Source organism: Tursiops truncatus, chromosome 7, assembly GCF_011762595.2.
Source record: "Tursiops truncatus isolate mTurTru1 chromosome 7, mTurTru1.mat.Y, whole genome shotgun sequence".
Classification (NCBI taxonomy): Eukaryota; Metazoa; Chordata; class Mammalia; order Artiodactyla; family Delphinidae; genus Tursiops; species Tursiops truncatus.
The window spans coordinates 15227468-15332473 of NC_047040.1; the positions used below are offsets into that span (position 1 = coordinate 15227468).

At 41.5% G+C, this 105006-nt stretch overlaps 1 protein-coding gene, 1 long non-coding RNA gene and 2 pseudogenes across 4 annotated transcripts; all 4 read right to left on the bottom strand.

Moving 5' to 3' along the window:
- Nucleotides 1-21905: 21905 nt before the first annotated feature.
- LOC109548000 (uncharacterized) lies at nt 21906-43272 on the bottom strand. Its single transcript, XR_002173986.3, has 2 exons — nt 38814-43272; nt 21906-22348 (listed from the first exon to the last, which is right to left on the bottom strand). It is a non-coding gene; the product is annotated as an uncharacterized lncRNA (long non-coding RNA).
- An 8599-nt stretch (nt 43273-51871) lies between these two features.
- MOGAT1 (monoacylglycerol O-acyltransferase 1) lies at nt 51872-85748 on the bottom strand. 3 transcript variants are annotated; one of them, XM_019923656.3, is made up of 6 exons: nt 85536-85738; nt 68725-68903; nt 68170-68374; nt 65798-65972; nt 65042-65241; nt 51872-57640 (listed from the first exon to the last, which is right to left on the bottom strand). In XM_019923656.3, the coding sequence occupies exons 1-6, from the start codon at nt 85627-85629 to the stop codon at nt 57486-57488; spliced, it is 1008 nt and encodes a 335-aa protein (XP_019779215.1). In that variant the 5' UTR covers nt 85630-85738; the 3' UTR covers nt 51872-57485. The 3 variants fall into 3 exon arrangements, with proteins under 3 accessions (XP_019779215.1, XP_033715551.1, XP_019779216.1); XM_033859660.2 differs by lacking the exon at nt 85536-85738 and adding an exon at nt 73720-73838; XM_019923657.3 differs by lacking the exon at nt 51872-57640 and adding an exon at nt 59650-59773 and having other exon boundaries at nt 85536-85748.
- Nucleotides 72421-73101, bottom strand: LOC109548030 (oligosaccharyltransferase complex subunit OSTC pseudogene; annotated as a pseudogene).
- Nucleotides 85749-86568: 820 nt separating the features above from the next.
- Nucleotides 86569-88910, bottom strand: LOC101325191 (glycerol kinase pseudogene; annotated as a pseudogene).
- Between the last annotated feature and the right edge of the window lie 16096 nt (nt 88911-105006).

Genomic DNA, 105006 nt, shown 5'->3' on the forward strand with positions numbered 1-105006 from the left:
TCCTAGCCCAGGTCGCAGCATAACTTAGCACTGACTCAAATGTGCCCCATACACCATTAGCAAAGGAAATGGATAATAAAATATATCAGTCTGACACATAATGAGCACCTACAAAAATACTCAATAAATATTGGTTATTTTTCTCCATTCTGTGGACTGTCAACCCCCGCAAAGCTAATTTTTATTAAACTTACTATAGCAAAGAAAAACGTTACCTCGACAATACTCATAGTGTCTCAGAAGGAGGATTTCAGCAAAGACAGCATTGGGGCTCGGGGCTCGAGCAGTCTAAGGCTGGTTTTTCTATACGGGGAACAATCAATATTGGTAAGAGTTTATGACATAATAGTTTAGGATAGGTGGACACAGCAAGGTATGGGTTTTGATGAGTAAGCTGTTATCTGATAGGCAAGCTCTTTCCACAGGTGGATAATCCATTTCCTGATAACAGAGCTGTTTTCCCAGATGGGGAAACTGTTTTCCTGGGTAAATTGGTTTGCAGGAATCTTCTAAAGCAAACAGCTACATTATTTATTGGTTTTCACTTATCCTCCAAGGAAATATTTCCAGAATATATTAAAACAGGTGTCATGGGGGCTTCCCTGGTGGCGCAGTGGTTGAGAGTCCGCCTGCCGATGCAGGGGACACAGGTTCGTGCCCTGGTCCGGGAAGATCCCACATGCCGCGGAGCGGCTGGGCCCGTGAGCCATGGCCGCTGAGCCTGCGCGTCCGGAGCCTGTGCTCCGCAACGGGAGAGGCCACAACAGTGAGAGGCCCGCGTACCGCAAAAAAAAAAACAAAAAACAAACAAACAAAAAAACAGGTGTCATCATTTCTCACCTCCCGCATATTCTTGGACACAACCTGAAACAATTTTACTTGACGAATCAGTAATCTTTAAGGAGTAAAATGATTAGTATACTTTACAGCACTATGATGAAACAATCTACCTCTTTCTGAGATAGAAAGACCACAGACATACCTATAGGCCTTTTATAAGAGGTACCCCATAAACCCATGGTCAATACATGGAGCTAAGCACATTGTAGTCACAGCTTTCTGGGTAGGGTAGAGAACCTTTGGCTGTTTTCTTACCTTGGTTTTACCTGTAATCTCAATTTTCCATTATAAATGCTACTAATCATAAGAGAATAAATGTGAGATCTTCATTGTATTCATAACTGAATGAGAAAAAAATCTATCTCCACAACTATAAACAGAGCTGGAAACACATAACCTTCAAAGAAGCATTTCTTACAAAGCTCAGCATATTGGCCAGAAAGTCAATATATTTCTCATCTGCTGTCAGGGTCTACTGCATACCGTGTAAGTTAACTGAGTTAGGAAATATTAATATGATAGCACTAAAAGAGATCTCCATTATCAGTACTGGACATCAAAATTGAAGTATGTGGGAAGCAGGGCTAATAGACAGGTGTGAAGCTGCCAATTTAGGGAATTTTTCTCTAAATAAACAGGACTGTTGCTGAAACAGCAACTTTCTCCCTGATAGCAGATCAGCATTTCTTCAAATCTGACAGCCATATTTTCTGCAATAGCAATCACTGGTTTGATGACATAAGCATCATTTCTGGTTCTTGTTTTGGAGACAATTTTTATTCCACTGGGAAATTTCTAGCATGGGAGTGTATTTTGGTATAATATTTTGTTGCCATTTGATACCAAGAATAAAGACCAAAGAAAACCAGTCTTTCTCTAGAGAATCTTAGCAATATTGCTCACAGCTTTAAGAAAATCTCTTCAAGAGCAGCCTAGGAAGGAGAATACTCAGGACTGTAACCTTGACGATTGTTAGCCAGAGAAGCATATTTGCAACGGCGTATGGTGTACCCTCAATATATAAAACTTGAACAGGCTGGTTTGAGAGTTGGTGGGAGGTAGGGAAATGGTAACAACTGCCCCAACAATAAATTTACACATCCTCAAGGTCACAGACCCCATGTTCACTTTTGAGACAGGTTCCTAACTCACCAGACGTCTCTAGTCTTCTCCCTGAACTTTTTTTTTTTTTAATTTTTATTGGCGTATAGTTGCTTTACAATGTTGTGTTAGTTTCTACTGTATAGCAAAGTAAGTCAGCTATACATATACAGACATCTCCTTCTTTTTGGATTTCCTTCCCATTTAGGTCACCACACAGGGAACTCTACTCAATGCTCCCTGACCATCTTTTTTTTTTTTTTTTTTTTTTTTTTGCCATACGCGGGCCTCTCACTGTTGTGGCCTCTCCCGTTGCGGAGCACAGGCTCCGGACGCGCAGCCCCAGCGGCCATGGCTCACGGGCCCAGCCGCTCTGCGGCATGTGGGATCTTCCCGGACCAGGGCACGAACCCGTGTCCCCTGCATCGGCAGGCAGACTCCCAACCACTGCGCCACCAGGGAAGCCCCCTCCCTGACCATCTTGAGAGTCCACGACTTGTATTTCTCAGTTCACTTGGCTGATTCCGTATACTTTTAGCAGATCCATTCGACTTTTGACTGATAAAATGTTGTTCTCCTTCTGGATATCAAAGTGTCACAGGAGGTGGATGAGGGTGATAGGAAATAGACTGGATTCCCCTGCCTCTACTCTCCTAAGTTGGTTTTAAACTCTTGTCCAAGCCCAGAGTCCATGCTTCCTGTACTGCTCATTCATTCATTCATTTAATAACATTTCAGAACTTTCTATAGACCCGTCTAAACCAGAGGCCCTAGAGAAAACAGATGGAACAATTAAAATAGGTAACTTGAGGAGAGTTTAATAGACTACTTTAAAGGTTCAGGGATGGTAGGGAAACCACAAGGCATAGCTAGTGGGGCACTGATCCAACCTTAGGCCTGAGGGGCAAGGGGAGGGAGAAGTTACTGGGACTTGGAGCAGTGACCTTCTGTTGAAGGATTTAGCCAGCGTGTAGCAACCTACAGGGAGGAAGCTAGGGCAGTAAACGCCTCAATTTCTTTCTCCTCCATCTCTCTGATCTCTTGCCATGTTTCCCATTGGAAGAACCAGAGGTGGATTTACCATGAAGATAACTGTTCACCTTCAGCTACTTTCATTTATAGTGGCTCCTTCCAGGACCCTGTTTGGGCCCCAGCAATGTTCAGGTGTGCATATGGTTTTGTAAGACTTTCAAACGTAAGGTGTTTATGTCTGCTGTCACTTCACATTCCAAACTACCCTCCATCAAACTTCCCCTGGTTCATGTGGTGCTGGGAGTGCTCACAGGCATTTGGAGGCTCCAGCTGTGGGGTAGTTGAGTTGCGGATACATTTATTTTGTGTTTGGGGGAAATGTATGCAGTTCACGATCTCTTCTGTATTATTGCTAGGCTTTCCAGACAAGGAATAATAGCTCATTTATGCCTAGGTCACGGGGTGACCACGCAGCGTTCGGGGATTTATTGGTTTAAGACTGAGTTAGAGCCTGTATTAGTCTTCTAGAGCTGCCATATCAAAGCACCATACTGAGTGGCTTAACGCTTAAACAGAAATTTATTTTCTCACAATTATGGAGCCTGGAAGTTCAAGATCAAGGTGTGAGAGGTTTGGTTTCTAGTGAGGTCTGTCTCCTTGATCGCCAGATGGCTGCCTTCTTGCTACATCCTCAAATGGCCTTTTCTCTGTGAACTCACATCCCTGGTGTTTCTTCCTCTTCTGTGTGTTGCATGTATCCTAATCGCCTCTTCTTATAAGGACACTAGTCAGATTGGTATAGGACCCACGCTTGGCCTCATTTTCACTTTATCTCTGTAAAGGCCCTATCTCCAATTACAGTCACATTTTGAGGTACTAGGGGTTAGGACTTTAACATATGAATTTGGGGAGACATAATTCAGCCCATAATCATGGGGATTATGATATCTGTTTTCCTCTCTCCTGGCACTGTTGAGAGGATATACATAAGGAATACTGGAAAGGTATGGGGACTTCCCTGGTAGCTCAGTGGTTAAGAATCCGCCTGCTAGTGCAGGGGACACGGGTTTGAGCCCTGCTCTGGGAAGATCCCACATGCCGCGGAGCAACTAAGCCCATGAGCCATAACTACTGAGCCTGTCTGCCAAAACTACTGAAGCCCATGTGCCTAGAGCCCTTGCTCCTCAACAAGAGAAGCCACTGCAATGACAAGCCTGCACACCGCAACGAAGAGTAGCCCCCGCTTGCCACAACTAGAGAAAGCCTGCACGCAGCAATGAAGACCCAACGCAGTCAAAAATAAATAAATAAAATAAATAAATTTTAAAAAGGAATACTGTAAATGTCTAAGCTATATAATTATAAAAATCTAAGCACTGGGAACTGAGAATATTATACCTCATTGTGAAGTACTTTTCCTCTGTGACCAGAGACCTTTATAAGTAATAATTTGCACTCTATCACAATACCTGATGTAAAGGTGGATTGCTGTCTCTTCCTCTTCTCATAAGGACACCAGTACTACTGGATTAGGGCCCCACCCTAAGGGCTACATTTTAACATAATTACCTCTTTAAAGACTTTATCTCCAAATATGGTTACATTCTAGGTACTGTGGGGTTGGTATTTCAAAATTTGGATTTGTTCCTGGGGAGGGGGGTTGGTGGTGGGTGGGGCAGGTCACATTTCAGTCCATAACAGAGGCCAAGGCAAGATGCTGTAATGGGGAAGACCACTTCCCACGCTTCACACACGGGCAGAGATGAAGCCCAAGAAGAGAGTGAGTAGAAAGGTATGTGGCTTGGAGAAGCTTGAGATACCCTGGCAAGGCCTCAGGCAGGAAGAAGTTGAAGAACTCTTGGCTCTTCTGCTTATGGGGAGTGAGTGCTAGGAAATGCCTTAAATTTCAGACACGGAATGTGTGCAGGAGAGCTCAGCCGTCTGGAGAGATTGTGCATGCTGTGGTGGTTTGCATGTCCATGTTTCTAGAGTCTGAGGCTCTTGGGGCCAAGCACTGTAATCCATTCATCTTGGCAACCCCAGTGTCTAGGGACCTGAAACAGTGAAGGAACACAGCAAAGCTTGTTCAACAGATTGATGAGCCTCTTAACGGAGACCTGGAATGAATTAATGCCTCGTTTTCAAACCATCTGTGAACTGGGTCGCTTTGCAGATGGATGATCCCATCAGTCCTATGTTCATCTTTATCTTGTTCTTAAACTCTGGTTCCTGTCCCCCATCTCCTAGTGTGCACAAGTGCTTCCGCATGTGCACACACACTGACACACACAAACACACAGTACGTGCAATGGTCCTCTGGCTAGAGCAAAAAAGCGTGGCAGAATATCCCCAATGGAGGTACACACCTGTTTGTCTAAAGGTAGATGAAGTCACACCTTCACTGGCTCATGAGCCTTTGTTTATGAGACGTGTTCATAACCATGGGTTAGACTTTGCAAATAGAACTAAGCAAAGTTCTTATTCTGCCCTGTCTTCCTACCTTCCTTAACCCTGCCTCGCCTCAACAACTTTGACAGGATGGAAAGGTGGCCTGCAGGTGATGAAAGTGGTCATCTCAGCAACTCTCAGGATCTGATCAGTGTGCAGATCACTCATTAAGTATTTTTAGGCACCACGTCCTGCCTTGCTGTATTAGCTAATAACAGATATCAACTTTTCGAGCCAGTGGAATTTCTTCTGTAACCCATGCTGAATAAATGGTAGAGCCAAAACACAATGTCAAAAATCTTTGGGCTGGAATATAGATGCAAACTCTCTTTAATCCTAATTACTAGGATAATAGAACGACCTGAGAGAAAATGCCATGTCCAGATGAAGTGGGCAGGAGGCCAGACAATTGTACACCCCTCGCCAGGTGTTTCCTCTCAAGTTTACACTGGGGAGGCTCACAGCCAATCCACCTTTATGTCAGGTAGCTGTGATGGAGAGCAAATTAGGGGAAAGGTACCGTTACTGCACAATGAAGTATCATGTTCTCAGTTCCTAATGCTTAGATCTTTAGCTTAGACCTTTACAATATTCCTAATGTATATCCTCTCAACAAATGCCAAGAAACAGGAAAACAAATATTATAATCTCCCTGATAATGGGCCGAATTGTGTCCTGCCCCCCTTCATATGTTGAAGTCCTAGTATCTCAGAGTGTGACTGTATTCAGAGATAGGGCCTTCATAGGGGTAATTAAGTTAAAACTGAAGCCATTAGGGTGGACCCTAATCCAATCTAACTGGTGTCTTTATAAGAAGAAGAGATTAGGACACACACAACAGAAAAGAGACATCAGGGATGTGAGCTCACAGAGAAAAAGTCAGGTGAGGACACAGCAAGAAGGCGGCCATCTGCCAACCAAGGAAAGAGGCCTTTTCACTAACTTCTAACTGTAATTTACATCAGCCTTTCAAATATGAATGTGGACAGCAAACCAAAGCAGGATTAGCCGTGTCTGTAACTTTGTCACTAACAGAAATCACAGCTATTTTCATAGCAAATTGTTATTGCAGATATCACTGCACATTCACCCTCATAACTTTGAAATTACAGTAGCTATTAGACCCGCTGCAGGGTCTTGCTATCTCATGCATTAAAAGGTCTGTGTATTTCCTTACCACCCATCTGCTTTTTAAAATGTATTAGTAACTGTATATTAATACAGTTGGCTTCTTTTGTGGTCCCATGTATTTTATTCTATGCATTTAAAAGATGCTTTTCTGGGGAATTCCCTGGTGGCCCAGTGGTTAGGACTCCATGCTTCCCCTGCCGGGGCCCAAGTTCGATCCCTAGTCGGGGAACAAAGATCCCACAAGCCATGTGGCTTGGCCAAAAAAATAAAAATAAATGCCTTCCTGAGTTGTCTAAGGCTTCACCAGACCACCAAAGAGTCCCCGTACAAAAAAAGGGTTAGGTGCCCGCTGTAGAGTGAAGTAGTAGTAAGTGTCCCTTGTTCATACTGGGATGAATGTGTGCATTTTCTTTCAGGGCTGTTCCCGGAAGATGTGGAGCTGAGGCCCTGGAAAGAGGGAGGGCAAGGATCCATGAGGAAAAGCACTGAGTCTGAATCCGCTTCTGTCTCAGCCTGTGGTTGAAGCTCCTGATTAGAAAGGTGAGAGCTAGGAACAGGTGAAATAACTTTCAGGACAGACCTGTTGAGATGCTGAGCAGGGGCTGGCCTGCTTTGCATCACAGGTGGTAGCGAGTGACATCTGCATGACCCTGGGCAGCACGAGGACCTCAGCACAGGTGTCCAGGTCAGAGCAGGGGTCAGGCTGTTTCTCTCACCTTCATGGGCATGGGTGTTGAGACGTTGGTGAAGAGGACGGCAGATCCTCTATGGTAACTGCCGCTGGGAGTGTGGCGTATGGACACATGTTAAGGTGCCAATTTGGGACTCACAGAAATACCTGGATTGTAAATGGGATTCTACCTAAGGTTAGATGAGCCAAAAGGACCCCCAATGGGTCCCCAACACTAAAGGGTCCTAAACAAGTCTGCTCTATTTACTCCAGTTTAAAGGGCTGGAAGAAAATTACACTGAGATACCTACCTGACCAACAATTATTTGAGGTAACAGGCCAATGAATCAAGTGACAGAATTGACAAAAGGGACTGAGTCCCGGCTCAACCTCTCACGGGGGACCCCAAAATCTTCTATACAAAAATGGATTAAATGGCTGGGGGAAAAATGTTTCTGGGACTCCTTGTAAGCACAAGACTTATTGATGGAGTCTTAATGGAGGCTAAATTTAAAGGTATAAGAGTTGATAAAATTGAGATGAAAGTTTATAAAAATTGGAATACTTGAGTGGCTTTATATAAGACGATTACATCTCTTTTGCCTAATTATACTGTGGGTTGGACATCATGAATCAATGGGGAATGCTTCCCCTGCCTGGTATTATAAGACAGGGCATATAAATCTGTCCCTTAAGCAATATTAATTAAACACACTGAGAAAAACCAGTAGGATTACCTGACCCCACACAATATAAAATAAAAACTGGGAGCTAATATTCAGTGGCTAATAAAAACAATAATGGAGATTTTTTGCCTCTAGGGTAAATTGCTGTGGGTTTAACTTTTACACTCAGAAAGAGGGCCTTTGTACATCCGTCAGAATGGCCATCATTAAAAAGTCTACAAGAAACAAATGGAGAGGGTGTGGAGAAAAGGGAACCTTCCCGCACTGTTGGGGGGAATGTAAATTGATGCAGCCACTATGGAAAACAGTATGGAGCTTCCTCAAAAAACGAAAAATAGAGTTGCAGGACGTCCCTGACGGTCCGCTAGTTAAGACGCTGGGCTTCCAATGCAGGGGGTGCGGGTTCGATCCCTGGTCAGGGAACTAAGATCCCACGTGCTGCCTGGTGCAGCCAATAAATAAATAAATAATAAATAAATAAATAAAAATTAACATAGAGTTGCCATAGGATCCAGCAATCCCACTTCTGGGCATATATCCAGAGAAAAAACTATAATTTGAAAAGATACATGCACCCTTATGTTCATAACAGCACTATTTACAATAGCCAAGACATGGAAACAACCCACATGTCCATCAACAGATGAATGGATAAAGAAGATGAGGTACACACACACACACACACACACACACACACACACACAAAATGGAATACTACCAAGCCATAAAAAAGAAAGAATGCCATTTGCAGCAACATGGATACAACTAGAGATTATCATACTAATTGAAGTAAGTCAAAAAGAGAGAGACAAATACCATACAATGCCACACACATGTGGAATCTAAAATATAATACAAGTGAACTTATCTACAAAACAGAAACAGACTCACAGATATAGAGAGTTGTGGTTGCCAAGGGGAGCAGGGTGGGGGAGGGATGGATTGGGAGTTTGGGATTAGAAGATGCAAACTATTATATATAGAATGGATAAACAAGGTCCTACTGTATAGCACAGGGAACTATATTCAATATCCTGTAATAAACCATAATGGAAAAGAATATGAAAAAGAATATATATATATATATATAACTGAATCACTTTGCTGTACAGCAGAAATTAACTCAACATTATAAATCAACTATATTTCAATGAAATTAAAAAGAAGAAAAAAGAAAGAGGGCCTTTGTTGAATGCCTTGTGCAAACTTTCAAAGACATGATAAATTGAACCCTAAAATTTTAGAACCTAGAACATTTGGGTCTCAGTTTAGTTGGAAATCTTCTCACTGATATAAAAAAACAGATTAAAGAAGATGTAGTTGAGCAAATCAATCTTTTGAAATCATTTAAGCATAAGAACAATTCTTCGAGGAATTAAGAGCAACTGTCTTTGTCTTACAAATCTCTACAAATCAGAAATGTAAATACAGTCCACAATGATTTGAGACCAAGCCAAGTTAGCTCAATCAGGGAGAACAACCAGAAACCAAAAGAAAAAAAAGGGCGTGGGGTCGGGAGAGGCCTTTTTAAACTCAAACTGCTGGAAAGGCTCTCTCACCCAAAATCTAATTCACAGCCTCCTTAAGGATTTATCAAGGACAAATACAAATCATAAAAGTCTTTCCCACAAATAGTAAAGCCTTAGTCATCTAAGCAAATAAATTGAATTTATTCCAACTGTTATTTATAAACTCGTAAGTTTATATTGTAATATTTGATTCATGACGCAGGCAGATAGAGTAGGGGGGTGTGTCCCCGGTGGAAGAGAATCAGACATAGACTTAAGCCATTCTGTGATCTAAGCCTCGTTACAATGCTTGCACTTGCAGAAGAATAGTCTCAGTAGTTGATGATTTTTAAGGAAAAAAAGAATGTAAGAACAAAGAGCTATTACCAGGCTGGGGAAATAGCTTAATCATATGGAGACAATAAAGACTCCCCATTCTGTTTGGAAGGTAAAGATTAACCTGAGGCACATTCTTGAGCTGTTCTGCAGCATCCAACCCCCTTGAGCACTCAACCACCAGACTAACTGAAAACTTAAGAAATGGGAATGTTGACCTTTACTGACCCTCCTAACTTCAATCAACTAGAGCCCGGACTCTGCTAACCTTTGCTCCAATTCTATGCAGAATTCTCCTCTGCTCAAGTCCCTTCATGAATATGCATACACCACTCAAGGCCCCTCATGAATATGCATGAACCCTTAGCTTAAAACTTCCCCAATTTTGGTGTTCAGGGACACATTGCTTTGAGAAATATTCCCAGTGTTTCCTTTACTTGTTGCAAGTAATAAAATTCTTTCTTCTCCAGCCCTTTGACTTGGTTGTGTATTTTGGCTCAACACCCATGCAGAGGTGAACCCAGCTTTTGGGTAAAAATGACTAAGTTTTAAAGTGAAGATATGAGATCTCTAGTTACGTCTGTTTATATGTCTGTGTGTACATTATATGTTTGATATGTCTCTATTAATAAAAATATTTGGTGCCAAACAAATTTTTCTCTATAAAAAAGCACATTTTTTAGAAATCATAAACAATATTTATGTTTGCCAAGGTACAGAACGCTACCATAAAAGACAGTGCATAATTTCTTACTTCTTAGTTTTACTTCCTACTTCTTAGTTTTCATTAGAAATTAAGGTTTTTAAAAGTTAAGAATTCTAATTAATACATGTAATTAAAACTACTAAAATTAACAAGAAAAACATCTTTGTTTGAAATAAAAACTCACAAGGAATGAAAATACATTTTGTTAAGAGAAAAAGTAATTTTGTCCTGGAGAGAGACTAAGAAAGAAAAAGCATAGGACAAAGTCTGAAAGTAAAAAGGAAGTTACAGAAGGTTTGTGGGAAAGGAGCCCTGAGAAATGAGTTTGAACATGGTCAAGACTGGCTAAGATTAAAATAAAATTTAATCGAGTAAATAAATTTTAATATTTAAAGTAAGCTGGTACAAAACTAGAATTTAGTTTTCTTCCTTTGTTTCTTTTTTTTGACCATGCTGCTTGCAGGTTCTTAGTTCCCTGACCAGGGATTGAACCTGTGCCCCCTGCAGTGGAAACGTGGAGTCCTAACCACTGGACTGCCAGGGAATTCGAGAATTTAGTTTTCTGGGTTACGAGAACAAAGTTTTCTTGGACTATCGATCTGCTTTTAATAACAGATTGTAAATTTTCTTTACCTCCTTTTAAGTAATCTGTTGCAACTTTCTGTACCTTTAAGATGTTTTATTGTCACTTTGGTTGAATGAATAAGTATTATTTCACAGTGAACTATGATCCTATTTGACCAAATGTTGTAAAACTTTTTGATATCTTGGACAAACTTCCCCAAGTCAAATTCTAAATGGAGTTCTTTTGACCTCTAGCTAACTTTGAGATGCTTCAAAGGGCCCCTGAAACATCCCAAAGAGAAATATTAAACTAATTATGTTTACTTGATATGTTAAATTACATGGGAAACATTGTCAAATAAGTGGTGATAAACCTTCTTAGGTTATACTGTATAGGTAAATGATATAGAATTTCCAAACAATTGTATGGAATAAAATTCTAAACTTATCTTAAAATGTTGTATGTCACAGAAATAACCAGCTTTCTTGTCAATTGCATTATAATCAGATCTTTAACCATGTCATTTTAAATCTTTTGTCACTTATAGACAGTCATTATTTTACTCTGATGCTTTTATAAAATGAAGATCTTCAAGAAGATTCATAAAAAGGACTTTTTGACAAATATAAGTTTCTGATGACTTTTAGATCATACCACTGAACGGGGTAAGAAATTACAAAACTAATGGAAAACCTGATGGCTTCATCCAGGTCAACAGGAATTAATTACATAGGACTGAGTGAACTGATAAATAGGATTTATAATTTTATAACCTTTTGCCTGAAATATTACTGGCCTTTGTATCTTTGTTTTTCAGAGAACATTTCCTCTTATGCTAACTATGACCTACAACAAGTTGATAAAGCATAGCTTTGTAAATAAAAATGAAACATCTATCTTTTTCTCTCTACCTGATCCTTCCAGAATTTGGCTTCTCCAACTGCCTCCCCTCTGGACTTGATGGCTTACTGTGACCAGATTACAACTAATTATACTAATCATTGTTTTAATTTGTTCTTTCTTTGTTGTTTTCAAATTGTTTATGTTTTTGTCTCTCTCTGAGTACTATGACCTTATTAATGTTACTAGCTATATTACTTATATCCTGTCTATTTTATAATATTGTTGTCTCTTGCATTACGCAATGTGTAACCAAGCCTCGGACAAAATTAATGATGGTTAGAGGTCTTGAGACAATTGATCATATATATAACTCTATATAAAATCATTGTAATAGTGCAACTCTGGATATGGGAAGAAGCAACAAGGGAAAGCATTTCCTGGATTGCAGTAGACAAGACGGACAATCCAGAGAATTTTAGGTTATCAACAGGGCCTGATCCAAGAATAGCACATCGAATGGACTAACAACCTTTCATTCCTGTCTAAACTAGGAATGAAATTCAAGCCATCAGCCACTGCAGTTGCCCCTCAACAGTACATCCTGAGAGGAATTCAGGATGGAGAAAAACGGTAAACATCCTTTGTTGGATACTGGCCCTAGATACTTAAGATGCATATCTAAGGAATAATTTCAATGAGCCCAGACTCTCGCATCTTCCCATACACAGAAAAGCATTACCTTGAGATGACTGTTTTGTGACTAATAGTAATCTTTGATGTTCGACTACATGTTTGTTTGGGGTTTTTGGGGGGGGGGTTGTTTTTTGTTTTCAGCAAAAACTCCTATATATGCTGGCTACTTCCTTACCTCTTCAGAGCAGTCTCTCAGAGCTAAATGAGAGGCTGTCTCTTGGGCTATAGCCCTCAGTAAGGTCCCAAATAAAACTTAACTTGCAACTTTTAGGTCGTGTGTTTTTCTTCATTTGACAATCACTACTATTTTGAATGTCTCTGGTACAGCATTAGAACCAATATTCCCAATCAAAAACTTCAATCAATTGGACTCAATAGGAAACATAGAAATTTATTTATTAAGGGTCCTTAACATGGAAGATCTAGGAGAAGTCATTCTAAGTAATCCCAGAATACCATCTAGATTATAAAGGAAGGTTAGTGTTGATGAACAGTGAAATCTCATTACTTAGTTTCAGAGATCTGATGAAAAGATTCCACTAATCTTTTGTTCGCTTTCTGTTTCTGAGTCTCTCTAGAACCCCAAGTCCAGACATGAGAGAGGGGTCAACCAGGAGACAAGTTTCTGACTCCTCTGGGGGAATCCAGTGAACTCTGGAAAGATTCAGACCTGACTCAGGATACCCAAGACTTTTACAAATATATTATTATGGATATGATGTGGAACTATCATAATTGCTACCATTTATTGAACCCATACTATGTACAGACATTGTGCTAAATGCTTTTGTGTATTATCTCATTTAATCCCCAAACATCCTTGGGTTCATATTATTATGTCTTATTTTAAGAAAAAAACTGAGGCTCAGATAAGTGAAGTACTGTAACTTAAGGTCATAGTGAGGACTTCCCTGGTGGCACAGTGGTTAAGAATACGCCTGCCAATCAGGAACACGGGTTCGAGCCCTCGTCCGGGAAGATCCCACATGCCGCGGAGCAACTAAGCCCGGGAGCCACAACTACTGAAGCTTGCTTGCCCTAGAGCCCACACACTGCAACTACTGAGCCCGCGTGCTGCAACTACTGAAGCCCGTGTGCCTAGAGCCTGTGCTCTGCAACAAGAGAAGCCACCGCAACGAGAAGCCCGCGCACGGCAACGAAGAGTAGCCCCCGCTCGCCGCAACTAGAGAAAGCCCGCAAAGAGCAACGGAGACCCAATGCAGCCAAAAAAAAAAAGCAGTCATAGTGAAGGGGTCTGCCTCCAAAGTTATGTTCCTAAAAAGTTCTAGAATCAATATTGGCCCAGGGACAGCCCTCACCTAGTACAGAATCAAAAGGCCTGGCAAGTAGAACAACTAAATCCGCTTTTGCCCATGTTCAAATCCCATCCTCAAATCGCCTCTTGGAATTTGGCTTAGAAGGAGAAACAAACAGCAGTGCCCCATTTTTGCTGAAATGTAATTGAAATGGCTCATTGTTTTCTTTACTCTGAGTCCCCTATGAGCCAACAAATTGTCAGCACACAAATTGAAGGCAGTTCTAACACAATGACCGCTGAGTGTGTGCAATAATAAGATGTAATAGAAGCTGGTAGGAAGGTTTTAGGGGGCAGTCTTGCTATCTTGATTGTCAATAATGACAATAAGTTCATATGTAAGGACATCACCTTTCTCAAAATTCAGCATGTGTTTTCTCTTCAGAAGCTTTGAATTATTTATTTTACTTCCCTGGTGCTTTACCGTTTGCTTTTTAAAAATATAAGACTTTATGATTTAGGTACGTTAAATATTTTATTTTAAATATTTTAATGTAGAATTCACTGAGTTTTGCTATCACTATTATCTGACGCATCCTTATACCTCAGATAATAAATGGGAAAATGCATGTAACTGTAGTTCTTTTGACCAAAGTATTAATATTAAAGCTCATATGTCTTCCTATCTCTCTTCTGCAGTGTTCCTACTGTAAATGTTGGAGCATCTTGAAAGCATAGACCAGTATCACTACTGGGTAAAGCCAAGTCCATTTATTAAAATATTATCGGTTCAAATGTCAGCTTTGGGGCTTGGGAGAACCTTGGCTGTATTTCTCTTGATGTTAAAGGCCGAAGCAGCTACTTCGGTGTCATCTTAATTCTATCCACCCCTTTCCCACATAGCCTAATTCTACAAAACATGAATAGAAGAAAAACTCATTGTGGTTGTTCTCCACCAACTTGATTTCAATTAAAAGAGTAGAATTGTTTAGTCACCCAGGAGCAAAGACCAGTGAATAGTGTTAAGCTTAAAAGGAATAAAGCAAAATTAAAAAAAGAAAACAAAAGCAGGCCATCGCCAATTGCTTAAATGCTACCCTCCAGACTGGTTTCACCAAGGGTTATAGCTTGCCCTCAAAATCAGTTACGGAAGCAAATTCACCAATTCAATAAATGTTACTACTAAGTCCCTCTCCCATCCAGGCATTGCGCTATGCATCAGGATTAAAACACAGACAAACAAAAGCATACGTAAGGAAAAGTCATGATTTCCTACAATCGAAGATCTCACAGTCTTGCAGGGGAAAATGACCTGCAGATGGCGCTCCAGCAGCCAGTCAGTGATGAGCCCCATAACCGTGGGCGTGGATACAGCGCTCCAGGATCGCAGATATGAGAGACTATATCCCGTCTGCCTGAGATTGATCAGAAAAGGTTTTGTAACAGAGAAGCACTTATATCCGATGGACACTGAGGGGTCTGTAGTAGCAAACACTGGGTGGCCGAGGGATGGTTGGTGAGGAAGGACCTTCCAGGCAGAAGGAGCCATGTGACCAGCGGCACACGTGTAGGACAGGACTGGTGTTGTATATGACTACGCCCATGACAATACTGGTAGGAAATACAGAAATATGACAGCGGTTACCTGTTTCTTTGGATCTAGAAGTAAATCAATTTCAACTTCATCATTCTGTGTTTTTTCCAAAATTTGTACAAATAGACTGTTACATTTTTTAATAAGGACAAATAACTTTTTTTAAAAGTGCATGGCATATTTGAGGATATGGCTAGGAAGGGAAGAGATATCAAGATCCTGAGGGTGGCCAATGAGCCTGAAAAAGGAGCTGTGGTTAGGACAGTCCCAGATCCTCGCCGAGTTAAGGAGATTGACCTATATCTGTGAGCAGTGGTTTTCAACCCCGGCGGAGGAGCTTGCAAAATACCGCCACCCGGGCCACACCAAGATTAATGAACAGAGAATCTCTGGGGGTGGGATTCAGGTCCCAGTACGTGGGGTGGATACAGTCAGACACGGATGCTCTAGAACGAGTGTGTCCCGGTAGGGAGAACCTGGAGTCGGGGAGAGGGGCCGTGAGGGGGAAAAGCACCGAGGAGGGCAGTGACCACTGGCATCTTAGGGTAGGAGAGGGAGGAATATGACAGATGAAGGAAAGGAACAGGGCATTTCAGGCAGAGTAAATGGTGCACGAGGGCCTGGAGTATTTGGATAGAAGCAGGAAGCAATGTTGTGACTAGAACTAGGTGCAAAGAATGCTGAGGTTGGTGACAGTGGGTCTAATTTATTTTAAGATATCGTTACCATTAAACCCTTGGCTTCTTATGCCATAGAATGTGATTTTGCAGCCACTCATCAGTTATGTCCATGACTACTGAGTCTACTATTGATTTTTCAATCAACTTCAAGTTTTAGATACGTGGATTCTGTGGTTAGTTCTAATTGACCATCGCATCCAAGCTACGATTTGCTTTATTATGAATAATAACGTTACCATTTTAAACTCTAAAGGCTGTTGGTCTAGAGCAGGGTTACGCAGCCTCAGCACTATTGACGTTTTGGGCTGGATCATTCTTCCTTGGGGAGAGGGGCTGTCCTGGGTAGTGTAAGGATGTTGAACAGCATCCCCAGGCTCCACCCACTAGGTGCCAGCAACATCCGCCCCATCCTCACCATCCCCAGGAATGACAACCAAAAATGTCTCCAGTCATCGCCAAATGCCCCTTGGGGAATAAAATCACAGCCCCCCCCCGCCTGCCCTCCCCAAGGTGAGAACCACTGGTCTAGAGCCTAATTCTAGACCACTTCTCAAACGTGTGTGTGTACGTGTGTGTGTGTGTGTGTGTGTGTGTGTGTGTGAATTTCCTGGGGGTCTTGTTAAAAGGCAAATTCTGATTGCACTGGGGTGGGGAGCCTGAGATTTTGCATTTGTAGCGAGCTTTAAAGTGCTGCTACTGCTGCTACTCTAAGAACAAGGCTTTTGAGTAAATAAGCTCTAGACCTTACATTACTAAGCGCTAAAGTAAGTGCTGATTTCAGTGAGGACAGGAATCGTGTTTATTGCAGCTCTCCATGAATGCATCTGAGGACTGATCATAACTTCTGAATATTTACAGGATCCCCTTATACCATTTTATAGAATTCATGGTTATGAGAGTCCACAAATACATGACTGCCATAATCTTGTAGCCTACCACCCACCATTACTTTATGTATGTACCACTATTCACCTGGAAAGCTTTCTCTTTACCTGCCGCATTGTTAATCCTTTCGCGTTGCAAGAAGTGACTTTATCACTTGATCTTCATTGGAAGCAAATGTTTCCATCTGGTCATGTGATACTCTTATTCTAATCACACTCCATTATCTAACCAAAATCCATTTTCGGATCATGGGTAAAATGGTGTCCCTTTAAATAGCCTAAGAGTCTATCTTCGAGCTGATGTATATTCAAATTGTCCACCCAGATGAGCCGCACATGATGGAACAGATGTGATTCAGAAGAGTTACACTGGAAAATGCATTTCTGAAAACTAAATAATATTTTCTCCAACTTACATAATTAGTAGTATATTTCCCCTGAAACGATACCCTTAGAAGACAGTATCTGGGAGAATGTCACTGCTAAGCGTGTGTCCAACATTTATTTAGTCCACAAACACTTACTGATCCCTTACAATGGGACAGGGACAGTTGCAGGAGCTGGCAAGAGGGCTGTGAGCCTAGCAGACAAGACGTGGTCTACTGGGGAAGACAAACACTGCAGGAGATCATTTCACAGAGTGATAAGTGCCCGGAAGGAAAACAGTGATACAATGGCGACACCAGAGGAGGTGCAGGTGGTCAGGGCCGGCCTCTCCCAGGAAATGCTGCATGGACGGTGAGGTCCAGTCGAAAGGAGACAGCCCTGCATAGATCTGGAGGGAGGACATTTCGGAGGATGGCCAAGTGATGTGACCGAAGAATAGTGGACTGAGACTGAAGGAAGAGGAAAGTACAAAATCCAGGGCCACAAAAGAACGACTTTGTCCCTGCTCAGCCCTTGCTAGCCCTTGGAAGTTGAGCAAAGTTCCCGGATCCTTTCTAGGTCTTGGGGTCTGGAAAATCAGGGGGTGAACCAGATTGCAATCACCTGGGAAACTTACCAAATGCTGATGACTTACTGCATCGGTCTAGGGGGCAGCCTTGGGCGTGGAGACTTTGAACAATCCCCGGGTGATTCTAATGCACACAGCAAGCAGCTTGAGAGCCCTGAACTGGGTTACCTGTGAAGTTCTGTCCCACTCCTACCACCTGCGGGTTTAGGGCTGACCCTGTCATTATGTTAAGTGACCTCAGCCAGCCCAGCCTTTCTGGGCCTCAGTGTCTCCAGCTGCTGGATGTGGGGAATTGACCTGGATTTATCTATCCTCTTTCGTATTATCATTATGCTATGACATGGTTAGATTGTTTGCTTATTTAACCACAGGGCTGAAATCCCATCTTGGGCCAGTCATCATTTTCCCAGTCTGAGGAGGTAATGTGATATTCCCTGCAGGGTTTCTTTCTGTCTCTTAGCCTCTCCAAAGCAAATGGACTTTTCCATCCCTTTCAACTGTAGCACAAAAAGAGGACTACAGCCATTATAGGCATTTCCTTTATAAGCAGAGGCAAACAATAAATAGCTCTCAGCTTGCTATCCAGGTAAACTCAAGACAAATTTAGAAACATCAAACTTGGACACATCATTTGACAAAACAGAGTGAGAATGTTTGTTTTGTTCCTGGATGATTTCGTTTCCCCCATCCTTTTTTAAATTCTGTAAGATCTAATCCAAAAAGATAGGTAGTGTTTACAAAGGCCAAAGCTCACTAAAGGGCTTAACTCCTTTAATGACCGAGGCCGCGGAATTCCAGCTCAAGCAGATTAGCCAAGTTAAGTCTTTGGCATTAGGGTCTCTCTCCTCTAACACCCAGGCGTGCTGAGAAGCTGTCAGCCTTCCTTCTCACAAATCCTCACTAAACTCCCAATAATAGCAACTTAATCTATGAAGAAGGCAACAAAGGAAGAGATCTAAGTACAGCCTGTGCTGCTGAGCCGTCCTCTAGAAATAGAATGTGATCCACATGGGTAATTTTAAACTCTCTAGTAGCCATATTAAACCAGTAAAAAGAAAGAGATGGCATTAACTTGAATTAATATTTTATTTTACCCCATAATATTAGTTCACCACATGATCGATATAAAAACTTTATTAACAACATGTTTTACATTATCTTTTTCTTAGCAAATCTTCAAACTCCCATGTGTATTTTACAGCACATCACAGTTCAACCTAGATATATTTCAAGTGTCAGCAGGCCAAATGGGGTTAGTCACCGGGGCCTCAGAGGATCCTGTTTGTTTTTGCAGTGCTGGCTGCAGGAGGGGAAATAGAGCAGGTTGGTGTAGCAGAGAGGGGTGGGACCCAATAACATTTCTTTAAACAAATATGAAGCAGTGTGATCCTACCTAGGAAAACATGTTGGCAAAGTTCTTTCTTTGTTAAAGAGGTGGTGCGGTGAGCTGGAATGGAAAATAGGCTCTGGCGTCAAATAGATTTAGGTCAAATAGATTTAGGTTCAAATCTTGCTTGTTTAAGTCACAAGATTTTAGGCCAGCTGCATACGTTTCCTCACCTGTAAAATGGCAAAAACTTCTCTTCATCTTACTCATATGAGAACTAAATGGGGAAACATTCAAAACGTTCAGTGGAGCACTGATCACGGGCTTGTCACTGAGGAAATACAGGCATCCTTTCGGATGTGTGTGTCCCTGCATATGGCAGGTAACCAGCAAAGGTTTGTTGAGTTCATTATAAACTTGTGGCATAAACAAAAGCAGCAGTTACAGACCTGACTCTTATTAATAGACCTTCAAGGGCCTTAAACCATATGTGTTGAAATAAATCCTAAGGCTGTAAATTTCTGTGTGTTTTCCTCTACCTTTTCCGACTTTTACACAGGAACTGCTATTTGGAGCAAGTTGCCACATCAATTGTTAACATGGCTCCAAGATTTAGTGAAAACTTTAATTTTTCTTGAACTAAATTTTACTTTAACATTCTTTGAGATGAGTTGTCTTTATTAAAACAGAAGACTGTCATTTTCTTTTCTCTCAGACTTCCATTGTTTGATGAAAATCAACCTTCCTTCACTCTCTGCTTTGGAAAAGTCCCCTCCCTGATAAGGACGAGCCCCAGTGTACATGAAACCAAGCAGAACCCTGCAGGGCCTTCCCGGGTACAAAAATCCCTCTGTGTCCCCCATTTGTTGTTTGTAGAGAAAAGGCTTTAGTCTCCTAGGCCGTCTTGAGTTCCAAAGAGCAGAATCAAGCAGTTAATGATTAGAACAATAGAGTCACAGGACTCCTAGTTCCTCCTGGAGGGATATAGATAACAATCTGATGCTTATCTTTGAGCTGTTCTGCAGAAACTAAGACCCCCCACCTGGTGTAGGGTGATGACCAGCACTGACCACCAGCATATAGACCCCAGACTGGTTGGAAGCATAAGGCTGATTGAGATTCCTGAAACTTTGCCCTATTACCTCACCTCCAGCCAATCAGAAGGTCCATAACTGATCAGGCATCCTACAACCCTCTCCCCTAATACTGTCTTTGAAAACCCTTGCCTAAAAGCCAGTAGGGAATGCAAGGTTTTTGAGCATGAGCTGCCCTTGCTTGGCACCCTGTAAATAAACCCTTACTTTGCTGCAAACACGCACTGTCAGAGTTTGGCTTTCTGTACCATGGGCACATGAGCCCTTGCCTGGTAACACAGGGTCCTGTGAATCTTTCTGCCTGCCTTCTCAAGAAGAGTATGGACTGAGAATGGAAAGACGTGAAGAAAAAGATCAAAGACAGAGCTGGCAGTGTCCGTAAATCAACAGGTCACTACTTTCAAAATCTATATGATGTTAGACACTTTTTAACTTTCAAAAAGACAAAAAATAACTAACTTAAAAACAGTTTGGGGTTGATAGTGGAGGATGCCACACATGAATGGAGGGCAGGGGACATGGGAACTCTCTGTACTTGCTGCTCAATTTTGCTGTGAGTCTAAAACTGCTCTAAAAATAGTCTATGTAAAAGGGGAAAAAAAGTTTTGGTTCAGGTAAAGAAGGCAAATTATAAACACAGAATAATACAATGGCCACTATGTTAGTGTGTGCAATTTAGTTCTTTTCTTTTTTCTTTTTCTTTTTTTTTAGCTATAATGAGACCTAGTAAGAAAGGGGTTTCCAAGAAATCCAGCTGCTTAAACTAAATGGACATAGAAGCAAAGCTCAAATTAAGAATTGCAATTAGCAAGTCAATAACATTTGGATGTCAGACTTAGAGTGGACAGAACCAAAAACAGGCACAAGTTCTTGTGTGTGTGTGTGTGTGTGTGTGTGTGTGTGTCTTTGTCTATGCAAACCAATCTGCGTATGATTTCCAATGGATTCTAATATTATGTATCTAATAAGACTGAAAAGACACCAGAGTTAAACTTGTACTAGTGTCCTAGTTTAGGTTCCATCAAAGCAGACCCTGAGACAACTCAGGTCAAATTTTAGGGGGAGGTGACCTCAGTAAGTGCTAGTGAAGGAGCAGGAAAGTGAGAAGGGGTAGAGACAAACCCCAATAAATAAATGGTACATAAATAAGCAGTCTTCCCCTCCAGGCATCTGGGGCTCAGTCTCCCTAGGGGCCCTCTGAGGAGCCACATGGAAGCTTCTCAGAATGGCCTCCCCAAGAGGGGAAGATGAGCTCTTTATCCACAGACTCTGTTCCCTCATTGGCAGAGTGCTGCCTGAGGTTATTAAGTTCCTGAGTCTTCCAGGCTTCCTTGATCTACACAAATAGAACAGACACCAAAAATCTTTTGAATTAGAAAAAAATTCCGGACAGAAAAGCAGAGGGTGCCTGCTCTTTTTTTATTTTAATTTTTTATTTTTATTGCGGTAACACTGATTTATAACATTATATAAGTTTCAGGTGTACAACTAGTTCAGAAAGATATGTTCACCCCTATGTTCATCACAGCGTGACTTACAATTGCCAAGATATGAAAACAACTTAATTGCCCATCAACAGAGGAATGGATAAAGAAGATGTAGTATATATGCACAATGGAATATCAGCCATAAAAAATGTTCCCACTCCTTGAGCTAGGAACTCCGAGAGGGGGGCAGAGGAGACTGGAAGGGGACGGGCTGGGAGGGAGAAGAAAGTTGGTCTCTAGCAGCTCTGTTTAGAAGAAAACTTATCAATAGATGCATTTTGTTAATTCATAATGTTGTCCTGACATTTTCGTTGTAGTTTGCTTCCTTCCTCCCTCCCTCCCTCCTTTCCTTCCTTCCTTCCTTTTCTTCTTTTCTTCCTTTTTTGAAGTTAAAAAAAAAACTGCTTAAGCTTTGTCAGTCCCTCACACTTCCCCTGGAAGGGAGCCTGTGCATCTAAACTGGCTCACCACCACCTGGTGGCAGCTCCTGGGATTGCAGGCAAAGAGCTTTGGTCAATGACATCCTGGGTATAATAATTTCAATCCGACGTATTTCCTTGGAGAAAAAGGCCACTGAAATGTAAAATGAAAATAAAGATGTTACGGGATGATACTCTGTGTAGTTCCGGGGATTCTTCTATCCTTTTAATAGACTCGGTCTTCTAATACGTATAGTGATACCACACGGGAAGGTAAAAGAATTGAATAATTGCCACATGTTTAAAAAAAAAAATCGCATATCAATGAAGATTAATTTTGATGACACTGAAGTGATGCTGCTGAAGTGAAATGAAATATTTCATGAATTCAGAGCAAATGCCACCACAGCACATATGATATTAACCAGTGAGAATATTGAAAAAGATTTTTCCTTTATTATGGGATTTCTTGAAGCTTTTACACTGTGGATGTTACTGGGAATTTCCACAAAGAGGTTTTAGTTTGCAGCTTTCCAACAATGAACAGTGGCATCAGTCTACAACTCCTTAAACCAGTGTTTTTTATATCACTATTTGGAAATACCTGCCCTACAGAATGCCCAAAATACATTTGAAGCAAATACTTTCTTTCCTTTATATAAAGATAAAAAAGATTTAAATTTTAAAATATGCATTCAATCTTATTTCTGCTTTTATTTTTAAGAAAGTCATTTTTAAAGTAAATAAAGAACACATTTACTCAAATTTTACCATTGCTCTACGTTTTATTTTTCATTCTTAATGATTTTTAGAAAGCAGTCTATTTAGAAAAATAAACAGCTGATAAAGAGTTTTGATACAGCTTCTTCACTCAAGTTTAATGAGCACTTTTTATCTCATCAAATCTTAGTATCTAATTATTTCTATATAATCTAAGCACCTCATTTTGGATTTGAAAAGAGAAGGATAATTGAAGTTCTACTTCTTAAAAACAGTGGAATATAGACTTAGCCATGTCCTCCCTTCTTTAATATCAGAGACTTTCAGGGGAAAGGTTTGGGACATAGGATAGTTGGTGACATAGATTGCATCCCCATTTACATACGTGAAAAGAGACATAAATGAATTTGTGCTTCTCACCTTCATCCATTGATTTTTTAAATTAGCAAAACAAGTTTTTTTAAAAAATAAATAAATTAGACCTCTGAACTTCATACTTAAAAATAGTTAAAATGGAAATTTTTGTTATGTATATTTTACCACGATAAAAAGTTTAAAGGAGGGTGATGAGGAGAGAAAAAAAATTTTTTTAAAGAAGACGTTGGGGGTAGGAGTTTATTAATTAATTTATTTATTTTTGCTGTGTTGGGTCTTCGTTTCTGTGCGAGGGCCTTGTCTAGTTGCGGCAAGCGGGGGCCACTCTTCATCGCGGTGCGCGGGCCTCTCACTATCGCGGCATCTCTTGTTGCGGAGCACAGGCTCCAGACGCGCAGGCTCAGTAGTTGTGGCTCACGGGCCTAGTTGCTCCGCGGCATGTGGGATCCTCCCAGACCAGGGCTCAAACCCGTGTCCCCTGCATTAGCAGGCAGACTCTCAACCACTGTGCCACCAGGGAAGACCAGGACAGAAATTTTTAAACATTTAATAAGTCACTAGAAGCTATAAACTATCCAAATGTATCAAATTCCCTTTACTATTGAAATACTAACGTCTTAAAGGGGTTCCCTTTTCCCTCTTTCCTCAGAGAAGGATGTTCTAATAATTTCTTAGGCCAAATCAGGACTGTCAAATTACTAGATTCCTGGTAGACAAGTACTTTGTAAACATGCTGACTAGTATTTCAGTCTATCTATCATGCCTTGAGTATTCACTTTTAAAATGCCAAGAGTTTCTTAATCATTCTGTCAATTACGGATCCAGGGGAATGAAGCTTGGTTTGACGTCTGTGTATAAAAGCAAGTCCACTGATAGAGCAATAACTTATTTTAATGTCCAAAATCCATGGCCATGAGTTTGACTAATTTATCACATTGGCTGGAGAAAATGAAAGTCCTGTTTCAGGAAATATCCAGCCTGGCCTAATTTCCCTGTGGAGATGGGAGCTGGGAGCTGGGAGAATCTGCTTGATACAATGCACTAGTGTTGCGCTAGGGAAATTCAAAGGCCCAGAGGTTACCTAGAGGTACAGAAAAAGAACTCAAGGAGCCCAGTTCAGATACACTGAATGGCCTACATCTAACATCACTAAGATATCCTTAATGATCCAGAAAGAAAGTACCAGAGTTGAAGATCAAACTAAACCCTGGAGACCTTTTGTTTCCGTCTTTCAGGTAGCTACTTAACTGTCTGAATAATAGTCATTATTATTAACCATTGTTTTTTTTTTTAAAAAAAAGGGAAACTTTCCACCAATCCTCAGCATACACATTGAGATTTGCATGGTCCTAAGCCAACTGGAGCTTAAACAGCCCCTGTGGTTTCCCTCTGAGCCCTGGTCCTGCTTTTGAGCAATGACCAATTGCAGAGAGGAGTTTGCCGTGCACCTCAGGAGCCATCAGACTTTTCCTCCGTATGTGTTTGATGTACTTCCTTTTCAACACATATCTCCCCCTTTCAATTTCTATTCAGAAATACCTACTGATTTTGCATTTGAGTGATGCAGCTCTTCTTGTCAAGCAAACCAATAAATTCAACTTTGTTTCAGACTGCTGTATGGCCATCTTTCTTTCTTTCTTTCTACACCATAAAATATTAAGATACCTAATAGGAAATCAAAGACCAATTATTGCAAACATTTTAGGGGCACTTATACCAGGGACTGAGAATCCATATACCTTCAGGGGCCAGGTCAGTAATACAGACAAGAGAAGGGGCTGGAGCAATACCAAGAGGATGAAAACTGGTCAGAATGTAGCTCTTCTAAAGCAGAAACTGATTCTCAGCTCCAGGAATTGTGGATTCCTGGCAATGTGACAATGCTAGTTTACTGTTGAACCATCTTCTAATTCTTTTAGAAAAGTTATAAATTTATTTATTTATTTATTTTTTGCGCTACGCGGGCCTCTCACTGTTGTGGCCTCTCCCGTTGCAGAGCACAGGCTCCGGACGCGCAGGCTCAGCGGCCATGGCTCACGGGCCCAGCCGCTCCGCGGCACGTGGGATCTTCCCGGACCGGGGCACGAACCTGTGTCCGCTGCATCGGCAGGCGGACTCTCAACCACTGCGCCACCAGGGAAGCCCCTAAATTTATATTTTAATGTGAACATTCTAATGTTTAAAAGAGTTAAATAAAACATAGCCACAGGCCAAGTAAGGAGTGTGGACTGCCGGTCTGTGACTTCAGGATGAGAATATTTTAGACATTGTGTTGAGCCGTGGTGCTAATAAGAGGGCCTGCAGTCTAGAAAGGAAACAGATATGTGGGTATTGAGGTATTAGGTAAAATGCTATAATCAAAAGGCTCAAGGTTGACAAGGGGCACAGAGAGACTAGGAAACCTCCTAAGATCTAACTCCGTCTCATATCGCCTTTGCAATATGTATCAGACTGTTTATTAGGAATTTGAATGTGTGCAGGCCATGTCTCAGGTCTACAATGTTAGTACAGGAATCCAGGGTCCCAGTAAAGTAAGCCTGATTCCTATTATGAGAACATTCATCTTAGTAGCTGGCTGTTGACCTCCCCCCTCCCCGCTCCCTGAGCCCAAGAAAGTAGACTTGACTAAAGATACACACAGCGTTTCTCTACCAGTGGTGATTTTGCAACCCAGAGAACGTTTGGCAATGTCCGGAGACGTTTTTTTTTTTTTTTTTTTTTTTTTTTTTTGCGGTACGCGGGCCTCTCACTATTGTGGCCTCTCCCGTTGCGGAGCACAGGCTCCGGACGCGCAGGCTCAGCAGCCATGGCTCACGGGCCCAGCCGCTCCGCGGCATGTGGGATCCTCCCGGACCGGGGCACGAACCCGCGTCCCCTGCATCGGCAGGCGGACTCTCAACCACTGCGCCACCAGGGAAGCCCCCAGAGACGTTTTTGGTTGCCGCGACTGGTGGAAGGCGGAAGATGCTACCGGCATCTAGTGGTCAGTGGCCAGGGACCCTGCTAACCATCCTCAATGCACAGGGCAGCCCCACCAACAAAGAATTCTCTGGCCTAAAATGTCAAAAGTGCTGAGGGTGAGAAACCTTGGCCTCGAGTTTATAATCATATATCCTGCAGCAAATATTCGATATTTCATTTCTATCTGCTTTGATATACTGTGGACGAAAATATGTTAGCTGCCATGTCAGTAAACGAAGGATATTGCAGCCATCTAGACACCAGCTACTGCAGCTGACCGCAATGGTGCACCACGAGGGGATTCAGGACGGAGAAAAGCAGGACACTGACCCCAGATAGTTAAGGTGCATATCAAAAGAATGATTTCAATGACTCTTGCATTTTCCCATAGAAACCCACTAAAGTCATTAACTTGAGATATCTGGTTTTCTTTAATTAACAGTCATTTTTTGATGTTCCCACCTCCAGGTTTTTTTAGCAAGAACTCCTCTATGTCCTGGTTCCTCCCTTTACATCTTCAAAGCAGTCCCTCAGAGCTAATCAGGGAGGCTGCCTCCCGGGCTCAAGTCCGCCAAATAAAACATAAGTCTCAACTTTTAGGTTGTGTTTTTTTCTGTTTTTGTTTTTTTCAGTCAACAATACCATGGCTGAGAATTTTTTTTCTCTCTCTCTTTCCTCCAGCATTGCCCAGCCTAGCTGGGTCTTCTCTCTCTATTATGCAGAGATTCTGCTTGCCTCTTGTTTCTACTCCCAAACTGGCACATATAAAACCAATTCACAGCTCAACTAAACAAATAGCTTCCTGTTAACAGGATTCAGGCTCCACAAAAGGCCGTTGACTATTATTATTGTGATTTCTACTTAATCATATCCTTGGGATCCCACCTTCCTAACCCAAGTTGCTTATCAAAATATTTCTTTCCCATAAATAAAGTGCTTTCCCAAGAGGAATCTGATGAATGAAGTTTGCTTTAAAGTTTTACTCACCGTTTCAACAGATTGTTGTGAACTTTGAAGTGATATTTAACACAAAATCTAGCTCATTCTTGTGCACCTTTGTCACAAATTGTATGAAATTCTGATTGTATCAAGGTGTAGGGATTTTTAATACATAAAATATATTGTAAGAATTGAAACAACTCATGCGGCTACACATCAGATTAAAGCTAACAAGCGTGCTGTTTTTTCCTGTGTCCCAAAACAATGCGGAGTGTTGTGAAGCTGGCCTAGTTTTTCTCACTGCTCTTTGTCAATTTTTGACTAAATGGAGGTTGTGTTAAAGGAGATGTGGGGAGAAAAGAGAAACCGTATGTGTGCTAGTTTGAGGAAAGGAGGTGAGACCAGTTACCTCCATGGCTCACAAGACTGAGAACACCAGGAAAACTCCTTCTGAACATACAGTTGATGTGACATTAAAACAAAATATTCACAAGTTAGAATTCAGGCAGCGAGTCCAGAAATTGACTTGATCTAGATTCAGAGAACTGGCCTGACGGGCTACAATTTCCCATGTGACTGCTTCATTTCAGCTCTGTCACTGCTGGTTCTAACATCTCTCCTTTTCCTGCTGTCGCTCCCGCTCAACGACTGTGTGATATTAAAGTAAAGGTAAGGTTCTTCCTTCCTCGCCTATGAGAACAGAAACCAGCATAGTTTCTTGTGCCTGTGTTAAACAGCGCTGAAATGGGGCATATTGTCCTTACATTAAACAAGAAGCAAAAGTGTCTTATCTGCTTGCTCCAGGAAATAAATACTTGCTCCTGGAAGAGAAGACTTGAGCCAACCGAAAGAGCTTACTTATCAAGACTAACGTCTTGCTCATCAGGACCGGCTTCAGGACCCTTGCTCCACTGTGCCCACTAATGCAAAGCTATTGTGTTGTAACCCCTGCCCAGTGCCAACCAGTAACTCAGCTTCCAAGACCTGCCTTAATGTCACACAACCAGGCCTCAAACCCTATAAGCATCGTCCCCTGACTTCCCCCTTCTGAGACACTAATGCAACCTTTAAAGACATGGTCTTCCTTCCTGTAACAGGTGTAGTAAACTCGGCTTTGCTTGGCCAACAGGTTTTCTGGTGGTTTGAAGAGCCAACAGTTGACAAGTACTTCTTAAGAAAAATGGGGATGAACAATGAAATAAATGACTCTCTCCTAAAATGGAAATAAGTAGTTGTTTAAAGTCTAGAGGTGGGAATGTAAAATGAGCCACTACGGAAAACCGTGCATGGTTCCTTAAAAAGGAATTCTAAACTTAGAATTACCATATGATCCAGCAATTCCACTTCTACATATAGACCTAAAGGAATAGAAAGGGACTCACGTTTTAGAACATCTATGTTCATAGCAGCATTAGTCACAGTAGCCAAAAGGTGGAAGCAACCCAAGTGTCCATTGATGGAGGAATGGATAAACCAAATGTGCTATGTACACATCTATGAATGGAAGGATCCAGAGTAGAGAGTTAACACTTACTTTACTGTGTGGCTGGTTGCTCCCAGAGAAAGCCTTTTACCTGTGTGGTCTCAGTTGTTACAGAGGTCTGGGAATTAGAACTTATTGTAATAGGGAAGAACAAAGTACTTTAACCTTTGCATTTTATTGTTTTTGCGAGAAGTTAATCACTAAAGGGATGTTGCCTATATAAGCTTATATTATACATCATGGCCTATCTCTGGGAACCCTGCCTCCTATGTAATGAGCATTAAACTAAAATATCTTTGTTTAGGTCACAGGAAACATCCTGACCAGGCCCACCTGTGAATGACTGCAGGAAGGAAGAGATTAACACATCCCCTCTGGAGGCTGAACGGAACCAGGAAATGTTTGACTTTACTCCCTCCCCTTTTAGTATAAATAAAGCCTGCATTCTAACTTGGGGAAGATGGTTCTTTGGGACACTAGTCCACCATCTTCCGTCTGCTGGGTTTCCGAATAAAGTCGCTATTCCTTGCCCCAACCCCTTCTCTCTCAATCTATTGGCCTGTTGTGTGGTGACCAGTACGAGCTCGGACTCTGTAACATTATTATCTTCATTTTGCAGATAGAGAAGGAGAAGCTTGGAGGGGTTCCCTTTATGTGCTTCGTGGGTGAGCAATGAAGACACCAAGTCCATGCACTTTCTGCCACGTCCCCTGGGATGTGTCTAAGAGCAGGAGAGAAAAAAAGTCTGAGGATGAGGAGAGAGCCAAGGAAGCACCATGCTTGGCTGGAAGCCAACAGAGTGCCACCAACCAGTGCTTTCAAAGTCTAAATGGCAAAGGAATCTTGACTTTCTCCTGTATTATAATCCTTGGCCCCTCTAAGTACTCTGCCATTAGCTCAGCTTCCCTATGAGGAAGCTAATACACAAATCTCGAGTTAATCCCTTAGCTTCTCTGAGCCCCAAGATTTCCAGCCATGCAAAAGGCAGGCATTCCTTAACGACCTACCGTTCACGGATGCTACAAGGAGTAAAAAGAACATCAGTGATCCCTGGAGGAAAGATCTGTTGTCAGAATTTTGACAGAGAAATCTTGGGCTGGGTGGCTATGAATTAAACACACTAAGCAAACCAAGGTGGAAGGAGGGCGCTAAACTGGAATCCACAACTGTTCTCGTGCACAGCTTTGTTTCACATTTCTTTAGCATGTGCAACCTTGGCATGTGCTATTATAACCTCCTAGCTGCTGAGTCCAGAGAGATGGTAAAGGCAGAAGTACCTCAGCCAAAAAAAGAAAGAGACTTTCCCCTAAAGTGTCCGTTCCTTGATGATCTGAGCTATTTTTTCCCCATGCCAGCTTGCACGGCGACTCGTGCTGCAAGTGCAGCTGCAAATTCCATGCTGTCTGGTTATTTTAAATTCGGCCAAGAGCAAACTCACCTCCCAAGTGCTTTATTGCTGGCAGCTGGAGGAGCAATTGCAACAGATAGTTTATCCAATGGGCCCACTTGGAGAGGCGGCCTTCCAGGATTCTAGGAAGTGATGTCATGAGAATGAGGAGGAACTGTTATCCAAAAAAATAAATAAAGGAAATGATTCCAGTCACTTCTGCATTGCAGTGGGGCAGAGTTGTGTGAAAAGATGCGGGTTGTGTTTTCTACTAGAGAATCTATCATTTGTGCCTTACTGATTGAGGAAAGAAATACTTTCCTGGGCATGGTCTGGAAGACTATCACATTAAGAAATGAATAAAAATGAAAACCTGCCATATAACAAAGTAACAGATAATCCTGGCAATAAACCATTTATGAGGCTTTAGAACTTAGCAAAATGGGAGCTGGGAAACATAGCTGGGGAAAAATGTATCAGTAACAAAATAATTTTTAAAAAGGGGGGGGTACTTTGACACCTAGAGGAACCATAGTAGTAAAGGAAAGCCCCAGTGTCTATATTTTGAGGGCCTGGACAGTGGAGATGCAATGCCTGCCCCTCTTACACAAATTCTTTTTGTATAAAAGTAAGACGTTCCTTATGCTAAGTAATAGGTGGTTAGGGTGTTATTTCTACTTTCAGCAAATTCATAGAGACAAGTCAAATGAGGTGATCAGGAAGTGCTAGAAATGTCAGATAGATGTTAAATCTGGGAGTAAATATCACACTCTTTCTTAGAACAGTCCTTGAAGAAGTGCTCCAGCAAAATGAAGGAATAAAGAAAGCAAGCATAGAATCCAAAAAATAGCGGGTCCAACTAAGAAAAGTGGTGAAAGGCGGCCTTAGAAGGAGAGCTGGGCCGCTGGCTGATTAGTCCTGATGGGAACAGAAGGATGGAGGGAAGGAGACGCTTCAGGGGAAAAGGGGAGGGACGTCCCCAACAGAATATCTAATTGGCGAAAAAGTATGGGGAAAAACTGTGATTGTGATTAAGGCAAACAGTGCAGGAATAGAAGAAAGAAAGAATAAAACAGAGACCATTAGAAACTCCAGGAAAGATGAAAAGGTGGATGAAAGAAAAGGCAATCAGAGCAATAAGCTGATTCTGCAGTGAACAATTTTTACACAGACATCACCATTGGAAACATACTGACTGATTTTCAACTTGTAGAAACAGCCTATAGACAATATATGGATAACTAAGTTATGGTTACAGAAGAAATTATAAATGGTATTGACCTTGGCAGTGTAAAAGGAAAACGACAGAAGATGGAAGGAGAGAGGACAACTAAAGGAAAGGTTAGGGGTGTTTATATCTTCTTTTGATAATTAGGGGATCACAAGATCTGGGCTGTAGTCTAGAAGAAATAATGGTGCTTAAATATTATTCAAACCATAAGTGTAACTTGTTGAGACCATAGTGATATCATTTGATATGTTGAGAGAATGAAGGAATGGAGAATAAAAGGACCAGAGCCCAACAGAGAGTGACTAAAACTGAGTCAAAACAGCAGAATCCTATTAGTTAGCAGTTTTAGACGTATCTACCGGAAGAAATGACTAAGAGAGGAAAAAGTGATTGCCTCTGGGAAGCAGGCTAAGGAGGTGCAGGGGACAGATCAAAAGGCTATTATTTTTCACCATAAATATTTCACTTCTACTAGATTTGAAAAATAAAACTGTATGCCCAGGTGACTTAGATTTAAAAATCATATTTTAAAAATCTGTCGTATGAATGAGGCCAAAAAGAACGCTTCCTTATTGTCACATCCCTTGTTTGCATAAAATTCACTTCAAAATATAATAAAGCTTTTTATGAGTATGCTACCAGTTGTGTAAAAGTTGGAGTGTGTGTGTGTGTGTGTATGTGTGTGTTATGATGGTTAATTTTGTGTGTAAACTTGACTGGTATATATAGATATAGATAGATATAGATATACCAGTATATCTATATACACTTATACATGCATAAAATATCTCTGGAAAAGCACAAAACATTGCTTGCAAGGAGAGGAACTGGGTGGATTTGTAGCTGAAAGTGGAGATAAAGTTCTCACTCCATATCCTTTAATATTTAAAAATCTTAAATGTTAGAAGTACACCACCTGCACATGATATAAAATAAAATAAATATGTAAATTCAATAAGATTTGCTACGTTTGGTTTCTAGCTAATATTTTTAATTAGGATCCCGTAAAGAATGTATTGCTAAAACATACATTTCTGGAAATTAAAAAACAAAACTAAAAAACGGAGCCAAAGTTCTTTTTTCTTTTTGCGGTACGCGGGCCTCTCACTGTTGTGGCCTCTCCCGTTGCGGAGCACAGGCTCCGGACGCGCAGGCTCAGCGGCCACGGCTCACGGGCCCAGCCGCTCCGCGGCATGTGGGATCCTCCCAGACCGGGGCATGAACCCGTGTCCCCTGCATCGGCAGGCGGACTCTCAACCACTGCACCATCAGGGAAGCCCCTTTTTTATTTTTCAACATTTTATTTTGAGATAATTTTAGACTTACAGAAAAGTTACCCCCCAAAATGACAGAATTCCCATATATCATTCACCCAGCTTCCCCTTACATTAACATTGTACATAAATATAGTATAATTACCAACAGCAGGAAATCAACATTGGTACAATATCACTAACTAAACTAAACAGAACTTGTAGCCAAAGTATTAACCTTGATGCCCACACAGCATTTAGAAATTGCTTGCTGACTGCAAGAAAAGTCTAGAAGTAAATAATCAGCCAGTAAGTTTCTAAAATGCTCTTTTGTTTTTTCCACTGTAGCACCCACAGCAATTTCTTCCATTGTCTAGATGGAAGAAAGGATCATCAAACTCGTTGATTGTACCATTTTTCTTGTCCCTAAACGAGTGCCAGTTTCTGATTCCTTGTCCAGTGCTCAGCAAAGCACTTCCATGATTTAAACTGCAGTCCATTTCCAGCTGACCCCAGGCATAGAGGGGATGTGTGCTTACATCTTACCTTCACCATCTCTTCCCCACCTTTCATTGTCACTTTCTGATTTGCCCTCAATCCAGGCAAACGACTTCTTCAGGGGAGCCTCAGGACTGATACTTCTGTACCCCACCAAGACCCACCCTGTTCTCCAGCTCCCACACACCTTTTCATGTCAGCCTTGCATGGTTTCAGTCTCAGAAATGTTGGTACTGGATTGATATGCTGCTCCACGAGGAATTCACCTGCAATATGGGAGTCCTATAGGCAGCATGATACACTGAGACAGTGTTGATGGGGGAGGGGCAGGGAGCTAAGGAAACCCGAGTGTCTCTAGAACTGTCACGAACAAGTGTGGTGACCTTGGTCAAGTCACTCAACTGCTCTAGGTTTTCATTTCCGGTAACATAAGAGGATGAGGCTAGATGCACATTTATTAATATTTTTGGCATTAAAGGTATCTTTGAAAATCTGATGAAATAAATCTAGAGAACCATACTTTCAGAAAAATGCACATTGTGTCTCAATATTTTTGTATAGCTGAAAGGGACAAAAATATGAAATTATAGGAGATCACAGACTTTCCTCTTCATTTCACATCCTAAAGAAGATACTGTATCAGTTCTACTTTCCTCAGGGCCTTTGTTATACAGTTCAGGGTGATGCGTAGAAAGGAGAATCAGAGGTAACAAGAGAAGCTAGATTGATTTACCTAAGGGTCAGGGCACTAATGCAGAAGGTGAGTAAGAATAGATCTAGGGTAGATAAAGTGTACTTAATCAAAATTAAAAACCTTCGTGCTTCCAATGGCATCATCAAGAAAGTGAAAAACAACACACAGAATGGGAGAAAATATTTGCAAATCACATATCCACTAAGGGACTTATATCCAGAATGTATGAAGAACTCTTGTAATTCAACAATAAAATGATAATCCAATTTTTTTTTTTTTTTTAATTTATGGCTGCGTTGGGTCTTTGTTGCTGCGCGCGGGCCTTTCTCTAGTTGCGTCGAGCGGGGTCTACCCCTCGCTCCGGTGCGCAGGCCTCTCATTGCGGTGGCCTCTCCCACTGCGGAGCAGGGGCTCTAGGCGCCGGGCCTCAGAAGTTGTGGCTCACAGGCTCCAGAGCACAGGCTCAGCAGTTGTGGTGCACGGGCTTAGTTGCTCCATGGCACGTGGGATCTTCCTGGATCTGGACTCGAATCTGTGTCCCCTGCAGCAGCAGGCGGACTCTCAACCACTGCGCCACCAGGGGAGCCCTGATAATCCAATTTTAAAATGGGCAAAAGACTTGAATAGACATATCCCCAGTGAAGGTATACAAATTGCCAATAACATCATGAAAAGATGTTCAATATCATTAGTCATTAAGGAAATGCAAGTCAAAACCACAATGAGATGCTACTTTGCACCCACTAGGATGGCTATAGTAAAAAAAAAAAAAAAAGATGGACAATACCAACTGTTGGTGAGGTTGTGGAAAAATTGGAAGCCCCATACTTTTCTGGCAAAAGTGTGTAAAACAATTTGGAAATTCCTCAAGAAGTTAAATATAGGGACTTCCCTGGTGGCACAGTGGTTAAGAATCCACCTGCCAATACAGGGGACACAGGTTCGAGCCCTGGTCCAGGAAGATCCCACATGCTGCAAAGCAACTAAGCCCGTGTACCACAATTACTGCGCTCTAGAGCCTGCGAGCCACAACTATTGAGCCCATGTGCCACAACTACTGAAGCCCATGTGCCTAGAGCCCATGCTCTGCAACAAGAGAAGCCACCGCAATGAGAAGCCTGCAACGAAGAGTAGCCCCCGCTCACTGCAACTAGAGAAAGCCCACGTGCAGCAAGGGAGACCCAACGCAACCAAAAATAAATTAATTTTTTAAAAAAGTTAAACGTAAAGTTATCATATGACCAGCAATTCTACTCTTAGGTTTATATCCAAGAGAACTGAAAACTCATGTTCACAGAAAAACTTGTGCATGAATAATTATAGCAACATTATGCATAATAGCCAAAAAGTAGAAAAAATCCAAATGTCCATTAATAGATAAACAAAAAGTGGTATATCCACACAGTCGGATATATTCAGCCATAAAAAGGAATGAGGTATTGATGCGTACTACAACATGGATGAATCTTCAAAACATTATGCTAAGTGAAAGAAACCAGACCAAAAAAAGGCCCCATATTGTATAATTCCATTTGTGTAAAACGTCCAGAATAGGCAAATCCGCAGGCAGTAGATGAGTGGTTGCCAGGGGACAGGGGAAGGAGTAACGGTAAGTGACTGCTAGTGGTTACCAGTTTATTTACGGGGTGATGAAAATGTTCTGACATTAGTGGTAATGGTTTCACAACCTTGGGAAGACACTAAAGCTCACTGATTTGTAAAATAAAAGATCTGGGGGTAGCGGGGGAGAGAACAATGAGAAAGGGAGCCAGCATGGGTGGGAATTTGGGGAAGAAAAAGAGAAGAAAGTTTAAAGCACCTGCCTTATATGAGATATGGGAGAGATGGATGGGTAAAGAGGACTTTTAGGAAGTTTGATATGTATTTGGGATATATCTCCACCTCCCAGAAACTTTACAAATTACATATTTTAAAAATAATTTTGGAATTGGATTTGTGGGTTAGGGGGATGGGATATTGAATTTAGACTGGTTCCAAAGAATCCATTTATTTGGGGTTTACACATTCATTCAGTCAACAAATGTTTATTGAGCAACTACTGAGTGCCAGGCCCTGTTCTGTGGACATTAGGGTGCAGTGGTGAATAAGACAGGAGGAGGTACTGCCCTCCTGGAGCTTACAGTCTAGTGGTGTGTGTGTGTGTGTGTGTGTGTGTGTGTGTGTGTGTGTGTGTGTGTGTGTAGCAGAATGAGAGGCTCAGGCACAGACAATGAGGAAAAGTAAAAACATGATCAATTTCAAGTGGTGATAAGTGTTTTTACTAAAAAGGCAAAGAAAAGGAATAAAGAGTGGCAGCATTCTGAGGGTTACATTTTAGGGGTTCATGGAGTCCTTAAGCCCATGGGTTTAGAGCCTCCAGATTCAGAATCCCTGGACAAGTTAATTTGTATGTATCCCTTTTATCTAAAAAAAAAAATCTATAATATATGGAAGAGGTATGAGAGTAAACGTGACAAGAACTCAAACTAAATACAACGTTAGTAATTGGGAACCTGCCAATTTGGAATTTGTTCTAATGTAAAGAAGAGCTCGGCTGAGATTTAGTTTATATTATCAATAAAGAGTTTGTAGAGATTTCCCTGGTGGCACAGTGGTTAAGAATCCGCCTGCCAATGCAGAGGACACGGGTTTGATCCCTGGTCTGGGAAGATCCCACATGCCATGCCGCAGAGCAACTAAGCCCACGCACCACAACTACTGAAGCCTGTGCGCTCTAGAGCCCACGAGCCACAACTACTGAGCCCATGCACCACAACTACTGAGCCTGTGTGCCACAACTGCTGAGCCCTCACTGTAGAGCCTGTGAGCCACAACTACAGAGCCTGCGTGCCACAACTACTGAAACCCATGTGTCTAGAGCCTGTGCTCCGCAACAAGAGAAGCCACTGCAATGAGAAGCCTGTGCACCACAACGAAGAGTAGCCCCTGCTCGCTCACCACAACTAGAGAAAACCCGCGCCCAGCAAGGAAGACCCACCGCAGCCAAAAATAAATAGTTTGTAAAATAACGATGTTAAAGGGAAACCACTTAACTAACTCCCTCAATTAACTGCAGCATTTCCTCAGGGTCCACTGTGCCGGAGGAACTGAGATAGACAGGGAGGCCCACACTTGGTGGATGATAAAACTGGAAGGAACTTTGGAGACTTCAATCCCTTCATTGTACAGAGGAGGAAACTGATATTCAGAGGCTCAAGTGAGTAGCCAAATTTCCACGGTTTACTAGTCACAGAGCTGGGATCACAGTTCAGGTGCCCTAATTCCAGGTCCAGTCAGAACATTCATTTTAAAATAATTGATATGTTAATGCAAGATTGTCTATTTACTAAATCAAGGACCTAAAGTTCCCTCTGAAACAATACATTGCTTCTTTGTTCTGCTTCTACCCGTTAACAATAATGAAACAGCATTTTGTTTGGTGATTTTTTTCACTTATTCAGGTTCCCTATGAAACAAAACATTGCTTCTTAATTGTGTTCTTAGTTAACAATAATGACTGATTTTTTCATTCATTCAGCACAATGCTAGGCACCCACTAGGAACAGGAACGTCGTTCAGATGTAGCCCCTGACCTCAAAAAGGTAAACATCCAGGGTTTCCCTGGTGGCGCCGTGGTTGAGAGTCCGCCTGCCGATGCAGGGGACGTGGGTTCGTGCCCCCGTCCGGGAAGATCCCACATGCCGCGGAGCGGCTGGTCCCGTGAGCCATGGCCGCTGAGCCTGCGCGTCCGGAGCCTGTGCTCCGCAACGGGAGAGGCCACAACAGTGAGAGGCCCGCGTACCGCAAAAAAAAAAAAAAAAAAAAAAAGCTAAACAGAGGAGAAAATAAGACATGTTCACAAATAATTAGGATGTCGGATAGATCTTGATAAGTCCATCAGATGCTACCACATGTCAGGAGGTTCCAGAGGATCAAAGTCATGTCTGCTTGGGAGAAAGGAAATCAGGAAAACACATTCTGACTTTACAAAGCTTCAGAGAAATAACTTCTGGAGTTCATGGAAATTGTTGAAGTCCTTGGGCAGCAAAAAACACAGAGACTACAAGGGGAAATCAGTAATTTCCTTAAAAGTACCCAAACAAACCTGTCTTTATTTAACCACAGGACATTTTCTTAATTGACTGCTGAAACTTTTAGAATATTTAACCAATACTCTGGGAAAATATTTATAATTGCACCCAAGCTGACCTCAATTGTGACTACACTTAGAATAAGATAAATGTACTTTAAAAATTCCGTTCTTTCTAAACTTTAGCCTTCAGATTTTAAGTTGGCCACCATAAACGTGTAAAAACCTTTTCAAATGACAGCGTTACGTGTGATTAATGAGACTTGATAGTTGAAATGGAATAAATGTCTTTTTAAAAACCCTCAGGTTTGTTCGTGTATAATTTAGAGACAGTAAAATTCGCACTTTGTAGGTGTATAGCTCCATGAGTTTCCACAAAGGGGACGCTTTTATTGTGATTCCTACAGTTAGCTGTCGGCACAGTGAAGACCTACAGAACTGAATGGAGAGAAACAGCCTAGGAATCAATGATAATATACAGCAAACATCTCCACATGCACTGTGTGCTCGGACAGGGGAGCGTGCCCTTTATGTGAACAATCTCAGCTCCTTCTTCCATCCCTATAGAAAATGTTCTTTTATAATCTCTACAGATGAGAAAAATGAAGCTCAGAGAAGTTGAGTTTTTTTGACCAAGGTCACATTCCCAGGAGGTGGCAGGCTCCCAAACAGGGAGAATTTCCTGCCTCCATCACTAAGTAGTTTTGAGATTTGGGGACATTCATTTGGCCTTCTGGGGCTTTGTTTTCCTCATGCTCATAAAGAGAAGGTCCTACTAGCTTTCTGGTCCCCCAGACCTCTTTGATTCCTTATCAGAGCCCCACCACCTTGGTTCACAAGTGGAAATAAAACATCTGACCAGCAGTAGCCTCGGGGCTGAGAGTCTCAGACAAACAGCCCCAGAAGTTAGAGAAACAAGTAAGAAATGCCACGCACACTTAGAAGGAGCCCAGCCTGCACCCACGCAAACTCTTCCCCGTTTTCTCACCTTGGGCAGCTGGCACGGGGCGAGGACAATGCCATCTAGTGGAGTTCAGGAGGCCAGAGAAACAAATGGTGAGGAAGTACGTTCCGCCTCAGTCCCGCAGAATAATGCGGCCACTGTCTTCTGTCTCAGCTTCTCTGGTCGCATCACATCCTCACTGACCACGATTACAGGGATTGGAGCTGGCCGAGCCACCCTCATTCTCCCAGCTTTCAGTTCTGAGGTTGGCAAACCATCCTCCAGTACATCACCCCGCTAGCTGCCTCCTGCCATGTCTCTTTCTCGCTGTGAACGTTCGTTATTGTCCAGTTGCCTCCGAGGGAAGCGGTAACATGAGGATGGAGAGCTGGGAATAATAAGTGTGCCTCTTCTCTCCGCAGCTGTAGAGGGAGTCTGGAGACCTACTTCTGAATTCTGACTCTGCCACCCAAATGGCTGTGGATGTGGGCACTCCATTATCTTTTTTTTTTTTAAATAAATTTATTTATTTATTTTTGGCTGTGTTGGGTCTTCGTTGCTGTGCGTGGCCTTTCTCTACTTATGGGGAGCAGGGGCTACTCTTCACTGCGGTGCACGGACTTCTCATTGCAGTGGCTTACCTTGCTGTGGAGCACAGGCTCTAGGTGCGTGGGCTTCAGTAGTTGTGGCTCGCAGGCTCAGTAGTTGTGGCTCGTGGACTCTACAGTGCGGGCTCAGCAGTTGTGGTGCACAGGCTTAGCTGTTCCGTGGCATGTGGGATCTTCCTGGACCAGGGCTTGAACCCGTGTCCCCTGCATTGGCAGGCGGATTCTTAACCACTGCGCCACTAGGGAAGCCCTCCATTATCTATTTTTATTTTATTTTTTTTTAAAAGAGACTGAAGGCAGGAAGTAAACTATTTCCTGTATAACAGTTTGTTTCTCTTTGGGGTGCCGATGTTGAAGGACCTGGGGAGGAGTACTGCTTCCTCCTGATCATTCAACATCCTGTGCTTCACTGTCCTTCAGACTTTAGAGAAGCCTTTTATTTTTTTTTTTGGCCATACCATGTGGCTTGAAGGACCTTAGCTCTCCGACCAGGGATTAAACCTGGGTCCCCTGCAATGCAAGCACTGAGTCCTAACCACTGGACTGCCAGGTAGTTCCCTAAAGCAGCCTTTATCCATGTAAAACAAAACAGTATCACACCCTGCACCAACCTAATAGGCTGAACCCTTTTCTCATTTTTGCCTGTTCCTGGCTGGCTTTTCAGGGAACTTCAGGTCACTGAGTCTTCTCTGAGGCCTTGAAGGACATAGCAGGTGCTCAGCAAACGCTTGCTGATTGTCTGTCATGGGAATCAACAGATAAAGATGAAAATGACCCAACCCTGGAGTGGGGATTTCAAAAACCTTATTTTGTAGGATAAAATTCTTTTCTTAGTGGTAGAATGTCTGATTATTTTTTAATCCTCAAATATCTAACTTATCCAGGGACTCAGTTTCTACACTTGGAAGAGATTAATAATAACTTCAGAAGGTTCCTGTAAAGACCAAGAGAGATAATGCCCGTAAAGGCCACGAGTGAGTCCCAACGCACGGCTTCCTGGCACATTTTACTTGAAGCTACTCAGAGTAAAGGATGATGTTTGTACAGTGCATTGAGGGTAAATGGACAAGGCAACCAGAGGGATCTATCACCGCCCCAGGGGCTCCAGCAGCCCTAAAGATCCTTGCTACTCCAGTCCCCTCGAAGCAACCCCCAGGGATGAGGGAATCATTAGTTCATCACACATACAACATCTGTGTCCCCAGGTCCACTTCTTGAAAAGCTGTTTTGAACTTTCATACAAATGGACAAATGTAATGAATGATCCTATTGATGTGAATGGATCATTTGGTCTTCCTTCACTCAGTTGCCACGGGGGAAACTGCCTAATCACCAAGATCATAATATTATTTATGAAAGTAATACAATGACATATTTGGACCAATGGTGAAAGCAGAAATGCTTTTGGTCCCCCCCTCCAAAAAAAAAAAAAAAAAAACAGGCAAGACAGATTCACTTTGGCTTGGGAAGACTTGAGTTACACAGTTACTGATATTGGTTTGGGATTTGTTGATGCCCGGGCTTTGGACTGGTATCTTCGGAAATTCCCTTGGTCATGCCCTTGTGGTTGGAAGACGTCCACAGAGAGCTGGAAAATGACATCATCACCCTGTTCCAAGCCAGCCTGCAGAATCTCTTTCCCAGTGCCCTGTCTCCCCATCAGGAAGGACAACACTTCCCAGAGGCCCCTAAGCAGACTCCCTTATATGTCATTGACCAGAACTGGGCCACGTGGGCACTCTTAGCTGAGACTAAGACTGAGAAAGCAAGTATCTGACCTGTTTACTGGGATGCCAGTCAGGGAGAGGGGGTTTTGAGAGGCCAATCAAGTAGCATCTGGCTTGTTGCTATGCAAAGCACCTCTGGTTGTAACTCAAAGGGAAAAGCAAGTCTTCATTCCCCAATATTATCTGAACAGCCTTCCCATTATTAAAATATACAAACGAAAAGGTTTAGTAACAGAGCGTCTGTAGTTTCTGCAGCATTTGCCAACCCTGTTGATATTCGGCAGCTTGGTCCATAATGATTTGCTCAGATTTCTTAAAACAGGAATTCCCACTTTTCCTCCTGAAAGTTTCAGGATTCTTTCAAATGCTTTCAGATCTTAAGCCCGTGAGCTCCCTTGTAAACTGCTTCTTCCCCCTGGTCCATCGTGCTGCTCTTCTCACTAATTACTTCACACAGAGACTTCAGGTACATTTATAGCTCAACATCTTATTGGGAAGCAGTCTTTCTTTTTTTTTTTTTTTTTTTTTTGCGGTACGCGGGCCTCTCACTGTTGTGGCCCCTCCCGTTGCGGAGCACAGGCTCCGGACGCGCAGGCTCAGCGGCCATGGCTCACGGGCCCAGCCGCTCCGCGGCATGTGGGATCTTCCCGGACCGGGGCACGAACCCGTGTCCCCTGCATCGGCAGGCGGACTCTCAACCACTGCGCCACCAGGGAAGGCTGGAAGCAGTCTTCAAGAAACGAGATATTAACATTTTTGATATTTAAAAGTATATATAAAATATTTTAGAATAATATTAAAACTAATAAAAATGTTAAAACACATTTTAATGTTACATGCACGGTTTTGTAAATCAAGTAAGTATTGGCTTATAATAAAAAGCTGCAGTCTCCTGTCTCACCTTCACCACCCTCAGTTCCCACTTCCAGTCAATAATTTTCTACTCATTTAGCTTTCTTTATGTGTTTATATCTATATTCTAAATTACATGCTTAAATTGCTATTTCTTGACTTTTAATTTAGACTCCATCTGTTGGCTCTATTCTACACAAAAGGAGAATTTGATTTCCTCATACATACATTCCCGCACCTATTTTTCTCCTCCTCCCATCATCCCTGTATGGTTATGTCACTATCTTTTTTCTTAATCCTCTTTTTTACATAGTATTCTGTTCTTGTTTTATTGTTGCAAAATTTTCTCTTATCTCTCTAAAGATATAAATTATCGTAAGTTTTCTTCCGCTGTCTCCATCTCTCCCCCGTTCCTCATCTGTTATATTTGCTCCCGTTGAAGCCTTCCTTGAAATGTCGGTTGATTCTTGGATGTCCATTACTGCCACTAAAAAGCTGGCCAGCAGCTCTGTGTAAATAGAGTTTATTCATTGGTCGGCATCATTATATTGTGGCAGATGGGGACCCACAAGGACTGGAATCTATATGTCTTCTCTCTTGGGTTGATTGCCTTCCCCAAAGAGGAATTCTCCAGTCTCCCTTTGGGGGTAATAGAAAACCGGCTGCCCGGGATCCTGGGAACGTAGTGTGAGAAGGAGGCTGTGGGAATTACCGTTCAATATGAAGATTGTCACTCAATCTGCTTTGAAGGCGCCTCACCACCCCATTCCCCTCCACTGAGCTTGGCGCCCCAGAGCTCAGAGTTCCTCTAGAATTTCCAAGAGCAAATCTCTTGTGCTATATTCAGGTAGGCGATGGACAGGCTGCAGAAGCTAGGGCAGGGAGTCTGGGAGCTGCTTCTTCAAGAGAACTTCGACTACTCTCTGTTTTTAGTCCCCTCCACAGCCAACTTTTTTTGTTGTTTTTTGTTTGTTTGGTTGGTTTTGGGCTGTGCCGTGCGGCTTGCAGGATCTTAGTTCCCCGACCAGGGACTGAACCTGGGCCACGGCGGTGAAAGTGCCGAGTCCTAGCCACTGGCCCTCCAGGGAATTCCCCTCACCCAAATTTTGATAGGTGGTGCCTCCCATCGTTTGGCCTTTCCGAGAATCTGCAATGGGAATCAGCTTGCTTCTCACTGGACATTCCCCCTCAACTCTGTGTGGCATTAAGTTTCTGTTTTTTCTGTTCTGCCTAGTCAGTTACCACTTGTTCACCTGTTTTCCACTTTGCAAAATAGGGTTGACATCACTTTCTCCTCTTATTCCTCCCCTGTTCTCTTTGACTTTTCAACTGTTCACTATTTTTATCTCTTTATTCTCATGTCAGTAGGGTTTCATGAAAGAGTAAAGATTAATGCAAGGGGCTTCCCTGGTGGTTCAGTGGTTGAGAGTCCGCCTGCCGATGCAGGGGACATGGGTTCGAGCCCTGGTCTGGGAAGATCCCACATGCCGCGGAGCAACTAAGCCCGTGTGCCACAACTACTGAGCCTGCACGTCTGGAGTTTGTGCTCCGCAACAAGAAGAGGCCGCGATAGTGAGAGGCCCGCGCACCGCGGTGAAGAGTGGCCCCCGCTTGCCACAACTAGAGAAAGCCCTCGCACAGAAATGAAGACCCAACACAGCAAAAATAAATAAATTAATTATTATTATTATTTTTTAAATGTAAAATGCCAATGTTATTGTATAGTTGTTTGTCTTTCCAGAATCCATTCGCTCTGATTTTCCTTTGGGGACGCGCTTATCCTCAATTCTCTGACCATGTGGTTCAGGCAAACCAGCCGGCTCCATAACATCGCCGGCTCTAGGGAGGGACACTCAACCACACAGCCCAAGCCAGGCCAGTCGGCATATTCCAACCTCTTAACCACAGTGATGTGTTCAGGGGTGAACACATGATCCAAGTCAGTTCAGTGAGACCTGATCCTAGGGAAAAGAACAGGTCTTTTTCCTCTGGGAATGCTAAGCTGGTAGGATGTATGCCTGCAGCTGTAGGTGCCCATCTTACCACCATTGAGGGAGTCTGAGCATGAAGTCAACACAGTGGAGAGAAGAGAGGAGAGATGATGCAAGACTAGTTCTGATATCACTTGAGCATCTGGAATCGTGCCTGAAGCCCTAGACTCTGCAGCTACATGACTCAATACATTGCTTTTTATAAGAAGGAAGCATCAGATTACATAGATATGTATATATTATACATCTATATATTATCCATAGTATATATATTAGGATTATTTCATATTAAAGTGATACGTATATATTTAAATATTTATATAGAAATACGCAACATAATTATAAAATTAACTATGAAGTTCAAAAGAAAATAGAAAATGAACATGTAACATTTTAGAGATACTTTCAAAGAGAATAATCATTAGATCAGTGTATCTAACACATCACTCTCCTGTTTTAACTAGTATCTAGGGTAATTTTGTCTCTGAATTTTTATGAAGTTGATGCAAACAGACCTTTGAGGGATTATGCAAATGCTTTTGTTATAGTATCAATAATTTTCTGGTTACAGTTCTAGACTGTTCTAGAGTTTTCTCATGTAGAGTCTGATCCAGTTTTGCAGTCACTACAGGGCAACTTAAAACAAAATATGTAAAATATATAAGGCTTCCTGACCCAGGAAATCAGCAGTACAGATTTCCTGAGTTAAATGAATCTGGTAAACGTCACTGTGTTCATGACAAGGAACATGACTGGGAAGCAGGTGCTTTTTGTTGATCTCAGGAAAATTAATGTCTGCTTGATAGATCGAACACGTCAGCACTTTTCAATAATCTGTATTCAAGGTATAGGGCCTATTTGCTGCAGCACGTGGTGGGCCTTCCAAAGCCATTCACACCCTTCTCTCACACAGAGGACTGGGGTTCTGTGTTTGTATAGCCCAGGAGCCAAGGATGATTTCCACACTTCTAAATGGTGGAAGAAAGATCAAAAGAAGAATAATACTTCATGAATATTACATGAAATTCACAATTCATTGCTCACAACTAAAGCTGTATTGGAACACAGTCACATTAATTCACGTACACATTATCTATAGCTGCTTTTGCATCACACGGCAGAGGTGAGTAGTGGTACCAAATGGTCTGCAAAGCCTAACATATTTACTGTCTCAGTCTTCAAGTTTGCTGACCCCTGCTACAGAGAATGGAAAGTCAATACTCACTTTCCCAGAGATATTTGTAAGAGGAGGGGAAAACCATGTGTCCCAGTTCTGACCAATAAAATGTCAAGGAAAGTTTGTAAGAGGGATGGTAGAAAAGATAGAGTAGATCCTAATAAAGTAAAAGAAGAGAGTCGATTCCTCTCTCCTTCTTCCTGCCTTAAACACAGATGTGATGTCTGGAGCTGTGGTGACATTTTTGTGACCACGATGAAACAAGCACAAGGTTGACTGCATTTTTATCTGATATATTACTTTTTTGTTCAAAGATCTAATGCTTTCTTCGCTCTCTGGCGTTGGAATTGATTTGAAGCAGTCTATAGTTTTTCTAAACCTAGTCTAAACAATGGTCACTGGGGAAAGAATAACTTAGACAGATGCTTCCCATGGGAAACTTTCCATTTCTTTAGGAATTTGATTGTGGTCACGTAACCCCAGGCTCCAACTGAGGGGAGTTCAACTTTAGCCCGAGTTAAATCTGCCAAGGTACTTGGGGTGGGAAGGATATAAAACGTTTAAGAAGCTGCGTTCCAAAATTAAATGTGCTCATTTAACTGTGGCAAAGATGTAAAAGCATCAATCGCTGCTAGTTCCTACTACTCAGTGAATCTTCTATAAAAGAGAGGTAATTTTATTATTGTAAGTAAATACTCAGCTGCAATTTGGTATTCTTATATTCAAGTCTTCTTTTTATTAAGTTTCATAAGTGACCGTTTAGATCATGAAATCTCTAGCAGAGCTATTCCATCTATAGTCCTTCTGGGAGCAAGGGAGGACTTCCCTGGCAGTCCAGTGGTTAAGACTTCGCCTTCCAATGCAGGAGGTGCAGGTTCGATCCCTGGTCAAGGAGCTGAGATCCCCACATGCCTCACAGCCAAAAAAACAAAACATAAAACAGAAGCAATATTGTAACAAATTCAGTAAAGTCTTTAAAAATGGTCCACATCATGGGCTTCCCTGGTGGCGCAGTGGTTGAGAGTCCGCTTGCCGATGCAGGGGACACGGGTTCGTGCCCCGGTCCGGGAAGATCCCACATGCCGCGGAGTGGCTGGGCCCGTGAGCCATGGCCGCTGAGCCTGCGCGTCCGGAGCCTGTGCTCCGCAACGGGAGAGGCCACAACGGTGAGAGGCCCGCGTATCACACACACACACAAAAAAAGTGGTCCACATCAAAATCTTAAAAAAAGATTTATTTGAATGATATATATATATATTTATTTATTTATTTTAAATGAAATATATTGTTAAAATAAATATAAATTTAAAAATAATAGATTTATATATTTAACATGTATAAGGCAGAACAAAACAAAATAAAAACTTGGAGTAAATGCTATATAAAGATTAGGGCATTTTCTAATATTTCAGACCTCTAAGTATACCTGGAGTTTCAAAAGTCCCAGGGTCTAGGCACCCATTCATTTAAAATATTTTAGAAATCCATTATAGGAGAAAATAATTTCTCCTTGTAGAGAGAGAAAATGAAGCTCAGAAAAGATGGTCACAGTCACAGAATAACTCTCTCCACAGGACCCAGACTCTTGGGGAATACTCACTGTCATTAATTTTGAGGTCACTTGGACAAAAGAGGGCATTAAGGGGAACTCATGACAAAATCTCACTCAAATGTATGGTGACCTTCCAGGCCTTAAGCCCATCATTCACACTGAATTCCCAGTAGATGGGAAATTTCAGAGTATTATAGGCTATATAGCTAAGCTGGAATTATTCATTTTTCCAAAGTTTGGTTTAAAAGCTGTTATTAAAAGAAAAAAAAAAAGCCTCCCTGCCATCCCTCCTACAGGTTGAGGTAGCCACTCGCTCTGCCTTCCTGCCTAGGGTAGCTGACCATCCCACTTTGCTTGGGACTGAGGGGTTCCTAGGATGGGAGCTTTCACTGCTAAAACTGGGAAAGTGCTAGGAAAACTGTGACAAGTTGGCCACCCTATCCTGACTCCTCTGCTGAGATTCTCCTTTGTGCTCACCGAGGTCTTCCTCAGCTTTGCAAGCCCAAGGCGATTCCATTCCCTCCATGACTCCTCCCGGATCCCCCAGCCATAACTCATCTCTCTACATGGCCAAAGCTCTGGGCTGGTGCTGATTCTGTGACAGCTGCTTCCCTCTCTCTCCTGTAACACACTTTCTAATTATGGCCCCGTAGAGGGCAGAACATATGTCTTGTGCCTTGGTTCTTTTCATTGAGTCAGTGCTGGATCAACATTGTCAAATTGACTGGGCAGATGTTCAGAACTGGACCCCAAGCATCTTCCTCCATGCTGTGCCCAGACTTCTTGCATTTACTTGTAGAAATACAACTTGCAGCTCGGGCCTTGGCCCCTCCAAGAAAATCTTTGATTTGCCAGGAGATGCAGGAAATTGCGATTGAATCTAGTAACTACAAACAAATCTGAAAATAATTCTTCAGCGGATCCTTGCCAAATAATTCTGGCAGGAAACAACCCTGATGGAACTCAGTGAATTAGGAGAAAACACATTATATACCTCAGAGAGAGGATCAGACTGAAATTACTGCATGCCTCTGTTTCACAAAAACTAGAGCCCTGAGCAAAGAGACATCACAGACAGGATGGAAGAGAAATTTCCCCTTTGAAATAATGGCCCTGGGGCAGTTTCTAAGCCTATCAAGATGTGGAAAGGAAAATAATACCTGCAATAAAGTCAGGCCAAAATGATGTGGTAACAGCTTCAGAGCAATTCAAAAGTTCAGTACGAATAGTTCCTTATGAAAAGGGGTTTCTCTGGCCACAAATGACCACTCAGGCACACTGCTTTGCATAAGCTCTGTCATCTAAACATCTAAACTCAGCAAATTACGCTTAGCCAAATTATCCTGATGGTTTGTTTCACCGAACTCTTAACAGTAACCATGCAAATACATAGTTCTAATGGTCACATTGCCTAGGCAGATTTAAACACCATTTTACTATTCTGTTTTCACCTGACTATTTGATCTTTGGGCTAGTTGCTAATATTATCTGTCAATCTGGCACAGTATTGGGGGAAAAAATACTTTCAGCTAAGATTTTCAACTGTCCAGACGTCTAGGTAAGAGATAGTGGATTCCTAACAGTCATCAGGTAAATAGCAAAGATCCTTATCATAGTGGTCTGGTAGAGCTAAGAAAATGTGAACTACTAACGTAGGAATCACTCCTTCACGTTACCAGGAAAGGGCCAAGAAAAAGATAGACCTTCCTTCACTGGGGCACCATTTCTGAGATGCCATTTCACTCAGGCAGCACCAGATGTGTTCCTGTCAGCTGTTACTGAAATGAAAGTCCTCCAGGACAAGGACACACCATGGAATGGAATGTGAACAGTCCTTTAACGTAAAACGTAGAATCGTGACACGGCCTCCTCCTCGTGCAGCCCCATTGCTTTCTTATTAACTCTTCCTTACTTTCATGGTCCTTGACCTGACCACTGGCAAAAAGTAAGTTTCGTGGTTGCTTCTTGCAATTTTTTTGTTTGTTTGTTTGTTTTTCCGGACGCACAGGTTCAGCGGCCATGGCTCATGGGCCCAGCCACTCCGCGGCATGTGGTCTCTTCCCGGCATGTGGGATCTTCCTGGACTGGGGCACGAACCCACGTCCCCTGCATTGGCAGGCGGACTCTCAACCACTGCGCTACCAGGGAAGCCCTGCTTCTTGCAATTTAACTTACCCCTTCACTTCCTCTTATTTTTCTTTTTCCTGGATTATAGACAAAGTAGAAACCAATGTTTTGAAAAAAACCTGAATAACAGAGAAGATAGAAAAGGGGAGGAGTGTGGGTGGGATGTCTGATCAAGGTCTTCCCTGGTTGGGAAGGTCACCCCTCCCTCTGGAGCTGCAGTGCTTTTCAGGTGCAAATATGCTTGTGTCCTGGTTTGAAACAGTACACTATGTTGCAACTTCTGGAAACACTGTAGTGTCACTATGCCATATCTCCTATGTTTACTGGTAATAATAACCGCACTAAGTTCAATCAACTATATATTATTCAAAATACCGTAAATCAAATCCACCTTTAAAAGTACAGCTAGTTTCCAAATGAATCACATTTACTTTTCTTCTGAGTGATTTAAAATTTCCTTTGTCTGGATATTATTTCAGTAACAGTAATGAATATATATATATAGCTATACATCAATGCCTCTATCTATAGCTATAGAATATATAAGCCCTTCTGCAAATCTCACTAAAATTATTTAATATGACTTACATTCCATATGCATGGATTCAACGTTATTTTAAACTTAAGCGAATTTGAAATTACAAATTATGTGATCCTGCTTTTATAGAGTCAACCAATCTAAGATAGATCACAGCATTCCTTTATTTCAGCATCACATGTAAAATGCCAGTATCAGGTCAAACTAAAGATCAAACTTCCTCTCCATCTTGAATTTTTTTTTTTTTTTTTTTTTTTTTTTGCGGTACACGAGCCTCTCACTGTTGCGGCCTCTCCCTTTGCAGAGCACAGGCTCCGGACGTGCAGGCTCAGCGGCCATGGCTCACGGGTCCAGCCGCTCCGCGGCATGTGGGATCTTCCCGGACCGGGGCACGAACCCGTGTTCCCTGCATCGGCAGGCGGACTCTCAACCACTGCGCCACCAGGAAAGCCCTCCATCTTGAATTTTTAAAGATGTTGTGGTGAGCTGGAGAAGACAGGGAAGGAGACGTCAAACAGGAGACATTTCTTCTTAAATGTGGAACATGCGGCAATTGTATGGAGAAAAATTTTAAAAGGTACTTAGGAACACACGTATACATACACACATGTGATAAAGAAAATGAATTTTAAAATACAGTTTGGAAGGGGGGAAGGGCTAAATTAGGAGTTTGGGCTTAACATACACATACTATTACGTATAAAATAGATAACCAACAAGGACCTACTGTATAGCACAGGGAACTATACTCAATAGTTTCTAATAACCTATAAGGGAAAAGAATCTGGGGCTTCCCTGGTGGCGCAGTGGTTGAGAGTCCGCCTGCCAATGCGGGGGACACGGGTTCGTGCCCCGGTCCGGGAAGATCCCACATGCCGCGGAGCGGCTGGGCCCGTGAGCCATGGTCGCTAAGCCTGCGCGGAGAGGCCACAACAGTGAGAGGCCCGCGTACCGCAAAAAAATAAAGAAAGAATCTGAAAAAGAATATATATATGACTGAATCACTTTGCTGTACACCTGAAACTAACTATAAATCAACTATACTTCAATTTAAAAAAATAATAAAATAAAATAGTTTGAAAAAATGATCTTTCCCCCACTAATGCTCTATGTAGTAAGTTTCCCCCCAAAATCAAGACTTTTAATTAAACAAGTATTCTTCATATAACATTTTAAACTTTGACAACAAATATTAGTCCACTGATGAAACTTCCTCACTCTGTCCTTTTAATGGCAAACACAACATTTTTCCATCTCACAATGGGTCCCCAGAGTTGTTCTCAGCGCTGAGAATGGCTGCCATGCCCACTGGGTTTGGGGAGTGGCCTGGAAATGTAGACGTTTTAGAATAGAATCACGTCTAGGTGGACCTATAAGGAATCTTCACAATCACGTCCCACCTCCTCATTTGATAGGTAAACAATACAAGGTCACTAACCCAGAGTCACGCAGCCAGTTACTGAAAGAGATGGCACACACCCCAGGGCTCCTGAGCTCTACACCCAAAGCATTGGCCCTGGCCAGAGGCCCTGGCATCATGTCTGAGCTCCACCGCCCGCCATCAGTGTTGCTTCCACTAGAGCTCTTAGCTGCTCTGAGCCCAGTTTCCTATGGGATAAAAATAGTACCAATCCATAGGGCTATTTTAAGAGCTAAATGCCATAACTCAAAGTACTCAGCCCTGAATCTGGCACATTGTAGGTGGTCAATAAATGTTGATGGTTATCTTTACATGATAATATTTACTTAGTCTTCAGCTATAGTATTAATAAAATACTGGGAAAAATGAAAGTCAAACAGTATTTTACACCATAATAAAACGGCGTGTTCTTTATCCAATAAAATACTTTAAAAGAGTACTGAAAACACCTATTTTGAAAAGAAACAGCAGAAACACCAACAGGTCTCAAAAATCAAGGTATAAACTTTATCATTCAAAGCGCTGGCATCAAAGGGAGGCCATTTCATTTCTGACACATTAAACAAAAGAATTTTTAAACTTCTTCCTTTATTTCGGCAAGTGTCTGATTGACTTGAGTTTAGAAAACGTCCTTATTGAGACATAATTCACATACCATAAAATTCACCCATGTAAAGTGCAGAGTTTAGGGGTTTTTAGAATATTCACAGAGTTGGGCAACCATCACCACAATCTAATTTTAGAACACTTTCATCATCCAAAAAGAAACCCAGTGCCCACTAGAAGTGATTCACTTGATTGAGAACCTGTACATTTTTTGACCGGCTTTTTAATATTTCTGGATCTGAGAGGTTTCACACTTACTCCAACCACATGAGACCACAGCAATTTCCTGACTTGTTTCCTCTCACTGCCCTCTGCTCATGCTTCACCCTGCACACCTGCACTTTTTCGTTAGCCCTGCCCCTGCTTTCTGTCTTGACTTTTATCCCATCACGTGAATTTAAAGGACTGACTCTTCAGTAGGAGAATTTGCAATGCTCACCTTTTCACTGCATTTCCCCTGCTTGTATTCATCCCCAAGTCCAAGTGAAACACCACACCCACACAATTATAACTTGAGCAGAAAACCCATTTATTGGTCAAAACTTTACAAACCAAGAGCTTTTAAAAAGCACACAGCCACACATCCAATAATGAAAATATAAAAATTCACCATCTCCTATAAAGAGTTTAACAAGTAATAAACTGTTATGCCCTAGTTTTGAATGATATAAAGGAGGAGGCCTCATAGATAAATTTCTCTGATTTTTACTTAGAGATTTAAATTATTTCTTAAAAACACCATGATGAAAGGTCACTGTGAAGAAATTTCAGTAGCAATCTGTGTTTTATAAATAACAAGAAAGTGAGACAATCGTTTGAACTCACTACGTGTCTTGGAGGAACACAATCAAATGAGGATGGTACAGGGAAAGGAAAAGTCATCACATAAATCTGCATCTCCAACTAGATGTCATCACAAAGACAGAAAAAAGGCCAGGGAGAGACCACAGAGATAGAGCCAGAAGGAACCTCGGAGATCATTCACTCCTAACTCTATTTACATAGGAAGCCACCGAGCCCACATCACACAGCCAATTAGTGGAAGGCCAGAGGCTAAAGGACGATTTGAACATAGAAGCCTGGAGAGCAGAAAAGAATGGGATAGTTACTTTCTCTGGTTGTCTCAACATGACTGCATCCCCATAAAAGAGGGATTGAAATCCAACCAGCAAGACCTTAAGCTCCAAGTTGGTTTGGAAATGGAATAGGAGAGAATCACGCCAATTCCCAATGCCTTCGGGAATACAAGGAAGGTCGGATTTATCTTTATTCTCAAGAGAGCCTAAGATAATTCATAACCAGAATCTAAGAGCTATTAAAAAAAAAAAGCAGCTGTGACAAGCCAGCTGGAGGAAGCTGAAGCCAAAATGGACTGGGGCTTGGAGCAGACTGTGAGGTGACAGAAACTCTGCTTGCTCCCCTGTCTGAGGTTCTGTCACCCGCCCTGGGCCTGAGGCAGCTTGCCCCATCCTGCTGCTCTTATAAGGCTCCAGTGGCTAAGCCTGTTGTTGGAAACTTGGGCTTTGCCCAGGACACATCACCAAAATAGCTCTTGCAAAAAGGAAAAGTCAACAATGCAGTGTACTGATCTCAAGAAAGGAAAACGTTCTTAATACCAATAAGACAGAGCTTGCTGCAGAGTTGTTAAATTCCTTGCCTTAAGTATATTTTTAATCGTACTCTACTTCTTTGACACTTTTGCTTTATAGGAGGATTCCTGGGTTTACTAATCTTCAGTCACAGAATAGCAGTACCTCCTGTTCAATCTGGAACATGGGGTCAGTTCCAATGCGTATTCAACCTCACTGGGGTTCAGCTGCTTCATCTGCAGAAGGAATATCTGACAGACTATGAAGTCCCTTCTAGCTCTAAAACTGGGCTTCCACGGCACCATCCGTCAAACTTCCTGGTCGATGCCTCAAGCATTCACGGAGATATGGCAGAAGTCTGCTCTCTTTGGGCCAGGATCGAAACACACGCAGGGCACCGTTTCTGCCACCGAGGCACTCATCACCCCATGGGTTAACTATGGATTGAGATCAAATTTCTTCTTCTCATAGAAGATTATTAAGGCACTAAGCTGATGGTGTTTGGGAAGGAGTAATTCAAATAACTAAAATATTGGGTTGGCCAAAAAGTTCGTTCGGGTTTTCGTAACATTGAAATCTAGAACAAACTTTTTGGTCAACCCAATACAAGGCATTAGAGAAATCCCTCTGTTTTAAATATAAAGAACTGCTTCCGTGTTTACCATCCTAGAGAAACAGGAGCAACGACTTGGTTATTTCGACACTGCCTTGTTTTTCTCCTTTAAAAAGATATACACATTCTACTAGAAGGAACTCTCCCAGCCCCACAAATAGACATTTTATCACCTAGCTTAGAAAAAAAAATATATATATATATGAGAACTAGCAAACTTGGGCTATTGGAGAAAACCAACCAGCTGACAGATCCCATCCACATTTTCTCCTGTTTCAGAGGAAAAGAAGATGAAGATAACGCACCACAAACATGTTTTCAGATTTATCACCAACTTGGCAGTCTGCACCCGTGAGGTAGTTTGGAAGAGACGCACAGTTACAGAAGTAAGGGCACTGAATCTAGATTCCACCTCCTGCGCTTCCCTTGACAGAAATATACCTTCTACTGGAAGTAGGGATTTTACTTTTAACCCTACACAAATAATAAAGGCTCACTCATCACCCCTGACTTATACAGACTTTGACTGTTTTCACAGTCCTGGTGAAGGGTTTGCATAAATCACGCAGCATCCCTTGCCCCGGTTCCCCTTGAGACAGAGCAAAACTGGTTGGCTTTCATAAGCACCAAAGCTGCAAACCTCATTGTGAACGTCACAGACCTAGCTGGGTAGGGACAATTTCAATACTTCTAGCTGCAAGACAAAGGAAATGACTCAGCCTGCACCTGGTGTGCAAAGGAAACAGGAGAAAGAGATGTCCAAATCAAATAGCATAAATGCACATTTTCTTAAGGCAATCTGCCCAGTTTCTCTTCCGGTGTTCTGGGGTTATTTCTGTTGTTGTTGTTGTTCTTGTTATTTTGTTTTGCTGTTTAAATTTTACATGCAATTATATATTAGATGAGAAGCTTTAAAGTTGAGGAGATCTCCATCCAACCATACTAGTGAATACAATACATGGCTCACGTTTGTGTTGTAGCAAAAATTCCTATAAAAATATTCATCTGCGGGCTTCCCTGGTGGCGCAGTGGTTAAGAATCCGCCTGCCAATGCAGGGGACACGGGTTCGAGCCCTGGCCCGGGAAGATCCCACATGTCGCGGAGCAACTAACCCCAGGAGCCACAACTACTGAGCCCACGCACCTAGAGCCCGTGCTCCGCAACAAGAGAAGCCACTGCAATGAGAAGCCCACGCAGCAACAAGGACCCAACACAGCCAAAAATAAATAAATAAATTTATTTATTTTAAAAATACATATATATTCATTTGCAGTCTGTAGGACTGTATGGAACTTACAACTATGCTTTGAGTTTATGAAAGGACTTCTGGCTTTGCTGGATTAAGACCTCTGGAGATCAACTCCCTAATACGTACCTGAAAATAAGATTTTATGTATGCCAAAATTAAAGTTGCCGATGTCTAGATTTTTTAAATGGCATAATTCTAAATAAATTCATCAGAGCAGAACTTTTCCCAGTTTTCAGGGCCTCTGCTTTCCACACATGGGCTTTAACTGCTTCCTAGACAATCCAGTGGAGGTTGGTGGTCATCTTGGCCCCCTCACTACTGAGTGTGAGATTAAAATTCATACCTTGTGAGATCGCAAAAGACTGTGTCATGAGATTTTCATAAACTTCTCCAAAGGAATGAAGTTCATGGATTTTATAATACTTAAAGGCCTTTAGTTGTTGTGGTTACTTGGGCCTCACAGCTCTGTCAGAAAGACTTACCCCTGACCAGCTAGGGCATAGTTTTATGTAAATGGCGCTCCTTTTACATTTGTTTGGTATTGAATAATACCAAAAAGGATTTATCGTCAAATTATCCACATCTATTAAAATAGGATGTGTCCTGGGAATTCCCTGGAGGTCCAGCGGTTAGGACTTGGCATTTTCACTGCCAGAGGCCAGAAAAAAAAAAAAAAAGAGAGAGAGAGAGAATAAAATAGGACGTGCCCTGTTCCCTGCTTTGATGAAAGAACTGATCTAATTTTAAGGCCTTGGGTCAGTGGCCTCCTGGACTGCTCAACCATATGAAGCCAAAGGGATGCTGGCCTAAAAGTCTTCTATAGAACAATTGAGAAGGTTCCCTTTTTCGTGTGTGAAATGCCTTTCTACTCACGGCATTACCCAGCATGACTGTGTTTTGCTGTTGCTACACCTAATCCAGGCTCTAGCCCAGGGCCTGATGTTTTAAAAATTAGGGGTTTTAACACATATTCACAGTAAGTTAGAACAACTCAGTAAAGTTGCCCCCAAATACTGAGAGTGGAGGAGGTATAGAAAGACATGTGGCAGTGGAGATCACTTGGAAACTAGATATTCTTCTTACTTACTGGATAATTACTTAATGCTTAGTGACTAATTCTCAGAAACCCTCCTCAACTTGCTCTTTACAAACCAGTCTGCGATACTGTCAATTACTGGCACGGGACAATCACACATAAATTACCTCCTTCGGAAAGTACGTCTTTTCTGAGAATAGGTTTCATACTATGGTACAGCTTAAAAAAATTCTTCACCTATGGCAAGGTTTGTGAGTCCACCTAGAAATACGCCCATTCAACAAGTACTTATTTCATGCCTACTACGTATCATGAGCTGACCCAGGCGCTAAGGAGACATCCATGAACAGGAAGGACAAGGATCCCGCCCTCCCGGACCTGACATTCTGGTTTAGGGAGAATCATATAACCGGAGTCAACTGGTCCCATCTCTCCAGAGGGCGCTGCCTCTCAGAGCTCATCTTACTCGAAGAGGCCATATTGGAAGACAATTAAAACCCCTCCTTTTACTGTGAAAACCTTTTGGAATTTCAATGCCTTAAAACCCGTCCAAAGCATGTCTTCCAAAAGACCTCCCTACCGGTAGCAAATGAACATATTTCTAAGCAAATGGCAACAATGAATATTTCTAAGCATAATTAGAAAAGAGAAGACATGCTGTCATCCACATGCGTTTCCATATGGTAGATTCATCCTGTTTCCAAAATGGCATTAAAATTCTGCAATATTGTATAAAAATGAGTTGGTTGATATGACCTAAAGGATCAAATTATCTAAGTCTTAAAAGTAACATTACTCACTAATAAATGGTCTGTTCAAGCAGAAAAAAAAATGGTGTCCTCCAGTTCTACATGGCAAGTTATATTACACACTGTCTCGTAAATGTTCCAGCTGTGCTGAACAACAGCTGTCATATTCAGTGAAAACGCCACATTAAGTTATTGTAATATTTAGTAAAGGGGTCTAATTATTTTTTTTGAAGCTGTCATTTTTTTTAAGCACATGAATAATTTTGGGGGTTTTTTTTGGCTGCGTTGGGTCTTCATTGCTGCGCACAGGCCTTCTCTAGTTGTGGTGAGCAGGGGCTACTCTTTGCTGTGGTGCGTGGGCTTCTCATTGCAGTGGCTTCTCTTGTTGCGGAGCATGGGCTCTAGGCACGCAAGCTTTAGTAGTTGTGGCTCACGGGCTCAGTAGTTGTGGCTCGTGGGCTCTAGAGCACAGGCTCAGTAGTTGTGGCGCACAGGTTTAGTTGCTCTGTGGCATCTGGGATCTTCCCAGGCCAGGGCTGGAACTCGAGTCCCCTGCATTGGCAGGTGGATCCCTAACCACTGCGCCACCAGGGAAGTCCCGCAAGTGAATAATTCTAAACCTTTTCTTAACCTGTAAAATAATTTTGACCTTCCCAAATGAGGAAGACGATTAAAAGGCTGATAATCATCTCCAACCTTACCCTACAGTCACCCACTGGATTTTTAGTTACCATAGATAAACATCAACATCTGTCACCATACATAATACTTCTCAGTTGCAAATCTGATTCCTTCATCAAAGAAAAAATTTAATTTATTTAAAATATTTGTTCTTTCAACGGGATATTCTCTCGCCCTCTTGCATGCCTTCGAGGAGGAGGGTTATCTAAAAATGAGAGTTTCATTTTCTGGAATACCATACTTCCCTTTGTGCTCCTCAAATAATTTCCTTAGCTCGTCCATATAGGTCTGATGCAACTCCTCAATCTGCTCTGGGGTTGGGTGCAGGGTCTGACGAACAGGGATTGGGCGGCCAACTGCAAAAACAGAGAATACATCATACATAAGAAATCAAAACCACTCCACCACAAACTACCACCTCTAATGGACAGCCCTAGAAAGATCTCCCAATCAGAATCTGTCAGGCCTGCCAGCTCCCATCCCTTTTTCCTTTTACTGGCTGCCTGCCGTAGTCACACCATCTCTTTTGGTAGCAAATAAAGAGCTTTCCTTCTTAGCAGACGCTGGATTGTCAGGACGCTTGTGGTTTTGACTTTGAGTCAAATGAACTACTGTGCTGGCTGCAGCTGGGAGATAAGAGGACATTGCTGTGTGTGCACGTCAGCAGCTCGCTCCTCTGGTACAGCTGACAGCCAGACCACAGTGCTCTATTATCACTGCCTGGGAAATCTTAGCTCATGAGGCAGCAGCCCTCTATTCTGGCTCTGTTTAATGTCATCCTAAAAAAATGAAAAGAATATATATCTTCACTGCTAAGTATCTGTACCAGAAAACATACATAATCACAAGGATTCCACTGTCTGTAATGGTGGAAAACAAAACCAACCAAAAGTATTAATAGAAAAACACATTAAATAAACCACAGACCATTCATTCAGTGGAATCCTAGGCAGCAATTTTTTTAAAAACTAAATGATATTTTTGTAACTGTGTATGGTGACTTACTGTGGTGATCATTTTACAATATATACAAATATCAAATCAACACTTGAAGCTGTTATATGCAATTATATCTCAATTTAAAAAATGAAATATATGTGTGTACACACACGGAGATGTCTAAAATGCTGTAGGTGGGGAAAAGTTGTAAAATAACATAGTATGATCCTATTTATTAAAAATGTCTCTATCTAGGTGCATTATAAGCTTTTAGTGCACTAAGCAAATCTACACTGATAGCCCTTACCTGGAGGGAGGGAGGTAGAGCTGGGGGAATTTACATTTTATCTGTATTGTATGAATTTTCTACAATGAGAAGGCATTGGTGTTATCTGTGTAATTAAAAATGAACTAATTAATTTTTTAAAACCTAGCAATTTCTACATGTATTTTAAGGCATTTATATAATAAATAACTTTTATCTCACTTGTGTCAGATTTTGAGAGACTAGATATACGTGGCCCCACCTCCTGCTGCCCTCAGTCCTCTCTGCTACTCATTGCGACCTCTGCTGGCCTGATGCTGCTACCGACGCCAGGAGTTGAAAAGGTACAGGATGTTCAATGAACGGCAAACTGCTGACTACATTTGATTAGCTTGGGCATGAGGTCAAATGGGGCTGTAGGTAACAGAATGGCACTCGCAGGGCCTCCTTTGCCCACCCGGAGTCTCCCCACGCTACATCCAAGGTTCGATCCATGTTAGTAACAAAAGGTGATTAGTTAAGAAGGTACCAGAGAAAGAAGGAAGTGATAAATAACAGTAGAAGGAAGTGTGACAATAGTATGGGAGGTAAGGGAGCACAGAGAAGGGAATGTATACACACAAACACACACACACATATATTATAATATATATTAAGAAGATATCTATCTATATCTATCTATATAATATATTATATATTAAGAAGATATCTATATCTATCTATATTTATATACAATGTTACACATAATCTATATATCCTATGTATAGATATATAACCTCCTTATCACAACATTAGTATTCTCAAATTGCTACGTTTTTAACCATATATAGCCTCAAGAAGCTCCTATACAGTTTTCCTTGAAAGCTTGGATGTCAAACATACATAGTAGACATCAGTCCTTTGTAATTTAACATTAACTATCTCGCTGTCAGTGTGGTTGACTTTTTTTTTTTGTTGCCACACAGCTTGCAGGATCTCAGTTCCCCGACCAGGGATTGAACCCAGGCCCAAGGCAGTGAAAGCACTGAGTTCTAACCACAGAATGGCCAGGGAACTCTCATGTCATTTGTGGTTGAGATACAGACTAGGAAGGCTGAAATGATGGGGTGGAATTGGGGGTTGGTGTTGCACGAGAAGCATCAGGCTAGACCAGATCCAGTGCTAGCTCACCAGCAGGTACACGGAGCTAGTAAGGAACTTCTTCTCTGGCCTTAATTTTCACACGTATGGAATAAAAGAGTAGGCAACCTTGAAGCTTCCATCCAGCTCTGATCTTTGTTGTTGTCTGAGGAAAGAAACTGAGAAATTTACGTGCTCATTGAGGAATCTACCTGCAAATCTACTAGCAAATTTGTGGTGTTACAGAAATAGCTTCTGTTTTCTTAGTGAAATTATCCCAAGGAGAGAGGTTAAGTGCAACTATTCTGGGTGGGAAGGGGGATTTATAAAGAGATACAGTGGTCCAAGAAGATGAAGAGTGTTGTTCCCAGCTTACTTCAATTAGGGCTTGTGAATTCTGAATTATTGAGTCTTATTTCCTGAGATATCCTACAGTTAATTCCAATCCTGTTCTTTTCCTATTAAGGGTTTTATTATATTTCAGATAGCTCTTCCAGAGAGCTCAAACACGCTCCTATAAATTGAATTTAGCATCATTAGATTTTTCCCTTTAAACTGTGAGACAAACACAGTCATACTTGTCTTTCTCTTATTTACCCACAAAGAAACTGAGATGTTGAAAGTTTCTAAACTATACATACACATACACAAAAACAAACAAAAACCAAAGGAAATGAAGATTTAAACCCAGCACTTCTGCCTCTCGTTACTAAACTAACCCAAAATTGGATTAGAGAGCAAGAACCTTTCTCAATTACTTTTTAGGGATACAGACAGAGGTAACAAAACAAAAACTTGCAAATCTGAGAAGGGTCCCCGGAGCCCTAGAAGACCAGAGTTCCCTCTCTCCACAAAAAGGAGATTTTTACTATCAAGGAGAAGAAAGCTGTCTTCCACATAAGACTGGGTTAGTTAGAGACTGCTGCCTGACTCCCTTTTTATAACACAAAGGAAAAACCAGCTGCATTAGATTGCTCTGGAGGTAGAACTCCTTGCCCTGGAAAAATCAGCTAACATCTACTTGTGGCAGAGTCAGGAATCTTAGCTCTTGTTTATGTTTCGGTGCTTTTTATAGCTGGCATGCTCCTTTGTTCCCTTTTCAATTCCATCCAACAATTCAGGATTAGTTATGTCTTTATTGCCTTACACAGCAGGCTTGCTCTAACTCCTGTGATGCTGTGCTGTATTTACCTAGATGGAGAATAAGCAGCTTCACGAGCTATTGTATTTGCAGCTGGAGAAGAGCTTGGAGATGGGAGTTATTTTCTTCTCATTGAGGCAAAGAGCTGGTATTTCTCAATAAGGAGCCTTTTTTCTATTTCTCTGTAATTGTGAACATTTTGCAGTTTTCTCTCTCTAATGGTCTCACATAGGAATTGCTCTTTCTTTAGATGCTACGTAGCCATACACAAGAGAGAGACCAGGCACAGAGCTGGGCGGAGTGGGATTTGGGAAGAGTCAAAACCTGGGTTCAAGTAAACCTCTGGCTTATGATGGAGTCTCAGAAGACGCCCAATGTAAGTATGTGTGTGTATAAGCGTGTATACATATGCACACACACACTCATGAACATTTACTGAGCACTTAATACATTGTACTGGGCACCATACTAATTCCTGTATTATTACCTCCTTTAATCCCTACTTTACAATTAAAATTTAAATTAGGATCCCCTTCCTTCCTTTCTATTTCAGAAAATCCATTAGCCTGCTTTTTTTCCCATTAGGATAGAATAATGACTTGAAACAAAATGGACTACTTTTGTCCTCAAGTGGTTCCAAACCAGTTTTATTTAAATAAGGTACATTCCCTTCCCTAACTTTTTTATCAAAAAAAAAAAAATTCAAACCTATAGAAAAAAATAACACAATGAGCACTTGCATGCTCTTCCTCTAGCCTCACCAGTTTTAAACATTTTGTGCACACACACACAATATGTATACGGATATACACACGTATTATTATTTTTATTTTTGTAGAACCATTTGAGAGTAAGTTGTAGACATCATTGATTCGATCATGCTATCTGCCTTAAAACTGCTCATGCTATAAAGACGAAGTTGAAAACCTATTCCAGCTTAAAGTAGGCTAAAGAAAGTGAAAATTAAATGCAATGTATGATCCTGCTATGGGAAAAAAAACTGCCCCCCACCAAAACACATAGCTAAAAAGAATGTTATTGTGGCAACTGATGAAATTTGGGTATGGCATGTACACTAGTTAATAGCATTTAATCGATGTTCAATTTCCTGAATTGTACTGACATTATAAAAGAGAATAATCTTGTTCTTAAGAGATAGACATAAAAGTAATTAGGAACAAATGGTCATGTTGTTTGCACTTAAACAGTTCAGCAATAACAACAGTAAAAGATGTATTTATGATACCATTAGAGAGAGAGAGAAAAACCGTAGCAAAAATGTTAACCGGTGAGTCTAGGAGAAAGGCACACAGGAGTTCGTTTTACTACTCGTGAGACTTTTCTGAACATTTGAAATTTTTCAACATGACATTTTAAAACTTAAATCCAACACATACTAGGACACATGAAATTTCCTCCTTTAAACAGCAAGTTTCCCTTGTATTTTACTTTCTTACCCAAACAACTTTGTCATACCACCTGTACTGGCTCTACGACTCGAACTTAATAGTAAATTCATCTTAAAAAATTTTAATATGTACTTGTTCTATTTCTGAAAACTAAGAATTATAATCAGACAGGCCTAACTAAAGACTAGACTTTAAGAACAGTGTGTAAAGGGTCACAGTTCCTTGCAAGAATGTTGCTTTTGTTTGTTTGTTTCTGCATCACAGACCTCCAGGAGGGCAGGGATTTTGCCTTATTTGTTCTCTGCTATATTCTCGGTGCCCACAGGGTAGGAGCTCAAGACACATTTGTGAATCAACGAATTAGTCTTTAGTTAGTTCCTTGCAACATTCTTGCAAGGAACTGGACCCTGTACACACTGTTCTTAATGTCTAAACTCATTTCCTTTTTCTCTCCCAGTTGTCATGATGGATGTGACATTGAAATCAGTTTCTCTCCATTATTATGTAATAAAACATAATCTATGTGAACACTTTATTGTACTTGGATAAACTGATAATAACCCGGAGAAAATATATAAATGACATACTATTTGTGACACATAAAGAAAATGTATGGTAGCTTCTTTATAAATTATGTCCATTGAGAATGACCCTCAGGAAAGAGGAAAGAAGGTCTTGATGGAAGATGCAGAGAAACCTGATGGTTTAGCAAAGTCTGGTGTAAGAAATATGCAGAGACTGATGATGGCATCTTAGAATTAGCCAGAGCACATTTTTAAAGGGATTTTAACTAACAGGACATTAACAGACAAAACCATTACAGTCCTAGGGAATCTTAGTGAATCTTGCTCACACTACAATGAATGCTCTGGGGACTTCCCTGGTGGCGCAGTGGTTAAGAATCCGCCTGCCAATGCAGGGGACACGGGTTCGAGCCCTGGTCCGGGAAGATCCCACATGCCGCGGAGCAACTAAGCCCGTGCGCCACAACTACTGAAGCCCGCGCTCTAGAGCCCACGCTCTGCAACATGAGAAGCCACCGCAGTGAGAAGCCCGCACACTGCAATGAAGAGGGGCCCCCACTCGCCTAAACTAGAGAAAGCCCGGGCACAGCAACAAAGACCCAACGCAGCCAAAAATAAATAAATAAAATAAATAAATCTATTTTTAAAAAATGAATGCTCTGGTTGAAGTTGCTGATGAAGTGGGGTCTGAGAGACATGGGGGAAAACTATTTACAGGATGGAGAATCAGAGCATCTCTGGACACCTGGGAGTGAGAGGATTATAGATGCAGTAATGATTTAGGGTGAATTCAACTAATATTTAGTGAGTTCTTGTGATGCAAGGTGGAGTTAACAAACTCTTAATTAAGTAGAAGGGGGAGCAGAAGGACCCCAAAACAACTTGCCACTCTGGACGCTGCCTGAATTCTGCTTGGGGTGTGTCAGGGAGTCAGCAGAGAAACAGCTCTGGGTTTGAAGTGCACTGATTTAAAACAGAAATGAGCATAGCAACTTAGATCATGGTTTCAATATCATATTGTGTTTTATTCTCTGGCGCATGTGAATGATACATAACTTTTGCTTTTGTTTATGGAACTGTAAATAACTTAGCCCTAACTTGTGTTTCTCCAAGTAAATAAAAGTCTTTAAATACACATTGTCTGAGGGTCTGGTTCACACAAACCAGGCTGCTCTCAGCCATCTGGCTCCCACCTGATCACCATAAGAGCATGCAGCTGAGTCTTTATGCAACATGCATATCCTTAGCTTGGTTTTTAAAAGGCTTCACATAATAGCAGGATTCTGAGAATGCTAGAGACTAGAATTGGTGTTTCTGATGTAATCGTTCGGGGGGTAAGTGGAAGGATGCACTGAAGCAATTTTCTTTTGTTCTGAGTCTTTAAGAGATGCATGCTTGCGCTTCCCTGGTGGCACAGTGGTTGAGAGTCCACCTGCCGATGCAGGGCACGCAGGTTCGTGCCCCGGTCCGGGAGGAGGCTGGGCCCGTCAGCCGTGGCCGCTGAGCCTGCGCGTCCAGAGCCTGTGCTCCGCAACGGGAGAGGCCACAACAGCGAGAGGCCCGCGTACCGCAAAAAAAAAAAAAAAAAAAGAGATGCATGCTTGACAGGCATTAAGTAAAAACCAGAGCTATAAACACGGAAGGACCTAGAGATGATCATACTAAGTGAGGTGAGCCCGACAGAGACAGACAAATACCATACTATATCGCTTATATGTGGAATCTAAAAAAAAAAAAAGATACAAATGAACTTATTTACAAAACAGAAATAGACCACAGACTTATGGTTACCAAAGGGCAAAGGACGGGGGGAGGGATAAATGAGGTGTTTGGGGTTAATGTCGTCGTCATCATCCTCCCCCATTTTAATCCTCCCACACGTGCCATTTTTAAAGATAAAATCAGTCTATATTAGGATACATGTATCTAGTTGGGGAAAAAATGCTTTTGCCGTATGAACTGATGCCTATGTGAACTGAACATGACGAAGACATCTATTACACAGAAATGTCCACATATTAATAGACTCTGATGTAACATGTTCAAAGAACTGCTATGTTATAATCTGCTAGTACAGAGAAATAGATTCATCCTAGAGTATTAGAAATTCTATTTCTAAAATTGAATTCTATTTGTAGTTCAACAGCAATATTTTTAAAATAATTGATTCCCATTCAAATGGAAAACATAGTCATTTCGTAAATAAAAGGCAGACTGTAACTGAAGCTCAAATAACACCTATAGGATTATTATTTTAGGAAGGTCTTACTCAAAGCTATCTCAGTAACAATAAACATAGCTCAGAGCAAGGTAATCCTTTTTACTCAGTTTAACAAGCCTCGAGTCTTTGATGTACATACCAACAGTGTGGATGGGCTTCCTATAGGGCATTAGGCCAAAATTGTATTGAAAAACTCCTCTGGCGTGGAACAGTGGCAAAGCAAATCCCATGATCTTCTGTAGTTTCTCCTGCACAGCTCGAAGCCATGAGCCTTCAGGGTTGCTAACTTGTTTAAACAGTTCATTTTCACCAAAAGAAAAAACTGGCACCAAATAAGCACTGCAAATAACAAGGAGGAAGAATAAGCATTTTCAATGAAAAGGATTTAAATATTTCATTTAGCCCAGCTGACTTTTACAACAGAGTCCTAACAATCCTTTAACGTTCCCAAGCCTCCCTATAGCGCTAAGTTCATGTTCCACACATTGAAACTGACTTATACCTGAGGTCCTTTGGGGAGGTACCTCAGCAGCCTTAGTGGTTTGTGGAATTTTAGTCTATAGAAAATCAAGGTTCCAGGAAGCTTCTTTGTCATCTGTGGTTTTGGCCATGGTTCATTTGTTCATTTGGCTAGGAATTTATACTGTGCCTATAAAATTTTGTGTTTTTTGGTTTTCCTCTTACAGACAAGTTGAATTGCTGGATGCCATGACATTGAGTTACCTTAGTGGGAAGGTTGTATTTCATTCCCCATAAACATCCACACCTGCTTTCATTGGGAAGCCGATTAGGAGCTCCGTCTTTAAGGGCCAGAAAAATTACTTCACTTCTTTGTGTTCATTTAATAATGTGTTAACTACCCTGACCCAGTTGCCTGAAATGAAAAGCCACTTACCCATGGGTCAAAGCAATTTTCACAAATCCTTTCCGCTGGCGGATGAACAGAGTGAACTTTCCAGGATGGGCATCCAGTGATTCCTCTGCACCCCCAAGCACAATGACTGAGATGTTTCCACCTCCTTCCTTGCTCAGCACGTGAGACACGCTTCTCCTGGAAACTGAGACTGGCCCTTAGTGAATAAAACAAAAGGTGTTAACTAACTGCCCTTTTACACTCTTATCATAATAGTCTACGGCACCAGCAAATACTTCACAGAATTTCCTAGACTGCTTACATTTGGAGAAGTTTGCAGGTTTATAACTTTTTCATAGCTGACTCTTTGGTAATAGATTCCATTAATAAGATCTAACATTCTGGCAGAGGACAGGGTTAGGTCTTTAAAATGTCATTTGCTATTACTAGGTCTATCACTTGTTCAGGTAGGTTGTGTACTGCTCATTTCTACAGATTCCATTCATATTGCATTATAAGTAAAAGGTGCCCCCTGGAGTTGTTCAGTGCACAACCCTGCACAGCTGTATGCGGTAATCTTGATCGTTATCCTGGCAGATCCTTGCTCAGAACCAAACAGCATAACCTCCAAGAGGTTGGCCTGGATCTTTTGAACACACAATGGTCTGTTTTCAGGTATTCTTTATGGATTCTTATTTCTCAGACATGGATGTATAATGTAAACGGGTTCAAAAATTCAGACATCTGACAAATAACCTACATCAATTGCTAAATCTGTGCGTGATTCCCAAATGTCTAGTTTGACTTTGGTAAACTGTTTATTTAAGACGAAAGTTACATAATTGTTCAGCCTTTATATCAGCCTTTCCCATGTAAACATAACTTTAAAGACTCCTTTTCAAATTTTAAATGGACTACCTACTCTTGGAGGAAAACACTATGAACTCTTGGAGGAAAACAATAACAATGAAAACACAAACAACTTGTGACCCATATTTCAGAGACAACCACTTTTTAATGTCTTATTGTTTCCTTCCATTCTTGATTTTATCCGTTTTCTTTTTTTTAGTCATAAAAGAATGTGGGGCTTCCCTGGTGGCGCAGTGGTTAAGAATCCGCCTGCCAATGCAGGGAACACGGGTTCGAGCCCTGGTCCAGGAAGATCCCACATGCCATGGAGCAACTAAGCCTGTGTGCCACAACTACTGAGCCTGTGCTTTAGAGCCCAAGCGCCACAACTACTGAGCCTGCGTGCCACAACTACTGAAGCCCGCGCACCTAGAGCCCGTGCTCCGTACTAGAGAAGCCATCGCAATGAGAAGCCCGCGCACCGCAACGAAGAGTAGCCCGCGCTCGCCGCAGCTATAGGAAGCCCGTGCACAGCAACGAAGACCCAATGCAGCCAAAAATAAATAAATATTTTATTAAATAAATAAATAAAGGTCAGAGCCTTGAGAATGGGCTATCCTGTATGTAAAAAAAAAAAAAAAAAGAATGTGTTAGTTTTATCAGGACACGGCCCTTCGTCTCTTGAAGGAAATTACATGCTCATTTTACTGTGGGTTCCTATTACTGGGGGAGAATAAAATTAGGACAGGATTCTGAATGATCAGCGACTCTCTGAAGAGAAGAGGCAGAGGGGGGTAGGTGAGAGGGTAGAGAACCTGAGCCCAAATAGGTGTGAGCTTTCACTGAGTTCAAAGCCACGGCCATTCTGCTCTGCGTGCAGAGCTGGAGGCATTGCTTCCACTGGAAAGAGGGCCTCATGGATTTCCAGACACCTGGCAGTCCTCACTTGCCTCTGGACACTTCTCAGTTTCCTCCTGAGGCTTCCCTTCTTCAGGCCATGCTTAAATGCTGCTATTTCTCAGGGCTGTTAGGGACTAAATGTTTACGTTCCTCCAAAATTCATATGTTGAAACCTAACCCCCAATAGGATGGTATTAGGAGGTGGGGCCTTTGGGAGGTAATTAGGTCATGAGAGTGGAGCCCCCAGGAACGGGGTGAATGTTCTTATAGGAAAAGGGACAGAGCTAGCATGTTCTCTCTTTCTACCATGTGAAGATACAATGAGAAGATGGCCATCTGCAAGCCAGCAAGTGGGCCATCACCAGACACCAGATCTTCCCAGCCTTCAGACTGTGAGAAATAAATTTCTATTGTTCAAGCTACCCAGTCTATGGTATTCTCTTATAGGAGCTGAACTAAGACAGGCTCCTTTTCTGTCCCTGTTGTCTTTAACCTTATCTCTACATGTGGCACATGGATTCAAACCCCACTTATGTGTGCTGAGTTCTCCCAAATCCATCTCCTTAGAGTTTTACTCTAAGAAATTGTAAACCCAGCTGGTTTGGGAGGGGACATTCTATGTGGTCCTGCCCACCCAGAACCCTAGAGAAACAGTGATCACTTACCACTACTCATCAGATATTCTCGGAAGAGCGGACACCGGAACCAAAATGGAAGCACGTGAAGATACGCAGTGAGGCCAGGAAACAGCTCCTTGAAGTTTGAATAATTTGTACAAAAGTTTCCAAAGGCTCCAGCAACAAGCACTCCATGGGGGTGAAACCCAAATATGTAGTTGTGACTTGGATTCAAATCCCAAGTTTTGATGAGCTACAGTGCATTTATATGGACAGAAAAAAATAAAATGTTCCCTGATTAGTTTCCAGCAAGAAACAGAAGGACTCAGAATTAGTTCTGTGTTCAAGAGGAAATGAAGAACACGACTCATTTTCGTTTCCTGGGGTAGAGCTGTTTCCAAATTTTTAAACTGTTTCCTGAACCCAGAGCCCCTCATACACAGCCTTCTAACTTTTGTCAATTTAGGTTAGACTCCATTTAGTAACTTGGGCTGAATTGCAGGCTCTCTCCCTCTAAAAAGGGAAAACTTGAAAAATATGTGATAACACATTTGAATTTTTTTCCCAGCTTAAAACCATACCATATAAAACAATTCTACTCACATGAATTGGAAAATAGTCCTTAAAGTACCTCCAAATGGTCCAGCTTCTGACCCAGTCAGATCTCCTGCCTCCTTGCTCAGGGGTTTGCCAGTCAAAGTAAAGCCATGTCAAATAAGGGATGTAGAGGAACCAGTAGTTGTATATGATCAGGAACACAATGACTCCAAGGCACACCTGTGCTGTAAGAAAGGGGAAGACCTCAGGAATCAGGGTCAGTTAGCATCTACTCACTGTACTGTACAATCATTGGCCCAAGGTAGGGGGGATCTAATATATACAAAGTGTGTTCAACTGAACCTTGGTTCAAGTGAGGTGATGTAACAAGACAGCAATGGTACAGTATGACCTAACATTTCTTGGGTGTTTAGTATATACCAAGTACTGTATTGTGGATTCCACCAAAATATTTTTAAATTTAATCCTCATATAGCCACAGCATCAATGAAGCAGCCCTAGCACTCCTAACATTCTTTTTATAAGAGGGAAGATAGCAGCTTAGGGAGGTTAAGTGAATTGCCCAAACTGCACGGGGAAGTGGCTGACCTGTCTAAATTCAAGGTCCATTCTCAAAGCCCATGGCCCTACACCATCTCCCCGACGTGATACATGGAGGAACTGTCGCTGACAGGAGGAATGCAGAGGAATTCCTACAAGTGTTCACCTTGATTGAGCAGCTATTACGCGTGTGCCCATGAAGAGGGCACATTCCAATGACAAACGTCATTTCCCGGAAGTCTACTGCCAGAGATAGATATGGCACAGGAGGGACTCTACGCCTTAGCTCACCCGCCACTTCTCTTGACATTTTATAACAACAGAGCAATCCTATTTGTTTGTGCACCTAAATGCTGTAGCTTCAAATAGATGAAGCAGGAATTGATAAAACTTGACCTGGGCAGTAGGGACAAGAATATTTGCCTTAAAGTAATACATTAAGCTAAGCTAGACGTTTTCTTTTTATGTCTGTGCTATGGTTATACTAAAAAATATTTATGAGAAGAAAAATATATCAATGGGGAGGAGCACAAAGACTTTAAGCCTGCGGCTTCCCCGGTGGCGCAGTGGTTGAGAGTCCGCTTGCCGATGCAGGGGACACGGGTTCGTGCCGCGGTCCGGGAAGATCCCACATGCCGCGGAGCGGCTGGGCCCGTGAGCCATGGCTGCTGAGCCTGCGCGTCCGGAGCCTGTGCTCCGCAACGGGAGAGACCGCAACAGTGAGAGGCCCGCATACCGCAAAAAAAAAAAAAAAAAAAAAAAGACTTAAAGCCTGGCACAGAGTAGGTGCTCAACAAATGCCAGCTATTACTGTTGGTTTAAGGAGTGCCATTACCTCTTTCTTCTTTATTATGTGCTACAGTCTCTAATCTAGAACTAACTTTGGTCTCCCAAGCTGCTATCCATTCTCAGCCTTATTAAAAAGAGCTTTGTCCCCAAACAATCCATCATGGTATCTGACATGAGCACCTTTGATCTATTATTGTTTTATAGTTATAGATGTAGGTATAGATTTGGGTTTTTTTGGCAAAAACAGAACACATGTTTATATTTCTAGAAATATATAAATCAATAAATTTCCCAGTACAGATTTAACCCACATACTGAATTGAACCCATCAGAGGACTGACTTGCTCTCTCCAGGGTGGGTTAAAGGTTAAAAGTGTGTGAAAGGTTAAGGAAGCATGTGCCCTCCACCGTTCAGTGGGGTGTCTTCTTGCATTCTGGAAGTTTCCACGAGTCTAGAAGTGAGACCAAAAGAGTGTCCTCTGCCCTCATTCCTACCAAGATCACTCTATTTTGATTTACCTGCTTCCCTCTACCCAGGTCTGTGCGCTGACAATGTACCCCTGTTAATTAATTTTATTGTATTAAAATGTGCAAAACATTTACAAGAAACATAAATAGGTCTCATTATTCTCTACCCCAAGCTGGATCAGGTGAGCTATGATGGAGCAAGGGAGGGAGGGCATAGGTGCTGAGTAGTAACTGTCTCGCATGGGCAACCTTATTTACTCCTCCTTGGAACCCTCAAGGTACAGAGTTCTGTCCCCATTTTGCAGTTGTGGAAACTGAGGCTCAGGGAGTTTGAGTGTCTAAAGGACTTGAACCTGGATCTGCCTAATCCTTAAACCCAGGCACTTTTTTTTTTTTTTTAGAAAACCAAACTATCCCCAGCTAATGGTCATAACACCATAAACATGTGTTTATTACAAGTACATAAGCAGGTGCATAAGCATAAAGAATCAGGCACATGAAAGGTTTTATTTTCTTTACTATAAAGGTGGAGAAACTAAGAGCAAAAGCAAATTGACTTAATTTCAATCACAGAGTGAGTCAAGAGTAGGTCCAGAAACAAAGTCCCCCAGCTACTAATTCAATGGTCCACTCACCCAACCACATCCCTCTAGGTGAATACACACTGCATCTCTCCAACATTCATTATGTGTTTTGCATGTACAGTGGTTAAGACATGGATGGGAAATTGGACTCCTTATGTTGGAATGTGCCACCAACCAGCTTCCTGACCTGGGGTGAGGTCCTTTACTTCTTAAGCCTCGATTCCTTAACCTGTGAAATTGGGCTAATAACAGCGCCACTCTCCAAGGACTGTTGGGGGAATGAACAGAGAGATGTTCCACTGTCTGGCACAGAGCAAGCGCTTGACAAATGGGAGCCATTTTTATAACAACTGTGTTTACTAGGATACATTTGGAGAATGCAAAAAGTAGAAGCAGACAAGGTAACTCATATTCCTGTCACCCAACAAAAACTACTGTTAAATTTTCCCGTCTTTTTTTTTTCCTCCGTCAAACAGGTTATGTTTTTTTAACACAGTTGATCACACATATTTTTTATTCTGTATTTGATCACTTACGATTATCTCATCTTAGCTGCTTGGTATTATAAATTTGGCATTAAAACCTCTCCATAAGTGTTATTTTTAATGACTGTGCAACATTCCACTGGTTGTCAGTACTAATTCAAATTCTTTTGTTTTTGAATATTTGGGCTTCTAACAACTTTTCTCTAATAACATAATCTTGCATAAAGATTCTATTTCAAATCATAAACAGCACCAAAATAGTTTTTTAATCCCTTGATCCTAAATTGGATAGAAAGCAGAAAACACTATAAAAACTAGGTGACTAGATCACCTCTATTTTCTATTTTTATCCCACTAAGCAATCCAAGGTAACACGATTCTCCTAAACTGGAGGTCAAACAGAAGAGAAAGTTAAAAAGATTTACTCCAAAACATTGTGCAGCTCTCAAAACTAATGTTGATACTTCAAAACAAATTGTTTAGATTCACAAAGCAAGTTGCACTGAAGGCCAAAATTTCAACTGCCTTTTTTTTTTATTAGAAAAATTATTTCTTTCTTCTCCTTTCACACATCTTATTGTTCAGGAAACAGTCTTACATACATATCTGAAATGATGTACTGTCACACACTCTGTTTAAAAGCAAAGCACCACAGGTAAAGCTGATCGGCTGTCCAGAGTTCTCAGCTTATGGGATCTCACTTCCTGATTTTACATTAATTTCTGAAGGTCAGAAATGTCATCTCCAAAAAATGTCAAGGGGTTTGTAAAAAATAATCATTTTATTCAATATTATAGTTGTAGAAATTAAGTATATTTTCTTTAAGAAATAAAATTTAAAAAAAGAAGAAAATGCCACTTAACATCGTTGGTGTGTCAGTACAGGCCAGCAGGAAAAAATGCTTGTCTCTTTGATACCAAGAACGCATTCTAGTCCAAGCTATAATATATAATATATATAATACGCTTCCTATGTTTTCACTAGATGTTTCTTTTCTGCTGCTTTTCATCCTTTTCCATATTTCATATCAGAGGACTGATACAGCCTTGAAAACTTCATTAACAGGAGCAAATTCAGTATCCACCGATTTCTTCTCAAAAGGCACTCTAACCCATCAGATAGCCCGGCAGTTTCATTCTCATGAATACTCTAGCCATGAAAAAACTCAATAGGACACAGACGAATCCAATGAATAGAAGGAGAAATCTATTGAGCTTGGGAATGTTTGGTGCACTGGATCGGTCCAGGATTATGAAACCTAAACCTCCCATTGTAAACAAGAAGCTGGATGGGAGTCCTTCCATAATATCTTGTCCATTGACTCTGTAGGCCAAGAAAGCTACTGGTCTCTGATGCCCATGTTCATCAGTCATGGAGCCGACACTTGGAGGTTCGACAGTAACATCATAAATGATTCCTCCGGCGATGAGGAAGTAAGACACCACCACCAGAGCATACATCGTCATGGCCGACGGCATGTGCACCCAGGGCGGCTTCTTCAGTTTCAGGTTGGGACATTCGAGCACTAAGAACGGGACGCGGTACAAACTCTCCATGTTGGTGGCGGCAGGGGCAGCTGTCGGCCGCCAGCCCCACGCACCACCCAGGAACAGCTCTCCTTTTTTTTTTTTCTTTGGCTGCATCACAGCATGTGGGAATCTTAGTTCCCCGACTGGGGATGGAACCGTGCCCCCTGCGGTGGAAGCGCAGAGTCCTCGCCACTGGACCGCCAGGGAATTCCCCTAAATTTCAGCTTCCTTGACTTGGGTACATTCTGGATAAGAAACCACAAGTCAGCCCCCAATCACTTATACTCTATTTTTACTTAACTGCCATAGATTCTACTTTCTCTACATCACTGAGGAAGCTGCCTCCCGCTATTTTTTTTTTTGAGGTGAAATTCACATAACATAAATTAACCATTTTAAAAAAAACAATCCAGTTGCATTTAGTACATTGACATTGTTGTGCAACTCCCACTTTTATCTAGGTCCTAAACACTTGGATCATTCTGAAATAAAGCTCTGTACCCATTAAACAGTTACTCCCTGTTTCCCTTTCCCCTGTCCCTGGCAAGCACCAATCTGCATTCTTTTTTGATGGATTTACCTATTCTAGATATTTCATATAAATGCAATGATCCAATATGTAACCTTTTGTAGGCTTTCACTTACCATCAAGTTTTTGAGATTCAGCCATGCTGTAACATGTATCAGTACTTCATGCCCTTTTATGGCTGAACAATATTCGCATGTATGGATAGATCACAACTTGTTTATCCATTTGTTTATCTGTTGATGCACATGTGGGTTGTCTCCACCTTTTGGCTACTGTGAATAGTGCAGCAATGCCCCTCTCCTTTAACAGCACTGAAAGTCAGAAAGGCTCAGCTAAAGTTTATGCATCGTCACTAAGTTTACCATCATCAGTAAAGGGACAAAGTGACATTTGCCTCTTCTTATGATCAAATGGGAAATAGACCCCATCACCTTTGTGACCTTGTTGCCAAAAATGTCTAACCTGACTCTAATCATGAGAACATATTTAGGCAAGTCCAGACTAGGGGACATCCTACAAGATAATTAGCTGGGGCTGTTTTAAAAATATCAGTGTCATAAAAGATGAAAAAACAAATAAAAAGTATAGAACAGGTCTAGTTTTAAAGGAAAATTTGAAGACAATTAGGGAAATTTGAATATGAGCCATGTATTAAATAAGATTATTGTTTCAATGATACATTTCTTGGGTGTGATAATGGAATTGCAATTGTGTACAAAATCCTTGTTTTCAGGAAACACATTCTACAGTATTGAGGAATGAAGTGCAATGATTTTTACAACTTAATTTCTTACTTTCAAATGGTTCAAAAGCAACAGTAACAGGGCTTCCCTGGTGGCACAGTGGTTGAGAGTCCGCCTGCCGATGCAGGGGACACGGGTTCGTGCCCCGGTCCGGGAAGATCCCACATGCCGCGGAGCGGCTGGGCCCGTGAGCCGTGGCCGCTGAGCCTGCGCGTCCGGAGCCTGTGCTCCGCAACGGGAGAGGCCACAACAGTGAGAGGCCCGCATACCGCAAAAAAAAAAAAAAAAAAAAGGCAACAGTAACAACAAACTGTGTGTGTGTCTACAGAAACAGAGAAAACAAACACTGAAAAATCCTAAGAGTTGGTGACTCGAGGTAAAAAGAATGTATACTGAGCTATTCTTTAAATACTTCTAAATTTCCAAAATTAAAAGACGGGGGAGGGGGCTTCCCTGGTGGCCCAGTGGTTAAGAATCCCCCTGCCAATGCAGGGGACATGGGTACGATCCCTGGTCCGGGAAGATCCCACATGCCGTGGAGCAACTAAGCCCGTTCACCGCAACTACTAAGCCCACGTGCCACAACTACTGAGCCTGCGCTGTAGAGCCCGCGTGCCACAACTACTGAAGCCCACGCGCCTAGAGCCCATGCTCCACAACAAGAGAAGCCACCGCAATGAGAAGCCCGTGCACTGTAACGAAGAGTAGCCCCCGCTCGCTGCAACTAGAGAAAGCCCATGCGCAGGAACGAAGACCCAATGCAGCCAAAAAATAAATTAAATATATTTTAAAAAATAAAATAAAAAAAAGATGGGTAAATGTATGAATTATACATGTAATTGATAATAACGCATAATAAGTGAAGCACTGCTATTTGACTGGGAACAAGTTGGCACCTCACAGAGAGCCCTACATCTGCAGCAAAGTCTTCATCTCCAATCTCATACATACAGAGGGAACGATTGATCCAATGACCCACTTTTAGCTTCAAAGCTGCCTTCAGGTATCCCTAGCTTTATAGAAAGAAGTGTTCCAGCAAAATTAGGGATATACATTTCCTTTTTTCATGAACTAAAGACTTTTGGCAAGGAGTGGTGGCCAGGTCGACAGCTTTTGGGTGGTGGAAAGTCCTTCAGTGCTTACGTGGACTTTTCCTACCTCTGCTGCCTCCATCCATTCTGGCTTCAAGGGATTCAACCTGGATACTTAAAATACAGGAGAATACAAATGAAAATGTAGTGTAGTGTTTGACCCACGGCAAATGCTCCATAGATGATAGCAGAATTTGAAAAGTAAATGAATCCTAACAACACGCTTTGCCTTTGGCATTTCTTCAATCAAGACCTGATGTATATAAGCTGAAAATTTCTTTTAAGTTCTAGGTTTTAGTTTCCCTTCTTTATCAGTTTTTTTAAAATTTAATAAAGTATTATTTATAATATGGAAAAATAACTGGTTAGTGAAACTTAAATAAAATAACACACAGAAAGCCATCAGAACAATGATGGTGCAGGAATTCCCTGGCAGTCCAGTGGCTGGGACTCCACGCTTTCACTGCCGAGGGCTCAAGTTCGATCCCGCCAGCCACGCAGTGTGGCCAAATAAATAAATAAAAGGAGAACACTTAAAAACAAAAACAATGATGGTATGATGGTGGAAGCAGCTCTTCTGCTCCTTTCCTGTTTGCCCATTTCTGTTCCCCTCTAACCTTACAAGAACCTAATTATAGGAATGAGATCACTAAGCAATTGAAACTAACTCCTGACTTTTGCTCTCCTGAATGCATACCATGCTTTGCCCAACCTGCTGATTGTTTTCCTAGATAAAAAGAAGTAAAAATGAAGAATTAAGCAGTAAAAAATGACTAGCTCTCTAGCCCCAACAGCCCCCCTAAGCAATCCTGCAGACAGATCACACAGGCAAGATAACATCTGAAGAGAGTCAGCCCATCTGCACTCAATGGAGAAGGATGCAGAACCCAACCTCCTGCCTTGACGATTCACTGAGATTCTTCCTCCCTCCCCCATTTTTCCTTTTAAAGACTATCATGGCTGAGCAGAATCTTCAGAGCTGGTCTCTGGACATGAGTCCACCTTCTCCCCAGATTGCCGGCTTTTCTGATAAAAACACCTTTCCTTTCTACTGACACTTACCTCTTGAATTACTGGCTTACGAGCGGCGAGCAGCTGAACCTCGGTTTGGTAACAATGGCATACAGGAAACTCTCAATAAATGTTAGCTATCAGCCGTCACTGACTGCTTGAGACCTTTAAAAACACCAGTTTCATATGGCTCAACCCAATGTATTATTTTCTAGCGCATATATTATTTTAATAATTTTTTTAAATAGGTAAACAAGAGGAAAGGAATATGCCAAAACATTGACAATAGTTATCTCTGGATGGGAATATGGACTTTTTTCTAGTCTCTTCTAAAAGCTCTTCTACAGTTTCCAACTTTTCTAATAACTAGCATGAACTACCTTATAATCAAAATTTATTTTAAAAAGATAAATAAAATGGTTCCACTAAAGAGAAAAAAAAAGAAACTAAACACTGCAGAACAAATCCACTTATGTAAGAATATTCTCATCTTTAACATGATTCTATTAAATCTGATGAGCAAACTCCATCAGAAAAACATTGTGAAAACTAGTGGAAGTTTACTTACTTGCGTTAAGTAGCGACCAGTGACCAATTAAGAAATAATTTAAAATATTTAATTTGTATGTGTATCCTTTCCACTTGTATCCAAGAAGTTTTCATTTTTCCCCCTAGGAAAACTGTTTCTATACTTATTTTAGCCATTTAACATAGTATGGAGAAAGAAAACAACTGAGAGGCAAGCAAAATCCTTTAGCACGTCACATTCTTTTCCTTTTTATTCCTGAGGCATTGTATTTCAAAACATCAATCGGTGTCATCTGCTGAGTACAAGAATATAAGCATAACATTCCTCTAATTTTTAAAATTCCTGCTTTAAGAAAACTTGCCTTCCAGAGTTTCTTAGGATGAGGATGGGGCTAAAAGACAAATCTCAGAACACTTTGCAGAATTTTTCAGCCTAGTATCCCTCATATGTGGGTCTGCTCCATATCGCCTTTAAAAATTATTGCCATACAAGGATCTGCATTTTTCTTGTTTAAAAGTGAATTCATTATTGGACCTATTTCTTTGCCTAATGAAGTCAAATAAATTATAACAAGGATCCAGTTGAAACCAGTCCCATTTTCATACTATTTCAGAAAGCTTTACGAGCTGAAGGACGAAAGAAGCACAAATACTTTGTATACCTACAAACTGAAAACCACATAAATAATCCATGATAAAAGAGGCACAGTAGTGTTTATGCAAGTCCAGGAATCTAGCATGAATCACTAGAGTGAATGTTAAAATGTGCTCCCTCAAAATTTTCCAGATTAAGGGAGACTAAAAAGATGTAACTACATACAACATGTGGATTCCTTTGCTATAAAGGACATCAGCGGGACAATCGCTGAAATATGAATAGGACCTCTGGATTAGGTCATAGTACAGCAACACTGTTATTTTTCTGATTTGGATAATTGTACTGTGGTTATGTAAGAGATATATATTAGGAAATATGTGCGGAAGTGCTTAAGGATAAAGGCAGACCATGTCTGCAACTTAAAGAGTTCAGATGATGATGGTGATGATATACATGTGTGAGAGAGAAAGATAAAGGAAACATGGTAAAATGTTAACATTTGGGGAATTTGATGAAGAAATATAGAAAATTACCAAAAAACTTACAGTTATTATTTTTGAAGTTACTTCAAAATAAAACGTGAAAACAATTTTAAGGGCCCTGACACCTACAGAACCAAAATCTCTGGGGAATTTGCATTTTAACAAGTCCCCAGGTGATTCTTAGATATACTCTAAAGTTGAAAACTTCTGATATAAATAAAATCAACAGTGGAAGACAGCATTTTTTGACGTCAATTTTCTCCAAATTAAACTATAAACTAATCTCAATCAAAAAGCAATTCCAATGAAAACCCAGCAGGCTTTTTAGTATAAACGGACAAATCAATTCTAAAATGCATATGAAAATGTAAAGAACCTATAATAGTCAAAACAACTCTGAAGAAAAGAACAAAGCTTGAGGGCTAACACTACCTGATTTCATGAATTATTATAAAGTCACAGTAATCAAAACAACATGGTAATGGCATCAAGATAGATAAACAGATTAATAGTACAGAATAATCCAGAAATAAATCCACACATATATGGACAACTGATTTTTGACAAAAGCACAAGCCCAATGCAGTAAAGAAAAAACAGCTTTTTTTTTCTTTTGAACAACAGAGCTGCAACAATTAAACATATGCCAAAAAAATGAACTTGGACCTTGTACTATATACAAAAATGAACCCAAAATGGATCATAGATCTATATGTAAAACCTAAAACTATAAAACTTGAAGAAAACGCAGAAAATCTTTGTGAACTGGGATTAAGCAAAGATTTCTTAGCTATAACACCAAAAACACAATCCATAGAGAAAATATGGATACGTTAGACTTCACCAAAATTTAAAATTTCTGCTCTTCAGATACACAAAAGATAACCCATAGACTGGAAGAAAAAAATCTATGCAAAGTGTATGCCTGATAAAGGACGTGTATCCCGAAGAACACAAACTCTCAAAACTCAATAATAGGAAAGCAAGCAACCCAATCAAAAATGCGCAAAAGATTTAAACAAGTACTTCAACCAAGAAAACATACAGGGACTTCCCTGGTGGCACAGTGGTTAGGAATCTGCCTGCCAATGCAGGGCACATGGGTTCGAGCCCTGGTCTGGCAAGATCCTACATGCCGCAGAGCAACTAAGCCCATGAGCCACAACTCCTGAGCCCGTGTGCCACAACTACTGAAGCCTGCCTGCCTGGAGCCCACGCTCCGCAACAAGAGAAGCCACCGCAATGAGAAGCCTGCACACCACAACAAAGAGTAGCCCCCTCTCACCACAACTAGAGAAATGCCGTGCGCAGCAAAGAATACTCAACACAGCCAAAAATAAATAAATAAAACAAATAAATTTATATTAAAAAAATGAAATAAGACTAAATTAAAACATTATTAAAAAAAGAAAACATACAAATGGCAAACAAGCACATGAAAAGATGTTCAACATCATTAGACACCAGGGAAATGTGAACGAAAGCTACAATGAGAGACACCACTACACACCTGTTAAAGTTGCAAAGATTAAAAGGACTGCCTATATCAAATGATGGCAAGGATATGGAGCAACTGGAACTCTCATACGGTGCTGGTGGGAATGTAAACTGGTACAACAACTCGGGAAGAAAGTTTGGCGATTTCTGAAAAAGTTAAACCTGCTCCTACCATAACATGATCAACCGTTCCATTCCTAGGTTTACCCAAGAATAAAGAAAGTATACATTCGTTAAGACTTGTAGGTAGGGCTTCCCTGGTGGCGCAGTGGTTGACAGACCGCCTGCCGATGAGGGGACGCGGGTTCGTGCCCGGGTCGGGGAATCCAACATGCCGCGGAGTGGCTGGGCCCGTGAGCCATGGCCGCTGAGCCTGCGCGAGAGGCCACAACAGTGAGAGGCCCGCGTACCGCAAAAAAAAAAAAAAAAAAAAAAAGACGTGTAGGTAGAAGTTCACGGCAGTATTACTGATAATAGCTACAACGCAAATATTCATGAATACATGAATGAACAAACAAATTGCAATATATTCACTCACTAGAATACCACTCTGAAACAAAAAAGCTATGAACTACTTAATACACATACAAAAAGAATGAATCTCAAAATAATTATATTCAGTGAAAGAAGCCAGACCAAAAAAAAAAAAAAGAGTACGTATGCTGTGTCTCCATTTATATAAAACACTAGAAAATGCAAACTAGTATTATGAATGACAGCAACCACATTAAGTGGATGCTTGTAGATGGGAGAAGGAGGGGTTACAAAATGGATATGAGAAACCTTTGGGGATGATGGCTATATTTACTATCTTAATTGTGGCAGTATTTTTTTCAGGTGTGCATATGTGACAACTTAAACTGTACACATTAAATATGTGCAGTGGGAATTCCCTGACAGTCCAGTGGTTAGGACTCTGAGCTTTCACTGCCAAAGACCCTTGTTCAATCCCTGGTTGGGGGTCTAAGATCCCACAAGCTGCACGGCAGAGTCAAAAAATAAAATAAAATAAATATGTGCAGTTAACTGTTTGACAGTGTCACAATAAGGCTGCTTAAATAAATAAGTAAATAAATAGACCCATTCAGTAAAAGATCACAGTCTCACCACATGGTCTTAGGTAAGATACATACCTCTTGAGCTTCAGTTTTCTCACCTAAAAAAAATAAATCTAATAATCCCTGCCACAAGGAGTTGTAGATAGAAGATGGTCAATAAATGTTGGCTCTCTCTTTTTCAGTTTTCCACTTTTCAGTTAGCAGGTTGGTAGCACACAAGCTAGTAAGTAATGTTTCAGTTTCTTGAATATTAAGATTGGAAGATAGGTGATCCAGCAATTCCACCTCCCAGCATTTACTGAAGGAAATGAAATCACTATCTGGAAAAGATATCTGCACCCCGTCATGTTCACGGCAGCATTATTTACAATAGTCAAGACGTGGAAACAACTGGTGTCCATCAACAGACGAATGGATACCGAAAATGTGATATATACTACATATATGAAATAGAATATTATTCAGCCATGGAAAGGAAATCCTGCCATTAGTGACAACATGGATAGACCTTTATGCTAAGTGGAATCAGTGAGGCAGAGAAGGACAAATACATAATCTTACATGTGTGGACAAACAAACAAAACAAAAGAACAAGCTCATAGATACAGAGAACAGATTGGTGGTTGCCAAAGGTGGAGGTATGCGGGGGGCCGGGGGAGGTAAAATGAGTAAAATTGATCAAAACGTAAAAACTTTCACTTATAAGATAAATAAGTCCTGGGCATGTAATGTACAGCATGGGGACTACAGTTAACAATACTGTATTGCATATTTGAAAGTTGCTGAGAGTAAATCTTAAAGATCTCAACATAAGAGAAAAAAAATGTGTGGTAATGGATTTTAACTAAACTTACTGTGGAAATCATTTTGCAATAGACATATATCAAATTATTATGTTGCACACCTAAAAATAATACAATGTTATAAGATTGGAAGACAGGCACTTAACATTTATCTCAAGGAAACAGTATTTGATTTCATGACTAAATGAAACATTTTGCTTTTTGTTAAAAAAAAAAATATATCCCAAGTGCTAATAGCTTAAACTCATTTCCTGATGGTGGAAAGAAAAATGCATTCCAAGATTTTGATGTAGAGACTTTAAAATACATAGTTAATAAAACTTCTCTTATCATCATTGGAAGGAGATACTACACGAACTCCTTACTTTAAAATAATTAAAATGGAAAGAAATAGGTAAGCGTTTATACTGCCTTTACCATAAGAATTGAATTGCAGGGTAACCAATGGCCCTAGATGATGAGGAAAAATTATTCCTGGCATAAATTCTAGTTAATATGTGAAGAATGAATGATAGAATATGAAAATTACCATTTTGTAGTCCCAAATAAAACAGTTAATTTGGTCAGGGATCATTAATGGAGACTAGGTGAAAGGTCAACGGTCAATAGGGAACTTTTATTTGCAGCATGTCAATTACCACCCCTCACATTACTTCCTACCTGTACCCATTGACCACTCTCATAAGGGACAGCTAGGCACTATGTGCATTCTGACATAATGCAACAGGAGCACACAGCAGCACCTCGGCAAAGGACTTGCAAAAAGGTTTCACCTAAATCTAATCAAACCTTTAGCTCCAACTTCCATTTTAGAAGAAATACAGGGAATTGAGGAACATGTTAACCCTACAAAATAGCAATCAGAGAACTTCTGAAGACACATCTTGCAGGACAGATAACCCGGCTTCTTCAATGCTTCATTGACAAGAAAACAAATGGGGGGGAAAACTGTTCTAAATTAAAAACTAAATGCAACCCAGGGGGCTTTTTTGGATCCTGATTCAAGTAAGTCACACATAAAAGTGTATTTGGGGCTCAATTTTAGGAAATATGCATATTGACTTGGTTTAGATGATTTTAAGCAATTAATGTTAATTATGCTACATGGGACAATGTTACTATAATTTTGTAAAATAATTTTATAATAGGCATACTAAAGTACTTGGGATTAAAATGCAATGTGATTTGCTTTAAAATATTTTTGCAAAATAGGTAAAACTAATATAGCAAATTGTTAAAATAATTATCAATCCAAGTAATGGGTATATGGGAGTTTATACCCTTCTCTACTTTTCTGTACGTTTGGAACTTTTCATAATAAAATTTCCAAAATATATGATAATACAAAATAATATGCTCCTAGTAACACGAATGTCAAATGCATGCAATGAGAGCATTTAAATGAATTGTCTGTCAAGCCACTGTAGTTTGATTCAAATTAGGACTGGTGGGCCATGTCTAAAGTCATTAGTCCATTCACATGTGACACATAAGGCTCTACCACCCACCTTGTGACCTTGAGCAGTTACTACACCTCCAAGCTCTATCTTTGGAAAATGAGTACAGGGGTTAGCCCCTACCTCTAGGGTCACTGTGGGGATTTACATACATGAGTTGATACAAATAGCGACATGTGGGGTGGACCACTTCCCTTTTGGGTGACAGAGTGAAGACATTCAACCAGTACTTATTGTGTGCCTTCCATGAGCCAGGCACGGGCTGGGTACTCCCTCACTGAGCCTGTGAACTAGGATGTATCAGGGAGGAAGAAATTTTCCTCTACCCTCCTACGTTCCTCTGGCTGATCTAAGAATTAAATTGACGTGAGACAGATTAATGGGAGGAAATCAAACAAAATTTTAATAATATGTATGCCTGGGGGAGACCCAGGAAAACTGAGTAACTTGCCAAAACGGCCAAAACCCTCCCCTTAAATACCATCCTCAGGGCTTCCCTGGTGGCGCAGTGGTTGGGAGTCTGCCTGCCGATGCGGGGGACGCCGGTTCATGCCCCAGTCGGGGAAGATCCCACATGCCGCGGAGCGGCTGGGCCTGTGACCCATGGCCGCTGAGCCTGCGCGTCTGGAGCCTGTGCTCCGCAATGGGAGAGGCCCGCGTACCCAAAAAAAAAAAAAAAAAAAAAAAAAAAAATACCATCCTCAGCTAAAGACAAAAAAGGATATTGAAGGTGGGTTGAGTCAGTTATGGGAGGTTATGAGGAAAAGCACAGTAAGGAAGGGTAAGGTTTTATGCAAATTTAAGTCCCTGCCTTCTTCATTGGTAGGTTTTTAGAGATTTGGTCATCATCCTCTTCCTGGTACAGCAAGGGAGACACCCTTACAAATGGAGATTTCCCTTATAAATGTAAATGTTTCTTACAAAAGGGTAACTCCCACTAGGTTTTCAGAGTTTTTCCCATGTCTGCTGCTTCTTAGAAAATAACCAGCTTAAAATAATTAATATACCAAAGAAACATACTTGGGGCTGGCAAATTCTGCTCTCCTACAGATGGCCATAGAGACCTTTCTCAAGTAACCACAGACACACACAAATACAAGCAATGATAAGGGCCATGGAAGGAAAAGACAGTGGGCTATCAGAGATGTGCTGGCTGATGAGCAAGAAAGTCAGTCTCCAGTTTCAAGGCATTAAATTGGACAGCACAGTGGTTAAAGCAGGAACTCTGGGTAGAATATTTGGGTTTGCACCCAGCCCCTCCACCTCCTACTAACTGTGTGACCTTGAACAGTTCACTTCACCTCTTAGTTCCCTCAGCGGTACAATGAGCACAGGAAGACACAGTCCTTACCCCACAGGGCTGTTGCGAAGATTACATGGTTAATAGTGTATGGTGCTTAGAATTGTAGAGGTAGATGGCAAGTGCCAAGCTGTAGCCGGCAGAACAGTACCTGACACACACAAGGCCCGCGATAAGTGTAGCTGTTACCTCAATGGTACTTTGGCCTAGAGCAAAACAAAGTGTAATGCTGTCTCAACAGTTTGGCCTAGGAGGACTTAATGAGTTAATTATTTGAATTTCCTTTTTCAGTAAACTCTAGCTGTACTTGGAGAGTTTATTAAGAAAAAAAAAATCCTGATGTGCAGGTTCCTTTCTGAAACAAATGAATTCAAAATTCTAGGGATAGAGCCTGGGTATCTTATTTTTTAGAAATTCCTCCAGTGACCTTAATGTGCAGCCAGGGTTGAGAACCACTGATCCAGGCATTCAAAATGTAAAATGGTTTCAAAATTGTAAACCTCTACAGTGTAATGAATTTATTATTACTGTGGCCTGGACAGTGTACCACCCATGAACTTATAGCACACAAATGACTTGGGCCTTCTGAAGAGTTTAAGTTCCCAGTAATTCCTGTCCTCTTACACTCCCTCCTTTCCCCTGACCCTCCCCATGCCCCCACCCCCCTCAAGGGCAGAACAAACATCCAGAGAAAAAGCTTCCAGATAAGCCCCCTGCCCCATCTAGTGACTGGCTCCTGCGCATTTCAACCTGGGCTTAATTTGGCAACTGGCTAGAACACACTCTCCTGGGTCGAATTATTTACAGAGAGAGGCCATCCAACCCAACCTAACGTGTGGTGCAGTCTTCTTTGCAGCAAGGTAGCTTTCTGCATCCGGAAAATCTTCAACACGGGAAAGCTAACGCAGATATTTGTTATGAGGGGGGGAGGATAAGGAAGGAATCAGGTTTCAAATCCTTGGGCATTGTTTTTCCATTTATGAATCGATAATTCAAGAAACGAGTTTATCGACTTTTGAGGGGCTTAAGTGCAACGTCCTGTAGCTCGATTGGGTCGTGGTTACACTTGGCTGTATACATTTGTCAAAACTCATCGAGTTAAAATCTGTGCCTTTTACTGTGGGTAAAGTACACCTCGAGTTTTAAAAACAGCACAGGGGAAAATAAAGTTGCCAATCAGTGGCTTGCTACAAGGTTCACGTGGAAAGATGAATCAAAGAGGGGAGTCCTAAATTAGCTACAAATGCCCTCTGTGACCTGCCTGCTAGGGCTTACAAGGGAATTAGTGATGTCCGGGAGGGGGGAGACGGAGCCCCAGGCACCGCGGTGTTTCGCCCGGATCTTGCGTGGCCGGGAGTCCTTACCGAGCAGAAGGAAGGACAGGACCCACTGCAGCACCGCCGCCGTCTGCAGCCGCCGCGCCAGCGGGATGTTGAGCGGCGCAAACTCGACCTTCATGGCCCGGCCGGAGCGAGGACTGCGCCGAGCGCTGCCGCCTGGGACCTCGCTGCTCCGCGGCGCCTGCCGGGTGTGCGTTGCCTGCCGGCCCAGCGCCCAGCACCCCGGCGCAGAGGAGGCGGCGACCGCCCCGGAGTGGGCGCGGACTGGACTTAGTCTTGGGTGGGAGGGCGCGCCGGGGCTGAGGCTGGAGGCTGCCAATCACGCGCCCGGGCTCGGGAGCAGCTGCGGCGCCCGGGGCGCATTGGCTGGCGCGCCGCATTGGGCACAAGGGTGGACGAGAGGGGTCACCGGGCACCCTGCCAGAGCTCGGCGACGCGGGCTCCTGCAACTTCGCCCAAGACCTGGGATCTCCACCGGGCTGGTTGATTCAACTGGTGGATTACTGTGCGCGAGGCTTCAGCATGCGCCTTTAAACCCACCTCTTCCTCCGAGGGTGTCTGCAGCTGGGAAAGGGTTAGGATCTCCCACCAGCTGGAGGAAGGCGCAGGAGTTAGGTTCTCTGGAGCTTGGTACCCATCTGTTTGTTGGTCTGTGTTCCCCACACCACCCCCAAACTCTGGGGCCTCCTCATCTTTGTGTCTCAGATTCCTATACGAATCTTGGAAAACTTTCGCTTATTCATTCAAAGGACATTTATTGAATACCTCCCACGTGCCGGGAACCATTCTGGGCGCTGGGGATACACTCAGTAACCAAGTCATTCATCGATTCCCAGAGGGTACAAATTATGGGGGGGGGGGGGGAGCATAAGGAAAATAACCACACAGTTGGGTGTGTAACTGCAAAGTAAAATGCTTCTATGAGTGAATGAGAAGGTTCTAGGACTTAGACTGGAAGGTCAGTCTCTGAAGAAGTGACCTTGACTTTAATTATAACGGTGAATCTAATTCAAGCAAAGGGAAGCACATGTGCAAAGGTCCTGTGGCTGAAAGTCAAAGAAGACCAAAATAGTGGGAGCTCAGGGAACAAGGAGGAGAATGGAGTGAAATGAGTCAAAAATGGTAGCCAAGGACCAGATCCTTGCAGGCTGTGTTTAGGGTTCAAGTCTTTACCCTAAGATTTGCCAGTGAAGGGTTTCAATTATGTGTTAAATAAATGGATGGATTCTAAATTGTGCCTCATGCTGTGAGCGCCCACTACATTTTCTTTGTAAATCTTCCTGTAGAGTTGACCAACACCAAGTGGCAGGTAGCTGTCAAGTCATTGCTAGAAGGGATCTGGAAGAGGGCAAAACAACAGAGTTGACTACCCATCCCCCCACCATGCCCCTTTCTCCTTCAACGTTTTAATAGAAAGTTAGATTAAAAATAACAACCACTGGGTAGTTCAGGGGAGCTGTTTGTGACTTTTTGTATGCAAAACTTGCGGTTGTTTTTTTTTGGTTCCTAATTGAGAAATCACTGTTTTGTGTGTGCCGCATTTTCTTTATTTCAAGCCACAGGTCTACTTGGAGGGTCATGCAGCAAGTGGCTTACAAATAAAATCAGAGTCTATGAATGGTGTCAGCACATTAAAAGACAGAACCACTGAATTTTCTTGTCAGGTAAAGAGCTCACATCTTTGGAATCCATGACTTGGTATTATTTATGGCACACCTGAGAGGTACCTTGCTCCGATTAACATTACCATGCTACTCACTATAAAAAAGCCCAAGGGTAAACTACTGAAGATGCTAGGGTCACCATTTTCCGAAGACTGAGTGCAAACCCAACCCATGGACTTCATCACAGCTTTCTTCCATGTAGAATAACGAATTTCACTTTCCTTGGCGTTGATCTGAGGTTCAAACCGCTCCATCGTGACAGCTGACAAATCCTCAGGCTCGAGACTCCAAACGCCAACCCCTTCTGCAGCCCCGGCTGCCATGGCAGCTCCCAGGGCAGTTGTTTCAGGCATCAAGGGCTTCACTACTGGGATATACAGAATGTCTGCTTGTAGCTGCATAAGAATTTTGTTGTTGCTCATTCCTCCGTCTACCTGCAAATGGCTGAGTGCAATTCCACAGTCCCGGTTCATGGCATCCAAAACCTCTCGGGTTTGGAAACAAACAGCTTCTAATGAAGCAAAAGCAATATGGCATTTATTGGTGAATTGGGTGAGCCCACAGATGATCCCTCTTGCACTGGGCTCCCAATAAGGTGCATATAGCCCTGAAAAGGCTGGGACAAAACAGCAGCCACAAGAGGAACCTACTTCTTTAGCAAGTTTTTCAATTTCCTCTGAGGTCTTTATAATTCCAAGATTGTCTCTGAGCCAGCGAACAGCAGCGCCGGCTATAGCTACCGAACCTTCTAATGCATAATGTACTGGTTTGTCTCTTCCGAGTTTGTAAGCCACTGTGGTCAGAAGGCCATGTTCAGAAAATATACACTTATGGCCTGTATTACATAGTAAGAAACAGCCTGTTCCATACGTGTTTTTGGCTTGTCCATCCTGGAAGCACTGTTGTCCCACCAATGCAGCAGATTGGTCCCCCAAACACCCAGATATTGGCACACCTTCCAAGGCTCCAGCTTTCATTAGGCCATAGATCTCAGAAGAACTCCGGACATTTGGAAGAATTTTCATTGGAACTTGAAAAAATTCACAGAGCTCTTTATCCCATTCCAAAGAATGAATGTTGAAAAGCATCGTCCTGCTTGCATTTGTTACATCCGTACAATGGACGCCTCCACTGGCTCCTCCTGTCAAGCTCCAAATAAGCCATGAATCAATGGTCCCAAAAAGGGCTCTGTCTTCTTCAACTGCCTTTTGAACTTTTCTCACGTTGGCAAGGAGCCAACGAAGTTTCACTGCACTGAAGTAGGTGCTAAGTGGAAGGCCTGTCTTGGTCCTGACAAAGTTATTATTTACTGGAATGCTTTTACGAAGACTCTCAACGGTAGATTGGGTTCTTAGATCAAGCCACACCACAGCATTGTAAAGAGGTTCTCCAGTTAACTTGTCCCAGACCACAGTGGTCTCCCTCTGGTTACTGATACCAATAGCTTTTATGTTAGAAGTATTGAGCTGTCCAAGTTTCTCACACGTTTTCTCTATACACTCACAGACGGACTGCAGGATTTCCTTAGGGTCTTGTTCTACCCATCCTTCTTTTGGAAACTCTTGTTTTATTTCCACTTGATGATAACTAAGTAGTTCGGCTGTTTTGGGATTGAAAACCAAAAAGCGCGTCGAGCTTGTGCTCTGGTCCACTGCTCCCACCAACTGCCCCAAAACTGCTTTCTTCGTGGCTGCCATGAAACTCGCTTAGGCCGGCGGGCTGGCGATAGCGTCCCGTTTCCCGGGTGACGGCGGCGGGAGGGGGAGGGGCGGACGGCGAGCCGGGAGGGCCAGCCAGCGCGCGGCCGTAGAACGCAGTATCGGCAAGGAGCTTCTCGCCCCGCCCCTCCCTCTTCTCTTCTAGATTCTTCTAGATTTCTTCCCTGCACCTTACCCCACTGGTAGTGGTGATGCGTTGAGTACACACCGTGTCAGACATTGTGCAGGGCCCCTCACCAGCCTGAGCTTATCCTGGAGCAACCCCGCGAAATAACTGTTAGCTCCTTCGGCAGTTAATGAAGGCCAGGCTCAAAGTCACACAGCTGGCAGAGTGAAGATTCAAATACGGTTTTGTCGTCTTAAACCTGGAAAGGAGTCATCAGTTGACCCACACGTGGAACAAGTATGTAGGGAATGCCTGCCTTGCACCGGGCATTGCCCTGCGTGCCGATAGCACAAAGGTGAGTTAAGACAGGGTCTCTGAGCCTTTGAGAATTCCCACGCATTCATTCATTGATTATCTATGGAAAGGCTGGTATGTGCTAAGCACTAGGTGAGGAGTGGAGATGGGCTGAATAAGATGGGATGAGTAAGAAAGGTCTCTGTCCTCGTGGGGTTCACGGTCTAGTGAGAGAAACAGAAAATAAACCAAATGTGTGCTAGTGCCCCGAAAGAAACATGCAAGTTCCAGTGATAGAGAATGAGCACCTAATTAGAAGAGACTGGAGGTAACAAGAGTGGAAGTGGGGAGACCCTAAGGAGGCTGTTGTAGGGCGAGAGTAGAGGATGGTGGCTTGGTCTACTGTGTTAGCAAAGGGGAATAGAGATGGATTTGACATAAGCCTGGGAGATGTGAATGGCAGGACTGATTGATTAATTGGATTCACAATCTATTAGGAGATAAGAAGAGCAGCATACCCGGAGCTCCTTCTCCTAGTCACTTGGAGCTAACTCGTCTGATTCATGCTCTTGTCATCTTCCCCGGGCCCTCAGCAGGTAGAAAAGACCTGTCATACCCCATCATAGCTCCTTTAAGCAAAGCAGGGACCCATGAGGGTCCATCACCATTTTAATGAACAACTAAATCATTCACTCATTTGTTTAACAGTCAACGTATGTTTACTTGTGTACCAGGTTATTGGAGGTAAATGGTGAGAAAATTTTAATTCAACAAGCTATTCAAAACAACTTTTCTGTAGGAGTTTTGTTGATCTCTAGAAATAAAACTAATAGGAAAACATGAACCTTACACGTTTTCTTTCCAAACTACACATTTTGTGGAATAGGGAGCTTACAGCAGAGAAGATGAGGGATTTGCCCAAGGTACCCCAGCCAGTTACTGGCAAGGAGTAGACCTAGATCTCTTTACAACTCTACTAAAACAGATGAGCAGAAGCAATGTCGTGTAGGATGATGGTTTCAAACTTTGACTTTAGCAGGGGGATTTTTTTTAAATCTTCAAATAACTCCAATTTATAAAAGAAATCAAAGTGAAACTGCTCTTGTTGGAAATGAATGGGGATCCTGACTCCCACCTTCTCAGTATCTTCCTCCTTCCCAAGGTGTATCTTTAGCAAAGTGAAACTGATATCAAACAGTTACAGAACCTCTGAGGGATCAGCAAAAGCCAGGTTGGAAACCACTTTTTTTTTTTTTTTTTTTTTTTTTTGGTGGTGGTGGGTAGGCTAATATTTGGAGAAATACAAAGTTTAAACAGGGTTGCAGTTAAAAAACTATATGTGATATATACGCTTTACTCAGTGCTTACCATCTACCAGGTACTGGGCTACATGCTTTCTGTGCTGTGTTTGATTTAAGCCTCACAGCAACTCTCCAGGGTAGGTACTATTATTCCTTTACCAGTAAAGATAGTGAGGCTAGAGGTCAAGTTAATTGTTCACCTAGTAGGTAGTAAAACTAAGTTTCTGTTTTTTAAAAATAGGCTTGTCTGTTTCTAGAGCCTGAGCAAGTAACTGCCGTACTAAGCTCTTCCTCAAATGATACCACGAGGGAGGAAGGGGATATTGAAACAGAGGAACCGGTCACTGAACCTCTGGTAGAAGAATGCAGAGGACCAACTTTGTCATGGTTTGCGTTGGGGTTAGGTATTCATTCAGTCAACAAATATCGATATTTACCAGTCATATACTATGTGCTTGGCTTTGGGTACATATGAGTGAATAAAACATGCATAACTTTTCAATAATTCAACAAAAATTTATAAATCACCTCTGCCGTGGTTAAGTCCTGAAGTGGCCATGGTGATAGGAAATCAACACTGTCCGGCTTGAAGATCTGAGATTCCGGCGATCGAGTGTGGTTCCTCTTTCCACTTCTCAGCTCTAATTAAGGAATGAGAAGGTGATAGTTTAGATTGCCTTATAGATTACAAAAGCCTATCCTTGGAAATGAATAACTAAAAATCACTTCCTCTTTTTATTTTGTTTCCTGTGCATTTTACCATAGCTAACTCCTACTAACAAGAAGATGACGTTTTTCTATTTTACTGTAGTTTAAGTTAAAATGTTCCTTTCGTTAAGTTTAAAAGGAAACAGCATTCTCTCTAGATTGAGAGGCCTTAAAGGGAACAGTTTAGGACAAAGGTCACTGTTCTGGTTTTCATAAGATGCATTAGTCATAAAGATAATATTTCTCTCTCATTCACACACACACCACATAAACTGTGAACCCAACCATCACAGTTACCATAATTCATTGAGAGTGACTGGCTCGGGTTAAAGTCAAATAGAGGACCATCACTATGGTAATTCTGATGGAATGTCCTTCACGAAATTCTATTCTCAAGGCTCTTCTGAACAAAGTTCAAGAAATTTGCCCAGGCCCCTCTGTTTTCTTACTTTCTTCTCAATGAACTATGTTATCAATCTGACAGGGCTGGAGTATGTTTGTTCTGGGCAAAGTTTCAGGAGTCTTTCCCAAGAGAGTGAGACTTTGTAGCCACCATGATAATGGTCCGAAGTTTACCTTTCCTCTGTGTTTTCTTGTTGCTATAGGCACATACAAGTTCTCAGACTCTATATACTATGCTTTCTTTTCACATTCTCCTTTGAAAGCTCCATTGATAGAGGTTCAATTTTTACCTTTCCATTAGTTAACGTTAATATTTGTTATTTGCTCTACAAAACAGGTGCTTCCATAGCTGCTCTTTTAAACAATTATAATACTATGAACAATTACTCTGAGAAATTATTACGGTAATCACTAATATTTATGAAATGTCCTTTCCCTTCCCATGAACCTCTCTCCCCTTTTGTTTGCACCCAGCCTGGGAACCTACCTGGGGCCCCAGCAACCCAAACAAGGGAAAAACTAGGGGAAAGTGACTGGGAATGCCTACTGCAACCAACCTGGGTCCAGGACAGGCTCTTGAATGAAGCACTCAGCAACCCAAACAGCAGTGTCCTTGGAGGCGTGGCAAAGCAGGCTCCATCATTTACTTCCAGTTTCCAAGAAGGTCCAATCCAATGGACGGGCTTTCACTCACGTTTGTATCTTTCTGGTTGTTTATGGTTACTTGGTATATGACCTGTTGATTCCTCGGATCTATTATTATTACTTTTTTCCCCAACACATGCCATTTCCCCAGCCTGGCTGCTATCATTTCTCCTCTGGATTATTGCAACCTCCTAAGTGATTTCTGTGCCTTGAGTTTTGCCCCTTGAACTACCACCCCTAATCCCTTCTCCACAATGTACCCAAAGTGACCTTTCCAAAATACCAAGTCAATCGTGTCATTTCTCTGCTTAAAATCTTTTTTAAGATAAAGTCCAAACTCTAATGTAGTCCTAAAATTTTCAGGGTAATCTACAAAGGGATTAGAATGCCCCAGGAGACTTACAGGAAACGCATAAAAGATTTCAGCCAGAACAGAACTCATTTTGGATACATAGCAATTACAACAAAGTCAGTTATTGTAAATTGTATCATCTATCACCTCAGTTTGCAACAGCAACCCCACTTTTACTAAGCTTAATACTAGAGCGAATTAATAGTCTCCAATCACTTGGATTGTTACCTGGAATATAAATGTCTAATATTCAAAAGTACTTAGCGTGTTTCAAATTGTTTCCACATACTTTATCCCCAAACCATCCAGAGAGGTCCTACCCTCACTTTATGGATGAGGAAGTGGACAATGTTTGTTTTAGGAGAAGAAATTACAGACATAAAAGCTTACCACTTTATTCTTTTTTCCCTAATCAGAATTTTTGCATATGTTTCTTTTTTTTTTTTTTTTTGCGGTATGCTGGCCTCTCACTGTTGTGGCCTCTCCCGTGCGGAGCACAGGCTCCAGACGCGCAGGCTCAGCGGCCATGGCTCACGGGCCCAGCCGCTCCACGGCATGTGGGATCTTCCCGGACCGGGGCACGAACCTGTGTCCCCTGCATCGGCAGGCGGACTCTCAACCACTGCGCCACCAGAGAAGCCCATATGTTTCTATTTTTATCGAGGTATAGTTGATGTACAATGTTATATAAGTTTCCAATGTACAACATAGTGATTCACAATTTTTAAAGGTTATACTCCATTTATAGTTATTATAAAATATTGGCTATATTCCTTGTGCTGTACAATATATCTTTGTAGCTTATTTATTTTATACATAATAGTTTGTACCTCTTAATCCCCTACCCCTATGTTGCCCCCCCCCCGTTCCCTCTTCCCCACTGGTAACCGCTAATTTGTTTTCTATGTCTGTGAGTTTGTCTTTTTTGTTATAGTCACTCATTTTATTTTATTTATTTATTTAACAGCTTTATTGGAGTATAATTGTTTTACAATGGTGTGTTAGTTTCTGCTTTATAACAAAGTGAATCAGTTATACATATACATATGTTCCCATATCTCCTCCCTCTTGCACCTCCCTCCCACCCTCCCTATCTCACCCCTCTAGGTGGTTACAAAGCACCGAGCTGATCTCCCTGTGCTATGCGGCTGCTTCCCACTAGGTATCTATTCTACATTTCGTAGTATACATAAGTCCATGCCACTCTCTCACTTCGTACCAGCTTACCCTTCCCCCTCCCCATGTCCTCAAGCCCATTCTCTATGTCTACGTCTTTATTCCTGTCCTGCCCCTAGATTCTTTATAACTTTTTTTTTTTTTAGATTCCATATATATGTGTTAGCATACAGTATTTGTTTTTCTCTTTCTGACTTACTTCACTCTGTATGACAGTCTCTGGGTCCCTCCACCTCACTACAAATAACTCAATTTCGTTTATTTTATGACTGAGTAATATTCCATTGTATATATGTGCCACATCTTCTTTATCCATTCTTCTGTCGATGGACACTTAAGTTGCTTATGTCCTGGCTATTGTAAATAGTGCTGCAATGAACATTGCGGTACATGACTCTTTTTGAATTACGGTTTTCTCAGGGTATATGCCCAGTAGTGGGATTGCTGGGTCGTATGGTAGTTCTATTTTTAGTTTTTTAAGGAACCTCCATACTATTCTCCATAGTGACTGTATCAATTTACATTCCCACCAACAGTGCAAGAGACTTCCCTTTTTTACACACCCTCTAGACCAGCACCTATTGTTTGTAGATATTTTGATGATGGCCATTCTGAATGGTGTGAGGTGATATCTCATTGTAGTTTTGATGTGCATTTCTCTAATGATTAGTGATGTTGAGCATTCTTTCATGTGTTTGTTGTCAATCAGTATATCTTCTTTGGAGAAATCTATTTAGGTCTTCTGACCATTTTTGGATTGGGTTGTTTGTTTTTTTGTTACTGAGCTGCATGAGCTGCTTATAAATTTTGGAGATTAATCCTTTGTCAGTTGTTTCATTTGCAAATATTTTCTCCCATTCTGAGGGTTGTCTTTTCATCTTGTTTATGGTTTCCTTTGTTGTGCAAAAGCTTTTAAGTTTCATTAGGTCCCATTTGTTTACTTTTGTTTTTATTTCCATTTCTCTAGGATGTGGGTCAAAAAGGATCTTGCTGTGATTTATGTCTAGAGTGTTCTGCCTATGTTTTCCTCTAAGAGTTTTAAAGTATCTTGCCTTACATTTAGGTCTGTAATCCAGTTTAAATTTATTTTTGTGTACGGTGTTAGGGAGTGTTCTAATTTCATTCTTTTACATGTAGCTGTCCAGTTTTCACAGCACCACTTATTGAAGAGGCTGTCTTTTCTCCATTGTACATTCTTGCTTCCTTTGTCAAAAACAAGGTGACCAGGGTTTCCCTGGTGGCGCAGTGGTTGAGAGTCCGCCTACCGATGCAGGGGACACGGGTTTGTGTCCCGGTCCAGGAGGATCCCACATGCTGCGGAGTGGCTGGGCCCGTGAGCCATGGCCACTGAGCCTGCGCATCCGGAGCCTGTGCTCCGCAACGGGAGAGGCCACAACAGTGAGAGGCCCGTGTACCGCAAAAAAACAAACAACAACAACAACAAAATAAATAAGGTGGCCATATGTGAGTGGGTTTATCTCTGGGCTTTCTATCCTGTTCCATTGATCTGTATTTCTGTTTTTGTACCTGTACCATACTGTCTTGATTACTGTAGCTTTGTATGATAGTCTGAAGTCTGGGAGCCTGATTCTTCCAGCTGCGTTTTTCGTTCTCCAGATTGCTTTGGCTATTCAGGGTCTTTTGTGTTTCCATACAAATTGTGAAATTTTTTGTTCTAGTTCTGTGAAAAATGCCATTGGTAGTTTGATAGGGATTGCATTGAATCTGTAGATTGCTTTAGGTAGTATAGACATTTTCACAATATTGCTTCTTCCAATCCAAGAACATGGTATATCTATCCATCTGTTTGTATCATCTTTAATTTCTTTCATCAGTGTTCTATAGTTTTCTGCATACAGGTCTTTTGTCTCCTTAGGTAGGTTTATTCCTAGGTATTTTATTCTTTTTTTGCAGTGGTAAATGGGAGTGTTTCCTTAATTACTCTTTCAGATTTTTCATCCTTAGTGTGTAGGAATGCAAGAGATTTCTGTGCATTAATTTTGTATCCCACTACTTTACCAAATTCATTGATTAGCTCTAGTAGTTTTCTGGTGGCATCTTTAGGATTCTCTATGTATAGTATCATGTCATCTGCAAACAGTGACAGCTTTACTTCTTCTTTTCCGATTTGGATTCCTTTTATTTCTTTTTCTTCTCTGATTGCTGTGGCTAAAACTTCCAAAACTATGTTGAATACTAGTGGTGAGAGTGGGCAACCTTGTCTTGTTCCTGATCTTAGTGGAAATGGTTTCAGGTTTTCACCATTGAGAACAACGTTGGCTGTGGGTTTGTCACACATGGCCTTTATTATGTTGAGGTATGTTCCCTCTATGCCTACTTTCTGGAGGGTTTTTTTCATAAATGGGTGCTGAATTTGTCGAAAGCTTTTTCTGCATCTTTTGAGATGATCATATGGTTTTTCTTCCTCAGTTTGTTAATATGGTGTATCACATTGATTGATTTGTGTATATTGAAGAATCCTTGCATTCCTGGGATAAATCCCACTTGATCATGGTGTATGATCCTTTTAATGTGCTGGTGGATTCTGTTTGCTACTATTTTGTTGAGGATTTTTGCATCTATGTTCATCAGTGATATTGGCCTGTAGTTTTCTTTCTTTGTGACATCTTTGCCTGGTTTTGCTATCAGGGTGATGGTGGTGTCGCAGAACGAGTTTGGGAGTGTTCCTCCCTCTGCTATATTTTGGAAGAGTTTGAGAAGGATGGGTGTTAGCTCTTCTCTAAATGTTTGATAGAATTCTCCTGTGAAGCCATCTGGCCCTGGGCTTTTGTTTGTTGGAAGGTTTTTAATCCTTCCTTTTCAGTGCTTGTGATTGGTCTGTTTATATCTTCTATTTTTTCCTGGTTTATTCTCAGAAGTTTGTGCTTTTCTAAGAATTTGTCCATTTCTTCCAGGTTGTCCATTTTATTGGTATATAGTTGCTTGTATTAATCTCTCATGATCCTTTATATTTCTGCAGCGTCAGTTGTTACTTCTCCTTTTTCATTTCTAATTCTATTGATTTGAGTCTTCTCCCTTTTTCTCTTGATGAGTCTGGCTAATGGTTTGTCAATTTTGTTTATCTCCTCAAAGAACCAGCTTTTAGTTTTATTGATCGTTGCTATTGTTTCATTCATTTCTTTCTCATTTGTTTCTGATCTAATCTTTATGATTTCTTTCCTTCTGCTAACTTTGGGGTTTTTTTGTTCTTCTTTCTCTATTTGTTTTAGGTGTAAGGTGAGGTTGTTTATTTGAGATGTTTCTTATTTCTTGAGGTAGGTTTGTATAGCTATAAACTTCCCTCTTAGAACGTATTTTGCTGCATCCCATAGGTTTTGGTTCGTCGTGTTTTCATTGTCATTTGTTTATAGGTATTATTTGATTTCCTCTTTGATTTCTTCAGTTATCTCTTGGTTAATATTGTATTGTTTAGCTTCCATGTGTTTGAATTTTTTACACATTTTCCTGTAACTTATATCTAGTCTTATAGTGTTGTGGTTGGAAAAGATACTTGATATGATTTCAATTTTCTTAAATTTACTAAGGGTTGATTTGTGACCCAAGATATGATCTATCCTCGAGGATGTTCCATGAGCACTTGAGAAGAAAGTATATTTTGTTATTTTGGATGGAATGTCCTATAAATATAAATTAAGTCCATCTTGCTTAATGTATCATTTAAAGCTTGCGTTTCCTTATTTATTTTTATTTTGGATGATCTGTCCATTGGTGAAAGTGGGGTGTTAAAGTACCGTACTATGATTGTGTTACTGTTGATTTCCACTTTTATGGCAGTTAGTATTTGCCTTATGTATTTAGGTGCTCCCATGTTGGGTGCATAAGTATTTACCATTGTTATATCTTCTTCTTGGATTGATACCTTGATCGTTATGTAGTGTCCTCTTTGTCTCTTGTAATAGTCTTTATTTTACAGTCTATTTTATCTGATATGAGAATTGCTATTCCAGCTTTCTTTTGATTTCCATTTGCATGGAATATCTTTTTCCATCCCCTCACTTTCAGTTTGTATGTGTCCCTAGGTCTGAAGTGGCTTTCTTGTAGACAGCATATGTATGGGTCTTGTTTTTGTATCCATTCAGTCAGTCTATGTCTTTTGGTTGGAGCATTTAATCCATTTACATTTAAGGTAATTATTGATATGAATGTTCCTCTTACTATTTTCTTAATTGTTTTGGGTTTGTTATTATAGGTCTTTTCCTTCTCTTGTGTTTCCTGCCTAGAGAAGTTCCTTTAGCATTTGTTGTAAAGCTGGTTTGGTGCTGCTGAATTCTCTTAGCTTTTGCTTGTCTGTAAGAGTTTTAATTTGTCCATCGAATCTGAATGAGATCCTTGTTGGGTAGAGTAATCGTGGTTGTAGGTTTTTCCCTTTCACTACTTTAAATATGTCCTGACACTCCCTTCTGGCTTGCAGAGCTTCTGCTGAATGATCAGCTGTTAACCTTATGGGGATTCCCTTGTATGTTAGTTGCTGCTTTTCCCTTGCTGCTTTTACTATTTTTTCTTTGTATTTAATTTTTGATAGTTTGGTTAATATGTGTCTTGGCGTGTTTCTGCTTGGATTTATCCTGTATGGGACTCTCTGTGCTTCCTGGACTTGATTGACTCTTTCCTTTCCCATATAAGGGAAGTTTTCAACTATAATCTCTTCAAATATTTTCTCAGTCCTTTTTTTTCTCTTCTTCTTCTGGGACCCCTATAATTCGAATTATAATTATAATTTTAATGTTGTCCCAGAGGTCTTTGAGACTGTCCTCAATTCTTTTCATTCTTTTTTCTTTATTCTGCTCTGTGGTAGTTATTTCCACTCTTTTATCTTCCACGTCACTTATCTGTTCTTCTGTCTCTGTTTTTCTGCTATTGATTCCTTCTAGAGAATTTTTAATTTCATTTATTGTGTTGTTCGTCTTTGTTTGTTTGCTCTTTAGTTCTTCTAGGTCCTTGTTAAACATTTCTTGTATTTTCTGCATTCAATTTCCAAGATTTCAGATCATCTTTACTATCATTACTCTGAATTCTTTTTCAGGTAGACTGCCTATTTCCTCTTCATTTGTTAGGTCTGGTGGGTTTTTACCTTGCTCCTTCATCTGCTGTGTGTTGCTGTGTCTTCTCATTTTGCTTAACTTACTGTGTTTGGGGTCTCCTTTTCGCAGGCTGCAGGTTCACAGTTCCCATTGTTTTTGGTGTCTGCCCCTAGTGGCTAAGGTTGGTTCAGTGGGTTGTGTAGGCTTCCTGGTGGAGAGGACTAGTGCCTGTGTTCTGGTGGATGAGGCTGGATCTTGTGTTTCTGGTGGGTAGGACCGCGTCTGGTGGTGTGTTTTGGGGTGTCTATAACCTTATTATGATTTTAGGCAGCCTCTCTGCTAACGGGTGGGGTTGTGTTCCTTCCTGTCTTGCTAGTTGTTTGCCATGGGGTGTCCAGCACTGTAGCTTGCTGGTCATTGGGTGGAGCTGGGTCTTAGTGTTAAGATGGCAATCTCTGGGAAAGCTTTCGCTATTTGATATTACGTGGGGCTGGGTGGTCTCTGGTGGACCAATGTCCTGAACTGGGTTCTTCCACCTCAGAGGCATAGGCCTGACACCCGACTGGAGCACCAAGACCCTGTCAGCCACACAGCTCGTAAGAAAAGGGAGAAAAAATAAATAAATAAAATAAAATAATATAAAATAAAGTTATTAAAATAAAAAATATGTAATAAATTTTTAAAAATTGAAAAGTAATTTAAAAAGAAAGAAGAGAGCAAACAAACCAAAAAACAAACAAATCCGCCTATGATAACAAGCGCTACAAACTATACAAAAAAACAAAACCACCAAAAACCAAAAAACAAAAAACAAAAAAACCAGACAGGACCCTGGGACAAGTGGTAAAAAGCAAAGCTATACAGACAAAATCTCACAAAGAAGTGTACACATACACACTCACAAAAAGAGAAAAAGGAAAAAATTAATATATCTTTGCTCCCAAAGTCCACCCCCTCAGTTCTGGGATGCTTTGTTGTCTATTCAGGTACTCCAGAGATGCTGGGTACCTCAAGTTGATTGTGGAGATTTAATCCGCTGCTGCTGAGGCTGCTGGGGGAGATTTCCCTTTCCCTTCTTTGTTCGCACAGCTCCCAGGGGCTCAGCTTTGGATTTGGCCCCGCCTCTGCATGTAGGTCACCGGAGGGCGTCCGTTCTTCGCTCAGACAGGACGGGATTAAAGGAGCCGCTGATTCCGGGGCTCTGGCGCACTGAGGCCGGGGAGGGGGGGAGGAAGGGGCATGGAGTGCAGGGTGGGCCTGCGGCGGCAGAGGCCGGCGTGACGTTGCACCAGCCTGAGGCGCGCCGTGCGTTCTCCCGGGGAAGTTGTCCCTGGATCCCGGGACCCTGGCAGTGGCGGGCTGCACAGGCTCCCCGGAAGTGGGGTGTGGAGAGTGACCTGTGCTCGCACACAGGCTTCTTGGTGGCGGCAGCAGCAGCCTTAGCGTCTCATGCCTGTCTCTGGGGTCCGCGCTTTTAGCCATGGCTCGCGCCTGTCTCTGGAGCTCCTTTAAGCTGCGCTTTTAATCCCCTCTCCTCGCGCACCAGGAAACAAAGAGGGAAGACAAAGTCTCTTGCCTCTTCGGCAGGTCCAGACTTTTCCCCCGGACTCCCTCCCGGCTAGCCGCGGCGCCCTAACCCCCTGCAGGCTGTGTTCACGCCGCCAACCCCAGTTCTCTCTCTGCGCTCTGACTGAAGCCCGAGCCTCAACCCCCAGCCCCGGGTGAGCAGACAAGCCTCTCGGGCTGGTGAGTGCCGGTCGGCAGCGATCCTCTGTGCGGGAATCTCTCCGCCTTGCCCTCCTCACCTCTGTGGCTGTGCTCTCCTCCGTGGCTCCGAAGCTTTCCCCTCTCCGCCACCCGCAGTCTCCGTCCACCCGCAGTCCCCGTCCGCGAAGGGGCTCCTAGTGTGGAAACCTTTCCTCCTTCACGGCTCCCTCCCACTGGTGCAAGTCCCGTCCCTACTCTTTTGTCTCTGTTATTTTCTTTTTTCTTTTGCCCTACCCAGGTACGTGGGGAGTTTCTAGCCTTTTGGGAAGCCTGAGGTTTTCTGCCAGCGTTCAGTACATGTTCTGTAGGAGTTGTGCCACATGTAGATGTATTCTGATGTATTTGTGGGGAGGAATGTGATCTACATGTCTTACTCCCGCCATTTTGAAGGTCTACCCACTTGTTTTAATTTTTAGATTCCACATGTAAGTGATATACAGTCTTTGTCTGACAGCATAATACCTTCCAAGTTCATCTGTGTTGTTGCAAATGGCAAAATTTCATTGCTTTAATGGCTGAGTAGTATTCCATTGTGTGTGTGTGTGTGTGTGTGTGTGTGTGTGTGTGTGTGTGTATCTCAATCTCACATCTTCTTTATCCATTCATCTGTTGATGGACCAGGCTGCCACTATCTGTTGCTCTAGTGTGAGATGTCATCAAACACAGCATTGTATTTTCCGGATCTATGTAGGAAGAATTTCAGATCTGACAACATCTCTTTCTCAACTGTTGCCTAACCCACAAGCATTACAGGAAAGTGGCCCAATCATTTCAGAAACTTTCTCTGTGTTACGTTACATGTTTTACAGACAAAAGCAAACATGATCCCACAGGTCTACACAACCTATGTGGTGATGAAAGAGTGAGGTTGTCTACCAACGTTTGATTAGGCAAGGAGAAGAACCAAACACGATTGGTTTTTCCTCACAATAGAAATAATCCTGTTAATTACAATTCTGTAAAATACAAAAGGTACAATGACAAAAATTATCTCACCACCCAAAGATAACCACTTAGCACTTTGGTGTATACCATACTAGCCGTTTTCGTTTTTTTCACACTCACATACATACATGCATTTAAAAAAATCATTTTAAGTATATTGTTTAGTAACTGATTTTCATGTAATATGTTGTAGACGTTTCTTCATGTTAAAAATTTTAGTATCATTTTTAATTTTGCATGGTATTCTATTGTATGGAGGTATCAGAATTTATTTAATCAAGTCCCACATTGTTGTACATTTAGGTTGTTTCCAAATTTTCTGTATTACAAACAGAATACTTCCTTGATTACTTCCTTAGAATAATCCCAAGAGTGGAATTTCAGGATCAAAGAGGATACATATCTAAAAGTTTGATTCTTATTGTCAAGCTACTGTTTATATTCCTGACAGGTGTGCCTATGAGTGGCAGCTTTCCAAATCTTTGCCAGCACGAGGGCGGATCATTTATTTCTTTAATCTTTGCCAGTCTCCTTGGAGAAAATATCCCTGCTTTCACTGTTTTAATTTGCATTTCTCCTCCCCTCCTCACTTTTTGTTTTTTGTTTCTATTGGTTGAATTGTTTGTTACTATTCTTTGCCCATATTTTTCTATTGAAGTATCTATTTTAAAAAAGAAAAGATAATACAATAGATATAATATATAATAATATATTATTAATTATATAAATATATGATATTCCTATCATTAAAAGAAAACTTCAAATATTTATCTAGGTTCTGCTCTGTGCCAGTCACTGTTTAAGGCTCTTGGCGTATATTAGTACACAAAAGTCTCTGCTCTATGACATTTATGTTTTATCAGGGAAAGACATTTATATCTAATAACCATAATGAATAGTATAGTCAGGGATACTTCTTTCTGAGAAGACTTGTTGGAGCTGGCCCTGCAGGAGTCTGGGGGCAAAAACATTGTAACAGAGGAAACTGCTGGATCTAAGGTGGACCACTGCCTGACGTGTTCAAAAACTTGCATGGAGGCTGCGGATCTTGGATAGAAAAATTCCTAAATTAACCCATAAATTACATTTGATTCCTAGTAAAACATCAAAAGAATGTTTTTCAGAACTTGACAGAATTCAAAGCTCATGTAGAAAAAGTAACATGAGAGAATAGTCAGGAAATTTTTGAAAAAAAGCATTGAACACTTTCAAATATTAAAATGTATTATAAAGCTATAATAATTAAAATAGCTTTGTACTATCAATGGAATAGATAGTTCAGCAATATACCCAAATATATATGGAAATTTAATATGTGCTAAAGAAGGTATTTCAAATCTCTGGGGAAAAAGAAGTTTATTTTATAAATTTTGTTGGGCTCACTAGAGAGCTGTTTGAAAACAAAATAAAGCTGGTTAATTCACCATCTCTCAAAACCAAACAAATTTCAGAATGATCTGAGATTTAAATGGAGAGAAAAAAAAAGAATCCATTCAAGTCCTCTAAGAAGTATATGTGATTGAAAAAAATAATAACTTGGCGTGGTGAAAGACCTATTAAAACATAACATAAAACCCAGGATCTATAAAGAAAAACAATCATAAATTAGACTCTAATTTAAATAAAACTCTTAAAAATGCCCCTTCTGAAAAAAAAAAAAACTTGAAACAAAATCAAATGTGAAGTATTCCGATTGTGTTTCTACTCAGCTATAGGCCACCAAGCGTTTGTCTCCTTCACCCCGCAAAAAGAGGGCCACATTTATCTCTTGTTCCTCAATCTTCATCTTAACTTCCTTAAAGGTATACTAGATAAAGCAGAACACTACCAATATTTTTGAAACCCTTTGGGTATCTCAACTCCCTAGGCTTCGTCCCTTCTATCCCACTTAGAACTGACTAGTCTCAGATTTTGTGTTTCTCATTCCTTTTCCTTTAGTTTCACCATCTATTTATGTATGCCTAAATAATATACTCTTTAGGTTATCCTATTTTTCATTTTTATATAAATCGCACCATACTGTATATATACTTTTGTGGTTTATTTATTTTTTTGTCCAAGTTTATACATGCAGCTGTAGTTCATTCATTCTCATAGCTGTATGGTGCTTCACTGTATGAATTTATAATTGTTTACATGTTTTAGTATTGATAGACATTGGGATGTTTCCACTTTTTTGTTATAATGAACATTGTAACAGAACATTCTTATTTGGTCTTCCAGTGCACATGGGTAAGAGTTTCTCTGGGGAGTATTCCTGGGTTCCTAATTGCTGGGTAGTAGGGTACACACACGCTCTGCCTTTCTAGATAGGTAAGGCCATAATTTTCCAAATTGGTTGTATCAATTTATACTCCCAAGTTCTTGCCAACATCTGGTTTTGTCAGACTTTCACATTTTTACCAATCTGGTGGGTATAAAAATGTATTTCATTATAATTTTAATTTGCATCTTCCTAATTTCTAATGTATGGAGAGCTTTTTTCATGTTTATTGGCCAGCCCGTCTTTCAGTTCTAGGAAGTGCTGCCATCTCATTCCTGCTCTCAGGCTGGCTCTAAAATTAGACAAGAGAAGCACGTATCTACATTTTGTGATATACTATTTCAACATTTTCCAAATATCTTCCTTATCTGTCAGCCAGTGCCATTTGTGATGAGTACTTGTGGCCTAGTTTTCCCTTTTCCATTAGATTATCCTAACAGTTTAGCTAGTCATAGAGAAGGCACAGGGTACCTGTGCGTGAGCAAGGATAAAAAGCAGGATGGGTGAGTTGTGGCACTTGGGAGATGGGAACAGAATGCCTCTGGGTAGTCTGAGAATAGCAAGAAACTGACTAGGAAGATAACAATAATGACAATGCCCAATTTCCAGGACTTAAGACACAAGAACTATGTCATTTATGAGTATTATTTCTAATCCTTACAATAATTCTCTAAGATGTACATTATTATCATCTCTACTTTACAGGTAAGGAAACTGAGGTTAAAGCCCACAGAACATCTTGGGGTGCCCAAAGGAGAGAAGGTCAGCATGCAATAATTCAGGAAGTCCTTTATTCATTGATTCATTTTTCACTGAGTACCAGTTTGAGAGCAGAGAATTTTATTTGGCATTGGAGATATTTGCCATTGACGTGGCCTCTGCCAGTCTATTATGTTGCATACTGGGGAGGGATTGCCTGCAGCTATAGAGGGAAGTTAATATAGTAAAAAACTGCTTGAATGGCAGTCAGAGAGACCTAAATCCCTCCCAGCTATGTCCCCTCACCTGAATGGCCTTGGGGCCCTGACTGTACAGTATAGAGAGGATAAGGGCAACGCTCCCTCATGGAACTGTGTCAGCTCTGCCTTCTGAGTTGGGTGACTCAGAGTGGG

Coding starts and splice junctions, on each gene's coding strand:
- MOGAT1 (XM_019923656.3), bottom strand. CDS start 85,629: ATGAAGGTCGAGTTTGCGCCGCTCAACATCCCGCTGGCGCGGCGGCTG. Junction 68,375..68,724: donor AGGACTATTTTCCAATTCAT/GTGAGTAGAATT, acceptor AATGCACTGTAG/CTCATCAAAACTTGGGATTT. Junction 65,973..68,169: donor AGAATATCTGATGAGTAGTG/GTAAGTGATCAC, acceptor TTATTCACTAAG/GGCCAGTCTCAGTTTCCAGG.